Here is a 143,798-nt window from a genome sequence, read left to right as displayed (position 1 = left end):
GCTCTGATTCAGATGGTTCAAAAATGCATGGTAAGTTGTACTTTTCGCTTTGTTGTGGTCGTTGAATATGTTACTCACAATATAGCCAAATCAGTCCTGATTCTACATTTTAGATTAAGGGTTGAACCCATTTTCTTAATGACACTGAAATTGTAAAATTGTTGTCCAACTGAAGTATCAACTCCATGAATGATAGTGAACTAAGTCAGTATGTACATGACCTTCTAATTACAAGGGTTAGCATAAGTACCTAATTGAAAATTAGTTTATTAGTCTATTGCATCAAGGATAAACGCAAAGTCTTAAAAGTAAACACATTTGGAACACATTGGACAAGGCACATTGTGGCGAGTAAGAATGCTAATGAATGGAGGCCTTTTGCATGCTAATGATGTATATTGCATCTTGGTCTTCTTTATCTTCCCTGAGCATCATGTATGCTCTGATCAGAATCTACAATGATGAGTTCTCCTCGTTAATGCAGGGAACGGTCTAAATGAACTTTGTGGCGATTGTATCAGTTCTTCCATGTGCTTGTGCATCGATTGGAACTCATCTGCTACATCCATGGCAGTAGGCCTTTCTGATGGATCAGTTTCTATAATCTCACTTGACGAATCCCAACTGAACATATTACAAGAATGGAAAGCACATGACTTCGAGCTTTGGGCGGCTTCATTTGACATCCAACAACCAATGCTAGTATACACTGGCTCAGACGACTGCAAATTCAGTTGCTGGGATTTGCGTGATGACCCTTCTAACTTGGTTTTCCAAAACACAAAAGCTCACACAATGGGAATTTGTTGTATTGCAAAAAGCCCTAGTGATCCTTATACTTTACTCACAGGTAGCTATGATGAATGCCTAAGGATATGGGATGTCAGATCAACTTCAAAGCCTGTAAATGAATCTTCAATACGTCTAGGAGGAGGAGTGTGGAGAATTAAGCACCATCCATCCACACCAGGACTAGTCTTGACTGCTTGTATGCACAATGGATTTGCAATTGTTAAATTTGATGGGAATCAAGTCCAAGTTGTTGAACAATACAACAAACATGGTTCACTTGCGTACGGTGCAGATTGGCAAAGAGGAGACGTATCTGTGGTCGGGAGAAAGAAGAGTCCAGTAATTGCTACTTGCTCATTTTATGATCGGCTCCTTCATGTATGGACACCAGAAGGTGATGTGTTTGTATGATTTACAATTCCTTTTCACAAAATAAATTAAGCTAAACTTTTTTTACAACTTCTAACTGTTCCATACAACTTTTGCAGTGAATTTCTAACTTTTCTTGCTCTTACATGTGAATCTACATCAACATGTAGGACTTTCTTTTTCTTGCATATATAATATAAATTGTGTATGCTTATTTTTCAAGAGGCTACTTTTTCCAGCAATTAAGCATTTGCAGTCTCTGACCGTACAATAAAACAATAAGATAAACGAGAATGCAGATTGCATGTATCTTCACAATCCATGAAGACACAACAGCTTTACTAGGTAAATGGTTGCAATAACACTGACATTACCTTCATCAAGTCAGCTGGACTAACGTGGAACCTTTTTGTATACCTCGCTTCCTCAAGAACTTGGGTAAGAATGTTGAAGATGATAATGAAAACAGAACAAACAGAAGCCATGTGCAGGTGCAAAATCGAAGCTTTCTTCATTGAACAAAAGTTGCAGATTTCTGTAAAGAGAAGCTCTTAAATACAATCTGGAGAAGATGAAAAACGGAAATAACAGACTCCCGCCAACTAACTAACAGACTCGATGACACGTAAGCGCCATACGGCGCACACATCAGCCAACTAATAAAAATATAACAAATAAAGCAAACAGAAGAAGAAAAACGTAAGAGATAAACCACGCTTCTTCACAAAGCCTTCGTCTTCAGAGTGCTGCTCTGTATCTTTTCTGAGCACATGCTGCAAGCTACATTATCCAATTCCAATCTTCCTCTTAACACCCCCCCCCCCCCCCCACAAGTTGGACTTGGGGCAAAGGCAAACAAGCCCAACTTGCACAAGAGAGGAAGAAATGCAAGACTAGAGAGAGGCTTTGTGAACAAATCGGCAACTTGCTCCTTGCTGCGAACAATAACGGGAAGGAGGAAACCAAACTTGTAAAGGTCTCGAACAACATGGCAATCTATATCAAGGTGCTTCGTGCGCTCGTGGAAGACGGGATTAGCCATGATATGCAAAGCTGCCTGGTTATCACAATGAAATGGAATAGGGGTAGAAACAGTAACACCAAAATCACGAAGCAAATAAGAAATCCATTGCAACTCGCAAGCAGTGGTAGCCATACTACGGTACTCAACTTCTGTAGAAGAACGGGACACTATGCATTGCTTCTTGGTTTTCCAAGAGATGAGTGCAGGACCAAGGAAAATGGCGTAACCAGTAAGAGGCCAACGAGTATCAGCACAAGCCCCGCAATCAGCATCACAGAAGGCTTGGAGCTGAAGTGAGTTGGATGACGGAAAGAAAAGACCAACCTCAGAACATCCTTTCAAATAACAGACCAAGTGAAGGGCAGCTTGCCAATGAGAATGGCAAGGGCGCTGCAAGAACCAACTAAGTTGTTGTACCCCATGGGAGATATCCGGACGAGTGAAGCTAAGGTACAAGAGACACCCAACTAAACGTCGATACCATTCAGGATCCTCAAATAAATTACCAGAATTAGAATTGAACTTAATACCAGGAGGCAAAGGAGTCGCTGCAGATTTCCCATCCTGAAGTCCACACTCACTGACCAAATCAAGGATATATTTGGACTGAGTAATAGACATACCTTCCTTAGAACGCCCAATTTGTAAACCAAGGAAATAACGTGCACATCCTAGATCCTTAATAGTGAAGAGAGCATCCAGACACTACTTTACCTGTGAAATGGAAGCAAGAGAAGGAGCCATAATAAGAACATCGTCAACATAAACAAGAAGCCCAATAAAACCTGTGTCTAAAGGCTTGAAGAAGAGACAATGATCGTGCCCAGATTGCTTGAAACCAAGACCCTCAAGGCTACGTGTGAACTCAACATTCCACTGCCTCGACGCTTGCTTTGATCCATACAACAAACGCCTAAGGAGACAAGCGTGCCCAGGAGCAATGTCATAACCTTCAGGTGCAGTCATGAAAATTTCTTCGTCTAGATGACCATGAAGATTATTTATGTCTATCTGATGCACTGGCCATTGAAATGTAGTAGCTAGTGCCAAAAATAAGCACATAGTTACTGTCTTGGCAACAGGGAAAAACCTCTCAGTGTAGTCCACCCCCTCCACCTGCGTATAGCCTTTGGTAACGAGCCTGGCTTTGTGCCGTTCAACAGAACCATCCTTTTGCAGCTTAGTTTTGTACACCCATTTGCAGTTAATGAACCAAAAAATGAGTCTCTATATGCTATTTGATGACCTGAGAGGGGATTCACGGAGAATTCCGCTATAGTGCTGAAACCTACTGCAACCGTCTTATCCTGGGAGAAATTAAGTTGTACCCAGTGTACTATTGATACGGGACGTATATTTTCTTCAAGGCAAGCAGTAATTTTGCGATTCAGTTAAATTAACGATTATAATTGATTATTACGATACTATTCTCATTGTAAGTTTTTGATTTAATTTTCTTTTCATAAATAGTGTTTCTAATTGTTTTTATGTTATTTGTTCCAATGTGGCTTTAATTGCCTTTGATTTCTAAATTCAATTGTTATATTTGTTTCAATTACTTGAAACTAAAAATTTTCCAACAACATCCTCATAAGATGTTGACATTAAAAAGAAGAAAAAAAAAGAACCACAAAAGTAAACCTAGGCCCCTTGTAGCCTCACAACACCCTACCTCAACCATTGTAGCCAACAACTCCTGCCGAAGGCAGCTCCCCCTCCCCATCCGATCAGAACTCCATTCTACCCAACAACGCTCCCTCACACGCCACTGCCCGTCAGCCACCTTTTTACCTTTCTCTCTCTCTCTCTCTACCCCTTTCTTGGCGCCCGGCCTCCATTGCCTGAAACCACTACCGGCAGCAAATTCGTCTCTTCGCTGTGAACCTTCTCATACCCTTTTCTCCGGCATTCCCATCTCTATCCAGCTACTTCACTGCACCTCTTTGTTCGCTATTTTGACCTCTCTTCTCCCTCCTCGTTCCTTGCTCCGACGAATGTCAAACGATGTCGGGCTTTCACAGTAGTTTCCCCTTACCTTCTTCAGTTTTCCCCCCTTATCAATTTGCATTTTCATCCAACCCAATTCAAATGAGCTCATTTTTTTTTTATTCCTGTCCTTCGCTCATACTGAACCCTAACATTTCATCCCTCAATTTCTCCTTCCGGCGAACGACCCTGGCGTGGGCTTTCTGACAGCTTCGCTTTTGCCGACCCATCATTTTCCTCAATCAATTTTTATTTTCATTCACTCCCCCTCATATGGGTTTCAGATTGAACTTATGCTATTGAAACTTTTACTCCCATGGCTGATCCTCACATTTACCAATCCTCATCTTCTACTAACCTTTTTCTGCCATATCTTTCTCGCTAGCAATCATCTCGTCAATAGACCACCATTCCCATATTTGCCTCCCCACGATACACACATCCCTCCAATCAGTTTCCATCAACGGCACCATCCACGTCATGGCCTTCGATGAGTTTCAATCAACGCCCCGTCACTTCCCCTATTTCTTCTTTCTTTGCCACTTCAACATCCACGTAAGATGTTGACTGTGTAAGTGAAGTCTATTTGACTGCCGAAACCCTAAGCCCCAATTGAATTTGTTAGCTCTAAAATTAAAATACAAACACTACCAAAAAACCCGCTTTTTGTAACGATTTTTTTGTAACGACCATTGTAGCGAATTGGACATACTGATGTGATTAAGGGGGTAATAAAAATGTATTTATTTTGTAACAGCCGCAACCGTTACTAAAGCTGTTATAAATATGTAGTGCGCGTAAAACTGTTACAATTTGTAAGTTGTTACTAATCTACGATGATTTTTGTAACGGTTCGATTTTTTTTTTTTGTAGCGGCTCTTAGGTAAAATAAGGAGCCGTTACAATGGCAGTGGAAAAAACCACGGAAAAATATACAAAAAGATGCTATTACAAAAATCATGACAATTGGAACGGATTTTTTTATTAGAGGCCGTTACTAAAGTCGTTACAGAATAACAAAACATGAAGAACTCCGAAGGCCGTTACAAAAATCGCTATAAAATAATTTAATCTTCGGAACAATCAAACTAATAAGAAATCATTACAAAGGCCGTTCCAAATGAAGGTGGAAAAAACAACGGGAAATGATATTTGGAACGGCCAACACTGTACAATGACAATTACATTACTATCATACTAACGTTTATGAATATACAAATTTATTGCATACTGCGTACATGTATCAATGTCAAATAAAATTTTTTATTTTTTAATACATTTCAATTATATTATTCCACTACACTGATATGTTTCTACAACATTAAATCATCGAAGAAAATATTTATTTTTTTAAAATAATTTCAATAAAAATAATTAATTATTTGAAACACTCTTTGTAACGACATTTATAACGGAGATGAACAAAACAACGTCATATCCATATTTTGTAACGGCTTTTATAACGAATTTTTAAACGGTTATATTAAACTATATATCTTTGAATATTGTAACTCGCTTTGAAACGGTTTTTGGAACAACCATTTATATATATAAACAACACTTGGCTGAATTTTCTTCTTCCCCTCTTCCTCTTCTTCCCTACTCTCTCTCTCTCTCTCTCTCTCTCTCCCCCCGTTCGAAGTCAGGTGACTTTAATTAATTTTTTTTATTTTTTTCTTTAATTTTTCTACAGTTTGAGGTGTAATATTTGTTGTGTGAAATTCTACAAAAAAATTAAACAAATTTATATTTTAGTAATTTAAAAAAAAATTCTGCATTACTAATTTTTTTTTGAATTTTTGAAAATTTTAAAAAACTTTGCCAATTTTTTAAATTCTGTAATTTCTGATGATGATGATGATGCATGAAAATTATGATGATGATGCTTGAAAATTTTCTGAATTTTTTTTTGGGAATTTCTGTAATTTTAAAAAGTTTCAGAATTTTTTCATAATTTCTGTAATCTTAAAAAAATTAAAAAAAAATTTCAATAATTTCTGAATTTTTTTTATTTCTGTAATTTTAAAAATATTCAATTATTTTACATAATTTCTATAATTTAAAAAAAAATCATAAATTTTCAATAATTTTTTAATTTTTTTTAATTTCTGTAATTTCTGCAATTTTAGGGAAATTATGCACCTAGATGAAATTTTTAGAAAATTAGAGGACTTTAATATAATTTTATGAAAGTATAGAAAAAAAGGTGCAATTTTTAGAAAAAATATGCACCTAAATGAAATTTTTAGGAAATTAGAGGACTTTAATGTAATTTTAGAAAAATATGAATTTTAAGAAATTATCAAAAAATATCTATTTAATATTATGTGTTTCTAATGTTACATTTTTTTGAAATTATCGATAATAACTATTGGTGCTCCGCCACCATCCCACAGGAATACTAGCTATTTCGGTTCCAGAAGCTCAAAGTAAGTATCATATTATTTAATTTTAATTAAAATTTATATTTTTTTATCAAATAATTGTATTTTTTGTTATTTATCGATTTTGCAGATGTCGTACTGGTGGGACTATGACTCCATCTGTGATCGGGTGTAGATGATCGAGCGGTACATCAGAAGCATCGATCCAAACTGGCCCGATCATCTAGCGCCCCAGCCTACAGTTGATCCCCCAGCACCCGATGACAAACACGCGGTCGCTGGAGATAATAATTTAGATTAGAATTTTTTTTTGTATTTTGTAAAAATATAATTTTATAATAATATTTTTATTTTTGTAATTAAATTATTATTATTTTTTGTTATATTATGTGTTTTTTCATATAAATTCATTTAGTTAATATTACAAGAATAAATTAAACATATTAAATAAAATAAATATTAAAATATATTAAATAAATAATAGTTCCTATAACTGCATTTGTAACGACTTTTGTGATACACTAAAAACATATGAAATTATCAGACCGTTACAAAGACTATGCCAAAAACGGTTACAAATTTCTAAAAAAACCGTTTAAAAAATCGTTACAAAAGCAATGAGAAAGATGGTTATAAAAGCAGTAGCAAAGGTCATTTGAATAACAATTAAATCAAATTCAACAGAGTCGTTACAAAAACAGTTTTAAATTTATTTTTTTCCATGTCACCAGGTTTGTAACGGCCACTAGAGGCCGTTCCAATAACTGTTGCAAATTATAATGCTTTTTTAAAGCCATTACAAATATTTTGTAATGCCTCTAGACCTTTCCATTACAAAAGCCGTTACAAATAAGAAAATCGTTACAAAAAAATAAAAAAAAGTCGTTAGAAAAGCTGTTCCAATAAAATGATTTTTTTCTAGTGAAAGGACTAAAATTACAAATACCATAATTACAAAACCAATTTTACAACTCCCATTCGTACGGGACTAATTTTGCAATTTTGGGACAAGCAGAACATCATGGCCAACAGCTCCTCAATGCTCACTCATTACGACATAGAAGAGGTCCAAGAACACTGCAGCCACGCCTGTGATCATCCTACCTTCGCACGTGTTTCTGTTAATCCCATCTTGAATTTTAATTCTTGGACAGACATTTGCTGACATCCCATGTTTCTGTCTGATTCTTGAAATTAACTGCATTTTTAAAATGATCAATCTAGCTGGTGATTTTGTAAATAATGTTTATTGGGATGTATTATGTGCAGTTTTCCCAGCATGAGATAAGTGTTCTGCCCGTTGGATAGTATCATAATAATTTTCAGTCCAATTATAATCGTTAATTTAACCGATCGCAAAATTACTGTTTGCCTTGAAGAAAATATACGTCCCGTATCAATAGTACACCGAGTACAACATAATTTCTCCCAGGAAAGACAATTGCAGTAGGTTTCAGCACTATATCAAAGAACACCTCAATCAAACACTCAAAAGCTCGTAATATAAAACATTATAGCTGAAATCTTAAAAAATAATATTTATAGAAGTTGAGAGAGAGAGATAGAGAGAGAGAGAGAGAGAATAAGAGAAATCTCAAAGTTGAGAGTTGTTGTTGTGTGTTCCAAAATAAGAAATGGCATGCCTTTATATAGGCATGCCAATCCAACAATTAAGTGAGCAATAAAGAAAAAAAATAATGGCATTGAATCCCCCATCCAAAATCGATCAAAGGCTGAATTTGAAATATTGTTGTCTCATATCCAATAATGACATTCAATTTGCAATTTGAAACTGAAAAGTTCAACATTGAAATGGATGTTATTTCATTTCTAATAGTGACATTCAAATGTAAATGAAACTGAAAGATTCAACAATGAAAATGGATGTTCCAATTCTATGGGTTTTCAAAATTCCAACAATCCCCCACAAACTCATAGATTTGAACTCAAATTTCTATGATTTGCTTTGAACAATGCTACCTTCTGGTTTGAACCACTGTTTAAGTTAACTGACGTCAGTTATCACTAGGTCAAATGGAACTAAGCCTTGAATTTGAGCCTGTGAGTGTGACAACGTCTGTCAGTAACAACAAGCCACCGACCTTGTTTTGATCTGTAGGGTTGACACTTAGGCCATGTGTCCTGATCCTGTTCATGAATGCTTTCAGGAATAACCAAATTCCTTAGTTATGGCGAAACAACGACATTCACTTAGTTGGACGTCTCCAGAGATGCACTGCTAGCATCTCATCTTATAAAACTTGACCCCATTTAGAGTTAAACTCTTACTATACTTGCAGTTGCACCACCTTCCAGATTTTCAGGAGACAGACTCCAGATTCAAAGTATCAGTCTATTTTGGTACTTTGACATACCCTTACAACTTGTTGATACCACATCAAACCTTCTTTGTCGGATCTCCACTTAGAAGGTTGGGTTGCCGTTGTAGATACATCACTAATGGGTTTTCATCCCATCCCCAATCTATACTTATGTACTTGTGACAAATTCAATCCTTTCATCAAAGGATTATCCACATTGTCCTTTGTATCCATAAAGTTAATGCCAATTACTCTGTCTGACACTAATGCCCTTATAGACTTCAATCTGACTTGGATGTGTCGTTTGGTCTTTTGATTGTATTTACAACTCCTTACCTGTGCTATTATGGTTTGGCTATCACAATGTACAACAACCGGTGGAAGAGACTGATTTACAATAGGAAGTTGTGATACCAACCTAATTAGTCATTCTGCCTCGGTATGAGTTATATCTAACGCACACAACTCGACTTCAAATGTAAACCGAGTTATCAAAGTCTGTTTTGGAGACTTTCAGGAGACTGCGCCCCCACCTAAGGTAAAAATATATCCAGATCACCCATTACTCTCAGAGTTTTTGGCTATCCAGCTAGCATCACTATATCCCTCAAGAACAGCAGGGAATCTGCCATAATGTATGGCCAGTGACACCGTGCCCTTTAAGTACCTTAGTACTCTATCCAAAGCACCCCAATAGGTTTTGTTAGGACAACTAGTGTATCTAGCCAGCTTAGAGACAGAAAATGATATATCTGGTCTTGTGTCATTTGCCAGATACTGTAAGCTCCCAATAATTTGGGAATACCTTAGCTGTGCAACTGGAATACCACTTTCACTTTTTAATAAAGATACAGAAGATCATATGGTGTTTTAGCAATTCTACTATTTTAATAACCAAATTTCTTAGTAATCTTTTCAACATAATGAGATTGGGAAGTGGCTATTCCATCAGTTGACCGAGTCAGCTTGATGCTAAGAATCACATTAGCCTCACTCACATCCTTCATTTCAAGCTTATTTTTCAACAATGACTTGGTTTTGGTAATTATATCTGAACATGATTCTATTAACAAAATAGCGTCTACATACAGGCATAGACTTATTATTTTATCTCCTTTAACCTAAGAGTATATACACTTATCATTCTCATCTACAGTGAAGTCAAACACAAGAATAGTTTTATCAAACTTTTCATGCCACTGTTTGGGTGCTTGTTTAAGTCCATATAGAGACTTAACAAGTTTACAAACTTTATGTTTGTTACCATGAGCTACAAACCCTTCAGGCTGATCCATGTAAATCTCTTTCTCGAGTTCACCATACAAGAAGGTTGTTTTCACATCCATCTGATGAATCGGAAGATTATACACCAAAGCAAGCGCTATAAGCACCCAGATTGTAGTCAATCGAGCTATTGAAGAATAGATATCGAAATAGTCTATTCCCACCTTTTGTTTAAACCTTTTAGCCACCAATCTGGCTTAAACTTATCTATGGTCCCATCAGGTTTTAGTTTCTTCTTAAAAATCCACTTACACCCAATAGTAATACACCCGGGAGGGAGATTGACTAGCACCCACGTTTCATTGACTAGCAAGGTTTTTTATTTATAGCACCCACTTTTGATAGCTTCTTTCCACTGATTGACTAGCACCCACATCTTCTAGAAATATAGAATCACGAAACTCAACTATTTTGTTGACCTCAATGCTTGAAATTTTTGATTTAATAATTAGAAATCTTAAGGTATAACTTGTCTCCACGTAGCCCAAGAACACAACATCGAGAGTCTTAGGACCTAATTTCTTTCGTTTGTGTTATGGGACTAGCACTTTTGCTAGGCACCCCCACACTCGAAAGTGTTTGAGACTTGGTTTCTTATCTTTCCACAACTCGAAAAGAGTACTCGTATTGTATTTCAGAGGGACTCTATTCAGAATATGGTAAGTCCACGCTTTCTATCCCAAGTACTTCAGTTGTACTAGAGTTTTCCATGCTTATTGTCCTCTCACTGATGGCCTGATAAGAGACATAGAGAGATTTATAGCACAAATGTGCACATTCGCTCCAGCATCAATCAACCAATCATATTGTTCGTAAATAGTCATGAGTTTGGATTGTACAGATACATACTCCCCAGTTGCTCCTGAGGTACTAGCACTGCTATAATCTCCCAAAACCACGTTGACAGCTGCCTGTCCAGTCTTGGTTTTTTATTAGGACAAAGCTTGGCCCAATGTCAAACCTATCGACAATTCCAGCATGGTTTGTTTGCTTTTGATTTCTTATTTTTGGAGGTCTTGCCTTTATTGATGGTTTTCGAATTTGAGTTAATCTTGTTCACTTTCTATTTTTTCACTATAAGATTGGCCCTAGGTTGATGTGCAACAGGCATCTTGTGGGTCTGATTTCTATGTTCTTCCTCAATGCTGATAGCAATCATAAGATCATCTAGAGACAATCTCCCTTTCTGATGCTTGAGTGTCATGCTAAAATTTTCCCAAGATTTGGGAAATTTATCCACTATGGACATGACAAGAACTTCTCGGGAAGTTTCATATCAGCATCAGCCAGAGCTTGCTCAAGATTGATGATCTCATGAGTCTGTTAAGCTACAGACCAGTCCTTAACCATTTGATACCGCATGAACTTGAAAACAAAATACTTTTCGAGCCCTTGCTCTTCAGTATTATATTTTCGGTCCAACTCATCCCACAGAGATTGAGCAGTGTAAGAATCGGAACAATAGACATCGAAGAGCGTATTTGACAATGCTGACAAAATCGCTCCTATGCCTATTTGATCCCTCTATGTCCACTACGCTATCTCAACAGTCCTGGGATCGATATCTATAGGTTCAGGTCTGGTCACCTAAATCACTGACAAAAGTCCTTTCATCATTAACCAAATTTTCATTCGTTGTTGCTAGCGTTTGAAAAACTGGCCCAAAAATTTGTCCGACAAACTGGTCAAGTCGACCTTAGATGTGATCGAAATTGCAACAGAAATCGGATCAGCCATCTTTAGTATCTTAGGAAACTAAAAGCAACGTTCAAATAACAAGTTTGAAAATAGTGTTTTTCCAAAACAGTTCCAACAAACAAAAATCCAATTTTTAAAAACCTGTATATTTTCTTCAAGATTGTTGGAAAATTTTTAGTTTTGAGTAGTTGAATAACGTTTTGAAATATAACAATCGGATTTAAAAATCAAAAGCAATTAAAGTCACGTTAGAACAAATAACATAAAAATAATTATAAATGCTATTTATGACAAGAAAATTAAATCAAAACTTATTACGAGAATTGTATCGTAACAATTCTCAATCCAATTGTAACCGTTAATTTAACCGAATCGCAGAATCGCTGCTTGCCTTGAAAAAAATATAAATCCCGTATCAATAGTACACTGGGTACAACGTAATTTCTCCCAAAATAAGGCGGTTGCAGTTCTTTCGATTTTAGCACTATATTGAAGAGAACCTCGATCAAACACTCAAAAGCTCATAATCAAAAACTTTATAGTTCAAATCTTAAAAAAAATATTTATAGAAGCCAAGAGAGAGAGAGAGAGAGAGAAATCTCAAAGTTAAGAGTTTGCTATTGTGTGTTCCAAAATGAGAAATGACATGCCTTTGTATAGGCATGCCAAAATCTAACAATTAAGAGAGCAGTAAAAAAAAAATATAACGGCAATGAATCCCCCATCCAAAACCGATCAAAGGCTAAATTTGAAATGTTGTTGTTTCATATCCAATAATGACATTTGATTTGCAATTTGAAACTAAAAGATTCAACATTGAAATGGATGCTATTTCATTTTTAATAATGACATTCAGATGCAAATGAAACTGAAAGATTGAGCAATGAAAATCTACTTCTATGGGTTTTCAAAATTCCAACAGATGCCGCGTATTTAATTCAAATCCAGTTGGTAGTTGGAATCCTCAGTCCTAATTTGTTCCGCTAAAATCTGATAATTTTTAGTCGAAAGAATTAATATTGCCACTAAATTGAAACTAACAGAATTAAAATTATCAGTCCAATATCTATGGGACTAATTTTGCTAGCCTCTATACATACAGGATTAATTTTGATACTCTGATTGTACATTTCTTTCTTTTTTACGGCAATAGGAGTGGGGTCGGGGGACAATCTAGAACCCAGCCCCCTCTCATTACATGAAATAAGTGACACTAACTTGATCAATTTGTTAATGACAAATATGGAAGATTCTTGATTTCTAGAATTTGGACCGACGAGTTCGAATGGCTCGTTGAAGGGTGCAGTCGTTTGTTTTTGTTTGCCCAACTAACCCAAAATAAAGGAGGGAAAAAGACTGTCCCGTTTGGGGCTTGTTTGATATTTGAAATAAGGAAAAAATGCAAGCAATCTATTTATGATATTACAAATGAATAAATTATCCTCTTATGAAAAGATAAATAGCGATTTATCTCCCTGTATTTTTTAAAATACAATAATTTACCTTCTTATGTTTTTAAAAACGAAGCAATTTATCTCTCTGTATAAAGAGGTAAATTGCTTCATTTTAAAAAGTATAGGAGGATAAATTACTATATATATTTTTTTTTCATAGGGTAATATGCTCATTTTCATATCACAGGAAATAAATTACTATTCACCTTTTGAAATAATATCAATATTATGAGTTCAGACCAAAAATTAATGTATCAAAAAAGTGGAAGGAAAGAAGAGATATATAAGGAAAAAAATTTCATATTTAGTTAGGAAGGATAAGTGGGTGAAAATAAAACTGAATGCATATACAATTGTTTTGGTGTCTAATTTTATTTTCATTGAAAATTATATGGAAAAGTGAACGTTTAAGGCTTCATAGATCAATAATTACTCATTTTACCTTTATTTACTTAATTATCTATAGATATTATTTTTACTATAAGAAAAAGAATACCTTTGATTTGAGATATTGACATTTAAAAAATATTTAATTCTTTTTTTTATGTTTGATGAATTTTTTTATTAATAAGTTTTCAAGATTTTATTTTTTTAGTAATTTAAAATATCTTAGTATTAACTTATTTATTTCCTAACGAAGAGCAAATAGTTAGTTGGTAAAATTACAAAAATTAATATTTGCCACTCAATTTAGTCCTTATCAAATACGTAAAAATATTTACAAGTTAGGATTTTTTTTTTCCTCGTACCAAACCACTTAAAGAAATAACATTATTTTTCCTCTTATTGCCTCCTTTTTTACTTTTCTTTTCTTCTTATTGAACCAAACGAACCCGTGATTCATGTCAACTTTATTGAAGAGCATAAATGGAGGGAGGATGAAGAGAATAATTAGGAAGCACAATTATGCGGATGCACTAGAGAAAGTTGCTGATGAACTTGCCGTTTGGCTAAGTTTTTACAGTTTTCTCTACAAAAGCAGGCAACCTCGTTTAGATATGTAAAGATGACTCTAAAGCAGCTGTTGCTCGGTTGATCTCTCCATAGCAGAAAGTAGCTTTGAACTGAATATATCCAGCAGCAATCTTTGAGTAAAACGATGAGGTCCCTCGGAGGCAATCTTTGATGTCTTTCATTGTGTCCTTTGTTTATTGAACCATCTTGAGCCGTCTTTAGCTTCTCAACTTTGCAATGCTCAGTATATAGCTTTGGCAAATCTTGAATTTCCCTGATTGCCTTCTCAGTCGTGTCCTTCATCCTTGTTACTTCCCATCACGGAATATATTTGAGGCGAATTTAGGACATTGACCATCTTATACTTGGCGTAGTAGTTATTCAGCGAAGGACATTTCCAAGGCTGGATGCAGATGGCAAGTTGGTTTGGGCTCCTCTATCAACATCTGACATGATCCTTGGTTACCACGTCTGGCTTCATATAAGCCTATTACACCTCCTATCCCTCATCTTGCCACTCTAAAGGCCTTAGATCTTATTAATCAGGATACTAATGATTGGAAGAGTGATTTAGTGTCTTCTACTTTGTGGCCTAAAGATCGCGATCTCGTTCTTGGAATACCTCTGAGAAAATTTGGTTGCAATGATACTCTTGTGTGGCTTTACTCATCTTATGGGATGTCTTTAGTTCGAACTGCTTACCATTTAGCAAGCTTTCGTGTTTCTAGTTCTAGTTGAAACTTCTTGCAGGATGAGACTAATAAATGGTAGCGAACATTATGGTAGACCAATGTCCCAAATAAAGTGAAAGTTTTTAGTTGGCGTGCTTGTTCTCCAGCAATCTTTAGCGCCGGTTAAACCAATCCCCTTTCTCTTGCCCTTTGTGTTATGATCCAAATGAAGACAACACTCACATTCTCGTTCACTACTATAGGATGTTAATCCGTCCTGGAACAGCTCAAAACTTAAAGCCCTATCCAACTATTACAACACAATATGGGTACAAAACCCTTAATATTATAGCCCAAAAAATTATACAATGTATAAAGAATAAACAGATCTTCAAATAATTTTACAAATCTATAAATGTAGAACAACAACAATAAGTATTTTGGGCTCAGAGGCCAGGTTCCGTGAAGAGTCTCCCACGGCCACTAAGGCCAGCAACCTCACTCACCAGTTGCAAGTTTATAACAGAAATAGTAACCCAGATCCACCAAGGACCAAAGCATAACCAACCAACACCACTTAGGTATTTTTACAGAAAAGGATCACAGAGTCGTTCAGGAAATTCTGAGATCTGGTAATGTTCTATTAAGTTAGAACAAACCAGAGAAGGGAGGAGATTTATAGTGGTCGAACATTAAAGACGAAGGCGGTGGAGAAATTCCAAGGCCATGGAATTCGGTGGTTTAGAGAAACAAGGAAGAGAGAGAAGAAATGAAGAAGACGAAGGGAAACATCGGCCGAGCAGAATGAGGAGTCAAGGGGGTGAAGTGATTAGGGTTAAGGTTACCAGCAATAAGTAATTAGGAAGCCAGTTTGGGTGAAGTGGGTCGGGTAACTGGGTCATGGGTTGGTGGACTGGGTTGCCATCCAGATAAGTCAGGAAATGGGCCATGGGTTTTGGGCCTATCAAAGAGGGTCATGGGCCATTTAATTCCAACATAAGGATCCAAGCCCATAACTGAATCCGGCATTCATCATAGCCAGGTTGCATTGGTGTACCTGCAAGAGAAGAAAATGATACAAATATGTATAGGTTAGAAATAAAGAATGTATGGGAATTATCCTAAGTTCAAAATTTTAAGGCATGTTTTCAACTCTTTTGTCCCTATATCTGCAGGGTTTTCTTCAACTTTAATTTTTTCTAGATTAATTATTTCCCTTCCTAGTATATCTCTAATGAAGTGATATCTAACATTGTTTTGTTCTGTCATGAAATATTGGATTTTTGCAGAGTTGGATAAAAGAGTACACTGTAACTTTTTGTTTCAAAAAAATAATTTCTTTAATCATACCGTCAAGCCAAATGGCTTCTTTAAAAGCCCATATGGTGGTTATGTATTCAGCTTTGGAGGTTGATAATGTAACAATATGTTATAGTTAAAATTTTCATCTTATGCATGCACCACAAAAAGTGAAAACGTAGGAGGTGGTAGACTTCCTACTATCTCTATCATATACATAATTAGAATCTACACAACCAATCAAATTTGCACCTTTAGCACATTTAGAAAAGGATATGCCAGAATTAACAGACCTATTCAAATATCTAAGCAACCATTTAAAGGCTTCCCACTGGGGAACACCAGCATTAGACATATACCTACTAAGACAACTAATAGCATAAGCATTGTCTGGACGGATGCTTACCATGAGATACATAATGGAACCAATGGCATTTAATCAAGGAATTTTATCCATTTTTTCCTTTTTAATTTTAGTTTTAGAGCACTGTTTCTTACTTAATTGAAAATGTGCAGCCAAAGGTACATAAGTAGGTTTGGATTTGGGCATAGAGAATTTTCTAACATAGATTTCACATATGAGCTTTGATTTAGAAAAATTGTGGAATTACTCTGTCTCTATCAATAATCATACCTAGAATTTTCTTAACATCTCCTTGGTCTTTCATTTCAAAGTTTTTACACAAATTATTTTGTAGGTTTTTGATATGTTAAAACTAGGAATTGCAATTAATATATCATCTACATATAAAAGAAGAAACACAGGAACATTATGGTCATATTTTAAATAAAGACAATGATCATAATTACTTTTTTTGAAATTTAAAGAGTGCATGAACAAATCAAATTTTATTCCACTGCCTAGGTAATTGTTTCAATCCATATAAAGATTTTTTCAGTAAACAAACATGATCTGGTTTAGATTTATTAATGAAACCAGTGGGTTGCTGCATATAAATCTATTCTTCTATATCACCATGCAAGAAGGCAGTTTTGAAATCCAATTGTTTAAGATTTCAATCATAATGAGCAGTAAGAGCAAGCATAATTCTCACAGTAATAAATTTCACAATAGGTGAAAAAAATTTAGAATAATCAACACCTTCTTTCTGGTGAATCCTTTCGCTACAAGTCATGCTTTAAAACAATTTGAATTTTTTCCTGTTTTATTTTGAAAATCCATTTACAGTCTACCACAGAACAACTTTTTAGGCTTAGGTACAAGAATCTAGGTTTTATTATCACATAGTGATTTCATTTCTTCTTTCATAGCATTCAACCAATGCTTGGAGTTTTCATATTCTAAGGCTTCTTCAACTGTACTTGGTTCACAATTTTCAACACTAAGAGCAACATGTAAATCTTTGTACCTAGAAAGGATCCTAGATTCACGTTTATCTCTATCCCTAGCCAATTGGTAGTGTTATAAACCATTTTCTAAATCATGAGTCTCAGAAGATTCAGTATTATCATGAAAAGGTTCATTGTTTTAATCTGGAATTTGTTGATTTAGTTGATTTTCTTCTTCTAACCTTCCCCCTATTGGTTATCCTCACGTAATACCTCCACCTTATTAAAGATGGGTTCTATATCAAGTTCTTTTTCTTTCTTATTTAAATCAAGGCATGGCATTTCAGATTCATTGAAAACAACATCTCTACTTATAACAACTTTAAATCCTAGTTAGTTTTTAATCCATAACCTATACCCTTTTACTCCTTGAGGATAACCAATAAAAATATATTTTTGGGAACGGGATCAAGTTTATCAAAATTTTGAAGCACAAAAGCAGAACAACCAAAAACACGCAAGGAAGAAATATCAACTTCTTTAGCAGACCACATATATTCAGGAACTTTACCAGATAAAGGTACAAAAGGAGACCTATTAATTAAATATGCGATAGTTAACACGGCCTCACCCCAAAAAGATTTGGATAAACTAGAATTCACTAGCATGCATCTAACTTTGTTTGATAAAGTTCTGTTCATGCATGCAGCAATACCATTTTGCTGAGGGGTATAAGGATTTGCCTTATGCCTTTTAATTCTACATTCATCACAAAGATTAGAAAATTTTTTATTACAAAATTTCGAACCATTTTCAGTTCGTAAGGCTTTTAATTTTTTTCCAGTTTAGTTTTCAACTAAAATTTTCTATCTCTTAAACTTATCAAATGCATCCGATTTATGTATCATCAAGAAAATAAAGACCTTTCTAGAATAATTATCTATTATAAACAGAAAGCACTTATTGCCACCATGAGTAGCAATATTAGCTGGTCCCCCGACATCCACATGTACATAATCAAGAATGCAGGATGAAGTTGAAGGGGTTGGGGAAGAGGATGTAGGAAAATGTACTTTGTGTTGTTTACCCAATACACATTCATTACAAAACTTCATTTTTTCAAGTTTGGCAGTTACTACTCCTTCTTTCTTAAGTAGTTCTAGTCCTTTATAATTGATATGACCTAACCTTTTATGCCATAGACTAGTTTTATCATTTTCAGAATTAATGTAGCAAGAACATCATAATTTACAGTACATATATAAAGGTTTCTTTTCTTTTCAGCTTTAACAGCAATTAAGGAACCTTTCATTATTTTCATTATTCCTTTTCCCCATCTACCCTCAAACCCTTCTTCCTCAATGGTAGAGCATGAAAGCAGATTATGACTCAAGTTAGGAACATGGCTGACATTCTTTAAGGTTAACTTATAACCATTTTGAAAAGTTAAACAGATTTCACCAAGACCTTTAACTTCACAAAGTTTTTCATAGCCATTGACACAAAACCACCACTTTCAAACTTATAATTAGTAAAAATTTCTTTAAAAAGACTTAAGTGAAAAGTACAACCTGAATCAATCAACCATTCATTCATTTTTAAAGGAGACTGTACTGCATTTACATCACACACCATGAAAACTTCACTGAAATTTTCTTCAGTAACAATATTAGCATTTTCTTTATTGTATTATCTCTATTTTCCCTTTCAGGTTTTCTGCAATCTTTATGCAGTGTCCCTTTCCCCCACAATTATAACATCTTCTTTCTTTAACTTTTTCATTTCTATTGTTATCATCCCTAGTTCTGGACCTAGATTTCCTTCTAGTTTTGCTTCTACTTCTTCCTCTACTATATTTTCTGAATTTAAATCTAAATTTCTATTTCTAGTTCTTCCTCTTACATAGTTTACTTTATTCTGGCTTTGACTAGGCTCATTAGTTTTAAGATCCATTTCTTACTTTTTAGGCCATTAATTACAGTGCCTCAATTTACATTATCTCTATCATATTTTATTGCTGCTTTTACATCACTATAAGCTTCTAGGATAGCATTTAATAACACAATTGGTGAATAATCATCTATATTTTTATCACCAGTTAGTTTTATGTCTTGAATTAGTTTTGTAAAGTCATCAAGATTTTCTTCAATATTTTTCAACAAATCTAATTTATAACGAAAAAAATTTTCAAGCCGAAACAATTTACTTGACAAAGAGGTTTCTGTATAGAGTTCTTCTAGCTTATTCCATAAATCTTTTGCAATTTCTTGTTTTCCTACTTTTCTAAGAACAGTATCAGACAAATTTAAAAATTATAGAAGAATATACATATTCATCATTTTCAAGTTTCTTTTCATTAGAAACACCTTCAGCATATTTACCATCAATTGCTTTGAAAATCTTTGTTGTATTAAAATGCCTTTCATTTTCTGTTGCCATATTGAAAAATTAATTTTTCCATCAAACGGTTGTAAATTATAACCGGCCATTTTTATTAAAATATATAATAGAGATAATAGACCAACAAAATTATCAGAGAACAACAAATTAGCAGAGTGCATTAACAATTTCCACAAAATAATAGATAATGGGGATCCCAAGTTATCACTCAATCCGGATACCCATCAGCCACAAGGGCCCCGACTAGGTGAGTAAATAATGAGGATATTGGTCTCGGTTTAAAGGAACAATAATATATAACAACAGATTATAATAGATATAATTTCACTAAAATTTAAGCAGTAACCAGAAAATGTAATAGATCTAAGAGATAGGCATAGGAAGCGATTACCGTGTCTGTGCCAAAGCCAGAGCATACGGCTCTGATACCACTGTAGTGAGTTAATCCCTCCAAGAACAGCCTAGAACTTAAAACCCTATCCAACTATTACAACACAATGGGTACAAAACCCTTAATATTACAGCCTAAAAAATTATACAACAATATAAAGAATAAACAGATCTTTAAATAATTGTACAGATCTATAAATATAAGAACAACAACAGTAAGTATTTTGGGCTCAGAGGCCAAATTCGGCGAAGGTCTCCCACGGCCACTAAGGCGGGCAACCTCATTCACTAGTTGCAAGTTTTTATATAAACAGTAATCCAGATCAACCAAGGACCAAAGCACAACCAACCAACACCACTTAAGTATTTTTACAGAAAAGGATCATAGAGTCGTTCACAAAGAACAGAGGGAATTTTGAGGTTCTAGTATTGTTCTATTAAGTTAGGACAAACCAAAAAAGGGAGGAGATTTATAGTGGTCGAACATTAAAGTCGAATGGAGAAATTTCGAGGCCATGGAAATCAGTGGTTTAGAGAAACAAGGAAGAGAGAGAGAAGAGATGAAGAAAATGAAGGGAAACAACGGCCGAACAGAATGAGGAATCAGGGGGTGAAGTGATTAGGGTTAGGGTTACCAACAATAAGTAAATAGGAAGGCAGGTTGGGTAAAGTGGGTCGGGTAACAGGGTTGATGGATTGGGTTGCCATCTAGATGAGTGAGGAAGTGGGCCATGGGTTTTGGGCCTACCAAAGAACAGTCATGGGCCATTTAATTCCAACAACTACCCCTTCTCGCGACAGGTTTGGGGAACTTCTAATCTTCCTCGGCATGTAATTTTTTATGTTCAATTTGATACTCTATCCTAGATGAACAGTGTTACAATCTCACTGTCAACCCCAGATTTTCAGCTCTTTCTCATCATTTGCTAGGCTATTTGGTGGTCTCGCAACTCCAAACTTGATGACGAACCTCATATGGCTACTCATGAAGTTATTCTCTTTGCTCGTTGTCATTTGGAAGCTTATATACGTCAAATTAACAGCTCCCAACGCCCGCCTCCACCAAGGTGCTCAACTCGATGGTTGCGTCCTGCCGCTGGCTCTATCAAGATTAATTTTGATGGTGCATCCTCGAATCATGGTTCAGCTATTGGAATTGGAATGATTGCTAGGAACTCCAACAGAACAACTTGTTCATGGCTTGCTCATAGACTTCCTCGACAAGCCCCTCCAGACCTGGTGGAAGCATTTGCCGCATAGGAAGCAACACTTCTTGCCTTAAGACGAGGATGGAGATTTATTTGTATCGAAGATGATTGTGCGTCCTTGATTTCTAGAATGAACTCTTCAGCTAGTTGGGTTGACTGTTTATGATATTATTAGGTCCTTTCGATCTATTTTCTCTGCTTACGTTTATGGTAGTTGCACATTCTCTAGCAAAGTTTTCCTCTTCCCGCTCGACAGTTTCTTTTCTCTGATTTTTATGATTAAATAAAATCATATCTTAACATTTTTTAATTTTACAACTTTTTTTCTTTCTTTCATGAATACATTATCCTCTCTTATTTTTAAATTATATATGTATATAATATATTTAATAAATAATTAATATTATAAAGTTTAACTTTAAAAATTCAAACACACGCATCGAATGTAGCAAACGAGGCCAATCGATAAAAGAAAATTGAGTACCTACACAAAATTTTTGCATCAGGAAGTTCTACACTTCTTAGCCTTCATTTTGACCAATGGAAACTTTACGAGTCCGTTGCATCACTCTCCTTATGGCTTTATAATAATAGACTTTCAAGATTCAATTCAACTCACAGAATCACAATTTGCACTCGCTTTCTTCACCACCACAGCCCTAGCAAATCTTCTGGCAGTATGTCGCAGCCGTCGCGTCCCAAGAGCCCCGATGATCAAACTGTATGCTTTCTTGGAACTTCGAATTTTTTTATTTATTATGTTCTTGTTATTCTGAATTTGGAGATAAATTTGTGCCGGATGTTATGTTCATTTGGGGTTGTTGAAGTTTACTGATTTTTCACTGGAACCAGTATATAGTGTGGAAATTCGAGTGGCCCCATCAGAGTTTTTCACCTCAAGTTTGCAGTTTCTGTTGTTAATTATGAGCAAGAGTTGTTGTATGCTTGTACAATTGCGTGTATTCCATCTTAATCGATCTTAAATTCAAAGATCTAGTAGAGTTAATAGACCAGGAGAACTAAGGGCAGTGATGAATATGTGCCCACTTGAAATCCATGAGATTTGGGTATTCTTGTGAGAATTATATTTTACACATTTTGGAGTAAATGGAGTGATGAGTTTGTCGTTTTAGAATGTCGTTCATGGTTAACTCTTTGGAGTAAAGATACACTATGGATGAATGTAGAATGTGTGACTAATTGTCTACTTTATGTTCAGGAAGGATTACGAACTGTTTGGGCCACATTTATGTTGCTCCTACTTGGTAGCGTGTTTGTCCTGCTGCAGCTAATTTGTTCTGTTTAAGTTATAGCTGTCTTAAGTGTTTGAATGGCAGAGAAATCGAATGAGAGTGTTTATTTTGTCATACTGTGAGTGGAGTTTCAGTGCTTCAGAGCATTCGTTTGAACTTTATCATAAGTTACTTTTTGAACTGTCTGTCTCTGGTAATAGATATATTTTTTTCTGGTTTCAGGACATAATACTTTATTAGATTTTAAGCATCAATCGAAGTCTCTCCATGATTGTTCTGTTATACAGCATCATGCAAGTACAAAATAGTTTAGTGATGCTTTCATATATTTGATAAAGATGTTGGATGGTGAATGTAGAGAAGATGATGATATTCTTTTTCCTGCATGTGTGATGTAAGTGCTTGAAGGTTGCTTGTCTGTTTCTTTCGTAATATTTTAGATTTCCTACCAAAAACTATTTGAGTTTTTATTGTTGGCCTCATTGTTGTTTGATTTATGAGGGAGGCTAATGTTTTTATTATGTTATGTGAATTCACGGAAGATGTTACAAAAAGTTATTATGTAAACTTATGTTTTAATCAGTTGCTGCAGTGCTGAAACAAGCTAACTGTGCGGGTCTTTTGATTAATTTATTACACAGGCAATGTATATTCGTGTAAAGCGTAACAAGACAACTTACTTTCTGCAATGTGTGCCAAGTGAGACAATTCTACAAATTAAGGAGAAGTTGCAAGAACTCATTGATCAACCAGTCAATGATCAACGTTTGATATTAATGCCAAATCGGGAAGTATTAGATGATTCAAAATCACTGGCGGATCAGAAGGTTTTGTTTCATTATTGGTTATAAGTAAAACCAAAATAAAAGACATTGCTGCATGCGTTCTTCTGTTCAGATAGTTAGTTCTCTTATATTGTCGATCAGATAATCAGTTAGGGGCTTGTGACTTTCTCCTGATGTTGTAAATGTTATGATACTCATTTCCGTGCATTGGCCATGAATCTAACTAAATCCACTATTTATGCTGTGACTTTTCAGGTTGAAAATGATGCTGTTGTTGCGCTGACCTTGAGAAAAGGTTGTATAACCATCCATTCCAAGTTAAATATACAACTGATATCTCTCTGGTTGGCAAAATCTCTTATATTATCATCGTATATATGCCTTCAGTTTGTGTTTCTCCTTGAGCATCATAACTGGATTTAGTCCTATTCAAGTGGACTATATGGAATTCTTTATTGTTTTCATTTGCGAAAATGGATTACCATTGAAATGAATGTGTTTTAATTGAAAATGGAAGTCGAACATTGTCCATCTCGTTATGTGGATGAAAAGTCCTTAGGGTGGCCTAAAATGATTACACGAAGATATTTTCTGTTTCCTGGCTTCCCAGTGAGCTAGTATTGTCAAAAAGAATACTTTGAGCTTTGGCTTTACTTGGAACTTGTGGTTAATATTGAACTTGATGTGCATTGGAAGTGAGAATGACAAAATCATCTTAATTAGACCAATATGACGTCACAGTTCATGTTTGCACACTGCTGTCCTAAGCTGGACGGATTTTGGAGGCTTTCTATGCGTAATTCTGTGTTCTCATTTCCTTAAGAAGTTTACAGAACTGTGTGGTGCCATTAGCCTGTGCCGACAGTGAAATGAAAGCTGCCTATAATTTATCGTGTTTTGCTGATATCCTTGCTACTTCTCCCCCTTCTTTTCCATTTTCTTGGTGGGAATTTCTTTCCATTGATTTAGGGAGCAGTTTCTGTCTAAAGTAATGCCTGATCTCATGCGAAAAGAGAGAATAGACATTCTCTTTTCCCAGAACTGAAAGAAGTGAAATATATATGTTTACATTGTTAAAAGTTTATTTTTCACAATCTTTGCCCAAATTGTTGGTAGCTCTGATGGACTCTTTCCTATATATCACATTCAGATGATAATGAATTCGAAGAGGTGAACATCGTCAGGCCAAATGATTTTTACCAATCCCGGGAGACGGATGGTGGCTTCTAATGCTCAACTCTTGGAAACACATTAATTATCAGTAGTCGTGTCGTTTATGTTACTCAACACTATGAGCTCCATCTTTTGATTTGATAACATGAGAGTTGTCGATCTTTATGTACGGATGATGCCCTTTACTGAATTTTCAGTTCCATTGCAGCTGTACTGATGAAATTCCTCCTCGTGAAATTCCATATGCTATCATTCCAAGTTGTGAACTTATGTATTACTTATTGATGCTATAATCTATCTAGCTAATATGTCACTTAACTAGTTTAGACACCATCTATGAAAGTCTACATGCATAATTAACAACCATGATACATCAGGATCTTCACTTGTTTTGTTCAGACTTCAGACCCACCATAAGTTCACAAACAGAAGTATGAGAACAAATGAAATTGAAACAAGATAGCTTCAAGTCAAGTATATTACAAGTCTAAGATCAAAATTACATGATCATGATATCATACAAGAATTGTAAATCTTCGTCCATCAAGGGTTCGTCAACACCGTCAAAGAATCTTGGGGCAATGGATTGGTACTATGACTAGTTTCAGGAGCTGATGAAAAGATCTGTTGCTCATGCTTCTTCTAGTGTTGGAATAGATTGATTTTGTGTGTATCTTGCTCCATCGCAGTTTCGTCTATATTTTTTGTTGTGGTTGTGGATTCTGCATAGCACGATCTCATCTGACAGCTGCAGAAATATATAGCAATGACTTCGATCAGTGATAATGAAACAAACAAAAGGTACAATCCAAGTAATTAGTTTCCAGCAAAAAGAATCGAATATACGTATTAACATCTAATAGTCCATAGACAAACAGTCTATTCCATTGCATTGTGAATCAATGATATAAATAAATCCCTTGAAAATTTGCTTGAATCTTCATACAATTCAAAGAAACTAAGAAGTAAACACTAAACAATTAATCATATTGTTACAAAAATAAAGTACTTTTAACCTCATCATACATCGAAAGAAAACACAAACAAATACGCACCCTATTAATGTTTTCGGCTGCATCGACCAACTTTGGCAGATGTTTCAGTTTGTTCTCATGCATGATCCAATCGGTCTTCTTGACAGTACTGACAGGAGATTTGTGCTTGTGGTAAACCAATGTCTTCCGATATCCAACTACTTCACCGTTGTGTTTGATGGGCCTGTCTCCGCTAGTCGCCTTCCAATGTCCGTATGGAGTTGTTCAGACTACTCTTGTGCCTCATGGGGCAATGGATTGTAGTGATCATTGGTGCAATGACTCTCATGAAATATATCTTCACTAGATTCAGGCAACTGCATTCTAACGGAAGTCGGAAATTGATGGTTGGAGTGATTGTTTGACCCTCATAAGGAGCAGTTGACGGAATAAGGGACTGGGATGATCTTCTTCTATTGTTGGAACTAATTGGTTCGATTGATTTTGTTTACTTCTTGCTCCACCGCTGTTTTGTCCAGTTCTTATTTCATCGTTATTCAATCAATGCTTTTGTTGTGGTTGTGGATTCTATATAAGACGATAACATCCTACATTTATAAAATATATAAGAATATAATCAGATATAATAAACTGAATGCAAATGGACAATTCCAAATATTTTCAATGTAACGAATCAAATATTCCTATCAACATCTATTAGTCCACAAGAAACATCCATTGCATTTGCATTGAAATGGATATGAATGAATAATATCAAGTGCCTTCAAAATTATACTTAAGTCTTTTATTCGAGCTTAGTGTCACAGGCTTGGACTTCCCTACCAATACCGTGAACACTTTCTCACAATATCGATCTTGATTCCTTCTTGCTAGTTTAAACACTGACTTGCCAAGCAAAGATAGATGGAACTAGTTAGAACTTGAAGAAACCTTATATTACATTTTAGAGCTTTACAAGGGAGCTTGTGAAGTGGTAACAAACGAGCTCTAACGCCTATTTATACTACTCCACCTCCTCAATGGACGGTTGAGATTTATTTAATCCAATGGCTAGACACCTATATATGCCTGTAGGATCTTACAATTACTATGTCTCTTAAGCCTTCGTCTACAAGATTTTCAGTCTTCCATGTTTTTTTCAGGACCTTTTTAAAAGTTCCAAATGCTTCAAATTACAAGCTTCTAGAACATTTCGCAAGTTTCTAACAACTTCTCGAATATTTCAAAAATCTCTATCGTCTATTTGGAATTTCTTCAAATTTGTATGCCAAATTATTGGTACATACAGCTCTAAAAATACCACATCACAAATTCAATTTCGCAATACCAAAAGGAAACAATTTCAGATGTCAAGAATTTCTGCAGTTTGTTTGATTTGTACATAATTCAACTTATTCAAGCAAATCTCGAAGGCCCTTTTCCGTTGTGGAACCGAATGTTTGTTATGGACTAATAGATGTTGATATATTTGATACTTTATGCTGGAAATTACTTCGAATGGTTCCCCTTCTTTGTATTACATACATGTCTATGTAGTGGTGTGATGATATACACCACAGCTAGAAGAAAAGCCACAGATTGAAATTGATGAAGTTCTATTTCTGAGTAATCATTATACAATCCAAGGTTAGGACAATTTATTGATGGAGGGGATTCTTCTTATGATTTTGATGAATTAATAATGAATTAAGACATGGAATTCTTGTCTTAGCTTATACTGAACATGACTTTTTGATCTTGGATGTTGTAATATCTATCTCATTTCATTTTCTGTAGAAATTTGGTTTTAGGGTTATCTGGACTAGTTGCCCTCCAGTCATAATTATATATATCCTTATTTTTAATTTTTTCCTTTTTCCATTTTCTTCCTCTATGAAATTAATAACACGGTGTTCAAAGCGTAATTATTAATAATGTAAGGAATAATCAACTTTTACAATATATGGATGTGAGCAAAAAATACTTATTTTTATGGTTCAATTTGAGATTTTTGGGTCTTCGTTTGCAAGGTCTAAAACGTGTACATGCAAAGAAATCGTTAGCATCCTGACGCTTAAGTACTTGAATAAAGGAGTCAAGAATAATAAAGTAATAACACAGTAAAATTATAGTAGAGTGTTGAATTTCACATTTATCGATGTACTTGAAAATTACTCCTCTTGGATGAGGGAGTTTAATATTCATAGATAGCTTCCCCCAACTGTGGGGATAAGGCCACACCTCCACGGATTGGGGGAAAGAACTATCCTTTGGCCGTCAAAATCCACTATTTTTAGGGAGGCCTTCTATGGATAAGGCCAGCTCTTACGAATATGCATGTCCTCTGCGAATGAGTGTATCCTCCGTCAATAAGAGTACTCTCGAATCCTTATTGAGGTAGTCGAGGGGACGTTTTCCCGCAACCAGAACCTCAAAGTCCTCGGTTTGCATAGTTGGAGGTGCCATATATACGCTCCTACTGAGATGGTTGACGCCACACCAGCCATATAGGACATCTTTCTAACATGGGCTGATACTGAAACCACCAGGGCGACGTCCAAAGGTTCATGGGCCTGGTCGTGGTTAGGACTTCATGCTGGTCAAGCAACCTTGAGCTTGCAGCAAGACTAAGCATTCTTCATCCTCGAGCTGGATCATTTGGACCCCTATCTAGATTAATCGATTTTTAAGAGCCCCAAACATCCATCTAACTATTTAAATAAAAAGATACCTCTAAACATAATGAGATGGAGTATTCCTTTAAGCCAAAACAATAATAATAATAATAATACTAAAAATTAATTATTCCAATACCTTTTTATATGGCAAAGAATGAGTTCAAAGGGGTTAAAGACACAAGAAAAAACATATGTGGCCTCCAAAGAATCAAAGCCCCACATGAAATTGGGATTTCCTAACAATATTTTTTTGGTCTCGACCGTCAAATATTGTGACAAGTAGATAATAGCAAGAGGGGTGGAAAAGAAAGAGTTGGGGGAGAACATGTTGTATATTAATTGGTTTTTGTCATCACCATATTATGGGCACATGACTCTCCCCATCATTTGCCTTTTGCCCCTCCACTCCCTCTCTATCCATTGCTTTCTTCCAATACTACTCCCACCAAACACCATTTTACTTTTAATTTCTCTAAATTACAACCCGGTCCTCCAAAATTTGTCTTATTTAAAAAATTATAAATATCTCTTGATATTAACGATGGTCTAACAATATCGAGGTACGTTAAATTTCAGAAGGATACTTGTAATTTTTCAAATAATGAGGAGGTATTTGTAATTATAATAAATTTAAAAATTTACGCTTTTAATTATTGTTAAAAATATTAGTTAATAAGGGAATTAGAGAAATATCAACGTAATTATGTTTCACTCGACCATTAGATTCATTAATCAAATTTATGTTCTAAAACACATGTGTAGTACTACAGTTTGAAACCATTTTTTTCTAGTTAGAACAATGTTGTATGTGGTAATCCTTTTTAATATATAAAAAAACATTATATTATTTATAAATATTTTACAACATGACGTGTATATATTAAGTTTAGTATGGACTATAAAACTATTTTGCAATAGAAAAATGGGTTAAGTACAATTTACCCACTTGTTAATGAAAAAGTACAAAAAAGTCCCAGTGAAGGGGAGTAAATTGCGTCATTTTTAATGTCACAGGGGAATAAATTGCACTTTATTTTTTCACAGGGGTTGTTTTGCACTTTTTCATTAACATAGGAGGGTAAATTGCACTTTATTTTTTCACAGGGGCTTTTTTGCACTTTTTCATTAACATAGAGGGGTAACTTGTATTTAACGCATAGAAAAACTCTACTGGTAACACCAGTTTGAAATTTTTATTACAAAATAGTTTTATGTTTCTCGTATTTCCTTTCATCTAAGCCACATATATAAATTCACATGAAATTACACTTTTTATTTGATTCACAGAGTAAAAATTACTTGAGCTTGGACTAGATTAAGTTCTCAAGGTCTTCCAGATCCAGAATCACATACAAAAGCCTCCCAAGTGTCATGCAAGACAAAGTTCAGTAAGAACAATACCGGGAAGGCCATGGTTGCAGTCATTCTAGACTATTTAAAGGTCTCAATCTGGAGAGTAAATAAGGCAACAAAAGTTGCACCTAATGCATGAAAGGCGTGTATTTACAGACACGGTTAAATTCACTTGAACCATTGGTACAGTCTTGCTCAGACGATTGAAGTGAGTCTGTACATACCCATGTTTGGGTTGGGTTGACCGGGTTATTATTTATACGGACTCTAAGGCCTTAATATAGAACAAGATGTGGATACATTTTGAGAGTGTTTCAATAGGTGGAGTTCGAGATATAGTGCTTTAGTTACATGTCATTTCGATCATCTTGTCGAGGAGAACTCAATCCGAGACCATCATTCATTGCGATATTCTGTCGTTTCGGCCACTATTTATGTGTTTCTTTGATTTTTTTTATGTTTTTCTGCTGATTTTAGTTAATTTTCATATTTTTTTTTATAATTATCATTTGAGCATGATAGTTTACCAAAGTATTTACTATATCTTATTGTATTTTTCAAGGCCAAACTTGATGGGCTTCTAAAATATTAGAGACATGTTCCTCTTTATTCTTTAATATCGATTGCACCCGTTCAATTAAAACTGTTCAGATATTAAATTATACTTAAGAAAGGTACTTTGATAGAATTTTCTCCTTTTTTTAGCCCTTTAAATATGAACATGATCATCATGTTAACACCGTAGATTGTCATAAAATACATATATTATATATATATATATATATTATTATTATTATTCCTTCCAATTCGGCGCTATCACATTAAAATACAAGGACAACCTTTTCCTCATCTTTAATGTAATAAGTCATCATATTTTACTTAGGGAACGGACAATGTGAAGTATGTTGCTAGTAAGAGAATGCGACTTTAATAATGTAATGAGCTGTGCATTAATTATTATAAGTCCCAACCTAATCTAATCTAATCTAATTCCAACTTTCCAAAGTGTCATTTTTTACTATAATGTCTTAAATTATGAGGTGGTTGGGGTTCAAATGATAGCATACATGTGCAATGTGCCTTTCATAACATAGAAGCAAAAGCAAAGCAAAGTCGCATTTTGGTGAAGATTTAATTAGACAAAGGCATGCTAAAATCTATTCGGTGAGTAGGGACGACTATGGTCCACAGCTTGCATGCGATTTCTCTTCATCATAACATGGGCCTGCAGTTTTGGAAAATCTTTCCTTTTTTGGCCAAGAATTGGGATTATTACAGTTTTGATTTCTAAGAAATTATATCAATTATTCTATTTTATTTTTTAAATAATAGGTCTGAAAATTAAATTTAAATTATCCGTTGTTCGATTAAAATTTGATCTATAAAAACTCAATTATCTAAACTCGATATGTTAAACTTATTAAATAATAATCAAACTTGAACAATAAATTTTTTTTTGGTAAACTTTCGAGTTCTGTTATATTTGTCCAAAAACAATAAAATATACTTAAAAGTATTATACTGCTCGAGCTAGACTCGTGTTTGATTTTATTAAAGCTCGATTAGATCAATAATCATACCAAATTCAAATACAATTTTTGAAACTCGATAATATGAACACTTGAACATGTGTTCGGCTCGATTTATAATCACCACTTACACATATTGTCCGTAAACATGCACTTTTCTTTTACTGTTTTGGTCGTTTGTGTCAATTGACCATTAAATCTGATTGAAAAATCACGTGCCAAGCACGTGGGACTAAAAATGAGGCACAAAGAAGAAAAAAGGGTAAATTACACGGGACTCCTTGAGATTTGCATATCTGTAAATACCTCCTTATCGTTTGAAAAATTACAAATACCCTCCTGAAATTACTAATATCTTAATAAATACCCCATATAACGAGCTATCACAAGAGATTATTTGTTAGGGTATTTGTAATTTCAAAAAAATATTTATAATTTTTCAAGTTACGAGAAGTACCATTTGTAATTTACCCTAACCAAATGAGCAAAAATTATACATTGAGATTTTTTATTGACCATTTTAAAAAATAAATAAATAAAATGTAAAGAGACTGAAATCAAGTAAGTGGTATTATTTACGGACTAAGGGTGTAATTCAAAAACTATATATAGTGCTATATATATTTAGTGAATGATATGATAGTTTATAATTAAAAAGGTAATTTGGGTGGTAAATCATTTCATTTAATTCTGATTCAATAGTTCATAACTCATTTCACACTAGAAAAAAAAAAATTAATATCGGCTACAATTTTAATAGTTATGGACTAAAAATCATGATAAATTATTTTTATTGATCACGGTTAAATAAAATCGATGCAAAAATATAATTTTTTTCCACCAAGAAAAAGCTATTTGTCATGGCTAAGAGCCATGGTAAAAATATTTGACATCGCTCAATTATTTTAGTCACCCTCGCAGATACCACGGCCAACAACCGTTGCATGGTCGTGGTCAAATACTATTTGCTACGACTATTTTATTTTTAACCATAGCAATTAACCATAGTTAAATATTATATTTTTTGTAACATCAATACGCATGCTTACGTCGTCAATCTTCAAACAAGAATTTTGAGACGGGTATATGCTCATACTCTCACAAACGGTGTCAAATGATGTGGTTAGCGTATGATATTGTTCGTTCCAATTTCGTATGAGTGTCATAGTTTTGGTTTTAGAAGATATCTCTTAAAGAAGAAGGTCATAAAATTTATAAGTCGCTCACACTATTGATTGGTATTTAATTTTTGAATGCATGACAAATAAAGGCGAAGAACGAAATTACAGACATCCTAAGACCAGACCGCTTCCATATGAATAATTCACATCCTCCTCTTAAATCAGTTTTTTGTTCCACATCAATCATACTGATTCATAATTTTTTATATAAAATTTAATTTATTACGTTATTTAATATATTTAAATTTATAAACTAATTCAACATATTGATATTTTCAAATCAATAAAAATATTCAAAAGAAACAAAAAAGTAAGAAGCTATTAAAAATAGTATATATACACATTCATCATATTTGAAACCATAATTTTTGAATTTCTAACTCGGGCATTTATATATATATATATATATATGTATATATAATTGTATAATTGGGTAATTTACAGCTACTCTTTTTGTCTCTTTATTTTTTTGAATAATTACAAATACCCTATCTGATGTTTGATGAAATTATGTAATATTTGGATGAAGATACGAAATTATCAATTTCTCCTTTCATTGTAATTTTTTTTTCCGAAAAAAATTAAAAAAAAAACTATAAGAAAATTGAACGAGGTGCATGAAAAATTATACAAAAAAAAAAAAAATTACCCACTTACTCCATAAAAATATCATAAAATTTTAAAAAATAAGTAAAATTATAATCCATAGTCCACAAGAACATTTTGATCCGTTTATCATAAAAAAAATGAATAAAAATCTGGTGGAGACTAATGAATTAGGGCAATATATTGTTAGACAATCGTTAAATTAGGAGAGTATGAATAATTTTTCAAATAATAAAAAATATTTATAATTATATTAAATTCCAAAAGAACTCGGCATAATTTACCAATATATAATATTCAAGTTTAATCCAGGTCAAAAATTAATTGCTAATATTTTTTTCATAAGGAATAATCTGCAATATCACGTGAAATTACTTGCATTTTTTCCGTATAATATTGATACGAGGGCTGATGGTGAGGCACTATAGATGTTGGGGAGGGATAGAGTGCAGTGAACCTGAAAACAAGAGATGGCCCGCCTTCCCAACATCAATTCTGGGATTTGTTTGCATATGTTGTAAGAGACAACGTACACTGATCTGTATCTTCATACACACACACACCCCCACACTGACACATACAAACTCACACCTTTTGCTGCTAAATCGTTCGACAAACCCTCGCACAAAGAGAATTACTTCTCAAATCACTGCTCGCAATTTGATGTTGACCCAATTGAATCAGGAGTCAGTCGTCATGGGTTAGTGTACCGTCTAAATTTCGATTTACACGCGTGGCAGATTTCCATAAAAACTATCAAAAAAATTAGTTTTTGAAATAAATGTGAAATTGAAACCTTAGCATAATGTTTGGATTCGTTTTTTAAATGTTTTGTTGTGTTTTGTGGAAATAGAGAGAGAAAAACAAAGATAAATAAGTGTGTGTTAGAGATAGTATGTATGTTTGGATTTGTTTTTGGAGATAATTTAAAATAAGTATTATATATTTAATGTTGTGTTTTGGGAGACAAAAATTACTATTCATTGTCAAATCATGTCTTTGGAGATAATTTAAAATAAGTATTATATGTTTAATGTTGTATTTTGGGAGACAAAAATTACTATTCATTGTCAAATCATGCTTTTTTTATATATATTTATGTATATATGTGTGTATATATATATATGTATATTTTTATGCTAAAACAGTTAAAAACATCTAAATAATGTGTTTTTGAATGATGGCAAACATTGGGTATGTTTTGACTTATCTCGAAAATAAGTTGAAAATGAAAACAAACATAGTGTAGAGATTTTGAAGTCTTGGATTCGAACCCCATTATATGCATGAGATGTTGTTTCTTCTGCATAGTAGGTATTGTTTACTATAATAGTAAGTGTTGGTTAAATTTAGTTTAGTCTTTATTAGATATTGATATTCGACATGAATGATTGCAGTCGATTTATTTCAATTAATAATAAATCACGCTCTTACTTCAAAACAAAAATCATTAAAAATCTTAAATCACATAAACTTTACATCCTTTTGCAATTTAATGATAAAAAATTAGATTTTAATGCAATTTACCTCCCTATAATATTGCAAATAAGCAAATTACTCCCCTACGACAAAAAAATAGCATTTACCTTTCTTTTTTTTAAAAAAAAATGAAGTAATTTATCTTTTTAGACGTGCAGGTAAATTTGTTATTTTTTTCAATAAACGGTTAATTTGCCCCAGAACACCACCAACCTCCGATCGGTCCTCCCCTTTCAACAAAAGACCCCCTTGGCCAACAAATTAACCGTCTAAACCCCACCACATCTTCCCCGCTCCGCCCATTTTTCCCCTGAGCAAAGACCCACAAATCTCAACTGCCCCGCCCCCATACCCTCGAGACCTCTAATTATGCATACACATCAAATATATTTCAAGCGTTAGTATTATAATCAGTACGCACAATCCAAAAATCTTAACAAACAATACTGTCAGTTAAAGTAAAATAAGTTAACGTAACATAAAAAAAATTAAGACTTCAAGACTTTTTATCTGCGTATCTCTTTATATACTATTAAATTATCATCATATTTAAAATTTTAAATTATTCGGAAGAATAATTATTTAATATTTAATTCCATAGTAATTGATACTCAGTGTCAAAAGTTAACTACATTAAAAAAGTTAGCTACATGAGAAAATAAAAATTATAATTCTTTTTGCTGCCAAACTCTCAATATAATTTCCAATGAATAAACAATTGAAATTAACAACTAAGTAATAAACATGAGAAAATTAGGTGTAGGAAAGGACAGTTTTTTGTTTAGAACAAAAAATGTGCAAATAGTCCACATTAGATATGCCTAACTTTTCAATTATGTGGTCCAAACTCTTACAATCTTGGTAGTTATTTCAGTTTCCTCAACCTCAATACTCTAGTGATTGAAGGGATAATTACACTGTACTTTTTTTAAAATTTAATATAATCATATATAGATTTTCAGTGATTTAAAAAATTATATTTAGACTATTAATATTTATTTTAGGTCAAACTGCCTGCGGTAGCACGTCAAAATACCCAAAAAAGACAGGGATCCAAACTTTATGTTTGGATTTGTGTTTTGAGTGTTTTATTTTGTATTTTGGAGATAGAGAGAGAAAAATAGAGATAAATAAGTGTGTGTTGAAAATAGATGGTACGTTTGAATTTGTGTTTTGAGGTAATTTGAAATATTTTAAAATAAGTGGTGTAGGTTTGATGTTGGGATTTGGGAGACAAAAATCACTGTTCATTGTCAAATTATATCTCTTTTATATATATTTATATATATATAAATATTGTATGTCTAATGTAGTATGTTTGGGAGACAAAAATCACTGTTTATTATCAAATCACGTTTCTTTTATATTGTTAAATATATATATATATATATATATATATATATTATATAAAAAGTTGAAAAATAAAAAAACACACAAACAAGGTGTAAAAGCACAAAAACAAACATTGAATGCGTATTATCTTGTTTCGAAAAATGCAAAAACATGAATACAAATATTGCCAAGCATTTTCCAATTGAATTCGGTCATATTCGATCCCGGGAACCGTCCAACACCCGACACCTGGAGGGATGATATCACGTCACGTGGACCCGATATATATATGGATATTTGACCTTATAAATACTGTACAACTATTCTAGGTCAAGGTACGCCATTTTGATTGGGAGAAGTATTAAATTTTTAAATATCGAAAGGTCTTAGTTGAAGATCTGCTTCGCATTCGACTAATTTAAATATCGAAAGATTTTAGTTGGGAATGTGCAACCTAATAATAAATTGTTTATAATATATTCATGATGTAATTTGTTGCATAATTTAAAAAAGAACAATTAATCCCACAAAATAAATTGAATAAATTATTTGTAATATAATTAATTTGATGTGACCAGTGAAGGAAAATTTTCCCAGACTATGAATTATATATCCTTTTTGTTTCTACTGTTCTCTGTTTGGTCCCACTGAGAAGTACTGAACAAAATGATTACTCTGAATAATCATTTTCAACATCCCTCCAAACGCTTCCCTACACACATTCAAGAAGAAAGAGAAATACAAGAACATATTCAAAAACACTAAAATTAGGGCGCATTTGATAGGTTGGCAATACTTTTTGCCTTTTTTTTTTTTTTGTGTTGAAATATTTCTTTCCAAATAAATAATAATATAATAATAATAATATATATAAAAAATCATTTTATTTTCGTCATAAAGAGCGTTCCAAAATATTTTTTTTATCATTTTCTAATAACATATATGATCATGATACATCACATCTCGATTCTTGACCTGACCTATGATGCAAATCCCAAAAATCCATAAATATAAAAAAAAAATTGGGAAAATGCAAATATTGTAACTTACTTTATTTACATTTAGTCCTGAATATCTCATAATTCGACCATTTCTGATAAATTAAGTCTTGTATTAATAATTCCGATCCCCGTCACACTGGAGTCGATATCATTTTTGGTCCAGTAACTACAGGTCGTTAGCACTAAAATTATCAGCATGAAACTAAATATTTAAAAAACGGACAGTATGTGAGATGCTCAGGACTAAGTTCGTCAATAAAAAAATTAAATGTGTAAACGGAGTAAGTCACAGAATGCTATTGATCTGTATTTACTGGACCGGAATATAATTAAGCCAAGAAATTTTGATCTAGAACATATGTAGGGTGATATTAGACATAATAAAGTCATAATGTTCACAATTTTCAAATTTATTTTTCCTTTGGAAGACTTCAAAATGAGGTTTTGAAGTTTCAAATGTTGAGATTCTCTTAATTTTTGTTTTTAAAATTTATGGATTTTATTAAATATCTAATTGTTGATGTGATGGTGATATTTTAAATTATTAAAAATGAGTAATTCTATTAATAATTAGGTGCACCATTCCACTCTTTTGGTAGTTTATTGTCTATGACTCTTTAAAGGAAAAGGACTTTTGCTTAAATAATAATTTTACTTATATATATACTAACTATTTCAATTAATAAAATTATTATGGTACATAATTTGACCCCACAATTGCATAATCAATTACAAAAATATTTGATGATGAAATAATACATTTTGGAATGTCTAATTGATTTTATTAGATGAAGTGATTATGACGTTTCGATTTATAATTTTATAATTGATCGTGCAGATGTATATTGTAGCTAAATTTTAAAATTAGTATCGTTTTTAATGTTATTAGTGGTACACTGCACACTCGATATGTCAAAATATTTAACCATTAATTATTAATAACGGAATAATGGCTTCCAAGTGCCGAAAATGAAGGACAGTTTGTGGGTATTTTAGTAAATTCATTAAAAAAACGTAGAAATTATGATAAAATTTTCTTGAATTGAATTGAATGAGTAAAAGGATAAATTTGAATAATTAAAAGTTAGTACGATTATAAAGTTCTCTTTTATAATATATATATATATATATATATATATGAGGAAATTTAATCCATAATAAAAAACATACATTTTTTTTCTTTTTTTTTCTATTTTTACATTTCGATCCATTTTCAATAATCATTTTGGGGGTTGTATTCCATAAAAATAATAATAAAAAAAAAGAGTAAATTATAGTGAATTTTAACAACAAGGAGCTCATTCCGTTAGTCGTCATTAGATTTATAATGCACGGACACTCTATAAAGTTGCTCAATGTAGTGTAGGACATGGATACGGCGCGAACATGCCTCGAACATGCATCGATGCCGTCTCTGAAAATGAAAAATAAAAAGAAAAAAAGGAACATGGCGTCGATCAAGCGTGTTCGACATGTTTTGGGCACGTTTCGATTTTTTTATATATAATTTCAAAAAAAATTGGGTTGTCTTTAAGTGAAAATAAATTTTAAACTTAATAAAAAAGAAAAAGAATTAATTCGCTCCTCTTAAACTAAAAATATTATGATGAAATTACTAAAAAATGGAGAGATTTTCAAGATAATTTAACTAATTTAAATTATTAGAAACTTTTTATTATTTTTTTTTAAAATAAACCAATATGTATATTTTTGAAGCCACATTCGATTAATGTAGATATAAGACATGCTTATCTTATATTTTATCTTAATATTTTTCATATTGCATATTTTATTTTTTGAAAAATTGAGAATATATATAATAAAAATATATTATATACAGTCGTGTCAGTGCCGTATTGTGTCCTAATCTTTTTAAAATTTTTGTGTAGCCGTGTCTGTGTCGTATCGTGTTCGTGTCCATACATCATAACATTAGATTTTCATGATCTTTTTATGGTAAACGCACGAAAATGTCATCATAAACTACATAATAATTTTATTTATTTCATTATATTTTCTTAAATCCTTTTATGGAACAGAACTACAAGAATGAAATTTCACCTCATCAATTTTCTTTTAATAATTATTAAAAAAATAACAAAAAATAAATAAAACACAACAATAGCGAAGTAGATTTTTTAAAACCCCTATCCAAATAATTACATAATTTCATCGAACATAAAAAAAAATATATCGAGAATTTCTAAAAAATATTTATAATTATATAAAATTTTAAAAAAAACTCGTCGTAATTTACCCTTAAAAGAAAGCAAGTTTTCACGATAAAAACTATAAATTATAGCTTTTAATTTCACCATAATTATTTCTTTTAATTTAATTACCCATAATTCTCATTAAATAATTTTTTTAATTTTCTCATTAATTTTAAAAATAAAATTAGTTTTATGATTTAGCTATAATTTAAATTTGTATAATTAATTTGTAAATAATGAATCTAAACGTTATAATTATTTTTTTTAAATTAATTATTTTAATAATGAATTATGCAGTATTCAACTTAAATATACAATAATAAATTAAAAGATGATGAAAATTGAAAAGTCTCAGATAATCAAAATTAGGTGGCGCGAAAATAACCGCCGCCCGCCGCCGTACTCGGTCCATTTCCCCAGCGTTCCCCTAACTGACACTCCCACAAGTTTTCTCCCTTTTACTGTATTCGTATTTGATTATTAAATCTGTTTACCAGTTGATCAAGAAATTGACTCGTACATATACACAAACAGTATAGTATACATCAGATTAGGGTTGGGAAAATTTGTCGAGTTAGAAGTATTGCAATCAACAGTTGTTCTTCTTCGCCGGAGAAATACAGAAAGGTAATATGCTTATACTCGTTGTTTTGGATTTTTTTTTTTAACTGTATCTCTGTTGAAATAAGTAATCAGATTGTGGAAGCGGTTGTTTTTTTGATGTTGACGATTTTCAAACTAGTTTTGATCTTCAATCGATTTTTGTATGAACCGTGTCTTCGAGTAAAGTTGAAGCTGAAACGTTTTTCTGCTTAGTACTTTGTCGGTGATCGAAGAATAGGTATATTTTTGGGTTTTTTATCCGTAGAATCTGCAAGAGTTGGATATAATATAGTAATATTTGTCTTTTTTTTTTTCTCTGTTTTCCGGTGAAAATTTTCGATGACTATGTGCGAAGAACGATATGAGATTTTCTTTGTTTTTTTGTCGTTTTATTCATTTTCTGAATTCTGAAGCTTCTTCCGTGGAAAAGATTATTGAAGAAATCTACAGATGTTGGGAAATTTAGGAGCAAAACCTGACAAAGCGCAGACCATTATTTCATGCATTTATTCATGTAAAAAGGAAATTCCTCGATATTTTAATTTTCGATATTGTAGAAAAGAAATGCGATTTGCATCGATGACTGTTCCTACATCCGTGAAAAAGAAAATGCAAAAGGTCAAAACCAGAATTATTATTTTGCATAATTTCTGCGCATAACGATGTTTAATCAATGTAATTTAATGACAAACAGGGATTAAATAATTATTTCACTATTGTTGTTATGTGTGTTTAGGGTACTGTGAATTCATGGGGATGGACAATGATCTCTTCCTCCACGTGGTCTCCATGTCTCTGTTCCCATATCCCTATAATTATTGTGAATTGTTTACCTTTTAAAGCAGAAATGCATAATCTTTTCTAATAGACAAGTTCTTAATCATTGTTTTTGAAATTATTCTACTTTTAAACTAATCAAGTATTTGCAAACGAACAAGGAGATGGGAATCACCATCTTCTGGTTTTCAAGCGAAACCCAGTTGATTTCAAGGAAGCCTGTAATTTTTTCTGCTTGATCCCGAGATAGGTCTGTAAATTTGGTCCACTTTTATATTAACTTATTTCCTGGACTTTTGTTCATTTATCAAGAAAGTAAGACCCAGAGAAGCTCGGTCTGTGTGCGTTTGTGTGAGCATTGATCACCATCGATATTTTGTGCATTTGTGCGAGTGGGTGAGAGAGTAGGAGAGTCAGAGACAGAGGGGGAAGCTGGTGAAGGTATCACTTTCAGAGAATTCCCTTTCATGAAAGGAGTTGGGTGGGGGAAAGAGGGAACACGCCAGAGGGGCTCTAAATGTGAGTCTTACTTGCTCAATATCTCATTTTATGTATGTGTGTCTGTATTGTGTGTGTTTGCATATGCAGCTCCACCCAGCCAACCATGGCATTCCCGTGACAGGGACAAAAGGTTGGGGACCAAAAAAAAGGAGGAAGAAAAAGAAAATAAAATGTAAATGAAAAGTGAAAGCAAGAGAGAGCAGTCTTATCTTACACACCCTCCCCATTAGTTGTACTACTTCCCTGCCCCCACTCTTCTCCTACTTTCCCCATTTCTGAGGGAGGTCCTAAATCCACTGCCTCTTCTGCTTGTTATGATAGACCGCAACTTTAGTTTTCTCTTCTTCATTAGCTAGTGTCTTTTTAGTATTGCATGGATGTGCGATCTGCCGGAATTTGGGTTGAGTTGGATGATGATTCCCGAGGACCCATTTGCATTTGCTGGCTGAAATGATCAATTCAATCTCTTTGAGATCTGGGTGTCTGTAAAGATGTATTCTTTTGGCGCATCTTTTCCTTTTTCATCATGCCTTATTCTTTTCTTTTCACTGTTTTCCCATCTGTAGCATCTTACTTTTGGCCGTGAATTTGTTTAGCAGATTTTCAAGGCGGGAAAGGATCTCCTTTTTGGAGAGGTTGCTGCGATTAGTCAATAGATTAATCTGGTGAAAGTCCGTTATGTTTAAGGTTGTTATTAGTACATGAAAGGGGTCGTCAATGTGGCCTAACTTGTACAGTTTGGATGGATGTATGTGAATCAGAGCAACCATTGCAGAAGCAATCTACAGTAGGGACGACAAGATTACCTCTGGTTCCAGCTGAGAACAAGAATGGAGTCACTCGTCAGGCCCGGACAAGAGAAGTTAGTTCTAGATATAGGTCGCCTACACCATCTGCAATCACCGGTCCAAAACGGTGCCCTTCGCCAAATGCCACCAGGATATCATCAACGTCAACTATATCGGTGCCAAAGAGGGCTACATCAGCTGAAAGAAAGCGCCCATCTACACCATCATCACCACCGTCTCCGTCAACACCAGTTCAGGATACAGCTGCAGAAATACTGTTGGCATCAAGAAAGGTAGTTGGCAATAGGTTACCGGAATCCCTATGGCCTTCTACAATGCGGAGTCTCAGTGTTTCTTTCCAATCTGATACCTTTTCTCTTCCTGTTACTAAGAGAGAAAAACCAGTTTCTCACACGCCTTCCGATCGCACTCTGAGGCCATCGTCAAATGTTGCTCACCGACAGGCTGAAAGTCCTGCTTCACGGAAGCCCACACCAGAGAGGAAGAGGAGCCCACTTAAAGGAAAGAATTCTGCTGATCAATCAGAGAATTCTAAACCTGTTGATAGTTCACATCCTCGTCTAGTGGATCAACATCGGTGGCCAAGCAGAGCAAGTGGGAAAGTATCCACTGCTCTGAGTAGAAGTATTGATCTGGCTGATAAGACGAGCAAAACTTCATCTGTATCCTGTTCAGGAACAGGTACACCTTCCCTTAGGAGATTATCTCTGGATGGGACAAGTAAACCTTTACTCAAATCAACCAGTGATTTGCTGATGCGAATTTCTCGTGGAGAGAATGGAAAAGCAATGTCAAATGGATGTTCATTGGATGATGGTTCACCGCGGACGCAAAAACCTGGATCTTCAAGTTCATCAGATAGAACACAATTGGTAAATGCTGCAGCTAGAGCTCTGTCTTTACCAACTCCTGGCTCGCGCCCTCCATCGCCCTCTCTGTCTAGAGGGGTCAGTCCATCCAGAGCAAAGGCTGTGAATCCTTCTTCTAGAGGACCAAGTCCTGCTCGGGTTAGACCATCCAGCCCGTCCAGACAACCTCAGAGTTCGACTTCTGTTCTCAGTTTTATTGCGGACATTAAAAAAGGAAAGAAGGCTGCTAATCATATTGAGGATGTCCATCAATTGCGGCTCTTATACAACAGACACTTGCAATGGAGATATGCAAATGCTCGAACTGATGCTGCACTGCAATCTCAGAAAGGAAAAGCAGAGGTTTGAACTTATCTTATCGGAGCTTTTGCAAGCTTCAAAAGTTCCTTTCGTAGTTATGATCTCTTCTTTTTGATGATTTTAAGTTCTTTTCTTTAATTTGTTCTGTAGTGAGTTCTGAAATTCTCCTAGATGCATGAATAAATGCAAACACGGCTCTTTTTGGAATTCTGTTGGTAGAGTTGGTCATTATATATATGTGTTAGTGACTCCATATTAGGTAGTTTTCAACTCGAGTATTTCTTGCTTCGCTCAACCATTACACAAAGTGGTATAAGCGGAGCCAAATTTTAAGGATGATTGCGATCTTTTCTTTCTATTGTTTTCTTCTTTTTCTCTTTTTCGAATTTTTGGTGTTTTGTTTTTAAATCATATTGAATCATAATTTTATAAGCCCCTAAGTCAGTTTTGATTGTGCAGAAAATGTTGTACAGTGTCTGGGGGGCAATTGGTGATCTTTGGGACTCGATAATGGAGAAAAGGATTGACCTCCAGCAGCTCAGGCTCAAATTGAATCTTTACTCAGTTTTGAACAAACAAGTAATGTCTCTCCTATTCTAATTATGTGTTCGGACAAAGAAATATCCTGTTTCCAGTCTTTCTTCTGATATGCCTGTTGTGTCATCTAATTTCCTTCTTACTACGTGGTTTAGTTTCAAAATCATATCTTGTAGCTGCATGTCCTGCATCCAGCACTTGCTATTTCATACATCATTGGTTGTGCTTGCAAAATATGAATTGTAATAGTAACCGTGAGCTTTGGATTTTTAAAATTAACCTGTCTAATTTTGGGACCTCTTCTGGAGTATTCTGGATTCAAATTACTTGACTGTAATAATTGTCAAACATTCTGGCCAGAATTTGCTACACAAACCATTTATGTGTATGGAGGATGGCATCTGCCTCAATGTCCATGGATTCAATTTCAGGCAGTAACAGAATACTTTCTGATATAACAAAAGATTTTACTACCTTATATTTCTTTGGGTCAGACAGTGGAATAGTTTAATAGTTTGCTCTGAAGAGATTAGTCACAGGAAATGATGAGTAGGTTCCTGATTATGATAGACATCCTTCCTTTTTCAATGACCTTTTCAGTTCCATTGATCATCTCGAAAATTGAAAGCCTTGCCATAGGAGCAAAAGGTTTCCATAATTCTGTCGTCAGGAGTTTCATTCGTTCTTGTTACTTGTCATGTTTAGGCTGTAAAAGTGGTGATGGACAGTAAACAGATCATGCACGCCAGCAATCGTATCAATGTCATTGGATAAGTACCTGTAGTGCCTCTGAAACCCTTTCTGGTACTTTGAAAATCCTACTTCATTTCTCCCCAGACAGCAACTTCTAGAGTAATGAGAGTTCTAAAATTGAAATAAAACTTTCTTATTGGTATCTTTTGTTAGAACATGTTCAAACTACTCTTTTCCCAGAGGTGGCAAAAGTTTGTGGAATATGAAGGTTTTGTCATATGACATATCCAGGTTATGTAGGTGTTAGCTGATCTCTCCTTATCTCAATGCATGTTCCCACATGATGATGTCTATAAGACACCTTCCTGTTGGTGCTGATCCCTTATATTTGTCTCTTCCTAATTCAAACTGATAACTTTGTACATATTTATATTTAACTTCACTAAGAATTCGTACGTTTCTAATTCAAATGCGTGTTCAGCTAACTTGTCTTGACGAGTGGGCTTCAATTGAAAGGGATCATGTCAACTCATTAACTTGGGCCATTCAAGATCTGCAGGCTAGCACAATCCGCATACCAATCACAGGAGGAGCAAGGGTATGCCACTTTGACTAGTTCTTGATGTTCCATATTATAAAAGAGAAATAACTTAATTAAATCTGAAATTTTTCAGGGAGATATTGAAACTGTTAAGGCGGCTATATGCTCTGCTGTTGATGTGATGCAGGCAATGGGATCCTCCTTATATTCCATACTTTCAAGGGTGAGAAGAACTTCTTTTATTGTAGTCTACCAATAGTCAAACAAGAGAATGTGAGAAAGTTGTTGCAGTGTCTGGTTATTAGACACTTTTTTTAGTTTACTGCACATCTCCATCCAGGTGATGCAGTATAAGTAGACAATTGTACCCATTAATTTGACAGATACCTCACACTATACCTCTGTCCAAGCGTGCAGTGAGTTGGACTTTATCATGATTTGTCCATTCTCGATTGAGCCACACTTAGCTAATAAGAAGAAACCCATCAATAGCAAGAGGTGTCATTTTATAGGTTCTCGTTTCCTGTCAACTGATGGCACATTTCACTTTAGCATCCACAAATACTCTTAAATTGGTTGTTTTACCTGCGAGTTTTTAGGTCATTTTTCATCTTTAAATGGAGTATTATCCTCTAGAATAAATGTTTTTTTATAAGTTGCAATTGGATTGGTATATTTGAACATATGGATTTCAAATTCCTAAAATCAAATCCGTCGGACTTGTTTGGCTAATTTTAAATCCTTCTATTCTAACTTTGAACTTTGTTAAATATTGATGGATTTGAAATTCTTTTCATATGGAGCCATTTGAAATTGTGTCTCCAAATCCTTCCCTCAAATTCAAATTGCCTTGTATAAAACAAGCAAGGTGGCAACTCCCTAAATCTATTTGACAAAATCTTCTTCTGAACCAATTGGGTCTGCATTGCATGACCGACCTTCTATATCCTCAAGATAGCCTGTTTGATTCTTACTCAAGATGTTTGATCAACAAAGGGCAGGGCATGGACCTCTGCATAAAGGTTTTGGATTTCTATTTGTTATGGATCTCAAAAGATGTAATATAGCTTATGGTCAATGAACATTTTCTTTACTAGTAATAATTTGTCAGTCATTTCCATGGCAAATACTCAGATATCTAATTCCATTTTAATTTTTTACTCATTTTTGCATGTGATTATATGAGGATGATATGCACAGTTAAATGTCGTGTTTTGAACTAAAAATCCTTTACTTAAAAGAAAATTATTAGTACTATATTTGGTTTGGTGAAATGCCTTATAACAACTGTTGTTAGCTGATGGATTGTAAATTATTTGCTCTCCCCACTTTCTGAAGAAAATAGAAGCAGTTCTGGGTTTCTGGAAAGACTTGTATCATTGACTTGATTTTGAGCAGTTTCTAACTAATTTATCATGCATATGTGTGTGCTTTTCAAAAGAATCATTCTTTAATATCTCTATTGTACGATTCAGATGGAGGGGATGAACCGCTTGGTGTCTGAACTTGCTAGTATAGCGGCACAGGAAAGAGCCATGCTTGATGAATGTGAATCAGTTTTGGGATCTACCGCTGCATTGCAGGTGAGAAAAAGCACATGTATTGCGAGCTCTCTCATCTCTGTAAGGTGGTGATAATCGGTAGTATTACCTGTCATATATTGCTAGAGTTCACAACTTCGTGTGAGAATTATTCTCTAACTTCTCTTCTTCAGTAGTTTCTGGCCTTAAAAGGGGTAGGGGCAGCTTAAACGATTTGTCTCTAACGTGTTGCTTAATTAGTTTCACAAGACAAAATATCATCATTTTGTTCTAGGATTTGTCATGGCTTTCTTGTACTTGTTGAGAGTTAACCCCATCCTTTAAGAGTATTTCTATAAGAACCAAAGTGTATTCTGGCACTTATAATTGATCATGTTTTATGGCTGGATTCATTCATTTTCTGTGGTTATTACTTGGTGATTCTGCATTTTGGTTCATGTTTCCATTCAATGATGATAAATAGCTTACAATGAGCTCGAATGTGCTGGAGCAGGTGGAAGAATACAGCCTGAGGACACACCTATTACAGATGAAACAAGGTTGGAGAAATGGGGAACCGTCAATACTTGGGTATTAAGATAATTCAACACGAGATGCTAACTTCAGTTTCCACCCCTCCGCAATGACCCTGACGCAACCTTTTTTCTTTTGTGAGTGTAAATTGATGTTCCTACGTCGTCCGCCTTGCGTATTTTCTTTCAACCCTCTCTATAGGTTTAGTTAGAATCTGTAATTCACAATATTTCGGGTGTAATAGTCTTGTACCTGGGCTAGAGCTCTCTCTTCATTGTATTTAATTTGTAAAAAACAAAGAAAAGGAAAAAGTGAAAGGAAGTGTTGAATATACTGAACCAGACTTGCATGGACTGGTTTCTCCTTTTGCAGGTGTATGGAAATAGGTCTTGATTATGTTTGAACATCATGATATATGAGAATCTGCAGGATTACATGAGACTTGCTCCAATTTAGGGCCGATGTGATTTCTCATGATTATGGTATTGGCCGGGGGTGTATGGTTTTATTTCCAAAAGCTAATTTTCAGTTTTACAGTATTTTAGGTCTCGAAAATCTATTTACTTAGTCCATTTTCATTTAAAAAAGGCCCATTTCCAATGAAATTTTGCTGTCTAGTTTATTGAAAACATACTTTTCAAACCACCTTTGTAGATCTCGTTATTGCCTAGTAAAAGAGGACATGACTGTCATGTCTGTTGACTTTTGAAGAAATAAAAATAATAGGGTGAATTGCATTTTACCTTTCGAATTATGTCTGTATTTATATTTTGATATTTTTTTTTTGTATCAATTTACTATCTCAACTTTGCAAAATTTGTGCTTTGCCATATATGACTTTTTTTTGTTGATTTTCTATTGAAAAAACATCATATGCTATGCATACGTAAAAAATATCACATCACATAACCCTTAAATATCAAACGTGCACTGCATGTGATGTATTTTAAACAAAAAAATTTGGTGAAAATAGTTATAAATGATAAAGTGTAAAATTTTTTGTAACGTTGAGATGATAAGTTGACATACAAAAAAGTCTAGATGCCGAAATGTAAAAAATATTATAATTCGAATGACAAAATGTAATTAATTTAAAATAATATTATACTATGTATTTAAAATGCAACATCTATAAAATACCAACATAGCAAGTACAATTTAAATAAATTTTTATTTCTCACATGTATAGACTTAGGTTTAAAAATATACAATGCAAACATTTTTATTTCTTCGTACAATAATCAATAAACCATTTTATATTAGAAATGCTGAAAATTAAAAATCAAAATAAAAACGAAACCAAATTTGGTGCTCTTAATCTGTCATTTTTTTTAATTCACCCTTCAATTTTTATTCCAAGTATCTTCAATTAAAAAACTAACTTTACACTTAGTTATTTATTTTTGTTTACATTGACCTTTTTTTCCTCTTTTTTATTTCATAGTTCTTGATGTTTTTTCCAAAGATTACTTATTTTCATCTCAAAGTATTTTTTTCCCTTTTATTTTGTCTTTCTATTATATTTCAAAAACTATTTTTACTTTCCTTTATTTATATGAAATGTAGTATTATTATATGTTTCGAATTGTATTAATTAAATTTAGTTCCAATGGATTACTTATTTTAAATAATACTCAATTGTGATTTTGCAGTTATTTATTTTCCTTCAAATTTAAAATCAATTCATCAAACTCACAAATTATAGTGGAAAACCAAACTATTATATTATATTAAATAATAATAGTTCAACCTTTCTCTCTTGCATGGGAGTCTTGAGTTTCTCCCAGGCATGGGTGTTGAGTTCTAGTATCGTCTTCTTGTTTTTTTCAAGAATCTAGGATTACGCTTGGTGCTGTCGGTGAGGTTTAGTAGTTCACTCCGTAGAGCTCTAGATGTTACTGCCGTCAACCAAGGGATCCAACCTGAGTTGATCTCCAGTTGGTTTTTTTTCTCATTAGGTTTTCTTAGTGATTATCTCGTTTGCCTTTTGTTTGTAGGTTTTCTCCTACTTTATCCCTCGTTGTCTAATGGTAGAGGCTGAACCCTTTTTTTTTCTTTCTCTCTCTTTGTACGTTTCTTTGTGCGAGGTCTTTGTTGATAGGGATAAGACTACTTCGTTTAGCATTCGACAGAGGAGGGGTCTTTCCTGTTGTTATATACGCCAGGCCTAAACTGGAAGTATCTCATTCATTAGTCTAGCATGGGAGAGGAGGCTGCGATCAGTCATATGAATCGAGTTCTTCGACTTACTGAGGAGGAGGACGAGGACAGGGGAGTAATAGCAGACGGGTTATGGCGGGTGGATGCGGGGAATGATAGTTTATTCTTATCTAGTGTTTGCTCTCACAACGGCCTTTTAATTTTGAGGGATGTGCGTTTTAATTCGAAGCATGATTTTACCTGTCCGAGGGATGGAATTCAAGCAACTTCCAGATGGTCGCATTCTCATGCGGTTCTCTCACATCAATGATTGGAACAAGGCAGTAGAGAGATGCACGTGGAGTTTTGAGAAGAATATATTGATTCTTAACGAGGTGGGTTCGACCAATAATCTAATGAATGTTGATCTCAACTAGTGCGATTTCTATGTCCACATTCATGACTTGTTGTTAGTAAAATGAACTTAAGCATTGCATTCCACATCCGTAACAGGATTGGTCATTTCAGAGATATGGAATCTGATGAATCAAGGAGAGCATGGGATGCTTCACTAAGAATAAGGGTAGCTATTAACGTGAATAATCCATTGATGAGGGCACTTACACTTCGCACAACTGAAGGGGATGAACATGTTGTTCATTTTACCTATGAAAGACTACAAACTTTTGCTATTTGTGTGGGAGGATGGGCCATATCGCGAAGTATTGTGCAAGTCGCTTTGAGGAAGGATTCATTGATCCTGGAGATATTATGCTGTATGGACCCTAGCTTCGAGCACCAATGCCATCTAAAGGGCGGTCCTAGGTTCAGCCACCGAATGCACCAATAGGGGTTGGCTCTTCTCATATGCCTAGATATACAAACACGAAGACAAGAGCTACAGTGTTTTGAGCTTTTAGCTCAGTGGACAGTAGTAAGGAGACTCGGGGGCAAGGAGATCCACTTGGTGAAGAACAACTATAGAATGACTAGAAAAGGACTAAACCTATGCTTGAAGATTCTCACAGCCTTGCAGTAGGTCTAATGAAACAGAGAGAAGAAGTGGAAGGGTTGAACTTGTTTCATACCTCTACCGAGGGTAGGGACCCATTAGTAAGCAGATTAATCAAAGCATCGATATCCCCATGCTTAGGAAGGCAACACTAGTGACCATCCCCCCCTCTATTCACAGCTAGCGATACTGGAGCTAGACGAGGTAGAGGTCGCAGAGGAAGGGCCGCTAGAATCCATGTTGAGTCGTGGAACCGTAAATGGAGCGTAGGCGTATCAATAATTGAGCACGACCTAAATGCGGTTCACGAAATGAAAACACGGGTTCAATTGATCGATGAAGATTCTGATTCGGTATCGACGAGGACTGCCTAGTAGTCCCGTCGATCACCATGAAAATCTTAGCTTGGAAATGTCAGGGGTTGGGGCCTCCTTGGACAGTTAGTACCTTAACGGAGTAAGTCAAGCTTCATCGCCCATCTTGGTTTTCCTCTCCAACACCAAGTGTAAAGCTGGAGAGTAGATAGTCTTAAAGAAAAGTTGAATTACAATGGATTAGGGGTTGATTTGCATGGAAAAAGAGGAGAACTGATGCTATTATGGCGAAAGGACATTGAGGTGCGGCTCCAATCATATTACGAGCATCACATTGACGCAATAATTTTTAAGTGAGGAAAGCAAGGCGAGATGGCATTTCAGTAGCTTTTAGGGACACCTAAAGACTCATAAACAGAAGACAACTTGGAATCTATTGCGTTGGCTTAGTGAACAATCGTCTCGAGCTTCGATTTGCGTAGGAGATTTCAACGAAATTCTTAATAACTATGAGAAAAAGGGTTTGCAACCGCGAGCACAGTGGCAAATGAATGATTTTTGACGGTGTCTAACTAATTGCGAATTATAGGATATGGGTTTTCAATGGGAACCTTTTATTTGGTGCAATAATAGGGAGTAACCTTTTACGATCAAGACTAGACTCGATAGGGCATGTTGCACCAAGAACTGGGCCGACTTATTCCCATCAGCTTTTGTGAGTTATGCAGCAACAACAGGGTTCAATCATTGGATAGTAAGGGTGGACTTGGAGCCGATCGCATTAGCACCATGCCCCCGCGAGAAGCAAATGTTCAAATTTGAGGCAACATGGACGAAGGACGAGAGCTGCACTGATGTAATTCAAAACTGTTGGGAGCCGATTACCACTGGTTTTCCTCTACTAGACTGGAATAAGAATTCCTTTGGAAATATTGCACACCAAATAAAGGTCTTGGAAAGAAGAATCTGTTCCTTCAACAAGGTACCTTTTCGGTAGAAAGAAGGCGTGAACTAGAGGAGGCCAAAGCTCAATTGGAGGAACTTTCTAACTGAAACGAGGTTTTATGGAAACAAAGAGCCAATGTGGTTAAAAGAAGGAGACAAGAACTTAACTTATTTCCATGTCAAAGCTAGTGAGCGAAAGCAGAGAAAAGAGATTAAAAGGCTCAAAGACGACATAGGCAGAATTGTGAATGACAAAGAGGATATTCATAAGATGATCGTGGAGCATTTTAAGATTATCTTCAAAACTTCGCAAACTGATGATGGGGCAATGAATGAGATACTTTTAGCAATGAAGCCTAGTGTATGTGATGACATGAATGAACTCCTCCTTCATCCATTTGAGCCAGAGGAAGTCACCCAATCCCTTAAACAAATGCACCCGTACAAGTCGCTATGTCTCTTATTTTCTTTCAACATCATTGGAGTATTGTAGGTGCTAATGTTACTTCCTACGTTCTTGATATTCTTAACGGGGGCTCCCTTTACCCGAAACTTAACCACACTCATCTTGTCCTCATTCCTAAAGTCCCCAGCCCAGAAATTATTACTCAATTCATATCGATTAGCTTATGCAACGTGGTCTACAAATTACATTCTAGGACTATTGCTAATCGACTGAAGCCTCTACTTGGATCATTAATATCTACTTCTTAGTCGGCTTTTGTTCCAGGTCAATCTATCACTGATAATGTGCTTATAGCTTATGAGATTAATCATTTTTTAGTCCATAAAACTTGGGGCAAAGAAGGTCACATCTCCTTTAAGCTTGACCTCAGTAAAGCCTACGACTGTGTGGAGTGGATTTTGCTTGAGAGAGTTCTTACTATGCTACACTTTCATCCTAAATTGTGTCTCTGATTATGTGTTGTGTTACACCTGTTTCTTATTCTTTTTTGCTTAACGGAGATAAGTTTGGATGGTTGATCCTGTAGAGGGGTCTCTGTCAAGGTGATCCCTTGTCCCCATACCTTTATTTGTTTTGCGCTGAGGCTTTTAGTGCAGTGATTTGACATGCGAAGGAGGATGGAAGACTGAGGGTAGTAGCCATTGCCCGTAATGCACCAAGGGTGTCCCATCTCTTGTTCGCTGACGACACGCTCATTTTCTATCAAGCTAGCTGAGAAGAGTTAAAAGGAGGTACATCGGTTGCTTGGCCAATTTGCGAAGCCGTTTGGGTTAAAAATAAATCTTCAAAAGTCTGCAATGGCCTTTCAGCAGCAATATGGAAACTGGAAAGCTGGAAAGTCCAACGGGCAGTATTGGGGGTCCAAGTGGTGGCAAAGCATGCAAAATACTTGGCGCTCCCCACGTCCATAGGTAAATCTAAGAAGAAAATAGGGGAAAGTAGCAAAGAGAGAATATGGGAAAAACTTAACAATTGGGCTATGAGGAAACTGTCTCAAGGGGGAAGAGCAAAGCTGATTAAAGCAGTTATACAGGCAATCCCAGGTTATGTTATGGGATGTTTTCGTATCCCAGACTCGCTTCTTGCAGAAATCGAGAGTATGACTACAAAATTCTTTTGGCATGGCGAGTTGGAATCCCGAACGTACTGGGTGTCATGGGGTAAAGTGTGTCAACCAATGAAGGTAAGGGGTCTTGGCTTCCGTAGACTGAAGGAGTATAACATGGCTTTATTGGCCAAGCAAGCATGGCAAATAGCAATAGAAACTAATTTGTTATTGCACCAAGTGCTCTGGCATTGATACATCCTATGTACAAACTTGTTTGTCACTACACCCAGACGGATTCCTTCATTCACTTGGCGATCATTGCTGAGTACAAAGTGTTATAATTTTAATTTTAAAAATTACCTTAAATCCATAGATTAGGATGAGAAGAAGAAGAAGAAGATAAAATATTTTATTTTTTTATTGCAGCAAAACATTTAGATTTTTAACAATTAAAAATTCTATTTTGAATACAAATAATTTTAAAATCAAATTCATTTTCAACTACTGTTTCAATTGTTAGTAGCCGTTTATGGCAGTTATCATCCAAATTATTAAGGCATGTTAGTGGCTGTTTTCATTTGGTAATTAAATGCCATTATCGGCCCCTTCATGTGCTGCAATAAGTGAGGTCTGGCCATGCCTATAAAAGGGTTCCCATTCCTCAATTCTAAAATCACCAACTTCAAACAATTCTCTTCTCTCTTTTGAGATTTCTCTCTTGGCTTCTCTATCAATTTTTTTTAAGATTTGAACTTTGTTTCAGTAACGAGCTTTTGAGTGTTTGATCGAGGTGTTATTCGGTATAGTGCTAAAACTGAAATAACTACAACTTTCTTATCTTGAAACAAATTACGTTGTACCCAGTGCATTACTGATACAGGACGTATATTTTCTTCAAGGCAAGCGTAATTCTGCAATTCAGTTAAAATTAATAATTACAATTAAACTGAAAATTGTTACGATACAATTTTCATTATAAGTTTTCGATTTAATTTTTCTTGTCGTAAATAGCGTCTCTAACTTGTAGGGTATCAATCCACTTGGTATCTCCTTTTTCACAAAGACCTAATCAACTATTACAGAAGATTCAGAGTACGAAACTCCTTAAAATTACAGGCCAAGAATATATTACAGATCTGAATCAATATCAACAGAAAAATAAAGAACAAATCAATAAAAGAACTTTGTTTGAAAATGACTGAGGATAATGCCAGATCCAAATAATATAGGACACAGTCACAAAGATATTGAACTCAAAATCAACCGAAACCATAAAGCCCACGATTGCACTTCAACTCATAACAGAGCCTCAAATCACAGAGATCACTATAGTCACCAACCACTTACGTTCACTTAGAACTCAGAGATTAGGAGAAGAAAACAGATTTTAGTGTGTCTCACAAAGGAGACGATGACTCCTTTTTATAGTGTTACGGACAGAGATGAGAAGGAAAGTTTTGGGTGGCTTTCCAAAAGCCATTGAGTTGGCTTTGGAAAGCCACCATAATCACCGGTGGCTAAAAGGAGAAGAGATAGCCATTAGAGATATCAGTGAGGGAGAGAGTGAGAGCAGAAGGCGGAAGATAGAAGAAGAGAGGGAGAGAAATGATAGATTTAGGGTTAAGTGTAGATATAAATATAAGGTAACCTGGGTCGGGTTAGAGTAGTGGGTCGGACCGGGTCAAAGGGCCTCCATGTGGGCTTTGTTCGGTTGATTGGGCCACCAAGTGGGTTTGGGTTTTGGGCCACATATTCCAACATAACTGTTTAATGTTATTTGTTCCAACGTGGCTTTAATTGCTTTTAATTTCTAAATTCAATTGTTATATTTTAAAAACATTGTTATTCAATTACTCGAAATTGAAATTTTCTAATAATCTTGAAGAAAATATACAGGTTTTGAAAAATCGCATTTTTGTTGGAAGGGTTTTGGAAAAACGCTGTTTTTAAACTCGGTATTCTGAACGTTGCTTTCAGTTTCCTAAGACACTAAAGATGGCTGAGCCGATTTCTGTTGCAATTTCGATCGCACCCAAAGGTCGACTTGACTGGTTTGCCGGACAAGTTTTCGGGCCAATTTTTCAAATATTGACAACATCGAATGAAAATTTGATTAACGATGAAAGGACTCTTGTCAGTGATTCAGGTAATTAGACCTGAACCTACAGATACCGATGCCAAGACTGCTGAGATAGCGTAGTGGACAGAGAGGGATCAAATAGGCAGAGGATCGATTTTGTTAGCCTTGTCAAATACTCTCTTTGACGTCTATTATTCCGATTCTTACATTGCTAAATCTCTGTGGGATGAGTTGGACTGAAAATATAATACTAAATAGTAAGGGCTCGAAAAATATTCTATTTTCAAGTTCATGCGGTATCAAATGATTGAGGACCGGTCTGTAGCTGAACAGACTCATGAAATTATCAATTTTGAGTATGCTCTGGTTGATGCTGAGATGAAGCTTCCCGAGAAGTTTCTGGTCATGTCCATAGTGGACAAATTTTCCAAATCTTGAGAAAGTTTTGGCATGACACTCAAGCATTAGGAAGGGAGATTGTCTTCGGATAATTTTATGATTGCTATCAGCATTGAGGATGAGAATAGAAATCAAACCCACAAGATGCCAGTTGATTATCAACCCAGGGCTAATCTAATAGTGGAAAAACAGAAAATGAACAAGATTAACTTAAACTCGAAAGCCATCAATAAAGGCAAGATCTCCAAAAATAATAAACTAAAAGCAAACAAACCATGATTGAAACTGTGGGCAGGTTCGACATTGGGCCGAACTTTGTCCTAATAAAAAGGCCAAGGCTGGACAGACAGTTGTCAACATGGTTGTGGGAGGTTCTAGCGGTGCTAGTACCTCAGGAGCAACTGACGGGTATGTATCTCACTACAAGAAAATAGGGTATCAGAGACGGAATGAAATCCGTCTTTGATAAAGACGGATTTAGAGACCGAATTTTTTTAATGATAAATTATTAATAATTTTTATTTTAGAGACGGATATATAATTTTTTTAAAATATGTTATAATCCGTCTCTATATCTGTCTCTGATACTATTAAATGATTGCTTAATTGGGATGGCTGGCACTTAATTTTTTTGGTTATTTCCATCTATATTTTCTTAGCTAATTTTTTCTTTAATTTAGCCGCGAAAATTTCCGTCTCTGATGTTGTAAATAGAAATTTTTTATTTATTAAAATATTAAAACACAAAAATAAGAACGTATTTTATTTATGAAAATAATAATTAAGTTGTAATTATATGACATGATAATATATATATTTTTGTATAATTATAATGTATTATTTAATTTTAATTAATTACAATAACACTAAAAATAAACTTTTTATTCATTTTTTTATTTTAATAAAAAACATACATTTCTCTTAATGTTTTTTCTCACCAGCGAAGATTTTGAGCTCAACTCGAGCTCGAAAAATTCGAGCTTGAGTCAAGCTCAATTGTGTCTATTCATAAGCTCGCGAGCTTTTTTTATTTTTTTTATATATTTTTATTTTTTTATTTTTGATATATTTAATTTTATAATCAAAATTGACCATATATTATAATTATTAATCAATATCATACATTTTATTTTGGATAATAATAGTGATGATTGAATAATTTTAATTATTATTTTTATTATATATATAATGAGATAAAAAAATTTAATCAATAATTACAATATCTTAAAATCTGGTTATTCGATTCACACCAAATTTAAATATATTAAAGACTGTATTCATTAGATCATATCGGACGGTTTGATTTATAATCACATGGCCTGATTCTACGATACACCGACTTGAATGATTATTCTTATGTTTTGAGTACGATATCTTGATATCCGTGTATCCAATAAGTATAAAATTTTATCAAGTGTATTTTTCTGTAAGTATGATCATATCTAACGGTCTGATTTGAATTTTGATGGTCCGATTAACCTATGTTGTTCAACAATATAAGATGATAGTTACATCAATGTAATACTAACATTTATAAATATATAAATTTACTACAGATTGTGAACATATATTAATCTCAGCTATAAAATATTTTTATATATTTCAATTGCATTATTTCAGATAATTGATATTTTATATAACTTTAAACTGTTCAATATGATTTTTTTTATTACAGACTCACTGAATTGAATCAAATTGAAATATTGAATTTATATATATATATTTTAATTTTATTAATTATATATTCTATATATATTATATATTATATGTTACATATTTATATTTAAATCATATAAAGAAACTAATATATTTAATATTTATTTAATTATAAATTATATCAATATATATATATATATATATGAGAATTGTCTAATAGTGTAGGGAGATATATGAATTAGTTTTTAAATTTAATAAAGTTGTAATTCAACAATTTGATAATTTTGTTGGTAAAGGTTATTTAGACGATGACTTGTTCAAAGTTCGAGTTTAAAATAATAAAAATGATGTTTCTGATTCTATTATATTGAATGTGGAATCTTCTACACTGTGGCATAGTATGTTAGGTCATTAAATTTGAATTAAATCAAACGAGTGATCAATTTAAATTTAATTCCTAGTCAAAATATTGAACAAAGTCACAAATGCCAAATTCGTGTAGAAGCTAAACAAGTTAGAAAACCCTAGCAGTTAGTAGAAATGAATTCAGAAATATTTGATTTAGTTCACACAGATATTTGTGAGTTTAATAGAGTTTTGACCAGGGATCACAAACGATATTAGATATTATTATATATTTCTCATAAAAAATAAGGATGAAATTTTAGATAAATTTATTTTGTTTAAAAATGAAACAAAAACCCTAACTTATAATAAACTTAAACTACTAAGGTCTTGCTGAGGAGAAGAGTATCAAGCGAGTAACAAATTTATCTTTGAGGGCATGAACACCCCGGCTCATGAGGTAGTGGCTATGGTCAGAAGGCTTCTTCCTTTAAGTCTAGCTAGTGATGGATAGGTCAGCATGAGAAACTGGTTTAGCTTTTACTTCCCTTCTTTTGCTTTTGTGAACTTTCATTTGGCTTTTTTTAGATTATGAGTAAAACTTCGACTTTTTTTCCAAAAAAGAAAATTATATTAAATAATGTAAATTATCCAGAATTTGTTTAAATCAGCAATAAGTATGAAAAACAAGAATGAAATTTTGCCGCGGAAATTATGTACATGGAATAGCTTTTTAAAAGCGCACCAACTTTGTGAAGAAGCCTCACAGCTTCAATGGTTGGCATAACGACAAGGGACACCAACTTCTTCTTAAGCTTGATCAAGAAGGCCGTAACACTCCCACACCTCAATCAAATCCATGCCTACATCATCCACAGCAATCTTGTGAACGATAACATAATCATCACAAAGCTCATTCAAAGACTTCTGGACCTCAAAGCCACTGCTCGAGCTAAGCTACTCTTTGCCAGCGTCGCCTCGCCTGATCTTTTCCTCTATAATGTCCTCATTAAAGGCCTTAGGAACAGCCCCTTTGAATCTCTGAGTGTCTACAACAGTTTACTCAGTAAGACGGGCTTCAAACCTGATAATTTTACTTATTCGTTTGTTATTGCAGCTTTCTCGGGTTTGCCTTCATCTGGGTCAGAGAAAGTGGGGGTCTTGCTTCATGGGCGCGCGATTGTTTCTGGGTTCGGGGCGGATGTGTTTGTGGGCTCGGCCTTAGTGGACATGTATATGAGTTTTTCAAGGATTAGACATGCATATAAGGTGTTTGATGGAATATCAGAGCCGGATACGGTTCTTTGGAACACGATCCTTTCTGGGTTGGTGAAAAATTGTTGCTTTGATGAATCAATTAAGGTGTTCCATGATATGGTTGAGAGGACGGGACGGTTTGATTCGACTACATTGGCTGTGGTGCTTTCTGCTGTAGCTGAATTGCAGGAGTTGAGAGCCGGGATGATGGTTCAGGCATTGGCTATGAAGGTTGGTTGTCATTTCCATGATCACGTGCTTACTTGTTTGGTCTCTTTGTATTCTAAATGTGGGAACATTTTGACTGCTCGATTGTTGTTTGGGTTAATTGGCAAGCCGGATTTGGTTGCATATAATGCAATGATTTCTGGTTATTCTTGTAATAATGAAGCTGAGTGGTCACTTCAGCTGTTCCAAGAATTGCTGTTATCAGGGTGCAAAGTTCGCTCTAGTACTATAGTTGGTTTAATCCCTGTATTCTATCCATTTGGTCATTTGGACCTTACTCGTTCAATCCATGGTTTTTGTGTAAAGTCCAGTTTCCTTTCTAATTCTTCTGTCTCAACTGCAATGACAACAGTTTATAGTCGACTTAATGAGTTAGAACTTGCTAGGAAGCTGTTTGATGAATCACCAGAGAAAACTTTGGCATCATGGAATGCCATGATATCAGGTTATGCCCAAAATGGTCAGACGGAAATGGCAATATCGCTTTTTCATGAAATGCAGAAGCTTGATGTTCGTCCAAATCCTGTCACAGTTACCAGTATTCTATCAGCATGCGCTCAACTTGGTGCTTTAGGTCTGGGAAAATGGGTCCATGATTTGATTAAATTGGAGGGTATTGAGTCCAACATCTATGTATCAACTGCTTTGATTGACATGTACATGAAATGTGGGAGTATTGAGGCGGCGAGGAGTTTATTTGATATGATGGGTGAAAAGAATGTTGTGACTTGGAATGCCATGATTGCTGGTTATGGTCTTCATGGACATGGGAAAGAAGCGCTAATGCTGTATGACCAAATGCTGCTTTCTGGGATTCCCCCAACCGGAGTTACTTTCCTATCCGTTTTGTATGCTTGCAGTCATGCTGGCCTGGTGGAAGAAGGTGAAAGAATTTTCCACTCTATAGTTTACGATCATGGATTTGAGCCCAACTCTGAGCACTATGCCTGCATGGTTGACATCCTTGGTCGAGCTGGAAAATTACGAGATGCCGTGGAATTTATAAATAAGATGCCTATTGAACCTGGTCCTGCTGAGTGGGGTGCCTTACTAGGCGCTTGTATGATTCACAAGGATGCCAACTTAGCTCGCTTGGCATCTGATCAATTATTTGACTTGGACCCTGAAAATGTAGGATATCATGTTCTACTCTCCAATATATACTCGAGAAACCACAATTACTCCCAGGCTGCTTTGCTGCGTCAAGTGGTCAAGAGAAAAAATCTTTCAAAGACCCCTGGCTGCACTTTAATTGAGGTTAAGGGACACCCACATGTCTTTACATCCGGTGACCAGTCCCATCCCCAATCCGAAGCTATCTATACAATGCTTGAAAAGTTAATGGAAAAGATGAAAGATGCTGGATATCTCGCAGAAACCGTGACAGCACTGCATGATGTAGAGGAAGAAGAGAAGGAGCTAATGGTGAAAGTTCATAGTGAGAAACTGGCCATTGCTTTTGGACTTATAATGTCTGGAGCAGGAGACGAAATTAGGATTATCAAGAATCTTAGAGTCTGTTTAGACTGCCATAATTTTACTAAATTTGTTTCTAGGATTACTCAGAGAGTAATAATTGTGAGGGATGCTAACAGGTTTCATCATTTTGAACATGGAGCATGTTCTTGTGGAGACTATTGGTAAAAGAAACTTGTTCCATAACATATATGTCAAAAGTCGATCATCATTTATCCACCTTTTCCGTGCTGCTTCTATTGGAGAAAACCTGTTAATATCAATATAAACAAACTGTACTAAACCAAACTCCACTCTCCAGTATTTTACCTCGAAATTTTCTTTTGTCTATACATCGTTCTGCTTTATGTAGCCTGGCAACTCATGGCTTCTTTTAATGTTGCAAAAATGTAATCCTTATGAACATACTATTAATCTTCCTTTCTTTTGAACAACTGAAAATGGTTTCACCTTAATTAGACTTGGTTAGTCATGAGTTCCTCTTTTCTTCTGAATTGTTGATATTGTTTCATTCTTTTCCTTCCAAGAATTTGCAGGGCTTCTGGATTTAAGTCACCAGGTATTAATTTAATGTCTTCCTGTTGATTAAGAAGGCTTTGTTGCAGCAATAGTTGACATGGAGTTCTCATGAGGTACGTACCCCAGCTGCAATTATCGCCTTGCCTCTGTTAGTGCAATTTTGACCTTCTGATGTCGAACCAACCTTTCTGGGTGCTACGAATTTTGGTGCAAGTTTCTGATAGAAGAATGTGGGGCCTTTCTTAGCATACAAATTTTAACCATGAGTTGTGTGTAAATTAGTTGTAATCCCACTTTATCAGTACTCCATCCGTTCAAGCTATTTTTGGTTGTGGTTTTTGTTTTGGGGTAATTTTTGTTAAGCATGCTGGAACTTCCCATCTTTGCTGATTATAGTTTTTGCTGTGCTGGTTGCATTTTTTCAACCAGACTATATGAGCCAGATAAGAAATAGATATACATAAGAAACACAGAGAAAAGACTTTGCGATACCTGTAGGATTCAAACATCATGGATTTACAACCAACAATCTGCAAAATGTATCTTTACTTGTACTTTGTTTTAGTCATGTACAAAATTGATTACAATTTAAATGCTAAACAGAAATTTTACCCCTATGCTCTTTTTTTTTTCTTTGTAGATAACACATCCGGTCTGAAAATACCAAAATGTAGACACTGAACCTATAGTCTGTGGCTTTCAAAAGGAACGGCAAGCAATATATCAGCAATTAATCCCACATTGCTTGGTGTCAGGTCCCTTAGTTTTTAGTACGAAGGGGTCAATTCGAACCCAAAGCAAAGAGAAGATGGAAGCTAGAAGCACTGACCATATGACAACTATAGTTGGGGTCCTATTCTGTCTGCCCATGAGACCTTTAAGGAATGGGTAGAGATGTACAATCACCCAAAAGGCAAAGAAGAGCTTCCCAAATAGGGGACCCCATGATTGGTACCCATTATTTATGGCATCAGATATTCCAGCCACAACACCAACCAAGTTTATTATCAAAATGGTTGTTGGAGGGATTAGGAGTGTTGTCCACTTGAAAGCATATAGCTCCCCAAAGTCCTCATCATCGGATGCCTTGGATGTGACTGTAAAATTTGTGTCTATACCAGCTAGAATTTTCAAAAGACCTTGAATAACTGCAAACAGGTGAGCAGAGACACCACCAATCACCCAAAATTGCTCGTTTCTCCACCATTCCTCGATGCTAACTCCACTCCACCTTAGCTCTAGAATACCCGTTGCAAATATGGAGAGGAAGAGAGCAATGAAGAAGAGACTTGCAAAGGTGCTTATCTGAATGAAGCAGAAGCAATGACTTTTTAGTTCACTTTGAAATGATATTGGGATGCCTATTTGACTGATATACATTGAGAAAAATTAGTGTAATGTTGTTTCCATCAGGGACAAGAAATGCAACCAGCTGGCTTAACTGAAGGAAATAGGCACTATTCTCTTACCTCTGGCATTATGAACTTCCCGGTAAGCAAGCAAATGGCAGGAAGGGTACAGTAGGCAAGAAGAGGGAGGGAGGTGAAGGGATAAACAGTTGTATTAACATATGCAAATCGTTCAAGCCACTTCAATTTTCCTTCTCTGTAACCATACCAAACAGGGCTGTGGCGACTGAAAACGATTTCAACAGAACCAAGGGCCCAACGCAACACTTGATTGAGACGATCGGACAGGTTAATTGGAGCAGATCCCTTAAATGCAGCCCGTTTAGGCATACAGTAAATAGACCTCCACCCACGGCAATGCATCTTGAAACCTGTTAAGATATCTTCTGTAATAGAGCCGTAAATCCAACCCAGCTGCACATTTATGAGTAGATAGATTATGGTGTGAGGTATAGAAATAATAGCAACATTAATACTGAGATAATTTTGATGAAGCAGTTATGTAGACATCAATAGTACCTCCGTGCCCCATTCTGTCTTGTCTTCATAACCACAGCTTATGACATGAATGGCCTCTTTAAGCAAAGCCGCAGGGCTTGAGGAAGGTGGAACACCACCTTCAACCATCAAAGTTGAAGTAACGAATATTGGTGATTGTCCAAATTTCTTTTCAAAGTTCATCTGAGACTTTAATAGCTCCTTGTCATCATCCAGTCCTGTTCACAGAGATGCAAATTCACTTGGTAATGAAAAATTAACAATCTTAATGCTGTATTAAGCCATAACTGTCTAGAACCTTGTATGTGTGCTCCGCCATTTGCATCTTGTTTAGAGTATATTGGAAGCTTTTTGCGGCGTCCAAAGCATGGGCAGCAATCACAGCTTACCATTTTTGGACGTTTAGGACCCTTGGGAGGTTCATAGCCATACAAAGCTTGTCTTCTAAATACACATCCTGTCCCAACATAGACTGGACCTTGAATCCCGTCTAGACCTTTCATGTTGATCTGCATAAGAGAGGGGAAGACAGTACACGAAAAACAGTTAGTATCCTTTATAAAAGATATAAGCAATTTGTCTTACTTATTTATTACGTATATTGTTTGATATATGCATGGTCTCTTGTACCATCTTTTGCAGGGACTTACATCGAAGAAGACTGTGTTTCTGTTTGCATATCTGTCATGTCTGTCTATTCCGTCAAATCTCTGAGGGAACTGTACATAGCACACTTTCTTTCCAACTTGGGGATCCATTAAGAAACACATTGCCTCTCTTACGGCCTTACTGTTGTTTATGTAATGATCACAGTCCAAGTTCAGCATGAATGGAGCATTGGTAAGAACACCAGAAACACGTACCTGAAAATTTGGTTACATTCACAACATGATATTGATTATAGAGTCTAACCTCTGTGTTGGATGCATAAATCACAACGTTCTCTGAAGAACGGAAAGGGAAGCTAAAAACTGCAGGTTCTGGAAAATAAGCAGCTGATAGAAGCTTATTTGATATTTACCAGGGCATTCATAGCACCAGCTTTTTTGTGATGCTGGAAACCGGGCCTCTTCTCACGCGAAACGTAAACAAGACGAGGAAGTTCGTGTCCTTTGACATCAAGGCCTCCACTGTGACCTAGAAAAACTTGAATCATACCAGGATGATCCTTGGTGTTGTTTCCAGGCCATGGTGTCCCATCCTGCATGATCCACCCTCCAGGAGGAATTTTTGCGGCTTTTGCAACCATTGCATTTATCCTGACCTTGAACTCCTCGTATTCTCTCTGTCACACATACCAGTAAGTGTATGTTTCTCAAGTTAATCTAATCATATGAGTGTCAGAAAATACCTTCATTGCTCTTCTCTCCTTGACAAAAGTTGGCTGTACTTTGTCCTTCAAATAGTCAACCTTTTCAAAGAAGTACATCTCAGGGGCTCGTGGCTCTATAGAAAATTTCTTACAGAAAGGAACCCATTTCCGAGCAAATTCTGCTGTTTCTGATAGCGCCTCAAAGGTACACATTGAAGCACCATCATCAGATATGTAGCATGAGATTTTATCAACAGGGTAGTCCATTGCCAATATTGAGAGAACTGTATTTGCTGTAACAAGAGGTGGTTCCTTCATTGGGTCCACTGTACTAACAAATATATCGACTGGCGTTAGCATGTTAGGTTCCCCTTCCCTCTCGTACCTGCATCAAAATCTTGTTCAATTCTATGTTTCTAGGAGATATCAATAACTTATGTTTCTCTGCCTGCCGCAGATTCCCACAAAACAGAAGAGAATGCTTTCCTCACTTCTTATTAGCACTGTATAGATAGCTTAAGTCTCCTCGAATAGTTGCCTACAAAACTTCTATACGAACTTGTACTTGTAATTGGGTCAATTTTACTAGTGATCCTTGGAATACTATATTTTTTGCGTATAACCCTTGCAAATGAAATTATGTTGTAAGCCAGGATTGAACCAGTCAAAAGAATCAATTCTTTTTATTCTTTTAATGTATTGATGAGGCTATATGCTTTAGGATCTAAGACTATCATTTGGAGAATTCTTTTTTTGTGATGTTCACCTGAGGGAAAGGCGATCAAGATAAGTCTCACGGTCAATGGGGAACCATTTAGGAAACTGATCAAGGATCCATGAGAAGGCAAACCAAATTTCACATATAACAGAAGTCAGCCAGAGGCCAAGGGCATCGTGCACTGGGTTCAAGATTCGATAACGTAGGAAGAAGGCCAGCACCACAAGCCGTGTGACGATCACCATTCGGTAAGGATTGATTTTGCTTGATGCAATTGGTACTTTTCTTGACAGTGGTTGTCTTGCTTCATCAACACTGCGTTTCACATATATAGCTTCTCAGACTAAATTTCATCACATTATGAGTTGGTGAAATTAACTAATTATGATATTCTATTAGTTGATTAACTCATTGGAGAACTTTGTTAGTGAATTATCGATTCTATGAAAGAAATAGAATGAGGGGTTGGATATTGACAAGTCTCTCTTGAAACATGAGGAATGATTTAGTAAAAAGAGAGGTGCGGAGAAATTTGTTAGGATGATATATATTCAGGAAGGCCCTTGTATGGAATTGGGGCATAAAATGCTTAAGATGGTGCAACTTTTCTATGCAAACTTATTGAGTTTCTTGTTAAGAAACTAGAAATTGAACTATCATTTATGAGTAAAAGACTCCAGAAGCTTTATGCATCCGGATTATGCTTTGTTTTTGTTTTTGGATCTTATGATAACTTTCTGTTTTGTTGCTTCTCCAAACAATAGATAAAATTCAAAGTTCAAAACCATGTCCGTGCATCGTGTTCATAAACAACCATTTGAATAGTAGTTACTAAAAGTTCGGAAATGAAGTAAAGGTTAAAGTAAATACATGGCCACGTCAGGATCAGCTGAATCATCAGGTTCATGCCCCAGATTTCCTTGCTGCATTTTCCAGTCATCCATCCTTTCTTTCCATCCCATCTCTGTCTTGTCATCCCATCTTGTACTTCCTGCATCGTATTATGTACTCCCATCACATAAATATGCATCCATGCTCTTCATAATGCACGTATAAAGATATATATATATATGTATGTATATGACATACAGAATATACTCTTATGAAGTTTTTCTCTATACATATACACTTCTAGATGGGTCTGCAAACACTTTACCAGTGTCATCGGGAGCTGGATATGGATGCACACGCTTATGCAAAGATGATCCCATCATTTGCTCTCCATAAGAAATCGGGAGTTCTCCGCTAACCTGTATTTATCAAACCGACAAAAGCTGTAAGAGCAAGTATAAACTAGGTATACGATATATGATATGATAAGGTTATCTTAAATGTTCTTACAGGACGGGAGCGGCCACCCGCTATAACAGGTGGGTATTGGGCAGTATCATCTTCTGGACCTCTTCCATAACTCATCTTCCCATGAAGCATGGCTTCAGCAATAGTTGTGTTGCTTTTTTGCTCATTGATGTTGAATTCATGCTCGATGTCATCGATGTCTTCCTCATCATCGTCTCCCTCAACCCTGGGGCTTCCTTGAATTACAAAGAAAAAGGTGATAAGGAAAGATTACAAGAACTTGCAACCTTGCATGCAAGAACGAAAAGGTAATTCTGTTGCCTTTGTGATTCGGTCTAGAATAATTGCGTTCCTATATCTTAATAAAAAACACATCCAAACATCCCATTAAATATCTGAACTTTAGCATCTGTTCAGTTAAACGAGGTGATGTGTAAATGCTATACATTTGGAAGTTAGATTTAGTAATTTCCAAAGGGGGATAGGTATAGTCAGTGATTATACTAATTCACAACGAATTGGTTGTAATTAGTTCTTGTACTTATAAAAAACATCGTGTAGTTACATTTCTAGACTGCCATCTAGTTCATGCATGTAATAACAGTAAGTTACCTTTAAGGCGTTTGTATCTGGTTTTGCACTGGGGACATTGTTGGTTTCCTTCTCTTCGTTCGTACTCATAGCATGGCCGGCACACAGGGAAACCACATTCGTTGCAGGCCACGAATAGTTCTCCATCGACTGTGAGGCCAATCTCATCCCCACATATTTCACATACTTGACCAGTCAGATTTTTCAAAGGCTTAGGCTGCAAAGATCAGCACAAACAAGAAAAGCTCAGAATTGTACATTTCCAAGATTTGCATTTACAACTTATTCTTGTTTGCATGCATGCATGCATGATTCTCACCTCTTCGTGTCCGTGGATGACAACCAGTTCATTCCGGTTGTGAGAACCAGCAACGAGTCCGGCGCTGGCTTCCATTGGTGGTGCAGGGTGGCGGCAGTGGTGGTGGTACGTGGCGGTGAGCTAGGATTTGATGATGTAGAGGTGTAGTAATGGAAATGCGGTAAGGGTGTTCCTTTTATTGGATCTTAAAGCTAAGCTTTGGTAGACTTTTGTATGACTGACTTGTTTATTTTTTTAATGGGTGCGTATGGGCGATTGGTGTTGGTTGCAGAGTCTCCATTGCCTTCAAGTTAAGCTTCTTCTGTTCCAACCACCTTCAAGTTAGGCTTCTCTCCCCCTCTCTCTCTCCCCCTTCCCAAAGACAGCTAACTGCAGAGATTAAGATTCATGAATTATTTGAAGGGTTAATTATACTTATCCCTTTAAAAATGCGAAACGACTTACACCCTTTTTGAAAATTTTTCGTTTACACCTAATCCGTTTTTTAGGGTTTGGACAAAAAATGTTTACATTAGCAAAAAAAATTTCATCAATTTTTAATTTTGTCCTTCATTTAACATTCTCAAGTATATTTTTGTACTTATAAAGGAATAAATATAATATGTAAATATCTATATATATATATGAAGTGAGGTTAACTTCATTACGTTTTTTCACTCACAAGTAAAGATTATTGCATGAGAATATTAAATAATGGGTAAAACGTAAATTTTTTTTTTGCTGACGTCAGCATTTTTCATCAAAATCCCAATGCAAGGGGGTTAAATGTAAATAATGAATTTCTCGGAGGGAGTGTAAGTGTAATTTTAGAATTTTTTGAGGGAAAAATATAATTTTATATTTTTAGAGGCGATGAAAATGTAATTAACCCTTATTTGAATTAATGACTGCCCTTTTCAGATATTAATGAGTAATGATCAACTAAATTGCATATGTTGCCCTTTTCAAGAAATGATTACTAGGAGTTTCAAACAAGAATTCATTACATATAATCTTTGCCATAATCCTGAAAGTAACTCAACGTAATGTAGTTAATTTCATACACGTGGACTTTATTCCATAAAAATGAAACATATTAATTGTTTTTCGGATTTGTTTTATGGTGATGGGTTGGTGGGCTACAAAACTCAAATTACATATTATTAATTCAACTTATTTTTACCTTGCAATTTAAAAATATAATGATTGAGCAAATTCAGGAATTTTACTTTAGGGATAATTATACCGTTCTCACTTAAAATTTGGTGTAATTACTCATAAATTTCCCGTTGTTTGAAAATTTTCAGTACCTTTGGTTATTTATTTCTGTCTAACAAATAAATACTTCTCTAAGTCAAAATTAATCGAATTTGTTGATATTATCAAGAAAAAAAAATTTCATATTTACTTTCGATTGAAGTATTACTAACTTATTATAAGTTAAATGAATATTTTTTGGCGAACCAATATATATATTTTCATATGTATTAGCATGTAAAGATGTATAAAAATAATTTTATCAATAAAAAAAGGAAGAAAATGATCGAAGAGAGCGTTTTGATGAACTTCCTGATTTATTTTTAAAATCTTAATAATTTTTCAAATTGAGCAAATTCATCATTACTAACGTGTTATAAGTTATATATTCTTATTTTATTAGACATTTCAAGAAATTACTTTTAAAATTAACATTTAAGAACTTTACGAACTCTGGTGCTCAACAGCATATAGAAGCTGAAGTTAGTGTGCAGTTCAATGTTTTTATCTGGTGCTCACTCAACATCTTCTCTGGAAAATATTCTACACTCTGCAACTACTGTATAACTTAAGAGAAGGCACTGGATTTGACTCTACAAAAACCATAGCTAACCCACAAATTACCATGAAATGTCTCTAGGAATGTGATCTGACGTGCCACCGGACGCAGGAGATAATATCGTGCAGGTGACCAGAAACGGTGATGAACAACGATAACGAAACCTCATATCTCAACTTATACCTTCTTGTTTTTGATTTTTTATTCGACAGTTGAGCGAAACGTATTGTCGGGCAGAAAAGTCAGCTTCAAGTAGTGGTCCTGCTGCAATACTAAGAAACTAGAATGCCTTGTTCTTTCACATTTATGAGTTAGACACATATTCTTGTACAATTTCTGCGCTAAATCTCTATACAAGAGCATAGGATCCTGTAAGATCTTGGGGACACAGTAAAAAGACTAAAAAGAACACTATTTGCTCAATCTGAGTTCATAAGGAGAACAAAATTGCCTTTCGAGTGCGTTCAAACGCTAGCTGAAACTTCATTCTCCACAGAATTATCCTTTTTCTTTGGTGGCTCTTGGGACTTCTGTGCAACAGCTTTGTTCGGTACCAGTACTATAAAAATATTCCTGTCTCTGAAATTTTTATTTTCTTCTGTTGCTAGCTGTGGTCATTAAAAAGAAAATAAGCAGTCAGAGAATTGGAAAGACGAACAAGTGAGAGACGGAAGCTCTTGTAGTTTTTCCTAAAACTTTACAGATAAAGCCAGAAGCAGTGTATGAAGTGAAGTATTAAAGAATGATATGTTAGGCAGAGCACCATAAATGTACCATACACAAGGACAATGCTCATCAACTCTGGGAATCTGAAACCCATAAAATCAAGCACCTTTCATGAAACAATGAAATGAGTTCCTCTGACATTGCAATGAAGCTGAACTTTATTATTAACGAATTGACTTCAGCTTTCAGTTTGGATAAAGTAAGGATTTTGCATGATCCACTTCAAAATATTGCAAAATCGAAATAGAAAGCAGATAACCCCAAAGGCTTTGCATATCCCGTCATCCAATTGTTGTACAAATAAAATGCAATGATAGAGCCTCGTCTTGATATGCAAATTGGGAAAGTAGATCAACAAGGGATAATGCACGTAAATGACACCAAAATGTTCTTGTTTAAATTCCGGATGCAGGTTACTTCAAAATCAAGTCAAAATGATGAGAATTCACCATGTAAGAAAGTACAGTCATAATGGTAAACGAAATATCATGTTCAATATTCATTTCAAAGAATTCAAGAATAATTGCTTAATTTACCTCTCCAATATCATTCTGAAACCGTCTGATAAGCTCAATGGCATTATTTCTAAACTCATTTTCACGCCCTTTCAAGTTAACTATAACCTTTACCTGCAGGAATATCAGAATGTCATTACCGGTGAACAAGAAATGCTTATACCATATTCAAGGTTGCCTTTGATAGCAAAAGAACATCGAGCAACCTTATCACCATCTTTCAAAAATTTCTGAGCTGCTTTCAAACGCACAGAATAGTCATGGACATCAATATTGTAACTGCCACAAGATGATAAAGATATCAGGAAGATAAGGAAAATGGATCTTATACTGACGAGGCTGAGAGAGAGAGACAGAGAGGAATGAAGAATACGGAATGTTGAAGCACCAAGTTAAAAGAGAAGTTGTATTATAGTCGTATTGGATAATTACAAATCTTGCTCCTCAGTCTGAGACATACATAACCAGGAAGAATGTTCTTTGATGTCTCTTGAGTTGTGGTAGTACAATGCCCACCATGTGTGTGGTTTAAAGATTTACTTATACCAGATTGTGAAACAAACGGCAAGATTTCATAGAAGTTCTTACACTAATCATGTTGCTGATTATTTAGCTAAATATTCAACACCTAAAGAGCAGGTGGAATACTGAATCTTCATATATAAGAACTCTTAATCACATCTAACAAGATAAACATTTTCACTATTTTCCTCCATTAAGATTTAGTTACAGAACTCTTCTTGACTGCCAACTGAGACTGATTAAACCAACCAGAAAGGTTTATTTACTTCAAAGTTATTTCAATTCCAGTGGAAAAGGGTAGAACAATTGCTGGACGGAAGCTATGTTTGTTTACGTTGAAATACATAATGGCAGTTGAAAACAGCTTAGATCTATCACGTTCCAACCTGGATTAGTATAAAAGTGTAATGAAAAAAATATTAAAAAAAGAGGAGATCCAAATTAAAAATTGATGAATACTAATATACGAAATTTACATAGAAAACGATTGGGGCTCTGACCAATTAGGATTGATTAAAACTATTGATAACACACACAAATCAAGGACTAAAGTTTGACATGAGACTAAGCTAAGATGGATCGTTGAAATGCCATATTTCATTTCCACAATGCTTCCTATCCCCTCAGCAGCACCCACCCCAAGAAACAAAGATAATATCACAGACATGGAGACTATGACAGAACTAAAGGACAAATCAGTCTAGCAAGACGACTTACCCCATCTTCAGTTCCTTCAGATCCATGCGGCTAGCTGCAATTCAGGTGATCATTTTAGTTGCATAATTTTCTGAAGGAATATACACAAACAGAAACCTTCAAGAAGAAGTGTTCACCAGCACTTTTCTTCTGTTGATCTCTCTTCTTCTTCTGCTGCTCATATCTATATTTACTGCACAAGTCATGACCACAATACATAAGGAAACTTCCAACTATAATCAGCTGAGAAACTGGTGACAAATGGATAGGGAATATGTGATCCTGAGATGAACAGGAAAGCACTATCTTCTCTTGATTCAATAACAATCCCAAATTTTAGGACCAGCTGGCATCAAAGATTAATAATCATTTCATTATGCAATGCATTTCGCAGGCAAATACGAGGATTAAATAGAACCAGTTATGTGATCAAGCTCACTGAGATCACCGGTAGCAACATAGCAAAACAATGTGCCAGGCGATGCTTACTTGTAATCCATAATTCTAACAACTGGAGGATCTGCATCTGGAGATAATATCACCTAACATAAGACAATAATGCAACGTGAAACGTCATAAGCAAACCTTAAACTTGTGAATGAGATATCATCACAATTAGGAAATTCAAAAGATATAGCACACGCAAGCTAAATAAGACCCACTTAGCATGGGAAAAAATCGAGTTAATAATAAAGTAAAATTTGAAATTCCAATGAGGGAGGCAGAGAGCAAATTAGAGACAAAAAGGGAAAACAATCAAAATAAAGCACAAATTTCAGAAAACTGATAGTGAGAGCATACCAAGTCAAGCTCAGCATCCTCAGCCATTTTAAAAGCCTGAGCTTTTGATACAATTCCAACCTAAAGAAATCACAATACAATATAATACTCAACCAAACATAACATTCCTACATAAGCATTACGCATATATAAATACACATGTACCCACCATTTTTTGCTGCTCATCAATAAGCCTTACAGTATCCGACCTATTTTAAACAGCAACAACCCTAAAATTAATAACCAACAATACAAAAACCTTTTATCCCAATCAAACCAATTTACAACTCACCTGATGGAAGAGATGTCAAGGGCTTCATCATCACTAGGCTGGGACTTCCGAAATCCCCCTCCACCTCCGCCCCCACCGCCGCCGTAGCGGGCGGAGATTGTGGTGAATGTAGTGGAAATTGAGGGGCAACGGGTGGTGGTGGGACGGTGGATGCGGAAAGAAAAGCTGTGGAGGTTGAAAGCAAAGGGTTTGAGGGGTTTGGGGAGCTGGGATTTGCAGGGGTGATTGACAGTGCTGGTCAGACCAGCCATGGTTGGGGGGTGGGTGGGGGTAATGGGGAGTTTCAAGCCCAACAACACATGCAGTTGATCATATCTTATCCATAGAATTTTTGAATTGTTTTAGAATCGCTCTTGCTTTTAATTTGGGGTTTAGGTTATCTGTAGGATTTGATTGACTTGTTAATTGTTATATGGGCCCAAATTTGAGTCTTAGGCTTAGCCAGCTGGTGGATCTTAATTGGTGGTGTATACTTGCCAAAAATATATATATATATATATGGACAATGAAGGAAATTTTTTATCCAAATCAAATTCGATCGAATTAAATTAATCATAAATAAGTGCGATACACTTGTTATGTGATTGGTTACTTTCTTTTAATTTTACACCAATCACATAGTAAGTATATTGCATTTGTATTGTAATTATCATATAATTGATTCAAGTTAAACTAAAGTCGATTTGGGCTAGAATTTTTCTCAAGAATTAATAAATTAAGTTAGAGATGACAATAGCTCAGACTTATCGGAGCAAATTCTAAAATTACAAATAGTTTATTGGTAAATTTTGAAACTACAAATAGTTTCATCTTTTAGATCTTAACCTAATCTTTTTAGGCTTTACTTACTTTTTCTTAGTAAGATTAATGGATGCATGAGGTCAAGATAGATGGGGATAAGATAAGCTGCATTTACTTCATTAGGATAGTAAGCTTAGTTACTCGTTCCAAATATAATTAGGTAGCCCACAATGATAATTATGGGAATGGGGTTACTGTAAGGCCATGTTTACAAGCCATGAAAAACCCAGATATCACGGTTTCTCCTTATTATGCGTTGTTTACTTACAGAAGGCTAGGCTCGTTAATAATAGCTGAAGCTCGGAACTGTCTTAAGGCAAATTCATCCCACTTGTCAAGCCTTCACAGCCATCCCTAGTGTTAGGATTCCTCATTTCCTAGATGGTTATGTCATTATGTCCTCAGTTTCATATAGTGAAATTTCCTCTTTGTCCCTATACACCTATCAAAATTAAATGGGACGGTTGTGCTTCAGCATTATGATCTGGCATCGTCTTCTTCCTCTCTTTAAAAGAGGGAGTATAGCACTTGTGCAAGGAATTACTTCCAAATTTGCTTCTAAGGTGAATCCCTCTACACAAAGACTTGGGTCTGCATCCCTGATTATTCACTTTGTTCTTGTTCATAACTAAACTTTTCCTTTACCTTCTCTACTTCTATAGCAGAAAAACTTTAAGCGGTAATTTTTTTTTACTAATAGTTGAGAGTTTCTCACGCACATTTGCATTTCCATTATTTTGTCAGATCTGCTCTGCAATGAGGTTTGTCTTCATTGGAAGCGTCAGTGCCGTCTAGATCTGAAGCTCGGGTATGGAAGCCCCATCTCTATATTTCTTTCAAATATGCCGCTTTAAGTTTTTCCCTGTCCTGCTAATTGTGTGGCTTGTTGTACTTTCTTGCATATTGTTTCCCAATTTTGTTGTGATGCTGGTTTTAATTTATGGCGAAGTCATATCACTGATGACGTTTCTGTTATTATTTGCCTTCAGTCTACTAATGTTGTGTAGATTCTACCCCTCTTCTAAATATTACATTGTTACAGCATACGTAGCTGCCTTTTACGAATGCATTGAAATTTCATTGTACACATATAGATGTTATGTTTGGAGAAAATGCTAAACTTAAACTAGCAAACAAACTTATAACTTGGATTTTTGATTCTGCACAAAATTTTAGACTCAACATTTGTGTTTGTGTTATTTAGGATGGGTCAATGCAAAGAGTTATATTGGCATTGATAGTTCTACAATAAATTATGGACGAGATTGCGGTTGCACTCGCACTCGCACTATTTACTTATGTTATAAATTACAACAAGTCAAATAAAAGTAATCACCGTCCAACTCGTTTTCGTGTTACACAATGAATACTAGAATATCCGACCAAGTTAGATACCTTCATAGGCTGGTCTTTGTTTCTGATGAGTCCTGCTTATGTAACCTACATATGGACCGTAATTCCTTTGGACGCCTTTGTTATCTACTTGAACAATCCAGAGGTGTTTCGTCCATAAAGCATCTAGCAGTACCTGAACAAGTCATGATCTTCTCAGTGTTGTAGCCATCACAAAAAGAATTGTGTGGTGAAGCACGACTTCATACGGTCTGGGTGCACGATTAGCAAACATTTTCTCCGAGTGTTGAATGCAGTAATTGAGTTGTACAATGTTTTCCTCGTTTGGCCCTTGCTAATTACAAAAGACTGTATAGACCCCCGATGACGATGGTTTAAGATACAACTTTTAATGCGTTTTATATTTTATTTGAATATATGTCTAACTATGATGCTTTGCCCCAAACAATGAAGATTCACTTGCTCTTATATGTATTATTGGAAAGAATACGAAAGGGTTACCTCGGTGCTTCGGATGGAACGTTCATTGACATTAGAGTTACAGAGCATGAAAAAGGACGCTACCGCACACGCAAAGGTCAAGTAGCCGCCAACGTGCTTGAGGTCTGCAATCCCATTATTCAATTTATGTACGTCCTTATCAGTTGGGAAGGTAGTGCAGCGGATAGCCGTGTTTTACGTGATGACGTCCACAAACCGATTGGAACAAGAGTTCCTATAGGTATGACATTAGTCAGACTAAAATGCCATTGGTCAATGTTGATTGTTTATTCTTCCATGGTGTCATTTTTGCATAACAATAAAAATGCTTGTTTTGAATTGTTTCTCGAAAAAATGACATTGTATTAAATCATGAAACTTGGCATAGGCAATTATTACTTAGGCGATAATGGGTACGCGAATGTGGAAGGATCTTTTACTACCTATAGAGGTGTTCGGTATCACTTACGTGAATGGGATCGTGGCTCGGGAAGACTTAAGAACAGGGAAGAGCTTTTCAATTTGAAACTCCTCTGCGTTTAATGTCTTTGAGAGAACTTTTGGTTTACTTAAAGTTCGATGGGGTATTTTACAAAGTCAGTCGTTCTACCTTATCAAGGTGCAGAATAGGATAATTTTGGCTTGTTGCCTGCTATACAATTTATTTTACGAAATGAAATGCCTAATGACCCTTTAGAAAGTGAATTACCAAATCATGCTGAGAGTGGGGCAGATGCGGAGTCTGAATTTATCTTAACGATTGACAGTAATACCGCATGGCCTACTTGAAGGGATGGCTTGCCACATCGATGTACAACGAGTGGATTAATCGATCGTGATGTTATTAGGATCTTTTTCACACATTTGCATTTCTCCTAAGTTAATGTCAACCACATACTAATGCATGTGTGGACTTGTATGTCGTGAGTTCATTGTTGTGTTTGTATGATACCAATCTATTACTTGATAAGAGATCTTTCTTAGGTTGAGCTAATGACAGTGATTTTGTGCTTTTCAATGAATGTTAATGTTTCTCTCATGTCTCAAAAATACTCTCGTACCTCCTATTTATTTGGTTCCACATGTTCCAGTTTGGTAACGAGGTTTCTTATGTGTCATTAACTGTCTCTTTTTGTCATTATGTCCGAAAATTATATTCTCGACAAATATTCATTTGTAGTTCCATTTAATCTTACCGCTTAACTTTAGTGTAGGCTCAATATACTTTTTTAACCTGTCTCCTAGTGAAGATGGAGCTGGGACCAGATGAGGGGAGCAGCAGGCACCGTCGTAGGAGAGGGAACAAAGAAAGGCCTTTCAGTCGACGAACGTGGATGATAAAGGAAGATGAATGCTTGTATCTGGTCTGAAGTCTCTAGTCGCCAGTGGTCGAAAATGCCATAATGGAGGAATGGTTATATAGCCTAATTAGAGGCACATACAGCTAGGAATTTCTCACAATGTGATATTAAGGCCGAACCATATATCACCTCTAAATTGCATGTCTGGAACTCCACACTTAGCACTATGATGACAAAAAATGGGTTGGCTTGGGATGAAAGCCAAAATATGGTCACAATTGAGGACGATAATGCGTGGGATGATTACGTGAAGATATATATTCTTTCGCCTAGGTTTCAATAGTTCAACATGTACGAATTGTTTTTAAAATTTGTTTTGTTTTAAATTCTATCATGGTTCTAGATGGACCCCACTGCAAAATGAATCCATTATAAGTCTTTGCCCTTCTTTACAGCCTGGAGAGAGATTTTTTGGAAGGATCGTGCCACTGGGGACCGTGGAGTGAACCCTTTTAAGGATGCAAATGACATTCGAATAGAGGAGCAAGGACACACTCAGGATTGTTATGTCCTGACCGCTAAATGAAATCAAGGTATTGGTTTCGTCGGTAACGACGAGGAGCCCCCGACGTCTTGCAATATGACGGTGTATCGCACTGTGAACTCATCCAATGCGACTAAACGAATGGGCAACAATTCAAGAAAATGCAAGGTATCTGATACTAATTCTGATATCCCAAAGTTAGTGGAGATGATTTACAGTTTTTTTGAATTGGTGAACACGCATTTAGAAACGTTGACTCGTGTTCTTGAGAATGAATTCGGTGACCCTGATCAACGTGCCGTGGTACTGCAACATGTTAGGGAGCTAGAATCCTTTGATGAAAATGAGCACCTGATGTGGCAACCGACTGATTGAGGACCCGAAAGAAATAGAGCTTTTCATTGGTCTATCAAAGGATTCCCGCGTGAAGATGGTTAGATTGATGCTTGTCGTTAAGGTTTAGTGAGCTACAGGCCGTTTTACAACCAATCGAAAAATTTAAATATAGTTCGGGTATATTTTTTGGTACTCATTTTCACATTAAGATAGAACATATGGTGGCAGTAACCCACATGTCATGCTATTAACAACAAGTTGGCAAACTTTCTTAAAGCTTGGATATGTTTTGTTATTTTGCATTGTGCGCTATGCTAAGTTATCATATCGCAGATTGGCCGCTATTTTGATTTGTCCAACTGTTAAAGGCACCCAACGGAAGTCTATTGGTATCTGAAACATTACTGTGTCGGTATTTAATCTGAAACCATATTAGTACTTAAAGAACATTTTATGTTTCAAATTTTTATATTATCATCATATTTAATATTTTAATATTTTGTGGCACCCACACCTCTCAACTATGCTAATCTTTGATAAGATTTTCCAAATATTTTTTTTGTCTAGGATTTTGTACCAAAAAAATATATTTTTGTTTTTTTAGTTGGAGATAAGTAAACATATTTTGAATAAAAAATTAAAAACTTTTATTAATTGTTGATATTGTGATTATGTGGATAATATCTAGGTTAATTCGCCAATCATTTCATTAGAACTTCAAAATAATCTTTAATTTCAATAACATCTAAATTATAATTATAATATGATTAAAATTTTTTGTGATCTTATACTAGTCGAACTTCCATATTCTTTTTTTCAAAAATAATGATGCTCTACGGTAAAATATTATTTACTTTCTCCAGCTGTTTGTATATTAACATTAGAAATTGCAAAGACAAACAAATAGTTCTTACTAAGTAATTTTGGCAAAAGGAAGTATAGGACTACCTCGTTGACCCCACATCTTCCATCAATACTACTACCAAAACACAAAACAAGCTCCCATTTTTGGTACTCGTCCAACGAAATATTGTTCCATGCAAAATACCTTCACATAGACATAACGCTACTCCATGAACATAACACACAAGTATATAGTAAAAACAAAAGACACCAACACATTGTTTTGGTACTAATTACTAAAAACAAAACCCATCATACATAAACTTTTTGTTCAAGGTCATTGGGAGAAAACCTTCAGTCATCGTTTTCACTTGAAACGACATCCACGACCTCTGGCTCTTCATCTTCCTTTGTCCCCAAAAAAATTACATCAGAATCATGGTTGTTGCCTTCAAGAACATCTATCTCGGCACGTGAATCCCTCCTATCCCCTTCTCCTCCATTACCAAATCTGCCGACATATTGAAGATTTTCTACAACTGCTCCCAACTCGGCTTGCCGTGGTAACGATATGCTTTTGGGAAAGGGCATTGCTGCAACGATGATGTTTTCACATGAAAACATCCATATTTAGATCACATTAATTATTTTTTGGTATAATATAGTGGGGTTACATAAGATGACATCTATATACCTGAATCCGTTTCTTTTAGTTTTTATGATGACCTAGCATTCGATTTGTGGCCTCATTCCATGTGAACGCCTTGTCTTCCCAAAACCAAAAGGGAGGTGCTAGGTGGAGGACACTCAACTTACTTTTTATGAAGTCTAACGGGCCATTGACGGTTTGCATATCGATTAACGACGTCAGCAGCATACTGAAGTGCAATCTCATTTGGCTGATAGGGGATTGGCTATTTCTGGCCTATCCATGCTTGATAGTATAGCATGTTGGTGAACGCATTGTCCACCTTCTTCATCCAGATAGTGCTGTAGAAGTGCCTTGGTATTGTAGCGGTTTGATGATTTCATCAACGAAGAAAAATGTATTTGAGGCAATGTTTGGTTGCTTTCACAAACACGAGATCTAGTTTTAATAGATATGATACTCCTGCCATATATTGATTAGCCCCTCAGCCCTTGGTCTTCCCTTCAATTTTGACCTAAGCCACTAATAGGATCGCATTTTGTGCTTATTTCATGTGATATTTTGACTTTTTTTGTGACCAAAATGCTCCTAATTAAACATTATTTTGCAGCATTGGTCTACTAAGAAAAAATAGAACGAAAAATGAAGAAAAGAACCAAAATAGAAATTTGGACAAGACTCAAACTCGATTTCTGGCAAGAATTGGGAGCTGCTTGGACTACCTTCTGATGAATGAGGAGTTTAATTAGGATAATAATTTTATTTCCATTAGTCTTTTAGTTCAATTAGGAATCTACCCTTCTAATCCTAGTACAATTAGGTATCTAGTTAGTATATATATGTAACGTAATTCACTTTAAGAGTCACTTTTCAACTCTTGGGAATTTCAGACCTTGAATTCTCGTCTCTTTATTTCTCTGTATTTTTATGATATTTTTTTACATTGCTTTTCATGCGTTCTTTCATGAGCATGTCTAGCTAGTCCTCTCATTTCGGTTGAAGACTTGGTGAATGCTTATTCCAACAAGTTGTGAGATCTAATTTATGCTTTCTACTTTCATTCATATTGGTATTTGTGTTGTTCTCTGTGCTTTCATTATAAATAATTTGATTTATGAATGATAAGTATCGTTATTCATTATCAAGAATATTTTTGCCTAGCCAATTAAACTTGCAAATCCGTAATTGTTTGTTTAGTTCAATAACTAGTGGTGATATAACATAATTGATTATGTAGAAGTTTCGATTATGTTGTGGGGAATGCACAATCTAATTTAAATAAATCCTCGTGGGAATTTTTTGGTTAGAATTAGGCCTTTCTAATTCTTAATGTTGTCGGTAAATTAAATCTTGAGAACGTTCCCAAGGTTGTTCACTGATTATGGATTTAGTCAACGAACGTTCCTTGACCATCCACAAGGTAAGAAAATGTGAGGTTGTTAGGTCATATCAATGACCATAATCAATTTATCTATCATGAATGATTGTTATCTTTGCATCTATGATTGATCGTGGAATTAAGCAGGATCCTGTCTTTAATGGGAATACTCTTCTCTTATATTTACCTCTTCTAATTTTATTAGTCCTTTAGTTTAATTTAGTTTTTATTTTTATTCTTTTTCACAATCAACCCCCCCACCCCAATTATTTTTATTTTTGAAGGAATTAATTTAAAACCAATCTCTATGGATTCGACCCTTCTCACACTTCTACAAAAGTGTTCGTAGGCATTATTTTGGTGGATTCGACGCCCATCAAATTTTGGCGCCGTTGCCGAATATTGGTATCTTTAAATTAATTTCTTTTTCTTGTTTCTTGATTTTTATGCCACGTTCTTCTTGTACAGGTGAACTTGAATTTGACCCAGAGATCGGATGACCGCTCGTAGACTCCAAAAGGAAATCAAGCAACACAAGGAAGAGGCTTCTACTTCTTCCAAACTAGTAGTAGATTCCGAGTTAGACGTGTCCACGTCTAGCAACTCTAAAGATGAAGTCATGGTCCAAAATCCGAAATGAACGATCAAAGAGATGACTTTCCTTGACTTAAATCAATAACCTCTCTGCATTGAATATCCTACTTTAGATGTTGATTTTGAACTTAAATCTGGCTTCATTCATTTACTTCCTACTTTTCGTGGCCTTCCAGGTGAAGACCCGCACAAACACCTTAAAGAATTCCATGTGGTGTGTTCCAGCATGAGACCCCAAGGAATCACCGAAGAATAAGTCAAGCTAAGAGCCTTTCCATTCTCATTGGGCGATAAAACAAAATATTGACTATACTCCTTACCTTCGGGATCTATTGTTAGTTGGAATGAGCTCAAGAAATAATTTCTTGGGAACTACTTCTCCGCTTCAAGGAAAACAAACATCCGGAAGGAAATAAGTGAAATACGCCAATTCTCCGATAAAAGTTTCTATGAGTATTGGGGGAGATTCAAGCAATTGGTGGAGAGTTTCTCTCATCACCAAATTCCCGACCATCTGAAACTAATCGCAACCATGGCGGCTAATAATCAACAATTCAGTAGTAGAAATGACAATCCCCCAACGAAGGGTAAACAAGGTAAGTACTTCTATTGATGAACGTTTAGATAAACTTACTTCTCTTGTTCAAAAGTTTATAGGGGGAAGCATTCAACAAGTCAAGACTTGTGGGATATGTACATTTTTGGGACATTGCACCGACGCTTGTCCTACACTCACAAAGAATCAACCGAACATGTTGACGTCGTCGGTGGATTTTTTGGGCAACAACCAAGGAGATATGACCCATTTTCCAAAATCTATAACCCCGGATGGAGAGATCACCCAAATTTGAGGTATGACAATCAACCTCAAAACCTTGAAAGGGTTCCACACCAACAACCACCACCACCACTTCAAACCAATCCCAATAGTGGTATGGCCCTAGAGGATATCACGAAAACACTCGCCTTGAGCACCCAACAATTTGAATAATAAACCCGCTTGAGCATATAAAATTCGGAATCTCAAATGAGCCAACTGGCCTCCTCCGTCAACCGCTTGGAATCTCAAGGTAAGTTGCCCTCCCAAACTATCATTAATCCTAAACAAAACGTTAGTGCTATTACCTTGTGCAGTGGAAAAGAGCTACAACTTGAAAATACCACTAGGCGTTGGCATGCACAATAGGAAAAAATAGATGACAAAAACTCAGTTGTGCATGGGCACGAAGAATAAGGCAAAACAGAGCATGAACCCAAAATTGCTTCAAAACAAGCTGAAAAATCCAACCAAGTCAGCGAGGAAAGTCCTAAGGTATTCGTGCCCAAACCTCCCTTCCTGGAGAGATTCGCCAAGTCCAAATAGGAGGAAGAGGAAAAGGAGATTCTTGAAACTTTACTCAAAGTTGAGGTAAATATTCCCCTAGTCAATGCTATTAAACAAATACCTCACTATGCAATATTTCTCAAGGAATTGTGCACCAACAAATGCAAATTGAGAGGTAATGAAAGAGTAAGTATGGGAGAAAATGTATCTGTCGTTCTTCAAAGAAAACTACCTCCTAAATGAAATGATCCAGGTACGTTTTCTATACCTTGCAAAATTGGAAAGATTGGAATAGAAAACGTAATGTGTGATTTGGGTGCTTCAATCAATATTATGCCTCTTACCATCTATGAATCTTTGAATGTTGGCCGATTGAAAGAAACGGAGGTTGTTCTTCAACTTGCCGATCGTTCTGTAGTTTACCTCGAAGGAGTTCTTGAGGATGTACTTGTGTAAGTTAATGAATTGAGCTCAGTTGGTTGAAATAAACTTATTGGGAACCAAATTAACCCAATATTTGAAAAAATAAATATCATGCCAAATGAAATAAATAGATAATGACATTAAAGCATAAATTTAATAATGTATTTATGAATATTTAAAAAAATAAAAGGTTCATTGATTTTCTGACTGCTTATAATTTCTGGAATGTCCAATAAACTGATTTACGTTGTCGATAAAAACACACCCTGGGAAATTAATCTGTGGCTGGTGCACAGGAGTATCTAACTCGCATCTATCAGAAAAATGAAGGAAAATACATGCCAATAGTGTATACCGTTCCTTCGACGAAGCAAATAATGAGTAGATCAAACAAAAATTAAGTTACATTTTTTTTAACTTGAAAAGAAAAAAGACATTAAATGGCGAAGAAGGAAAAAATATGAAGGCCAAGAAAACTCACCTGAGTTCTGGTGAAGAACAAAAATGGGTTGGGAAAGATAATAATGTTTAAACATTAAAATTGTTATATATTTTGCATGCATATAATCACATTTACTTTCTAAAGTATGAAAGATAATAAAAACCTCAATATAAAATAATTTGATTGTAACATAACAAAATACCCTTTTCACACCTATATTTTTTATTTTATTTCCTAAAGTATGCTTTATTAAAAATCTCCCCCCAAAATATATTTAGTGATTTAAAATTTTACTGAGATTCTATTTAATATATATATGGTTTTATAAATTATGTAATACAAAAAGTATTTAAAAGGTCAATATATACATATATGTTTTACAAAGTAAATTATTTATGTTAAAAATATGTATAAATACATAATGTATATAATTTTGTAAAAAAGTATGTTATATAACTTATTATTTTTTATTCAATTACATGTACACATAATTAAAATAATTATATTATTACTAAAAAATTTATAGAATATTATAGATTTGAATATTTTACAGCATATGTATATATATATCAATGCAATATTTGAAATTTATTGGTAATGTAACAGTACGAGCAAAAATTATATAAATTTTTGAACAATTATATAAAAGGTATAAAGATTGTAAATTTATAAAGTTCATACCGATTCTCTAATCATAAAAATAATAAATTACTGGCAGTGTTTAGTTTAAAAAAATATATAATAATTTAAATTATATTTAAGTGAATGATTGTAATAAATATATTTAGGGATACAAATAATAAGGGTAATTTATTTTTAAAAAAATAGCTTGTATTATAAAGACACATTTTGTTATATTTTATATGGATAAATACACTTTATGTCTAATTCATGAGTGCAAACTGTATTTAATCCACAAAATTTTGACGAACTTTCAAAGCGTTGGTCATTTTCTGCGTAGCCAAACATAACCTTAAAGCCAGCCACGTGTAAGGAACCCCCTTCAGCAATTCGACATCTCAGCAGTACCTCTGCCCACAACGACTCTCCCACGTCACTTTCTCCAAGTCACCACCGCCTGCGTCCTGATAAACTCCGCCGTTCACCACGCAATTTCCCATTCTCTCCTCCTCATCACCCCAGCGCCATTCATTTCTCTTCATGAAAATCCCATTTTCCTTGAGGACTTTTTCGTCACATAAAACTCCTCTCCCTTTCTGGAATTCTCCAGCTACTTGTACTCCACCTCTTCTCAATCTTCCAGGAACCGTCTGAGAGCCCATATATCTACACACCCTTCCTCTTATTTTCTCTCAGTCTTTCTGATAAACTATTGCCGGAGATTCTATCTTAATATACAGTAATTTTTGCTATTATCGTCAAGATTTTGCTTTGATTTCAATGGCTACCAAGGAGAACAAGGCTATTGGAATAGACCTCGGCACAACCTACAGTTGCGTCGGGGTGTGGGTGAACGACCGCGTCGAGATCATCCCAAACGACCAAGGCAACAGAACCACTCCTTCCTACGTCGCCTTCACCGACACAGAGCGGCTCATCGGCGACGCCGCCAAGAATCAGGTGGCGATGAACCCACACAACACTGTTTTCGACGCCAAGCGCCTCATTGGCCGCCGATTCACTGACCCTTCTGTGCAGAGCGACATGAAGCTCTGGCCGTTCAAGGTGATCGCTGGACCAGGCGACAAGCCCATGATCGTAGTCTCGTATAAAGGGGAGCAGAAGCAGTTCTCTGCCGAGGAGATATCGTCCATGGTGCTGACCAAGATGAGGGAGACTGCGGAATCGTTCTTGGGTTATCAAATCAAGAACGCAGTCGTTACTGTTCCTGCATATTTCAATGACTCTCAGCGGCAGGCGACTAAGGACGCCGGAGCAATTGCTGGGCTCAACGTGCTGAGGATTATCAATGAGCCCACCGCCGCTGCCATAGCTTATGGTTTGGACAAAAAGGCGTCAAGAAGAGGTGAACAGAACGTTCTTGTGTTTGATTTGGGAGGTGGGACTTTCGATGTGTCTCTGCTGACTATAGAAGAAGGGATTTTCGAGGTGAAAGCGACTGCGGGGGACACTCATTTGGGAGGAGAGGATTTCGACAACAGGCTTGTGAATCATTTCGTGTCTGAGTTCAGGAGGAAGCATAAGAAGGATATCAGTGGGAATGCAAGAGCTTTGAGGAGGCTGAGAACTGCTTGTGAGAGAGCCAAGAGGACTCTTTCCTCCACCACTCAGACGACGATCGAAGTCGATTCTTTGTTCGAAGGGATCGATTTTTACGCCACAATAACAAGGGCGAGGTTCGAGGAGTTGTGTATGGATCTGTTCTTGAAGTGTATGGACCCTGTGGAGAAGTGTTTGAGAGATTCAAAGATTGACAAATCTCAGGTCCATGAGGTGGTGCTTGTTGGTGGATCGACTAGGATTCCCAAAGTTCAGCAGCTCTTGCAAGACTTCTTCAATGGGAAGGAGCTGTGCAAGAGCATTAATCCGGATGAGGCCGTGGCCTACGGCGCAGCTGTGCAGGCAGCAATCTTGACAGGGGAAGGCGATGAGAAGGTTCAAGACTTGTTGCTCCTTGATGTCACTCCGTTGTCTCTTGGCCTTGAAACTGCCGGTGGAGTTATGACAGTGTTGATCCCGAGAAACACCACCATTCCCACCAAGAAAGAGCAAATTTTCTCTACGTATTCGGATAACCAGCCCGGTGTTTTGATTCAAGTATACGAGGGCGAACGTGCAAGAACTAGAGATAACAATCTTCTTGGTAAATTTGAGCTCACTGGCATCCCCCCAGCGCCAAGAGGCGTCCCGCAGATCAACGTGACTTTTGACATCGATGCAAACGGTATTCTAAATGTGACGGCAGAGGACAAGACGGCCGGTGTGAAGAACAAGATAACGATCACGAACGATAAAGGAAGATTGAGCAAGGAGGACATAGAGAAAATGGTTAAGGATGCCGAGAGGTACAAAGCCGAGGATGAGGACGTCAAGAAGAAGGTGGAGGCGAAGAACAGTCTGGAGAATTATTCCTATAACATGAGGAACACGGTGAGGGACGAGAAATTCGCAGCAAAGTTGGATCCGAGCGACAAGGAGAAGATCGAGAAGGCGGTGGAGGAGACTATTGAGTGGTTAGATAGGAATCAGCTGGCTGAGGTTGATGAGCTAGAGGATAAGCTGAAGGAATTGGAAGGCATTTGTAATCCAATTATTTCAAAAATGTATCAAAGCGGAGGTGGTAGTGATGGTGTGCCGATGGGTGATGGCATGCCTGGCGGCGGAACAAGCAGCTCCGGCGGTGGTGCAGGGCCGAAGATTGAAGAGGTTGATTGAGTATGAAGTTGTTTTGAGGGTCTTTGCTTAATGCAGTTTGCTTTGTGTTTTGGCTACTATGTAATTTGTTTCCTTGTTCTCTCGTTGGCGAACTGAACGCGTAGGTTCTGTAGATGTAATAACATGTAGAATGTAATAAACAGGTTGGCAGTTTTGTCGATGAGTTCTATTGAAAAACTCTTATCTCAATTACTTTTGTTGGAACTAAAGTGTAATGATTGAGAATTTGATTTGATATTAATTATACGATAGATATGTTATATTTATTATATAATTAATTTAAGTTTAATATTATACTTGTTATATAATTAATTTAGATTTAATTTAATATTTTTGATTTTTTTTTGTTGAGTTTTTACGATATTTTTAAAGAGTTAAATGCAATTTATCCCATGTCATATGTGAAATAAGTAAATGCTTTCTAATGAAAAAAAAAATTAGTAAATTATTTTCAACGTTTTAAAAAATGAAGCAAATTATCCCTATTAATAGTTAGAGAGGGAATGATTTGTTTCATTTTTCAAAATATAGAAGATAATTGTTATTTTACTTTTTATAAAGAGTTTTTTTATTATCTTTTCATATTATATTAAGTAAATTGTAGTTTTCCCTATTCTTTAATGAATGGAATTGCAGTTCGGTTTGAATGGCCTAATAGAGAGTGACAACGAGATGTTGAGTGAGCTGCAAGAAATGGAGAGGAAAACATATTATTAATTTAGTTTATCATGCACTATTTGCTGCTTGTATTTACCACATTTGAAGGGAACGAAATTTGAGATGTTTTGAGCATACGGAGCAACCACCGAGCATCATGGCCGTCATCATTGTCGAAGATATTAGACAGAGGATTATCAGTATTAATTTATTACGTTCTGTTAGTTCATGTGCGTTATATAGATTATGGCGTATTCCTTGGTCTCTCGAGGGAGAAACCACCAGTTAAGCACTGGTGTACTGTAAAATCTTATTTTATTAATGAAACTTATATTTACCAAAAAAAAATGAAATTTTAGAAATTTTTGTGTTCATGGCTGAGGCATTTCGTCCAATAATGGCATTCTAATAATCAGCCACTTCAATTTAATTAAAGCAACTTTTGAGGATCTGAATATATATTGGTAGTTTATTTAGGATTGCTTTGTTTGGTTGGATTTAAAATTGCTTATTGATGTCACTTCTAATTATGATACTTTCCTTTTCCTCAATGGAGTTTGATCATATTTTAATTAGTATATGATAAGTATAATATGATTATTATGTGATCGATATATAATTTAAAAAAATAATCAGTAATATGTATATTTTATTATATTTCGTGGCTCATTTTGATTTGACATGCATCAATTTAAGCAAATCTCGAAAAGGACTTGATAGTTGATTGGCATAATTTGTTATATAAACCATAGAACAACTTATTTAAGTTGAATAGTTTGATGATCAATATTGTACGAGTATACATAATTTTTTAAAATTATCTAAAATAAGATATTTTATGATTTTTATTTAATTTGTTTACACAAACAAAATATTTAATAGGGTATTCAAAATGATAGTTTAATGGGTTAATAAGTCTCAAAAATTTCGTCCCTCTAACAAGTTAATCTTTTAGGACAAAGTTGTGCGGCTGGTAAACGAGACTTGAGAATGCATTCCGCTGTGAGGCATTGACCTTGTTGCATGTTGGATCATTTGGTGCTATTCGTGAAATGAAAATGATGTGTACATCCTAAGCCCGTTGTTGGACGGATTGATGTACAGACATTTATCCCACTTTTGTTGCATGTAATGAGCTTGTATGGCATATAAGTATTGAAAATTCTCGCGCTCTAGTGTGATATTTTAGTGCAGTTAAAGCAACGATCACTTTCATAGGAATAGACTTAATTAATTCCATCTCTGATGAGAAGAAACTTGATTTAAGGAAATCATACTTTTGACACCTGTCCTAATAATCGATCAAAGCTGATAATGGAGTATCGTCATCTAATGTAATCCGTGGCATTATTACTTGAATTGTACGAGGTTTGGTAGCTACCTACATGCGAAATATGAATTCATTTATTAGATCCAACGTATAAAAAAGAATTACTGGACTACAATCTTAAAAGTTTATGACTACCACAATAACATTTTCTCTTTCCATTCCAATAATCTCTTTAGATCCTTGAAATATGGTCTTTGATTGATGAAAAACTTCGTACTTTTTCCCCCCTACAATTTATGGGAGCTCTAAATACTTACAATGATTGTCCTCCACTCACCCACTATGTATAGATAATTTGAGCTTCTTGCTATACATTTCTACCAAAAAATCGAAAGGTAGTTACATTTACAGATGCTATAGGGTATTTTGTCAAATTTACTTCAATGGTCTCCAACGCTTTCTAACTAGATATGTTCATATCATCTACAAACAATAGGTGAGATACTTGTGAAGCTGCTCGACAAATTGCAATCCCTTGCTTAGAACCTTTGCCTTCCTCCTGTTGAATTAAGCAAATGAGAACCTCGTGACAGAAGAGAAATAAGTAAGCAAATAAGGAGTCTCCCTGCCCATGTCGTCCCATTTGAGAGCGGAAGAATCCGAGCTATTCTATGTTAATTAAGTATAATCGAGTAACATGCCGCGGATGCAAAAGGCATTACCAAGTTGACAGAACTCTTAGTGCAACCTGATCTAAACAAGGCATGTTCTAAGAAATTCCATTCCACATGACCCTGACCTTTACTTGTATCAGGCTTGAGAGCTATGTGACCAAGCCCGTCAATGGGTAGGGTCTTGCCTTATCCAGGCCCATACCCTAAGAATACCCAATGCAGTACATAATGTATAGGTCCAAACCTAGTGTGTCTCAGACCGAAATCTAATCTGCTAGACTCGGGTTTTTCAAGTTCGGTCCAGAGCTGACCCGTTTTTTTCTTTTTAAAAAAATAGTACTTTACCATATATATCTCTTGGAGACATAAATATTATTTTTCATTTTAATCCATGCACAATCGTTTAGGCAACCTGTGCAATTCAAACAAACTTGTTGAAACATCCCGTTAAAATGTTATAATTCAAATCCCACAAAATTCTCGTCCTATTATTATTTATTACATAAGTATCATGACTTTACACTTTGAAAACAAAAAACGTAGCTGACATAGCTATAACAACAATAGACATCCATAATATGTTTTAAGGGGCCACCAACCCTATTCATTCCATCGCCCATGCAGAACCAGAGACTTAACTAAATAATAATATTTTCAAAAAACAATTAAACTTATGATATCCTTAAAGCAATCCTGGGACAATGTTGTTCTTCAAGTCTGTATTATATAACACTATCATCTTAAAATCAATTGGAAGAAGACTGCAGCTGAGACATAAAGTAAAAAAAAAAAAGTATGTTACTTTTTCAAGGCTAAACAAATAGTTTTCATAAATGATAATAACTCTAGAAACAACGGATAATAGAGTCATCAATGAGGCACAAGTATATGGACCAGCTCAATCTTATCATGAAGAATCTATTGACAAATAAATATTTCATTTTCACATGTGAGTTCTCACATGGTATAAGACATTACAATGACTATTGGATGTTGACTTACCATAGAGTAGGTAAAAGACAACCACTTTGACAATGAAAATTATATTATTTAGATCATAAAAAACGCCACGGAGTTGACAACAGGTATTGGAAAATGTAAATCACTTGTGCACGCACTAATACCATTTGCAAATAAAGCTTGACAACCCAAAAGTACTTATAACCTCATTACTAAGAGTAATAGTTCACCCCCTGAATTCATGTCTGCATTAATAATCAGCAGTATGCATCACTGAGACAAATAAAAGAAAATAATCTCAACTAATAGACATTTTCTTAATTCTTGATCTGTACATTTCCCTTCTTCTACTACTATATGTTCATCATGTCTTGTACTCTTCACTGAAAGGAATTTAATAGGCTTCGATGAATATTTCTAAATGAGGCATGTCAGAAAAAGAAAAAGGAAAAATCTCTTGCTCTACCTGTGAAGCACTAAGCCATACTTATATAGAAATAAGAGACCTGTACAAATAAATTTATACAACAGTATAGGTATTTCCAAATAATATACTTTTTTTGGCTTTTTAATAAGATCAACTACAATATATATGTTAAAACACCATCATAGTGATCCAGGTCATTCAGATGAGGTTAGGTCGTACACCGTGTCCCTTGAAGCTCAGGTCAAATGCAATTCTAAACCACTTGGAGATGCGGATCTTGAGAACAAAGAAAATCGTTAGGCTAGCTAAGAAGTCCCCAGCTAAGACCCTCCAATACTTAAGTCAGTATAATGTGAGGTCGAAAGCGATCTAGAGGTGGTAATATGGTCGAGTAAGCAATCAATGCAACGTATCATAAATGCTTCTGAATAGTGGTATTTATAGGTCCAGACATTCATATACAGTAGGTTCACGTGGCGGTATTTCAGAGAATATCTATTGAAAAATCTAATGATTGATATTTCGGGTCTTAGCTCCGGTTCAAATGGGATGGGTCAGTCCAGCGACCCTGCCGGCAAAAACTACGCGGATCCTATGGCATTTTTTGTTATTTTCTTCTTTGAGAGGGTATTTTTGTCTAATTGCTTGATGAGGAGGTAGTATCCCTATCATTACTCCCCCACTTCTTCTAGTGTTCTTTATTACACTAGGAGAAGCCAAATCGTCCACATGTCGGATCATTGCAGCCCTAGCCATTTATCAGCCTGACATGCCATCATCTTGTTGTCCATGAAAAGACCCGTTTTTTCTCCACCCCTCCTATATATAGGCCCTTATTTGACTCTCTTGACCACCTTTCCTAACTTTGCTTTAGAGCAGACTCCAAAGATCGTATACTCTTCCAACTTTCTCCCTTTCTTCTAGGTACTTATTATGATCCATCCTTATGGTTTCTTCTAGCTTAGAGTCTAGTTCAAGTTCGTCTTCTAGGTCGTACGCGACCTCACCTAGAGGGTTAGTAGGCACCTCTCATGGTCCTAGTTCCACCCTGGGTGCTTCACGATCCCCTTCCCCTCGTCATAGGGTTCTGACCACTAATCAATCAATTGAGTTGGTAGATCCTGATGACATCCCTATCTAAGTCAAATACCAAAATGTGATGTCTAAAAATCCTTGGGCCGAGATCATTAATACTGTCAAAACTCCTATACATCAAACAAAGGAGAAGTATTATCTTCCTCATAACAATGAGGTCCTACTTCCCCGATCTTTTGATAGGGTATATCGTCTCCCTCCAGGGTTTTGCTCTATCTCAATTTTTCTTTTTCCTTTGGCCCGACCTGTAGAAAGTATACTTCGTAGGTTAGGTTTTTGACCCGTGCAATTGCCTCTTAACCCTGTGAGCCATATTTTACTCTTCATCATGATAATGTGACATCTCGACCTTCCCCCCAGCTTTGAGAATTTCTTATCCCTTTATTCTTTCACAACCTCTAAAAGATCAAGAGATAGAGGTTGATTTTATTTAACTGCTTGTAAGGATTGCCGCTATCTAAATGACCTTAAGTCCAATGTAGGCCTATGGAGGGAAAGGTATATATTCATTCGACCTCCTCCCGGAGAAAATTGGCCTTTCCATTGCGATTGGTACATCTCCAAACCCAATCCAAAAACCTATGGGGAGGGGCTAGAAACCATCTCATAAACCATCTTAGCATATATTGGTATAAACCTAAGTCTCTTCTTGTAGAAAGTGTTTCGAAGCTCGTTGGTCTTTCCCTAGGGACACCTCCAACAAGATGCTGGAACTGCGGTGCTGGGGGCTTACCGATGCAATAAATATATCAAACTTCCAATACCACTATAAATAATTCTCGCTAGTGACACTAAAACATTTGCTATGCCTTATCATACTATAAAACTTCCAACACCATTATAAATAACCCCATATATTATTTTTTACACATATTCACTATTCACTGACAATATTACTCTTACTTTATCTCTCTACTAGTACAAGGTTTGGGAAGCAATTGTGTGTCGAGCTTAATTTTTCCTTTAAATTTCTTATGATTCACTACCACATCAAAATAGTAATTTTTTTTCTAGTGTAACTATGATCTAACAAAACAAATACGAAAATAACCATGGTTAATGAATATTTTCTATGACATTTGCTATAGTTAACTATGACTGTTATTTTGGCCTCATTTGTAAATACAATATTTAAGAAGGATAATAGTACTCCCTGCTTCTGAGGTTTTGTGATATTATACATAGACTTCTTGTGGTTTGAAAAATTACATTTAGCACCCCTGAAGTTTGCATCCGTCAACAAATAAATCCTTCTGTTATTCATTAAATTTGCCGATATTAACAAACAAACTAAATAAAAATTGATATTTACTTCGATTGACTTATTACTGACTTATTGCATATCAAATAATTTTTTTGAACTAAAATACCCTTATAATGGTGAATATATACCTCTCACATGTATTAACACGTGAAACATATGAGGATAACTTGGTCATTAAAATATTTATTTGACCTACAATAAATTAGTAGTAAATTAATCAAAATAGATTTTTTCCTAATATTTTTTTTGTTAATAAGGGCAAAATTCAGTTACTTTTTACTAATGAATGACTTATTTGTTAGGAAGAAGCAAATATCAAAGATGGTAGATGTAATTTTTCAAATTATAAAAAATTTACATGTAATTACACTAAATTTTAGACGAGGAAAATAATTAACCTTATTTAATAACCATTGCAAAGACACGATTAATTTGTATTCCTGAAAATTTTTCGGACAAAATGTATAAAACCTTTCTGTGTTTTATCACGTCGGTGAAAGTTTTCTTTCTGTTTTAAAAATAGGCTAACTCCCTCTGTTTTTTAAACGTAGCTCAATCATCCCTTTTCTGTTAAATCTAACTAATAGTGTTATTTTTTTTTAATAAAATGACCGTTCCTTACTAATATATATTATTTCTTATTTTAATGACTGTTGGATCTTCTTTGATCAAATATTGATTGTTAGATCTAATCAATTAATCTTAACCGTTAAATTTTTAAAAAAATGATAGATTCAACAAATTATTTAACTTATATTATACATAAATAATTTAAAATTAATACTATAACTAACTACCCTACCCCAACCCCAACCCCACCCCTTTACCCCCCACTGTCCCCCTTACCCCCACTGCCCCCACCAACATTTTCGCCACGGCGGAAAATTTTTCAAATTGTTAGATCTCTGTAAATAATTTATCAAAATAAGTGAGGTAAGTCTTGTTAGAATCGTTTTGAACAGACGAGTCTGATGATATTGGTATAAGACTGAAATTCGATCGTACGACGACTACTCGACGACAAACATGTTTGACGGTTGTAGCTTGAACCCAATCTTTCTGATTGACAAAAACTCAAATTGAAAGCGTGAAAATGTTCCTTTTGAAGAGATGATTCGAATGGTACCACTGGCAATCGGGAACTCGTCTGGATGGTGCCGGAAACTTAGAGACAAGTTTCCTACGAAAAAGGGGGAAAATCATTCAATTTTTTCTTTTTCTTTTTTATTTTTTAATTACATTAATTAAATATATTTTAATTAATTAAGAATATTTTAAATAATTATAATAATTAAATATTTTAACTAATTAAGAATAATTATAATAATAATTGTTGAATGTATTTTAATATTTTAATTTAAATTATAAAAAATATAAAAAAATGAAGAAAAAAAATATTTTGGTAAAAAACACCTAAAAAAGGTTAAAATCAGTTAAAAAATACTCCACACGCAGGAAGAACGTGTATAATGTGTATTCTATTAATTACTAATGAAATAAGTATTTTTTACTGAGCTGTACAAAATACTGAAAAATTTTAACCTATTTTTAAAATACGGAAGAATTTTATGCACTTTGTCGTAATTTTTCTTAATGCACGGAAATAAATTGATATTCGGAAAAGAACCCCAAAAATCTGGCCCTTAGGCAGAGCGGCCCGCCCCCACCAAATAAGGGTTTTTCTCTCTCTCCATCGCCTCTCAATACATATACATTACATAACCATACCCTCTTTCTTTTCCACCTCCTCTCCTCCTCCCAGTAGAGAGAGGAAAACCAAGCTAATCACTCTCTCTCTCTCTCTCTCTAAAAATCTGCCCTCTTCCTGTCTCCCCTTTCTCTTTCTATATCTACGTATATACATTTTCGCATACGAAATAATAAAATCTATCTATATCGATATAGATCATCTGTTTACCTGAGAAGGCTTTTGGTGGATTGGATTCTGGAGATTTTTTTGATTTGCGAGTTATGCAGTCTGATCAGACGGTTTTGAGCTTGAGACCAGGTGGTGGCACTCGCGGCGGAACCAGAGTATTCGGCCCGCGCTTCGGTCCATCGGCTGCGTCGAATTCTGATCCCTCCGCGTTGCGTCACGATGGCGGTATCGCTGCTTCGGCTCTGCCTCCCTTCAAGGTCGGTTCTTTTTGCAATTTGGTATCAGATCTAGGGTTTTATAATTTGTTATGGACATCTTTTAGAAAGGAATTTGTTTTCATGTTGCGGTGAGTATAATATCGTAACGTTGCTTGTGTTTTGTGTGCTTTGGTGCCTGTTGCATCTGTTAGTCTAGTTTTTATCCAAATCTCTCAGATTGTTTTGTGTACGTTATTTTTGTTTGTGATACCCATTTTTTGGCCTATCAAAACGTTTAGGCAAATTGTTTTGCCGTATTGTGTGGATTTTTGTTATGGTCCATCCAGGTAAGCAATTGATGCTTGTGTTTTGATGTCATCTGTTCATATTATTGCTAAGTTGAATATACTGCTTCTTTGATGCGCTTTTGTTCAATATTGTGTTTGATGCTGCGAATTTGAATATGGAAGATTGTATTTGAACGGATAAATCATTGAATAGTTGATTTAATATTGAATATTATTCAATTAATTTCTTCTACTGCAACTGGTATCAAAGTTGTGGTGTATTTGGTTCTGAAGATCCTTGTTTGAACTCTTCCCAGCTCTTATAGACTTGAACAAAGAGATGTAAGTGTGTTCTGTTTTAGCTGAAAATTTTAAAATCTTTAGGATTATCATTGTTCAAATTATGGGAAGTGAAATGTGAGTTGGTTGACATTCTTATCCAGTTATCCTCATAACAACTTATTTAGTACTAGTTTCTGGTTGCAATACAATTGTTCACACTCTTCTTTAATTTATAACAGACTGGAGAGTCTCGATTTGAGGGTCGTGAGCGGATCCGTTATACTAGAGAATTTCTGCTTCAGCTAAGGGAGGTAAGATGTCTTCTCGGTATACTTCTGCACAAGTAAGGATAGAATAGTTGTGTTGTGGTATTTTTTCTTAAATAAGGTTCATATGTTGATGGATATTGTTAACATCAATTTTGGGGGTTGACATCTCAATGAGTCATTGATAATTTCTCCATCTTGCCATTCCTATTTGGGGATGGAGAAAGTAAGTTATTTTTAGTCAAGGTTGTAGTATCGAGCCGCATCACATATTTCTGCAAACCAGCTACTTCAAATTTCATGTAAAATTCTTTTTCATTTGAAACTGCTTGCATTCGTTTCACTGTTTGAACTGTTGCTGGTGCCCAATGCTGGGTTTTCATGCTGCTTTTATTTCGTTGGTGGTGATTGATATTCTCTTTGTAGGTAGTCAACATCTCGGAGGAGATACTGAAGGTTAAGCAAGAAGTTGAAGGCGAATTTTTTGGTACAGATCCAAGCTGGAACCGTGGAGAAAATAGTGTAAGTTTTACGTTGCATTTAATAATCACTTTACCACTTTGTATGTAGGTGATTTACAAATTTAAAATTTGGTGTTTCGGTTTGATACTACGTTTTCCTCCCCTTTTCATTGAGTGTGTCTCTTGATATATATCTCTATGCAGTTAGTTAAAGCACGTGTGTTTCCATTCATTGTTTTGCTTCGGGCATTTATTATCATTTAGTAGTTTCGCGTGGTTGATTTTAATCATTGATATGTAATAAAGGATGTTCATTTTGTAGCATCCAAGTCAGTCTCAGAGTCGTTATTCTGAGCTGGACAACCGTGACTGGCGTAATCGGTCACCACAGTTGCCTGCTCCTGTAGAAGAGAGATCCTGGGAGGCGAAACGAGAGAGAGACTTTGGTGGCCGGTTTGACCCTAGACAACAAGATGGAAATCAATACAATAAGCAAGATCAGATAAACTCCCAGTTTGCAAGAGCGCAAGTTTCTTCAAACCAAGGGGTATGTTGCTTCTGTGAAGTAAGCTGTATAGGTGTTTTTCCGCATGTGATGTTACCATGCTCATGTATTTTGCTCTAAGCTATTCCTACACCCATTTTTAAGGTCAGGCAACATATAAGCAAACTAATTCTGGAGGTATTCACTAGGCTGGTGTGCTGATTGTCATCATCCTAGACTTATAGAACTGTCCATTTGCGTTCATGAGTTTGATTTGCAATTGACTGTCTTATTCTTTTGCAAGTAGTTTGCGATGGTGATGAATATGGTAGGGTTGTTAAATAAAACTCCTGGGTGGTTTTAGTTTCTTTGATTGCAAACTTTACAAGATTTTCCTGGTCGATCTCTCATACAGCATATGTTTTACTGCTCTTTGTGTCTCTCACACTTCAAGAAGTCCTTTTGTATTTCAGATTATTATTGTTGTTGTTGTTATTGTCGTTTTCATTATTAGTAAACCAGGCAGGGTATCCCTTAGAATTGAATTGCACTTCCTTTTAGGATATCTTTCCTCACAGGCTCAGAATCACGGAACGAGACAGCCTGGATTCCAAACTTATGTTAAATAATTTAAGCATATGACCTAACTATATCGGTCTTTATGGAAACTAACGTAAGCTTTACAGAATCACGGAATGAGACAGCCCAGATTCCAAATTTATGTTAAATAATTTAAGCGTATGACCTAACTATATCAGTTTTTCTAGAAACTAACGTAAGCTTTACTTCTATGCATAAGTGAGGTAGGAGTTTATGTTCAGAGTCTCATTGCAAGAACAAAGACCAACTCAAGCAATTATTAACCTTTTTTTTCCTAGAAAAGGTCCCTGGGGTAGTGGTTGTGATGTATTTCCTAAAAAGCTGAGCAAATATCCTAGATGCCGCCCCCCTTTTATTTTTCTGCCCAGTTTGCTGTTCCTGCTATTATTTTTGAGTGCCATTTTTTTTGTATTGAGTATACAATTCTAGAGAGCCTTTGCTTTTGAGCAGTCATTAGCATCTTTCTATTTGCCAGTTACATTTTTATACTAGATCTATCATTCTATCCTGATTGCAATCTTTCTCAGATTTTACGCGTGTAACTGATGTCTACTCGAATGTGTATGCATGATGGCAGATGGTATTATGAGCCAGCTCTTTTAAAGATAATCTTTGCTAAATCTGATCTAAGTCGAGTTGGTGGTGAACATGAAGAATCTCTAATGTTCTTGCTATGCTGTTCTCATTAATCAAATTAGACTTGTGTTTAGAATGTGCTTTGAGTGATAATTTGTCACCAATGTTGTTTCTAACAATACTGAGCATTTCCTGTATTGGCCATGAAACAGCCTGCACCAACTCTGATCAAGGCTGAGGTACCATGGTCTGCCAGGAGGGGAAATCTTTCTGAAAAGGAGCGTGTTCTGAAAACAGTGAAGGGGTAACTGATCTTACATCTTCTACATTTAATGCAAGCTTTCTTTTCATTCTATGTTTTTTAGCTTATGCTGATTTTAGGAGTTCTCTTCCTTAAACCTGTAAGTAACATGCAACCAATGCTATGCTCTTGCCCCAATTTGTGAGTTCTTTAAAGCTTTTGCTTTATAGACAGAGTGAGGTGATTTTTTATGACTAGCTGATAATTTTTTCTAAACTGTCAATGGATTTTGACAAATAATTTTGTCAACTAAGAGGTTATATGTTTCTTGCAGCATACTGAACAAGCTGACTCCTGAAAAATTTGATCTTTTGAAGGGTCAATTGATTGACTCTGGAATAACAACAGCTGATATTTTGAAGGTACTACATGCCATGAAATGAATACTAGATTGGGCTTGTCTGTTTCTTCTTTTGTCCTGTTGATCTATTTGCACCCTAATTAATTTGTCTCTTATGTTTCTGTCTCTGGAGCTTATGTTGTCTTTCCTTCATTAACAGGGAGTTATCTCCTTGATATTTGAAAAGGCCGTGTTAGAGCCAACATTTTGCCCCATGTATGCGTTGCTCTGTTCAGATCTTAATGAAAAGCTCCCTCCATTCCCATCTGACGAGCCTGGTGGTAAAGAAATTACATTTAAGAGAGTTCTATTGAACAACTGCCAGGAGGCATTTGAAGGTGCTGATAAATTGAGAGAAGAGGTTAGGCAGATGACTGCTCCTGAGCAGGAACTTGAACGAAGGGATAAAGAGAGGTTAATCAAACTCCGCACACTTGGAAACATCCGACTAATTGGTGAACTTTTGAAGCAGAAGATGGTTCCAGAGAAAATTGTTCACCACATTGTTCAGGTTCTTTTCTCTTTCAATCTCATGTGGTGTGTATATTTTGTAAATGTACTAACTTTTCTTTTTTGTCTTTATTATTTGCAATATGGTCTAATAGCATGGATTTTCGAACAGGAACTCCTGGGACCTGATACCAAGAGTTGTCCAGAAGAAGAGAATGTTGAGGCCATATGTCAGTTCTTCAACACCATTGGAAAACAGCTTGATGAGAACCAAAAATCAAAGCGTATCAATGATTTGTATTTCAGTCGCTTGAAAGAACTGTCCACCAACCCTCAGCTGGTTTCACGATTGAGGTTTATGGTTCGTGATGTTTTGGATCTGCGTGCCAACAATTGGGTCCCAAGGCGGGAAGAGGTGATTTTCTTAGCTTATTTATTGCCTGTCTTCATGTTGATTTCTTCCCCAAGTATGTCTTATGTGGTTTTCTATTCTGAGTTACCAGGTGAAAGCAAAAAAAATTACCGAGATCCACTCGGAAGCCGAGAAAAATCTGGGGTTGCGTCCAGGTACTACTGCCAGCATTAGAAATAGTCGTGCTATTGCTTCTGGGGCTCAAGGGAGTATTAGTCCAGGTGGCTTCCCAATGAATCGCCCTGGTTCAGGTGGGATGATGCCTGGGATGCCAGGAACAAGGAAGATGCCTGGGATGCCTGGAATGGATGGTGACAGTTGGGAAGTTCCCAGATCTCGATCTATGCCAAGAGGCGATGGTTCAGCCACTCAGACCCCTGTCCGTGTTCAGCAGCCACTGATAGGGAAGTCTCCAGCAGTGAACCAGCGACTCCTACCTCAAGGTAGCGCAGGTCTCATGGGTGCCAAAACTAGTGCCCTTGTGCAAGGCAGCACTGCCCCTCCTGCTCGCCCAATTAACTTTGGATCATATGTTCCAGAAACCGGAACTGGAGTATCTGTTTCATCTAGACAGGCTCCAACTGTATCCATGGCTCCGGTTGCTGACAAACCATTGGCTCCGTCTGCAAAATTGAACCCCGATGAGCTCAAGAGAAAGACAATTTCACTTTTGGAGGAATACTTCAGTGTCAGACTTTTGGATGAGGCATCACAATGTGTTGAAGAATTGAAGTCCCCTGCTTACCATCCTGAACTTGTCAAAGAGGCCATTTCACTTGGCTTGGATAAAAGCCCACCTTGTGTCGAACCAGTTGCAAAACTTCTAGAGCATTTGTTTGCCCAGAAGCTTCTTAGTGAAAAGGACATTGGCACCGGATGTCTCCTCTATGCCGCATTACTGGAAGATCTTGCCATTGATTTACCGAAAGCACCAGCTAATTTTGGCGAGATCATTGGAAAACTTGTGTTGGCCAAAGGATTGGACTTCAAGGTTGTGAGGGAGATCCTGGAAAAGGTGGGTGACGACTATTTCCAGAATGCTGTATTCAGTTCTGCAATGAAGATTATTAGCTCTGCCCCAGGTGGGAAGGCTGTGTTGGATTCTCAGGCGTCTGATATTGCGGCATGCGAGAGCCTATTTTAGAAGACACTTCTCGTTTCAGGAGCAACATGTAACCTCAAAACAGACGAAATGTGCGCTTTCTAACCTTGGCCAGGTGCTTCTAATTACGCTATCCAAACCGAGCAGTCCGCAGCCCTATCCAGGATATAACATGGAGGTGGAACTGTGAAGAACAGGTGATGTTGGTGGGCTGTGTATTTTCCTTGAGGTGTCATACTAGTGTGTGTTCAATAGAGAGGAAAAAGAAATATAATATAAAGATTTTGGATCTCTGGTGCTGGCTTATCAAAGGCCATGGTTGCTTGAGAATGAAAAGGGCCCTGTAACGGTCCCCTTGTTTTTGTATTTCATTAGTTTTAAATTTATTTATTTTGTTGACTTGTTAAATTTTGCTTAAATTTGTGAGATCCTAATCCTTTGTTGCACATTTTAAAAGAAAAGTGATGATATATATATATATATATCGTTTTCCTCACTTTTTTTAAGACCCATATTATTTGCTTTTTTTGAAACGAAATATATTTGTGGTTCTTTCCTCCCATAAGGAGTGTAAACTTGATTCAAGTTGCTTGCGTTTACGCTTGGCTCTGTACAGAATCTTGAAATTGACTTCATTTTCATGTAAAATATCATGGTATCATTTGGTTACTGTTTTTGTGATCCATTTGGATAATATTATTATTGGTAATGAGCAATCAGCTATTTTGAGCAACAAGAGACGGCTTTCAGTCGTTTCTCAATGATGTTTCGTTACAGATAGAAGAAGGATTGCATTGTAGACATTTTAAAATGAGTTCCATTGTAATCATAGCTGTCATTATTGTGAACAATGTTTCTCAACGTAAAGCTCTTCATAATCTTTTGATAATAAATGTCTGGTGTTATGTTCCAATTTGTGGAAGAAATTGGTGGTCTCTTCTTCTACTTATCTGTGTTGCTATTTGTAACAAAGTGTTTCTGTACTCGTATCTCTGCCTGTGTGTGTGTGTGGTGGGTCTCTCCTGATATAATCTTTATATATTTTGTGTTAGACTTGGAGCTCCACCCAAGAATGAGACCATCCAATTGTTAAGGTTTTACCTGAGCTTTAGACCAGAAGAGGGATTAGGGTCTTCCAGTCAATTTCCACGATTAAGATGGACAAATAGTTAATTTTTGGGGTGTGGCAAGCCTATAGTGGTGGTTCTGTGTTTGTAAAATTTATTGGTTTTGTAGCAATGCACTATACACTGATTAGTTAGACGATTGACACATATCTTATTTTATCAATCATCCTTACACCAAATACATAGAATGCTGAATAGTTAGATGATTGACAACTTCAGATCTCATCGATTCACCATCTTCGCTCTACACGATAGGAACGAAGTATCCACAGGCTCTTATGCTCATGGCACTCTAGTTACAGTCCCTTTTCACCTTGTAAAGCTCAACATCATTGCAATGGTGAAAATCAAACCTCAGGGTGTATGGAATTTTCTTATACAAATTGGGTTAAGAAACACCAGATATTGTCAATCATATTACGTCAGTACAACGTAAATCTTACTAATAATGTGGTCTAGTCCACAATGTTTATGACTTGAAAACAAAACTATGAGTTTTCAGAAGCTACATTCTCGTGCAAAAGAAGGTCTGCTTCAAGTTCTGTTCACTGTCAGTCTCTCCATTGTCTTCATGCTCTATATTCCCAAGCATCTTGTTCTTGAGCAAGTTTATATGCAGAAATTTCAAGGACAGTTTAGATCTTTTATTATAAATGAGTGTCATATTAAGACTTTTTTAACCACTGTGTATACGCTGACTGGTCTGTTTGGCGATTATCATCTAATCAGTAAAGCCAAACGATAATGTAGTATACGAAATTGAAACTCCATCTGTTACAATATTATTGAAACTCGGGTTAATACTCCAAGCACGAGCTTTTTATAAAGTTTTATAAAGTTAATTATAATTAGACTCTTCCTGAAAATGTAAAACTATATTTTCTTTTTCAAAAAAATTTTGAATTTACATTGAGAACCCCTCATATCTCCGTTCCATTAGGGTTTGGGCGAAAAATATTGACGTTAGCAAAAAAATAATTACATAAATTTTTAATTAGGCCTCTCATTAATAATTTCATGTATATTTTTATACTTATTAAAGGGATAAATATAATATATATAGATGGAGCGAGGTTGGCTTCATTACAATATTTCCTTTATAAAGTACATAATTATTACAGAGAATGTTAAAATAGGGGTAAAATTAAAAATTTATGTAATTTTTTTCTAACATTAGCAATTTTTTATCCAAAATCTAACGAAATGAGCTCCAATGTAAATAGTAATTTTTAGAAGGGGTGTAAGTGTAGTTTTGAAATTTTTTTGAGGAAAAGTATAATATCATATTTTCAGAGGGACTAAGTATAATTTTAATTTTTAAAAAAATTAAAATTATATTTTTATAGAGGGTTTTAATATAATTAAAACTATTTTATATGAGCAGTGCAATATTTTTTTGGCATTTGTCATGTGAAGCATCAACAAAATAATATAGTAGTTCCTGTTTACTGAAATTTGAGAACAATAGATGCAAGTGAAAATGACAAAGAAGAAGATATGTACACATGAATTTTCGTTCAATTGGTGCAAATTGCAATTTACTCATATCTGATATGAAAAATAAGTAATTAGCCCCTTATGAAAAATAATATAGCAATTTATCTTTTCAATATTTAAAAAAGATCCAAATACCCTCTTCACGCGAGTGGTGTTGTGCACGCGCAGATTTTTTTTTTCTTTTTTAATTTTTTTTAATTATTTTATAACCGTTGGATCTTATATAAAAAGAATCAACGGTTCAAATCTTATATATTATTTATATATAAAATTTAAAATACAAATAATTAAAGAAAGAAAAGAAAAGAAAAATAACATGTTTTCCTCACGCAGTGCATGTATATTTATGTATTATTCATTGTATAAATCTATTTTTATAGTTTTTATATTTATTTTTGTAACTTGATAAATTTGAGGCATTGATTTGTATATCAAATATACACCGTTGATTTAAATAAAAAAAGATATAGACCATTAATTTGTTTATTGGAGCTAGACTATTGATGTACATAAAGCAGGATCTAACTATTTATAATTAAGGATATAACAATCATTTTATAGCAAAAAATGAAGCAAAATCGTACCCCACACGCGTGATGTAAACCGTTCATGTGAAGGAGGTGTTTTGCACATTTTCTTAAAATTTAGGGGGGTAAATTGATATTATGTTTTACACAAGGGGGTTAATTGTCCATTTTCTTTATCACAGTTAGATAAATTGCAATTTGTCCCGTTCAATTGTGCTGCTAAGTAAATTCATACAAGACCTGGTGCTTTGTGCACCGAATATGTGGATGTTTGCCACAAATCTCTCATCTTGGAAGTGTGGGGTGTGTGTCAACTATGTAACTAGCTCTTGTATTCCACACAGGGTATGGGATCTACAAGACCCTACTAAGAATGATTGGTCATTTAGCGTTCTGATCTCTCGTTTATGCTAAAGAATGAATGATTACCTCTTGGTTATTACTCGAATGAATGCTCAGCAGGTGAGCATTTACTACTTCATCATTAATGGAGGATCTTTCCTCACTAATGATTTGAACTCCCAAGTTCCACTTGACTGTAAAAAGAATGATTTACAGTCCTAGAACTAAAGACAGGTCTCATGTCTAACTCTATTTCCCTGCCTTAACATTGCTCGTGGATGTCGTCCATCTCTTCTCAAGGACAGAATGACACATTCTAACAACCAGGAGATGAAGCAATCCGTTTCCATTTAACCCCTACAAGGAACCACCAGAAGGAAAAGAAAGGCCTTCAGGTATTTTATATGCATGAGACACAAAAGAGAGTAGGAACTGCAAAGGAACGAACCTGCGGGAGGGTGGTCAAATGATTCATTTGATGCAGGTCATCTGGTAAACCAGCAACCCTTGAGGGCACTAGGACACTCAAAACTTCCATTAGAATCAAGACCTAACTTCCTGGACTACAACTGAAATCAGTATAGTTGTCCTCAAAAACTATTTTTTCTCTTTCCTTCGTAGTTATCAGAAGATACATTAACCAAGTAGGTCGATTGCCGTGGGAGACCAGGCAAGATTTGCGTCCATCACCACCTGGTGCCTAAGCAACTTAATCTTCACTGTTAAACTAATTCTACAAGCTAGTAATCTGCAACTGAACGAGACTCGTAATCTGCAGGTCTAATAACAGAGCTTGACGCTAATTGAAATTCAAAGTTTATCAGCTCAGGTTATGTGCTTTTCATCCATCTGTCAAGGTCTAGTTTTGGTCTTACAAAACCTCATCATTATCTTTATGCTATTTTTTTCCAACTTTTATATCATATGTGTAACCACTCCATCTATTCTAACCAGATTTAGCCTTTTACATGAGACAAAAATATACTCCCTCGTTTCCTAGTTGATAATTCTGTTTTCTTTTTGACACATCCATAAACAATTGCAATCCTTAAAAATAAAATTATTCTTTCTAATAATACTCCAGCAAAAAGTTGAAACTTCTTACATTTCCAGCTCTCACTAAAAACTTCATTGTAATTTTGAAAGGATTTAATGCAACTTACCCTCTTATGATATTGAAAATTAGCAAATTATCCCTCTATGCAAAATAATAGTAATTTGCCCCCTCTGTTTTAAAAAATGAAGCAATTTATCTCCCTGCCTAAGGAGGTAAATTGCTTTAATTTTAAAAACATAGGGAGGTAAATTGCTACATTTTGAAAAACACAGGGAGGTAAATCGCTATTTATTTCTCACAAGGAGGTTGTTTCCCTATTTTCCATAACACAGGTAGATAGATAGTAATTTACCCTAATTCGAAGTAAGATATTCAATATGGGACCATGAGAGTATGACATTACTACAGACTTAATGTTTGAGTATTATTAGAATTAATTATTGTTAAGCACGCATGAAATGCACATCATTTGAAAATGCTCAAAGAAAATGGTACCAATGATCTAAGCCACCCCCACCTACCTCAAAATCCAGGCTTCCACAATAGATCAAGGTCAAATTTTACCAAATCATCAGAATTCTAAAAGCTACATCAGCACAGTAAAATGAATAAAAATAGCTGCATCAGACCAAATAAGCAGACCTCACAATTTATAATCACAAGACTTCATATTCTACTTCAATTTGGATTCAAAGTAAAGCATATTATTCAGCAAAAAAGTCAATAACTTTGAGATAAATCAGACAATACATCCTGACATTTCCATATTAACAATCGGAAATCCTAAATACACAAGGAAATGACGAGATCACGAGGAAATCAAGGAAATCAGAAGTAGTACTAGGCGAGCTGGTAATAATCCCCACGGAATCTATCGCGATCGATGAAGACAATAGCGTAAAGGGCGTAAATTATCCCAGGAACGTACCCCAAAATAGTCAAAACCAAGCAGATGAAAAATTCCACCTGCAAAACCAACAATCCACAGAAATAAGCAAAACAACCATGAAAAACAGTGGGTCCTTTTGCATTATTGAAGTGCTTACGGAGCAGCAGCCATGACGGAGGCAAACGCCGAGGGGAGGAATGAGGATTGCGAGTAAGATCTCACAGAGGATTTCGCATCTTGATGCCATACTGATTTCGTGTTTTTCCCGATCTTTATTCTCCTCGATTCTTTGCTTCTGTTTCGCAAGAGAGAGATTTGACTTAGATTTCGTAGAGAGAGAAAGTACTGATCCGTCTGGAGATCAAATGGATATTCACATCTCCCAACATAGGAGGGATAAATCAATCAGTAATAGCAATTCCACCACGTGGACGATGACACCATTTTTTGGATTGTTTGTGGACATATGCAATTTCAATATTGGCAAAATATCACTTTTGGTCCCACTAGCTAGAGTTCTTCTCACTTGCAATCTCACGTTTCATGTGTTCAACATCTTTAGTCCCAAAATCCTATTTTTTTAACAGAAATGGTCCTATTTCGTTAACAACTAACGGAAACGGCACGTGATAAGTCACGTGCCGTTAGTCAATTGGGGCAAAATATCACTTTTGGTCCCACTAGATAGGACCCTTCTCACTTGCAGTCCCACGCTTTACGTGTTCAACACCTTTAGTCCCAAAACTCTATTTTTTTAACAGAAATAGTCATGTTTCGTTAACAACTAACGGAAACGACATGTGAGTTGTCACGTGCCGTTAGTCAACTGACAGCTGGCCAAAAAAATAAAGATCAGGCTTGCGTTAAGTTTTTGGAGGGAAAAAAAAAGCGACAAAAAAATATTTTTTCGCTATTTATATATGTAAATAACCCACAAACACCACACAAATATTTTTATCTTTTTTCATCACTTAATCTTGAGAGCAATAGGCTAAGGCCGTGTTTACCCCTCGGATTAGGCAGTATATACAGTGTAATCCAGTGCATCAGTCCGTTTACCTGAAAAATCGACGGCCCGTTACTGGCGATCCAAACCCGGTACATTGGTGGATTATTCGCCTAATACGGATCCAGGCAATGGGGGTGGGATTCGCATCCGAACCATCTATCCCAACATTTAAGTTATGTTGCTTTGACTATAATACCCTCAAATTAGTTGTTGAAATGACGAAGTTGGCCTTGTAGCACCCCCTACTTGCTACATCTAATTGTCACTCTTTCATACTTTCTTTAATTAGAACTCATTCTATAAATAATTCCCTTTCAACCCGTAAAATAAATTCTAATTTATCAATATAATATATATCACAAAAGATAATATATACCACCTAAAGTTTATATTTAATCACACTAGATGATCTCATGTGCATAACCTCAAGAAAAATAGTATCACAATTTGAACCACAACCCGATAAAAGACCAGAATATTTAACAACCAAACCGCTCAAAACTCTGACTTAAGATATCACGACTGAGCTACCTAATAAAGACGATGGCACCGCTCAAAGTCCAATGTGGCTAGACAATGTGATTTATCTCCTGAAAAATACGTGGCAAGGAATGAGCTGCCTACTCAATAAGTATAGCCAATCAGTCTATATATACACAGGCAATAATTCACGTAGAAGCAGTCACACCGACTAACGATCATTCGTCATATAGCAACATCAGATATAAGCAGTAATATATACTCACAACTGTAAATCAATCCACGACATAATATTCGACATTATCGTTTATTAGTTAATGGCCTCACTTACTCTAGTTGGAGTACATCAGTCAATGGTTTCGCTGGCCATCATCATATCATATACAGCACAGGATACCCATTGTATGTGATATCTCCGTACTCTTTTACTTCAGCTGTGTAGCAATATCAGCACAGGATATCGCAACAAACATGGTACCCCCACACCACCCCAGTGTGTAGCTAACAACACAGGATATTCTCCGCTGCTCGGAATACCCCGGTACCCTACCTACTATGGTACCTAGCTTAATTCATATATTTTTCATATCTCATTATCAATTACATCATCATCAATCACATTTTCATAAACCATTGATTGCGTTCTCAACTAGATAAGCCTCATCTTTTATCTCAATTCACGATCATCATTCTTTTCTTTATAATGTTTACTTCCTCAATAATAGCTCCCAATTTGATTTCATACTACAATTAATTATACGATCACGTAATCATACCACTCTCACGTCCAACCATTACAAACACATAATGACACATAATAATAATTCCACCAATATTAGGGTAATCTAATAAATAATCCACAACTAATTATGTAAACAATCAATATACGAAAGCCACGTATAATAATTTAAAGCCAAGTCCATGATCGCATCCAAGAAACCAATATATATAATATATACAATACTACACATATAGATATATATATAAATTCAATTAGCTATACTTCAATTTCAAGAGGGACTGCTCAACCCTCTACTTTGTCGTTGCATCCTATAATAGAACGTATAATCAATACATATATAGAATATCATAAACTTTAAATAAAATATTATATAATGTTTGTACATTTTCCACCAATTTTTTAATATTCTATTTATATTAAGGTCCAAATCCCTGTTCCATTTTCTTTTAAATAACTACATTTTCTAAACTTTTCAAACATATATTTAGTTTACCAAATAATTCATAAGAATTCATTTAATCAAACCCCTTATATATTTATAACTATCGTTTTTAATAACATCCGTAAATTATATTACCACTGAAACCTCATTTTTTTCCTCTTTAATAACATAATATTTTTTAAATATAATTTTCGAAACATTTCTATGAATTTTCTATCAATTTATCGTTTGCTATATAATTTAATTAAGAAACAATACATAAAATTATATATTTAGTTGATCATTCCGATGGAATTGTGTAAATTAGCAATAATAATAATTAAATCTAACAAATCTAATAATTTAATGAACCAACTATATCATTTTTATATCAAATGTGATATTTAATACGATGCTAATTTAAATAGCCAAAATTATAAAATACTCTGATTAAATAGTATAGTGCTCAATATAATTAATATTTAATAAACGAAATTATTATATTTTCTGCTTCTTCTTCGCTCGCAGAAAGAGAGAGATTGCAAATTTTGCTGAAGTAGTAATTTATTTATGTACTTTATATATGTGTGCTGGGAGAGGAGAGAGAAGTGAGGTGGGCTTGGCCGCCACTCTCATCCACTCTCTCTCTTCTCATAATTTTATATGCATATATCTATATACATATTATTATATATATATTTACATATATATATAATATTATTATTATTTTATTTATTTAATTAATTTTTTTAAAAAATATTCATTATGTCCTTCTTAATTTTCTTAATTAATATAATTTGCCCCCAAATATTATAACGAACTCTAATTTAATCCGTTCAAGTTTTATTTTAACTCAAATTCAGTCTATAATTTGTTCACTAATTAAATCTAAATTTTTAATAATTATCAATTAGTGTTCCAATTACGTGAAAAATTCTACGGATGTCACAGGTCTTGTACACACACCTACCGCCTTTACTTCACTCTCGCTTTTTTCATTTCAAACCATCATCTTCTCCACTTGTGCAAAATCCCGCGTTAAAGGGAACGTCTTCCAGGTTGCTACCGTCCTCATCGCCTCAAGGTGAGTTCATCGTCGCCATTTACTTCAATGTCGGTTAGGACGTTAGTGTGTACCTACGTATCTTACTCTAAAACACTGGGTTGTAACCTGTATCATCGTCAATGTCAACTTTTCCTGTAATATATATAATTTATATTGTTAATATTTTTTTTGTCTTTTTTGGAGTGGTGCAGGAATCATCGCTGGAGGTGCACTTGACGTTGTCTTGTGAGATTTGTTCGCATTCATTAAGGAACAAAATGTTGCAAGGTACTGTAAGACTTTTGGGGGATGTTTTGGCATATTTTGGATTTGTAAAGTGGTAGTATTTGACAGATTTTAAGCATGCAAAGTTACACTTTACAACACATTTCATTAATGATCAAAATTAGTGGATTTCAGTATATTTTCTATTTTTTTTGCAATTTAGTGCTTTTGTGCAATTTTAGTTTTCGTTTTTATTGCTTTCAGGATTTATACTTACACATTTAAACACAATATAAACTATAATTACTTGCAAAAAAGGCATATTTATTAGTTTTTTTACACATAATTCACCATTACTAAAAGGTCATCTAGTAATATATAAGAACATCCTTTTACACATAACTCATCATTACAATAGCATTGAATATTTGAAGTATTTTGAGATGTTTGTGACATCTTTTGGCCTATTACTCTCAAGATTAAGTGATGAAAAAAAGATGAAAATGTTGTGTGGTGTTTGTGAGTTATTTACATATATAAATAGCAAAAAAAATACTTTTTTGGTGCCTTGTTTTCCCTCCAAAAACTGAACACAAGCCTGATTTTTGTTTTTTTCGCCAGCTGCCAGTTGACTAACGGCACGTGACAATCACATGCCATTTCCGTTAGTTGTTAACAGAAAAGGACTATTTCTGTTAAAAAAAATAGGATTTTGGGACTAAAGGTGTTGAACAAGTAAAGCGTGAGACTGCAAATGAGAAGGGCCCTATCTAGTGGGACCCAAAGTAATATTTTGCCCCAGTTGACTAACGGCACGTGACAAGTTAGTTATAACGGAATATGACCATTTCTGTTAAAAAAAATAGGATTTTGGGACTAAAGGTGTTAAACACGTAAAGCGTGGGACTGCAAGTGAGAAGAGCCTTATCTAGTGGGACCAAAAGTGATATTTTGCCTTCAATATTTTTATTCTATGCCAACGCCAAATTATTAGAGTCGAGTTGAATATATTATTATTTAAATTATTTAAATTTCTAAAAATATATTTAAATTTAATTTAATTATTAATTTATCAAGCTCAAATAAATTTTAATTCGATTGAATATAAGTCAAATTGGATCACTAATTGAATTGAGATTGAGGCGAACTTAAAAGTTTATCAAATAAATTTTTTTTGTTCTAATTTGGTTCATTGAATTTCATGAATTGAATTGGAACGAGTTTTTATCTATCGATTTCAAATAAGTAGTTTGATTTATTTTTCAGTCAGAGTTGTCATTTTATATTTTATTATATAAAAGTTTAATATGAAGAAAATTATAGGGTGTTTGGATAGAATCATTTAAGAAATTTGATAGGTTCGTATATTTGATAAGATATTTTTAGAATTTATAAAATATTAAATTTTATTTGAAGATAAATTTTTAAAGTATTTAAAATAAAATAAGGGATTGCATACTTTTGTGTATGCCATAAAGATGTGATTGGTTAGAGAAGGATAAATGTTGGATAAAATGGGTAGTGGAATCAATTAAAGTTTATAACAAAGTGTTTAATTTGTAATTAGTTATTAATCCGTGCATTTGACGGAACTAGGGATGATCGAGAAGAATGTTGTAAGAAGTTTTGACATCTATAACATTAAATTATGTAGTCGATACCATGTCATCCATAGTTAATTGCATCCTTGTAATGCCGACAGCCCTTTGTCCTCCTTGATTAAAGCCTTGGATCATAAGGTGACTATTTGAGAGTTCATCTATGGGGATCCCTAATTCCTTCAAAATTCGTAGAGGTAAGATCTTAACTGTAGAGCCTCGATCAATCAATATTCTTGTTCACCTTTTTCACTCACGAGCGTACCCGGCCATGAATAAGGGACAATTATAAGGCTTATATCCGAGGAACAAATCTTCGTCCGTGAAAGTAATTGTGGACATACACTCATCAGCCTTGAAGGAATCTTTGTTTTCGAGTAGCTCATCCTTATTGATTGTGTGCGTGGCATCGCATGAAGCCTTTTTAACATCAGAAAATCCACACTTAGTTGACACAAGATTTGTTCTTGCAGAATCCTCTTCAAGAGAAATTTTACCTTGACGAGCCAATTGCATAACCATGTCCTTAAACACTAAGCAGTCTTGTATCGCATGCCCAACTAAGTGATGGTATTTGTAATATTTTGGATCATCCCTCCGTTCGGCTTCCTCAGGTTGCTTCATTTCTAGTAGATCAATAAGGTTAGCTTCCAACAAGTCATCAAATATTCTGGAGACATCAAAGTCAAGAAATAGATATTGTCTAGCTTGCATTTCTTTCAAAGTCAGTTTTCTTTGTGGCTTCTCGTAAGGAACATTATTATTTGGGGAAACATTGTCTTTTGCAATGCTCTTGAGCTTGAATAGCGCTACATTCATGGTCACTGATTCTTTGCTTGGAGCTTTTGGAAAAGGCTCGCCCCCTTTCTTTACTTTTCCTTGGTTCTGCTAGGTTCTCGGACCGGTAGTCACTCAACTCCGCTTGCTATCATACTTAACTCCATGTCATGTGCTCGAGTGGCTAATTCTTTGAAGGATTTGGGTAGGATTCCTTGGAGAATATACTGAAGGCCCCAATGCATCCCTTGAATGCACATCTCAATGGCGGAAGTTTTAGATAATCGATCTTTGCAATTAAGGCTCAGGTTCCTCCACCTATTGATATAATCAAAATTGGTTCTTTTTTCCACTGGCGAGAATTTGTAAGCTCCACCATGCTGACAGTTCGTCGAGTGCTATGGAAGCGATTTAGGAATTCGTGCTCTAGTTATTCCTATCCATCGATTGAGCCAGCCTTCGAGTCAGTATACCAGTCAAATGCATTGCCTTTCAACGATCGAACAAACTACTTGACTAGATGATCACCATATGTTCCTGCATTGTTGCACATTTCAACAAAATGAGCCACGTGTTGCTTATGATTGCCCTTGCCATCAAATTGCTGGAACTTTGGTGGCTGATAACCCACTGGCATCTTCAGGTTGTCAATCCTTTGAGTGTAAGGCTTGGAGTAAGTAAGGGATGACTTTGAGCTTCCCTCAATCTTGCTTCTAATGGTTCCTTCAATGAATTCTTTCAGTTGGTCCACAGGAATCAACCCGTCAATAAAATTAGTGCCACAAAAAATCTTCCCAAATGACTCCTCTCACTTAGTACGTGCAAAAGGATTTAGGCTCACCCAGCCATGCAAGCGAAGATGATGGAAATAAGTCTCCTCTGTCCACTCCTCGTTCTGTGTCTAGCTATTCCTTCACAACAAATGTGGTTCCAGTTATGGTGACAAATGCTACAACCATAGAGGAACAACCCGCAAGTTTGACAAGAGCCATTGAGGGACTTACAAAGCACGTTCGAGAGCAAGATGCTCAAATTGTTAGATTGATCAACAAGGCAAATAATATTGACACAAGCCATATCATAGGGAAACAAGTTGAGGCTCATGATGAAGCAAAGGGATCTAAAAAGCAACATTATACTGAGAAGGATAAGTCTGCAAAGGAGCTTCAAATTTCTTGTGTACCAAATTTGTGGCACTAATTTTATTGTGTTGAAGAATCACAACACAAATAAATTGTCACAAATAAAAATATATAGATTAAAATATTAACATGGGTACAATCTCTATCAATCCCTTGGTTCTTCTTTTTCAAATATATCTTTGACAAATTCAAAGGCTAAACTCTACGTAGATCTCCTTTAGACTTGAATTTGAATTTTTATAATATTAATTCGAGGGCTCACGCTTGTAATCCCGAATTAAACGATATAATGTTGACTTGGAATTTGATGATTTAAAAGTGGATTTGTCTTGGATCTTCTTGAAAGGATATTTGAATATTTATAATGGTAATTCGAGGGTTTAGCGCCTGTAATCCCAAATTAAATCCTATAATTTGTGGCGCACCTTTGACGAAAGAGTCGATCTCTACCTTGAACACCCTTGAATATTCTTAAGCTCGAAGAACTTCGTAGAGAGGATTATTTGGCCTTCTTCCCTTGCTTTGCTCTTTGTTCTCTTTCTCTGTGTGTCTGTATTTTGAATGAGCTCCAAGGACCCCTATATATAACTGTTAAGCAGGTGTAGTTGTGATGCACTTAAACACCTTGTATTATCTCTTTATAATTTAATTTAAAGAGACAAACACATTATATATTTGGAATATATGATTGGTCAACTTGATATTATCTCTTCAATATTTGTACTTTTAAAGAAATAAATATTACAAATATTTGTCTTGATTTGATTGGAGCGTACATATAGTTCCGCTTAATGTGACGCGTCTGATTGGTTCGAATCTTTGACTGCGACGTATCATTTGATTGGTAAAAATACTTCACTTTGACACTTGTCGGCCATTGATTTGATGACAAAATATATAATTGATAAATAATATATTTTATGATATTTGTCATTATTTAATTGGGTGCAAAATTAATTTATCTACACATACATTAATCTGTCGTGCATGAATTCTATATTAGAATATAAACCTTGGATCAAAATATTATATTATATTATTATTGACTAGGCGACTAGTGATAACTGGCGCTATGTATCACGTTCTTATACTTTCTTTTCCTTTTTCAATAGAGTACATTACAATATTTTTTTTTAAAAATTTGGTATAAATACTTTTTTGTTGTTTAATGAAAATATATAATATCTGGATGAAGGTATGAAATTATTAACTTTATCTTTATTGTATTTTTTCTTAAAACAAATTAAAAAAATCCAATTAGTTCATGAAAGAATTTCATAACTTTTTTAAAAAAAAAGTAAAATTATTCATAGTTATAATTGTATTTTGGTCAGTTTACCATAATAATGGTGGAATCTAACAAAAACTAATGCATTGAGATAATTGTTAGATGACTATTAAAATTATCGAATATTTATTGATATGTGCCAAAAACGCACACTTTAATAAATAATGCAAGCAAAAAATGTGGTGCTCGGTCCACTTGGAATGGAAAGTGGTGAAATAAATGCTAAAAAGTAAAAACAGTCAAATGAGTGAAGAAGAGAGTGTTTTGCTCAATTTTGTGTACAATAGAGAGATTGGTAATGAATTAAAGCTCTAAGTACGAAATTACAATGCTCCTTTAATCTAATATGGTAGCAAAAAAGTGAATATTGTAGTATGTGGGCGCAAAAAGTGTAGAACATATCAAAAGCATGTGAAAACATATGGACATATGAACGTGTGTTTGTCCTCTATTCCTTTCATTCTCCCGTTGGGTGGGGGGGGGGGGCGCTCTATTTATAGAAAACCACAAGGTTGTTGAAGATAGGTCATGAATTTGAGGGAGCATGACCTTAAAGTTGTTGGATAATGATGTATCCACCTCCTCAAATTTGGTACAGTCCTTAACGGTTGGCTGATCACCTTCGGACTTGAGGGATAACTAGAGGATCTCCTCAGATTCGAGGGACTGTTAGTGTTTGCTGTGTATCAGCTGGGGAAAAAGAATGCCTTCTCAGATTTTCAGGAGGGTGGTTGAGAAGGCCTCTCCCAATTGGACTCTAAATCCGGTAGGGTTTATGCTACTTCTCCATAGGGGCACCATGTGTCTTTGAGGGGATTGTTGGTCTTTATCCGATTTTGTGAGAGAGACCTCCAGAGGTCCTGCGTGGCTACCGCCTAGATTCTCCGTGGACGCTATGTGGAGACTTTGGCTGCGAGACTTCAAATCCCTAAGCCTTCTTGTGGGCCTGTGTGGCCTTTCTAGATTAGGGTCCTCTCAGACTTTGACCGGCTGGATTTCTTTTGATCAATCTATTTTTCAGGAAGCGCGTGTCTGCCCTAGGCCTCCTGTGCCTTATGGTCCCTCACTCGAACTGTGCCTCTTAAGGGGCACCATGACCTACATTTCTTTCATTTTTTGGACCACTTGGGCTACTTTGAGCCAACTAATTTCTATGCACATCATTGATAATTTTTCAAATAAAGAGTATGTATTTATAATTACGCAAAAATTCAGGAAGCGCGTTGTAATTCACCCTTTCGAATAAGAAAACAATCATAAAGTATGGGTAATAAATTTTCTTATCCAAATTATTATCTTTGGATTTTCATAAGGCCAGATTGTTATAAAATTTCATGTATGAAATCCATCCAAATAAAAATATTTGATTCCTAGGAGACGGAGTTGAAATTAATTTATGCTTTATCCCTCGACACTTAAAGTAAATAAATCAACAATAGAATTAAATAATTGTGTAGTAAAATAATGGGCAAATAGTGTTACGTGTGTTTTTATACTTTATTATTTTTTTTTTAATTTATAATCTCAACTTTATAAAATTTACATTTTTTGTCACATATTATTATTTTTTATTATTTTTTTTGTTGAACGAATATCACGTGCAAATATAAAATAGATTCACATCATATTATCCTAAAATATCACATGTACACAGTATATGATGCTTTTTTAACATAAAAATTACTTGAAAAATAATATATACAATAAAGTGTAAATTTCGTAAAGTTGCAATGATAAATTAACACAAAATAAAATTAAGATGACGAAGTGAAAAAATGAATATAAGTCGGATATCGAAATTTAATTAACCTTAACATAATTATAGTTAATAGCTTTTCAATAAAACTCCTTCAAAATCATAAATTGTAGATATAGACCAATTTTAAATTTGATTAATTTCCCAAAAAGGGGGTATGGATTATTTATCATCACAGTCAACACAAAATCCTGATCGACTTGATTTGTCAATAGTCAGAAGAAAATCCTGACACTTCACGCGCATCACGCGATGATTGTAGCGCGTGAACCGTCTCCCCCTCCGCTCCTCTCTGTCTCCTACGTTAAGAACCGACCCCCCCGGCCGCAGAGACACTCTCTCTGATTTTCTTTTCTCCACTGTCTGAGACTTTCGAGCCAGACGCTCCAAAACCCTAACAATTCAAATTCCCAATGTTCGATCACTCAAGTTTTTTGAACAATTAGCGTGTTGTTTTTGACAGAGTTTTGAGTAATTAGAAGAATGGAGTTTAATCATCGAGCGGTTAATCAGCAAGCTTCACCGCGCATTCCTCGGCCGTCGGATTACAGCTATGTTACCGATCAATCCCTTCGAGGTACGTGCATTCTCTTAGTTTTAGTGATTTTTGCTTTTCCTTTATGGTGCTGTTTTTCTGTTCTGTTTTGAAGGTTTTTATTTTTATTTCTTGAAGAAAACTTCTGCTAGTAATGTATGTGGTATGTAGACATATGTGTGGTTTGTGAATGTGTTTTTGGTCAGTTGAAAATTCATCGAATCAAGTGGAATTGCTGATTTCCCGCATGTTTGAGTTGTTTATTGTTAGGGAAATTGATTTTATTTTAATCTATTCTGTTTTTCCTGGATCTCTTTATTTGACTGCAAAATGTTTCTCATTTTATGTTGGTGAAAATGTAACCAAGTTTGATTTATTATTTCTGTTTGTAGTGTCAATGATCTGCGAATTTTACAAAATTTTCAAATTTTATGTAAAGATTTTATTTGTTGGTTGAAGAAGTGTATGGTTTGCTTCTGTGTAGTATGGATTCATGCATGTAAAACAAGTGGGAAAATTTAGTAAACTTGCCGTAAGGAGCATTATATTTGCTCAAGAGACTAACATGGAGTATTAGCTGCAGTTTAATTAAATATAGAGAGAAATTTATAGAGCTATTTGTTTCCAATAAATTGCCGAATGTACACAAAAATGGTCACCAGTGAAGTTTTGTATATAATTAGAGAAACTAAGAAAGGAACTGGACATGAAGAGTGTAGTATTGTATGTAATTTGCTATGTTTGTCACTAGCATCTCCTATTGCATTTGATTAGTTTGTTTTCTTGTTCACCTTTACCAAACAGGCCCACAAATTGACCTAGTTTTCGTTTTCTTTCTTTCCTTTTTTTTTTTTTTTTTTTTTTTTTTCCGTATTGCTAGTTGGTTTGGCAAGATAGGAGTGAGGTTTGGATTTTATTTCTTCATCAATTCATTATCATCTGCTTTTTAGTTTTTCATTTTCCATTTTTAAATTGTTTCAGCTGGCTATTTGGGAACAGATTTATGGCAAAGCCGGCGAGAATTCATCCGGGACAATCATCCTCCCGGTCAACTTTATCCTCACCCTCGCCCATTCCATCACCCTCACCTTCCACCTCATCCTCATGCTATGCACGAGGCAATCCAAAGAGAGATTGAAAAACAAAGGATTCGACAGGATATAATCCTGGCAGAGATTGAAAGGAGGTATGCTTTGGAGGCGGAGGTGAGAATGGAGCTCAGAATGGAGATGGAGTTGGCTCTACGGAAGGGTGGTAATGGTTTTCCATTTGGGCCATGTCCGCCAATGGAGTTCGAATCACCAACAAGATCTTCACTTTTGAGAATGAGAGCAGAAGGGAGGTCTGTAGAGGGCAGGTTTGCGATGTCACTGGAAGAGATGAGGAGGCCGAATGGAAGGCATGAAAGTGGAAGTTCTGGGACACAGCCATTCCAGAGAGGGACTGCAGATTTGAGAATTTCAGAGGTGAAGCCTGTAGCCGAGGGTAGCAAAGAAAAGCAGACAGTTATTTTTATGGTGAGTATGCTACTTACCCTCTGTGGTTTATTCAGCCTTCAACTTTCATGAAATTTCTAAAATTTAAGATCTGCATCGATGTAGAATAAAGATGTAATTTCATGGAAAATAATTTTCAGAATATGTATTTTGTTATATGTACAAGCACCAGAATGCCGAAGTTTACTTTGTTTTTTGCCATAGGTGATGAGAGGAGAAAGGAAAATCTCCCCATTTGAGGAAAAATAAATTCTTTTACAGAAGTACAGTAAAAGTTTTCATCTCTGAGGTGGTGCACCAAAGCTGATTTGAGAACAGATGTTTATTTGTAGTGTGTTTACATAATACCTGAATTTGAACCTTTTACATTCCGGGGTGGGGGGGAGTTTGCTTTCACCAGAAGTTATGGAACTTGCAGACAAAAGGATTTGTATATTGTTATCATCTTAATCCATGTCTTATGTACGATTCCATTGGGAGAGTTCCTGCACCTCTGGGATTAAGGGGATTCCCCATTCCCAACTATAGAAAAGGAACTCTTGTCTAGCCGAAGGCACAGTAACTAATAAGACTGATACACTGGATCCTGCTCGCCTAAGCATTTTTTTTAATGATTTTCAAAAACATGGGCCACGCTCCTTCCCAAAACTAATTGAAGGATCACCTCTCAAGTATTCCAACTGGTGGAGTGAAGGAACAAGAATAAATCGGGGTGAGGAGGGATGCCAGTAAGTTGCAATTATTTATTGCATATATGAACACTTAATCTGGATGTAGGCCTTTTAATTTGTTTGATTCATGCATTCAAGATTTATAGCTTCTACCCGTAACATTTAGTGAAGTTTCACTTTCCAGGACTCAGATAGAATCCAGTTATAATGTACAATTTTTACATGTCTCCCAAATATCCTGTTTGAATAATGAGAATTTACCAATTTGTTGTCCTTATATGTGATGGTCCTATTACTTGTGAACCAGAACGTGAGAAGTCAGCCGGTGATGGGTAGTTGCAGTTGTTGGCTGAAGATTATCTATTCCAATCACAGTGTCTATGTGATATTTCATGACTTGGCAGCATGATGCTGATTAATATCTTTAAAAGCTATGTTTGCATTTAGGTATTCGTTCTTGAATTTGTTGGTCTAGAGGTAGACTATTTGTGCACTTGCATCAGACTTATATTTTATTGGCAGCTTTTATGATCCACTTGAATGAATGCTTCCGAGTTGAATTCATTTTAAGAATTCTATCACAGTAGCACCAAAAACACATGAGATTTTGTCATTCATGAAAGCCCAGTAAAAAGGTGGTGATGGTTTATAGTATCAGCTTGGAATCGATTTTATCACATCAAGGCCAGGTAGTTGAAAAATGCTTCACAGGTAGATATTCAAGTTTTCTTGTATATACTATAATTGAAAAATGGTACTATACCTTTCCTGTTTGAAGTCAAGTAGAGAGAAAGATGGAGAAACCAAGAAAGAAACTTGTCGAGTGCATTTAAAATCTAAGTTCCTTGGTAACTGTCTTGTGTTTACAGCATCCTTTTTTATTGTTGAAGGGAAAATGGAGTGTCAGAATTGATATTCTGGGAGAGATTGAAGTATGATATTCCATCTCATTAGTGCAGACAAGTCTGAGCTGGAGTTGAGCATTGCTGATCAGTTGAAATATAGATATAGTTTGCACACTTCAACATCCTAGAAGGAAAACACACTTGACAAACCTAGACCACCATCCTATCTGGTGCTTTTAAATAAATACATGTGGTTCAATTGGCTAAAGATACTACTAGTAAATGTATTTGACATTGCCAGTGGTGCATATCATGCTTTCAAATTTAATAAAGAGTGTAGGAAGTAGAGAGCTTCCCTTAAGCTGAATTAATAATTGTTTTGCTCATACACGAAATAGACTACTTTGAATGCCAGTCTAGCTTTTATTAATAGGAATTCTTGAGTTACCAAGGTGTTTTCTTTGTATTTACAATTGAGTGACGGAGTTCTTTCCAAGAATTAAACTTATGAAATGCGAAGGTAGCTTTTATTAATAGGAATTCTTGAGTTACCAAGGTGTTTTCTTTGCATTTACAATTGAGTGATGGAGTTCTTTCCAAGAATTAAACTTATGAAATGCAAAGGTAGCCTAGTTTATGTGGTCGTTTAGGATGTGAATGTGATATTTACGTGCATCTAAAATGAAGGCAATGTTCTATTAGGTTTATCCTTATCTAGAGTGGCTGAATGGCAAAAAAGCGCCTGTGATGTTTATTGGAGCAGCATCTGCTCATTTTGATTTGTTTCTGTGTAGTAGAGTTTCAACGAAATCGGAGTTATCCCATTACTTTCTGATCAATCTTTTGAAGTTAAATAGTTAATATCTTCTCCTTGAGCCTTTAGCCAGTTCTTGTAGTCATTTTTCTACTGTTATATCCCTGTTGAAAATTTTACTTTTATCTGGATAGGTGATGGTCCACATAGTGGATCGCTCCTCTCCTTAAATTTTTTCTTTCCTGGTAATAGATTTCTCTGCCATGCCACTATTAATACAAGATGCAGTAACTTTTTAGAAGAATTAATTTATTTGTTATTTTGAATTTGTCCATCCCCCGCTGCCTCTCTCCTGTTTGGTAAATGGGAATGAGGCTCGGTAGTCGTGGGATGGATTTTGGTCTTTTCACCATTCATAAGGTGACAATTTATGTGGACTGTGTTTTGGGCATTATAGGCCAAACATGATGACAACATATCTGGATCAAAGAGGAAGGCTGTGACCCCGCTGGGAGCAACTGAAGATTCATCGATAGGTATCTCGAAGAAGAAAGCTAAGGAGGAGTGGAGTTGCGCCCTCTGTCAAGTTAGTGCCACCAGTGAACAGGTGCTGAATGAGCACCTGCAGGGAAAGAAACACAAGTTGAAGGAGGCTGCGCTGAAAGCTGAGAGGGATCGAAAAAAGTATACCATTGGCCTTTCAAAGAGAGCTACCAAGTCCGTCCAGGTTGGAGGAACAGTTGATCAAGGCAAGGAGGAGGGAGTGAAACTCCCAACTGAATCGTTTCCGAACAAGACGACCGGGAAATTGAGCTCAAAAAGGCAGGATATGGTTCCATTGCTGGAGAAAATTCAGTCAACATCAGTTGAAAAACTGCAGAAAAGTGGTGATCATACAAAGTCTAGGTTTTGGTGTGAGATATGCAACATAGGGACCCCCTCTCAAAAAGTTATGAATGCTCACAAGAAGGGGAAGAAACATGTTCGTCGGCTGCAGGGAAGTGATTTAAAATGTCGAGCTACCCCACCTCATCCAAAGAAGATTTTAGTAGTCTCGAATCAGGCAGAATTGGTCGCTGAAAATGGGAAGAATGGAACTATACACAATGTTGATGAAACCCAGGACAAACTGAGGTCAGAGGATGACAAGCCTGCCGATGCAGTCAAGCTTGAAGATCATGAGCTTGTGAATGAAACCAAGGAAGAAAATTGTGGGGCTGTGGATATAACAGAGCCAGATGATGGCTTGACCAACAATGTAGCAGAGCTCAAAGGCGACGACCGGATTATGACATGACTTCAACCTCTAGGTCGATGAAATCTAATAAGTAGATGGAAGTAGGATGTCGCTGCCGCTCTATATCCTTAACTTGTTCGAAAATTGTGTATATTTTCTATGACATAGCTAACGACTAGTTCCCGACATGTTTCATTGAAGATTGTTTGGAGGTCACTGTTGCTGCTAGATTTTGTCGGAACAATCTGTGTTACTGAATGATGTTTTCCATAAGTAGGTCTTCATTTTTGTGTCAACATCTTTTATCCTTTTGATTTCGTAATTGCTTAGTGTTTGTTTGCTGTTGTCTGAGATGCCCTACGAGAAAATGAGGTAGCTGCTTGTGCAAAGTTCTTTTGTCAAACAAACTTGATCTGTTGGTTACAAGTACTCTTACTGTTAAGTAGGCTTTGCATCCAAGGGTCAGGCCCAAACGTCAATTTGCGTCTAATTTTAACATCATTATTACTGCTAGGATTATTTGATGTGTAGGCTTAATTTTTTGAAATGTAAAATTATAAATATTTGTTATAATTTGAATTTGTTATGGAATATTTTTAATTATCTAAGTATTTATTATTATTATTATTAATTATCTAAGTGTTGGTTATGGAAAAATTATTAAGTATTTCTTAAAAATAAAACACATTAATTGAGTTAAAAAATAAAAAGAGACAGGAAAAATAAAACTTGGATGCAAAAGTGCGATGAGACATAATGGAGGACTAAATTAAACGAATAAGATTAAAGAGGTGAAAAGAACAGAAGAAAAATGAGATGAGGGACAAGAGAGAAAAAAACTAAATGAATAAAAAGGTTAGTGGAAATTCACGGGTGATGAATTTTCTGGAGTTTTCTGGGTTGAGTGATCTCGGGTGCTCAAACTTCAGGTGGTGTAATAGGAGGCAGGCCTCTGGAGACGGTGAGAGCAAGATTTGATAGGTTATGTGCTAATTCAGTTGGGGTGAGTAAATTCTGGGCTTACAAGGTGTCGCATATTCCAACCTGTCAATTCGATCGTCTAATGATTTTGATAGACTTCAGGGGTGACCGAAAATGAGAGATAGAGACCTCGCTCAGTTCAGTTTTGTTTTGATGCTAGATGGCTTCAGTTGGAAGGATGTCGACGAGTAATTGAAGATTCCTGGAATGAAGCAGTAGTGGGATATGCTCATGAAGTATTATGGAAAAAAGATTCAGTTATGAGTGGGTTTGCTCAAGTGGAAGAAAAACGGGATACAAACGCTCTAAGAAGGAGGTGTAGAGGTTGGAGGAGTGATATGCCTAGCTAGAAGCTAGTAATTTAAATGAGGAAACCAATAGGGAGTTACAAAACATCCGGTCCTAGTTAATGGAGGTTGAGACTCGAGAGATGCTCAAGTGGCAGCAGAGGAGTAAAGAGCATTGGCTAACAAATGGGGCTGGAAATACACGATTTTTTCATGCTAGAGCTTCAACAGGAAAAGACATAATACCATCTCTCGACTTAAGGATAGTTGGGGTTTGGCAAGAGGAGGAGGAAAATGTGCAAGACATCTGACTTCAGCACTTTAGATTGATCTTTATGTCTCGTCGGCCATCGGAGGCAAGCATAGACCAGGTGATGGCTACGATCCCGCAACGAGTAACCCCAGAGATGAACACTCAACTAACTCAACCATTCACGGCACCCGAGGTCAAGCAAGCCATTTTTAGTATCTCTCCCCTTAAATCCCCTCTTTTCTTCCAAAAATTCTGGAATATAGTAGGTGATGATGTTTCTAATTCGGTGCTTAGAATTTTGAATAGCCACTCATTGTTATACAAATTGAGTTACACACACGTTTTTAGTCCTAAAGTTAGCAATTCGGAAGTTGTGTCTAAGTTATGTCCTATCAGTTTATGCAATGTAGTGGTTAAGATTGCATCCAAATGCCTAGCTAATCATGTAAAAGGTATGTGAATGACGTCGTCTCTTCTTACACAGTTTACTTTTATCCCTAATCGTCTTATCACAAATAATATCTTACTTGTTTTTGACTTAATCACTTTCTTAGGATATCATCCAAGTCTAAATCGGGGCTACGCCGCATTTAAAATGGATATGAACAAAGCTTATAATAGGGTGGAATGGTCTTTCCTTAGACGTGTTCTCCTTAGATTAGGCTTTGAGAGGTGTGTTGTTGATCTTATTTTGCTCTTGGTTATTTCTGTCTCATATTCGTTAACTCTAAATGGTGATCAGTTTGATATCTTAGACCAGAACGCGGTATCCGTCAAGGAGACCCGCTATTCCGGTACCTCTTTATTTTTTGCATAAAGCTTTCATAGGACTCATTCAGGAGGCAAACAGGAATGGTTCTTTACGAGGCATGAGGATTAGTTAGACAACTCCAAGTGTGTTGCGTCTTTTGTTTTCCAATGTTATACTCTTATTTTGCGAAGCTATGGAGGGACAAATCAAAGAAGTACGGAGAATTCCAGACCTGTATGTGAGGGTATGCGGACAAGAGGTTAACTTTTCTAAATGAAGCATGGTCGTAAGTGGGGCCCTCCATGAAGGAAATAAGCGTCGGTTAGTCTCGATCGGGGGTTAGCTTGGTGGAAGTTCATGATATTATCTGGGACTCCCGGCATTGGTAGGTCGGTCGAAATGGGCGTTGTTCCAAAACATTCAGGATCGGTCATGGGCCCATATCTCGGATTGGAGTAGTAGACTTCTGTCACAAGCTGGGAAGGGGGTTCTCATAAAATCGGTACTCCAAGCATTGCCAACATATGCTATGTCTTCTTTCAAATTACATGATACCTTATTGAAGGAGCTGGAGAAGGCAATGAGGGACTTCTGGTGGCATGACAAAGGGGATAAGAGAATGGATTGGGTCGCCTGGAAGAAAATGTGCCGACCCCTAGTAGAAGGTAGATTAGGATTCCGTGATTTGAGCACTTTCATTTAGGCTTGTTAACAAAATAAGGATGCTGACTGGTTACGAGCCCAGACTCTTTACTCAGTTAGATATTAAAGGCACGCTACTTTCCTCACTCATCTTTTTGTGAGGCGGCGGTAAGTTCTCGCCTGTCGCTCACGTGGAGGAGCATTCTCGCAGCAAGAGGAGTTTTGGTGATAGGGTGTGGGAAGCGAGCTGATCCGGTTCATCCAGGAGGACGATGATTGTGGTGGAAGCCAGGCCGACAAGGTTCTTTTTCAGTGAGTAGTGCATACATAGTGGCATTATGAATAACAACTCCATCAGAGGCTTCTTCTTCAAGGTGATTTCGTCCTTTGGCGGAGGGGTGTTAACCTTTTTGGGAACATCTGTAGGCGTTGCAAGTACCTCCAAGAGTCCGAGTGCAAACTTGGCGGTTATAATATTGTTGTAATAACATCTAACGAGAATGTTTTTGAAAATTTTCTAACAAGAGATGGAGGCATATGAAGCAAACTCCATCATAATGAGGCTCAGGCACCTTAGGGAAAGCCTTGAGGAGGTTGAGAAGAAGTTCGAACGGCTAACGATAAATACTTAAGTTGCCAGATAAATTCAAAGAGCTGATCTAGACATTGTCCATGTTGCAATAATGAGTCCCTTGTTAGCATCCACCTTATTATGGAATGATGTACGAGAATTAATTCGGAAGGCATCACCCTTGGGAATGACTCATGAGTTGAGGGAGCATGACCCTGAACATGGCATGAGAGTACAGGGCTCAAGACCTGTAACATCGGATTCAAGTACTGATTGCATGAGGTCATCACTAGATTCTGGTGTAATAGCAACAACTGGGTCATAGGAAGTGCAAACTCCTGATAATTCAAGTCAAACCAGCACCTCTAGGGTCAAAGAAGGAGAGATTATCCTTAGTTCGATGATAGGTACTTCTAAGGCTAATACTAGCAAGTTGATATCTTCTTCTTCTGCTTGGCATGTATAGCAGCGAATGTGAAAAAAAATAATTTTTCGCAAAGGAGTAGACCCAAGCAAGAGCATCATTGAAACATTCGAAAAATACAACAGAATCTGGTTGTTAGAGGGGTCCAAACCAGAAGATGTTCAAGAATTGCATGATTTTGGAGCCTTGGCTTCAGTTCATACTATGTCACCTAGTTCTTTGAAAATTTCAAAGCTTTCGGAATAGATTATTAGGGCAGTCTATGACTCTTGGCAAAACAACCCCCACTTAAAAAGATAAGAAATTCTGGAGTTAAAATTCATATCAGCAGCTCCATAAACAACAGAAAAGGGGTCTCATCCAGCCTTCCATTTCATCAAGCTGCAGAGACCAGATATGGTAGCCTTTAATAAAAATAAATTGGCTGAGGAGAAACTTCGTTGGTATTAGTTATTAGTGAAAACGATATGTCTATTAGAAGAGTTTGGGGATTGTGGGTCTGTCTCATTGAGATGGACAAAGTCAAGTATCCATTCAAAATTTTCTCAAACAAAGTGAATGAATCATTCCTCTTAAACTCCATGACGGAAAATGGACTGAGTTCGCAAAAAGCTTATTTATAAATAAGAGAATGTTGATCTGGGAGAATAAGCTACCAACGACTGAAGCAACAAGGATGAAGATGTGTAACATGCTACATGTTGGGCAATGGTATAACCATGTATGCCCTTGCTGCGAGAAGCAAGAGTAGCCCCTGTTCGGGCAAAAATTCGGGTTACCCAAAAGAAACCCTAAACCAAATGGACAAGGGTAAAAGAAAAGAACAAAACAAAGTAAAAATAGAAGAATGTAAGAAATCAAGAATAAGACTGTTGGCTAGAAAACAACAAAGACCAACAGTCAGCAAATCAAGAAAGCTAGCTAGCAATCACATGGCCGACAAGTCATTATGACCAACAGTGGAAGGACACGGTGAAGAGGAACGCAATGACGTCATCAAAAAATAAGTTTGGAGTCCGAGTTTGAAGTTCATGGATGCCTATAAATAGGGAAGCAATAAAGCTGATGGGGATCATCAGTAAACTTCTCCAACTATCCAAAGCATAATATTTTCAGTCTATCAAGTCTTTATAGTTCTTTAAATTCTTAGTTTATGGGAGTTTCCCGAACAAGTCAAGTTCTCTATCATATGAGAGGCTAAATAGTTGTCTTTTTCAATGGACGAAATAATATCTATGTAATATTTCATATATTTTTTCAATAAAAGTAAAGGCTTCTATTCAACTTGTTGTCAAAAATTCTATTAAGTCCATATATTAGAGTGTTTTCTACCCGCTAAGGTAGGAAATGAAATAGGATTGTGCTGTTTTTTGCTGAAGGAGCCAAGTGCTTGCAAACCATCTACTGAGGTAGTGTGGTTGGAGGAAGTCCATAAAACCGAGACTTCGAATACCTGGAAATAAGGTGGTAAAAAAAAAGATATGAATTCATAAAGACTTAATTTATTACGAAAGCATATTGGGACTAATTGGGCCTAATTTTGAGCATAAGGGATAGATTATCAAAGAAAAGTAAAAAGATTGGATTAAAGGACCAATACTGTTAATTAAAATTTTGAAAACTTTGGACTATAAGTGTTGATCAAACAAAGCAGGGGATTAAAAGTGATAATGACCCTATCTAATGGGACAAAAAATGCAATTAAACCTTTTCTATGTCTGGAAAACCTTACGTTGTACGTAAATAGTACTTTTCTGACAACATTAGTTTAGTAGATTACAAACGAAACCTATTATGTTAGTATTGTATGCTTTCCTTGTCTGAGTAGACAAAGAAATGTACTAATTACTGTACGTTTTTTTACACCATCTGTGATTAATTCATGTTTAAGGTCCATTTTACTCTATTTTGCTGCAATTTATTGATTTTACATGAACATATTTGTAACGTTTTACTCCTATCTTGCGTTATATTTTGATCTATCAAGAATGTTGTTTTGATACGCTCTACTGTTGGATGCATTCGTAATTTTATTATGAACCCTAATGTACATTATTGATGTGCAACTGTTTATCATAATTATATATAAAAAAAGATTACGTATATTTATTTTTTTTGGTAAATGTAAATTTCATTAAGTAAAAGGAGTACAGAGGTACAATACAACATGTTTCAACGCATCCCCTTCGACAGGCCAAGAGATACGCCAAAAACGATAAAGCCCACATGAGCTAACAGAATAAGGTAAGTCAGCACTAAGGATCTGTCGCACATCCCCTATAATGATAATAGCAACTCTTGAAGCATCAAGTTCCACTCTGTCAAATCGGCGAAGGTTGCGTTCGGGCCAAATGTGGTAAACAGCTGCAGCCAAAAGGGCGTGGTAGAACTCAGAAATAGAATCCTTGCCCTTCTATTTCGTTACTGCCCACAAAATATCCATTGGCCAATTACGGTTAGGCCAGTCAAACCAAAGGTCTGTCGGATCACCCTTAAGCACCTCCGAAAATATCTACATGGAAAAACAGGTGTGTATGTGTTTTTATCATGTCAGCATCACATAGGATTACTTATATTTACACTTCTTTTAAAAAATAAAATTATTTTTAGATCGTCTTTAAAAATAATATAATGCCAAACAAAAAGAGAAATGGGTTTTTAAGTCGAATCATATATATACTTTCTTCATCTTCTTTTTCTTCCCTTTTTTTTATGATAAAACTAATAATTAAATGATTACATCAACATTTCAATGAGCAATATATCAATTCAATTAATACGTCAATATAACACGAAATCATAAAATAAATTATAACAAATATAAATAAAGTGAAACAAATACCTACATATTGAATGAGATATGACACATCAATGCATAGACCGAAAAATTTATTATATTCGGTAACATCGGTAACATCATCAGTGTCATTTTATTTTAATTATTCAACATATAAATATAATTTATCATCGCTTTCATAAAATATAGAAATATAATAACTCATTTTCTTTTGCTGCTTTCGTAGATTTAGTATAAATAGTGATTAATTATAGTCCTGCTTACTGCTATTTTAATTGGAAGCAAATGAATCATTTAACAAAAATTGTAAATATATTCCTATAAATTAGAGCGGGTGTATTTTTGGTCCTATATGAATTTATTTTCGCAATTTAATTATGTAACTTTAGAATTTTTGTAATTTTAATCCATTTTCAGTCAATTTGGCTGGAAACTTGTATGTGTTGCATTTGATTCAATTAAATTTTAATTTTAGTTCTTGTAAATTAGTTCATGCAGGACCAAAAATACCCAACATCCCTAAAGTTACAGAAAGAAAATTGAAATAAAATTAAGTTATGTGCAAGTCATGCAGTTTTCCCGATCAAAAATTAACTGAAAAACGATTAAAATTACGAGACTAAAAATTACAGAAAGCAATCCGTGCAACACCAAAAATTCTACCCTAACATACATTAGTAAAATTGCATTTTTCCCGAAATATTTATTTGGTTTGATGATATTATTTGTTTTTAAGTTGACACGATCAAATACATCATTATATTTGTACTTATCCACGACAAATTGTTAAATATCCATAAATAATTTATGATAATAAAATTCAATAAATAACCATATATCTAACAATAAATAATTAGCCAACTTTTTATCAATTGGAGTTGAATTATTCATATAAATTTAGGTTTAATTCATATAAATCCATATTATGTTTATGGGAAAAAAATTGTTTCAATTTCTATAGTATAATGTCAATTTTGCTGGAAAAAGGGTTGTTCACGTGTCAAATATATGCCATTTTCCTTCGAAATTGGTGTGGTCAATATTTTTTTAATTATTGCCCTCAATTACAAAAATCAATTTAAAGTCAGTCAAAAGTACCATTTTTAACCATGATAAATAATTTTTTCTTGGAAGAAAATCTATATTTTTGCATCTATTTTATTTAACCTGGTCAATAAAAATTATTTACCACGATTTTTAGTTCATAGCTATTAAAATTAGAGCCAATAATCAATATTTTTCTAGTTAATGTGGAATATTTTGACTGATAAGATAGAAATTGCAGATTTTAGGTGATATGTAGCCGAGTCAGGCTTGCAAGACCGGATGAGTTTCATATTAGACACGAATGTAAGAATCATATAAAGAGAGGGGATATTTAGGAAGAGATGAACATGTCCTCACCATTAATTAATTTTGTGTTTGGAGATAACCTTTTGTAAGAATCTTCATTTTCCTTCGCAAATTTCATACATTTAGTTTATTCAAGTTTTTTTTTTCAATCAAAATTTTGATCTGATATCATTGGCATGAAGCTGGGGGTTTGAGTTTGTTTTTGGATGACAAAATTTGGAGCAAAATCGAGTATATATAGGTAGCAGCAAATTCGAACCCAAAATCTAGCCTATTTCCCCCATTTTTGACATCAACATGCGCATCTTTGTTAGTTTGTCATGGAAGCATAATGGCTGGGACCAAGTCTACTAAAAAATGATAACTTTAACGACCAAAACTGTTGCTCATAGAACAACGGGGACCAGAATTAATTTAGTGATTTTTGTGGGCCAAAAATGTAATTTTTCCATGAGATCCCTAAGTAATTTGCCTCTATTTTCTGAAAACTCCAAGAACTCCAAGTGAATTGAGTTAATTATGCGTTCGCCCAAACACATCCATAAAAGGATAATCTTACATGTCGCCCCTCATGACTTGTTAGAGAGAATAACATTGAAACATGGTGCCTTATGTTTGGCTTCGATTTTGGGCCATCTCATTGCTTATTTTGTCATATTTTTATTTTGTTTTTAAGTATTTTGTCTTGTTTCTAAATATTTAATTTTTAAATACAAATATATTTTATTTTAACTATTTAATATTTTATACGTAATATTTTCTACATCATTGAAATAATTAAAAATTTTAAAAAATATAAAATAATATAACTATTCTACGCGGTTAATCCATATATTACATTATTTGAATAATGTATTTAAATTTATCACATCCAATAGAACAACTAACAAAAAATATTGTTAATCCGTTATTAGAGTGCATTTAATTATTTTTAAAAGTGTATTTACATAAATTATTTTTTTTTTCATTTCCATACATATATAATTAGAAAATAATATTTATTTTAATCCACTCACAACTAAATAAATTATATATATTTTTATACATATATATATGAATATATATAAAAGAGACATAATTTGACAATGAACAGTATTTTTTGTCTCCCCACTACCCAACATCAAACATAACATACTTATTTTATATTATCTCCAAAAACAAATCCAAACATACACACTATCTCTAACTTATTTTTATTTATCTTTGTTTTTCTCTCTCTATCTCCACAAAATACCCAAAAACAAGTTAAAAACAAAACCAAACATAATGCACTTGGTTTGTAATGATAGTACAACTTTCCACTAATTTCAAAAAGTGCTAGGACTCATGAAACCACAATAAGGTGATAGCATAACACACTACACCATTTCCGATGAAAAAGTTTGGAGTATCAAACACTTTTGATTTAATCTATTATGGGCTCTACATTTGAACTTGGACTTTCCAAGTGAGAGTTTATGTTTTTTATGACTTCAAGATCTAATCACAATATTCATTACGCATATATAAGCAAGTAGAGCACTATAAGCAGCATATCCAAAATAAAACCAAGCACACCACATGGACGATCATGAATCCGTCCTATGGAATCCACTGAACGCCTAGTGGACCATTTGTCAATCTAAGGGTTGCAATTGATAGTAGTCCATACTATTACAAAGATTGTATCCGACACAATCATGGGCCTTGCTCTTCTTCAATTGGACTCCCACCAATAGTCTCCATCTTCATAGCTTTCTCGCCAAATTACAATTTACAACAAAATGAAATCTTGAGTCTGATCTACTCTAGTTACAACTTAAATGAAGAAATTGCAATCATAGGTCATGGGAGGTACATAGAAGGTCGAAAGAAGCTTTATTATTCCAAGACAATAGATAAGAGGGAGTGAATTAAATAAATATATAGGCCTCATCAAATGTACAATAACAAATAAATGAATAAATCACATGGGTTAAAGACTTCAAGATCATCCTCGTTTCTTATTCATCACATAAATAACAAACAAATATGTTATACTGAAGCATATATCAAATGTACGCCGATATTCAATATCATATACATTTATTTCATATCACAAAACTCATTATTTCAAAATTAAAATTAACAATTAGTTTCAAAATTAGAATTTGGAAACAACATGGACCTCCCAAGTAGAGTTTTAATTTATAAGTATAATATAACAATTAAAACTCTAATTTTTCAGCAAATTCTAATATAACAATATGACTTGGGTTCGAAAGCCCGCTATGTCACAACAATAGTTTTGCACTGGTGCATGACAGCCATGCAAGCTCGAGTGGGGGCATGTGTGCATGATCGTCCTGTGTGCAGGACTATGCCGATGCGTCCGCACATTACTGTTGTGAGCGGTCGTGAGGTAAACGTCATTTTTCTGAAAAACTAAAAATAAAATTAAGACTTAACATTTAAATCAAGCCCAAAACTTTAAATCTCAATAATCACGTACCTTTTAACATATAAACCAAATTTGAAACAATAACAACAAACATTCTATTAAAGTAAAATAAAGTAAAGCACATAAATGCACATAAATCAACTAGTCAAGTGTACGAAGCAGACTCTGATTCCACTTGAAGGAATCGGTACAACCCCAGGACATTAAATGATCATAAAAGTGATAAATAAAATATTAAAAGGGATCATATCTCACATCAAGCTAGCTATTCGTGCACTTGGACAACATCTAGTTAATGCAAGTCAAAGGGTACATACATCTTGAAGAGTAGTATAGTGTTCTAGCTTCAAAATCACTCCTCCAACAATTGTTTCTTGCTTTGTCCACTCAAGTGCTAAACAAAGCTCTTTCTAGCAAGTCCACAAAAAGCACCAACTTGTGTCTCTTTGAGCCTTGCTAGAAACTCAAGTGAGTGGGACTAGAACAACAATTTTATGAAGTAGAAAGTGTTCTAGGTTTATTAAGAAAGTTTGAAAGAATTTCAAGCTCTTAAGAAAAGGATGAAAGAGATATAACTCTTTGGAAGTAGAGAGATACAAGAGACTGAGAAAAAAAATATAAATACACATACGTTGCAAACACCCACAAATGTCCAGCCACTGGCTTGCTTCAAATCAATGGTAGTGAGCTCCACCCATGAGGATGCAAGCTCTTAATCAAGTGCCTTTAATGCATGATAAGTCACTGTGGTCCCTTGAGGCTTGAATACAATTTAAATTAAACACCCTTTGACTTTGGATTAATAATTAATTGATTTGATCAATTAATTTGAAGTCGAAATCAAATCTTTATTTAATTCTTCAATCTAAGATGAATTAATCCTGCAACCCAAACATTTAATTAATGCAATTAGTTAACCCTTTGGGTTTATCAAATTAGACCTCAATTGAATAATCCAATTATTCAAATTATTAATTTAACTCTTAAAAATTAATCCCGTATATCTTTTGGATCAATTCGATAATTAATTGTCATTCAAAATTAATTCTCCAATTAAGTTCCCATAACGTTGTTAGTGTTTTGTGTGTAACACCTATATGTCCACTTTGTCGAGAATAGGGGTTGTATCATATATATAATTTAATTTGATAACCAACTTGCTCTATATTAATTGAATCGTATTGAATTAATCATTGTTGATCAACTCATTAATCTAAGATTGCCTATTACTATGAGTGGTTATCTAGCAAAGATAAATGACACTAGAGAACAAAAAAAATTGATGTGAATCTTTAACTGCAGGTACCATACAGATATGATCCTTCCATCAAGCTATCTCCAGATCAAATTTTAGGGTACAAAATTCTAATTTGCTTCTCACACTTGGTTTCGATAACTTTGATTCCAATCTTGATTGTGTTTATCATTATCAACATGGGAAACTATTTCTCTATTTAACCAATAGTTGTTGCCACAGATTTTGATATTAACATAGTTTAGAGGACGTTTGAGATCACCATAATCTCATAATAGGTGATGGATTCTTTTTCAGAGTGTACCAACTTCAATGTAAGTTCTGATTGCACTGCTGTAGAGGCTTTGACAACCACGCTACAGTCACATTAGTTAGGACCAAGATACATCCGCCCCATACACTAGGCTACCATAGCTCCTTAGGTTGGAGGACTAATTCCGTACTATTGCAACTTAGGAGCTTCTAATCATACCGATCATGTCACATGAGCCTCCATAAGAAAACTCGTGTGACTCAATTCAGTGAACTTGACAACTCACTTGTCAATCACCCAATAAAATGTATAAACGTCACTCGTCGATCGTTGATGAAACGTGACACTCATCACATGGATGCATCACTTAGTGCATGTCTCTAAAGAACTCTCTTCAATATTAATTTTTTATGATTCTCGACTTCGAATGTTTCAGACCGACCCTCAAAATTTGATTTCACAGTTTTCATCAAATGCATGACATAATTTCATTAATTTAATTAATCTGTAAGCTTTGTTCATAAAATGCAGTAACAACATTTATATAACATGGCAAGTATGGCTAAAGATTAAAATATATTTATGATATTTAACATACATCAAATAAGATTATGGAAAGTAGATTACAAAATAACCAACTCATTGACTTTCTGGTCATCTACACTAACAACAAGGGGGACCAAAATCATTTTATTAATATGACTATAAAGGTAATTTTCTAGTAAGACTCATAATCTGAGCTATACGTGCCTCAAAACGGGTTAAATTTTGAATTATCTCAAAAGACTATAGATTTTGTCTCAAAAATCCGTAACATCTGGTAAAATGTAAAGTATAAACAAAACTCAAAATATTTAAGGAAACGGTTGAACAATAGTCCAAATGGTAGAATTTTGGAATAAACAGTGGTCCCTCGCAACAAAAGTGGTGAGGGGTTATGTTCCACTCAAATAGATGATCGTATGTATAGATAGATTATCCGGTAACTCTTTCCAGAGTAAGAGCACGTTATGGCTGTTTGAGGGACCAAAAATTTAATTTTTCTATAAGCATCATAATCTAAGCTATACATGCCTAAAAATGGGTTAAAGTTCGAACTATCTCAAAAGATTATAAATTTGGTCTAAAAGTTCCTTAACATCCTCACTATAACTTGGTAAAATATAAGGTCTAAAAGACCAATACAAAAAAATATAAAATTTAAATAAATCCGTTGAAAAATTAAAATATTTAAGGAAATACTTGGACAATGGTTGAAATGACAGAATTTTGGAATGAACAATGGTCCCTTAAACAAAAGTGGTGAGGGGTTATATTCTTCTCCAAAAGATGATCGCGTGCATAGGTTGATTATCCCATAACTCTTTCTAGAGTAAAAGTACGTTATGGTTGTTTGAAGTTCCACCATCAAATTACATCATTCAAGCCCTATGCTTTCGGCTTTCATCGATCCAAACGCTTCTAAAATGCAACCTCCTCTTGTTTCACTTTATTCAGATTTTATTTTTAAAAATTATTTTTATGGAGCCTTATTTAGTCGTACACCATTAAGGTTCACAACATATGATCTAGTTTAGATTTATTCTTCGAACATTTCTCAAATATCTTTTACGGGTAAATTACAATGACTTCCACTGAGTTTGACATAATTATGAATACCCCTGGTTGTTTGTAAAATTACCAATATCCCCCTGATTTTAATGACCGTCTAACAATTAGCAAAATTTATTAGATTTTTTCATCCATTTTTTATGGTGAATTGATCAAAATGCCATTGTGGATTAAAAAATGATAATTTTGTCTATCTTTTGAAAATTTCTGACTTTTTTTTTTATGGACTAAGCGATTTTTAATTTATGATTTTGAAAACTTTTTCATTCACCCCATTCGATTTATTTATAAGTTTTTAATTTTTTAAAAAATAAAAAAATACAATAAGGGCAGAATTAATAATTTCATACCTCCATCAAAGTATTATATAAGTTCATCAAATATTAGAGTAATATTTATAATTTTTTAAATAATGAGGATGTATCCATAAATACGACATACCTCATGAGAGGTTGTTGTAATTTATTCAATCTTTTATTGTAGGTTATGAGAAATGTCTAGTGAAGTTGCATGGGTGCGAGCGTCTAAATTTGTAAAGTGTATTAATGTTATTTAAAGTCAGAACATATATGCTTTTGTGTTCTTTTATATATTATGTATGTTACCAAAGTTAAATAATATATGTGGAAGTTTTTGTAAATTTTTCTTTGCATTTAGTTTATGGTAACAAAATGCCCTTACCATTTACACCCCTAAATTATTTCTATTACAATCATTCTCCTAAAATATAATTTAAATTGTTGTAAAAAATTTATTTGAAATAAATACTATCCATAAGTTTTGATTTTATAATTAATATAGAATTTGTACAAATTCTATAAATTAACAATCCTTATATTGTTTACATAGCTATTAAAATATTTACATAATTTTTGCTTGTATTGTCATATATATTGAACTAGTTTTTTTAAAAAATAAATTATCAATATACATTTAGAATATTACATTGAACATCTATATACATACATGTACTCTAAAATGTGCCATCTATAATATTTTACAATTTTGAGTAATGATATGATATATTTTAATTATACATACATGTAATTGGATAAAATTCATAAGTTATGTAACATAATTTTTATAAAATTATAGCTTTTGTTCTCAAATATCACATCCATCATTAATGAGAGAGTATTTGAAACTTATGGAAAATGTTGGAAAGTGTACAAGTAAGTCATCCAAGAATTTAATAAAATTAAATTGAGATACAAAATTTATAACGTTATGGAGTAAATATAGCCACTTAAGTTGCACCAAAGAAAAAGTGGGAGCAGTTCGTATATTTAAGACAAGATGGGCTTTTTATTTATTTTTATATCCTTCAAACATGCAAAGATGAATTGGTATACATCCAAATAAAGCAGTTTGCTATAAAGACAAGCCCAAAACCATATTCAAAAACACAAACACACACAAGACACACATACAAACTCCGTCATTTATCAAGAGGCGTTGAATCAAGTCGTCAACTCTTATATTGCTGCAACAGCTTGGAATCTTGGTTCTTTAGGTTGAAATTTTTGTTCAAGATAAACCGACATGTAGTCTCCGAACACAAACTTAGGATACTTAGCAGCATCTTTCACCTTGTTCTCCACCTTAGCATCGAGCAATTGTGGAGCAGGCTGAATGGTGGCCTTGAGTGATGGATTGTAGAATGAAGCAATTGATCTCCTTTGCCCATCTGTTTGGGGCACAACACGGTGTAAAATACTCTTGTACCTCCCATTACTCAAAACTTCAATTTGGTCACCTGTGTTGATGACTATAGCATTTTTCAAAGGTTGAACATCTGTCCAAACCCCATCTTTCAACATCTGGAGTCCCTTCACCTCATCATCCTGGAAGAGCAAGACAACGCCCCCAGCATCCGTGTGGGCTCGAAGAGCATTTACCTTCTCCGGGTGGGGGCATGGTGGATAGTGGCTCACCTTGGTGCCAAAAAATGCTGCATTGTCTACTCCACCATCAAAAGCATTCTTGATGTATCCTTTCGTCAAGCCTAAGTTTTCATCCATTATTTCCATGACTTTGTGCCCCAGTTTTTTCAATTCAGCTCGGTATTCCTTCATGGTTTTCCTATTGCCAAAATTATGATTAGATAAACTACTAGGTAATATTTAAGTTTAATGTTTGTATGGAAATATTTCCATTCGGCTAAAATTTTATTTGTTGTATTCATATATAAACCAAACCTAAACTAATAAAAGTTACTTTTATTTTTATAATGTTTCATTTAAGTTGTAGGCATACTTACGTGATGTAACGGCCTGATTTTTTTTTTATTCAGAGAAAGTTCCAACTTTTTAGTGTTTAAAACATATAGAAGCACCCATTTGAAAATGACAACATTCCTCAAAGTGAAACATAAGAAAAACATTAAAAGAAAAATGGCGTTTACTTGAAACCAATGGTCTTTGATGGCCACTCTTCATCATTTTCATCTGAGAGTAGGAAAACATCCTCCCAATCCACATTCTCTATTTTCTCATCACTATTCTTCTCAACCAGCTCATTCAACAACTGCACTGGTTTTGAGTTTTTGAAATCTGCCTCCCTTTCCAATTTATAGCATTCAGTGGCCACCTTTTTCACCCTGTCCAGGAGCTCTTCAGAGATGCCATGATTGATTAGCTATTGTAATCAAGAAATCAATTAGACAACATAGCATACAACAAAAAAGAAGCTATATTTTACACCATGTAAGTACCTGAAAAAATCCCCACTCTTGACAGTAACGATCAATCAGAGCCAAAGTATCGACTCTCTCCTTTCCATCAACCTTTGAAAAATCAACAACTGGAATCCCCATTGGTGATAAGTCTAAGAAACTTACTAACTTAAGTACACAAACTAAGAACTTTTTCTTATTGCTATTTGTTGATATGGTGCCCAAGAGCTCATCTTTAGGCATATTTATATAGGAGCAGTACAGTATTAACCCTCGATCTTGAATTAAACTCATCATTATTATATATATTTATATTTTTTTTTTCCTAAATATTATAGAATTTAAGCATTAGGGCAATGGACAGTGACACAAATCCTTAATTAAGATAATGGATCTTATCATCATTAATCCAATTGTTTAATCAACACTAATTTATGAAAGCACGTTCGTTAAAATTAATTATCTTGTTCTAATCTTAAACATGTAATTATGTTACTATTTAACTTTGATTACAACTGTTATCTGTTCTGATTATTCAAATTTTAAAGACGTATGTATTTTTTTTACTTAAAATGAAGCATTCAATAAACTAATTTTATATTTATATCATTTTCTATGTCTCGAAATCCTTATGATGTAAGTAAATAAAACTTTCTAACAACATTAGAATCACAAACAATTAATACCTTTAGCATTATTTCATCCATTTTAACTTAATAACACTAATTACTTTACTTTTTGACACCATTTGTGTGATTAATTCATGTTTAAGGTGGAGTTACTTATTCCATTATTAGGCTATTTTGCTGCAGTTTGTTTATTTTAGTTCAGACCATTGGAGTATATATAGAGTCCGATCTTATGTACGTTTTATTTTTACCCATCGATCAAGAATGTTGTTTTGATACGCTTTATTAGGAGTGCGTTCGTAATTTTATAATATTACATATATATGGGTCCTAATGTACATTATTGATGTGTTACTGTTTATTATAGTTGTAGAAAATCATTAATTATATTTGGACCCCTTAAATATATTTAATTACACTTTTTCTTAAATTTTTTAAAATTACACTTGCACTTGCTACAAGAATATTCTGTTTGTAACTATAACCCTTGCATTAGGGTTTGGATAGAAAATACTAATGTTGATAAAAATTTAAATAAACTTTTAATTTTACCCCTCATTGAACATTTAATATAATTTGTTAACAAACATTCTATACATTAGGGTTCCGATCGAAAAAGCTAGTAATGTTGTTTGTATTAGTTTTTATGAATGTTGTTTGTGTTAGTAATAAAAGAACTTTTATGAATGTTGTTTGTATTTGTTTTTTTCTTTTTTTCGTACTTTTTCTTGGTATATTTTTGCTATCTGACTTGCAATTATTTGAGGGTGCATTTAGATTAATAAATTTTAAATTTTTAATGACATTTTTTTTGGATTTATTTGGATAAATCAAAATTCAGAAGATTTCAAATTATTCAATTTTAATTTTGAATTATGATTTCTAAACATTAATGGATTTCATATTTTTTTAATATAGAATTGTTTCAAATTCTTTACTCAAATCTAAGTCCATTAAACTTTTGTCATTGATTTGAGTTATGCAAATTTATCCTATATAGGGAAGGTTATTATATATAATATGTATATATGAATGCATACACCTCTTCATATTCATTTTTAATAATCCATTATGTTATACCCTTTTGTATCCCCCATTATGATTTGTAATTATAATGATTTATGGTGTATTTTGTAACCACATTTTTGTGGTCTATAAATACCACCATGTATTTCATTTGTATATAGTCTTTGGAGAGAATAATAAAGTGATTTTGGAGAGAAATACATATACATTTTACTCTATATTCTATTAGGAGTGATAGGCCAATAAACTTAGAATTTCTCTAAGTTTATAACACGTTATCAGCACGACGTTACGTTACGATCGATCAAGGTAAAATGTTAATTTTATTAGTATAATTTTTATTCTTTGTTCGTTTACCTCTACAATATCATAGTTACTTGTATCCTTGAATATTTCATAATAAAATATGAGTAATTATATTATATAATTCAATGTCTCCTGAAGTAGACATATATATATAAATTCTTGATTTTATCCCCTGAAGTGGATGTGATATTGCCTCCAGAAGCAGGTATACAATTCTTGATTTTATCCCCTGAAGTGGATATGTTCTATAAAATTTCATTGCTTCCTGAAGTAAGTAATGAGTTAAAATCATCTCCAGTAGTAGGTGAAATATTTTATACCAACTATGTGCAATATCATCCCTGAAGCGATGATAAGTATATGTTTAATTTTCTCACCACCTGAAGTGTTTTGAGATAATGGCTTGATCAAGAAGCCCGATGCTTCTTCGTTTATTTATTTGATTTCTGATAATTTTTCGATAACATAGTTTTGTTTCATATGCCCATGTATGTATTTTACATGTTTTGCTAGTATATGCAACAAAATTTATTTATTAAGAAAATGATTTGGCATGAATACCATTTAATTGCTATTTGTAACATTATAAGATTTAAGGCAAACATTTTATTTAATTCCATGTACACATGCCATTATAATTCATACTAATTACATGGTAACTTAATGTTAGTAATATTTCATGTCATTTTTACTTTATATCATATGTAATACATATTATTTTACTTTTATGTATATGTTGAATATTATGCTAAAAGTGCATATTAAACTTGTTGTAGCTTAATGGCCAATCTCACAAAATTGGATTTCGTTGCTCTTGATGTTTCTGGAAAAAACTACCTATCATGGGTTCTTGATGCCGAACTACATTTGGCAAGTAGCAAATTGGGAGAAACAATAAAAGAAAATACTGTTGCTTCTGAGCAAGACTGTGCTAAAGCAATGATTTTGCTTCGTCATCATCTTCATGAGAGCCTGAAGTCTCAATATTTAACAGTCAAAAGTCCTTTTCAACTCTGGAAGAGTTTAAAGGATCGATTTGACCATCAAAAGACTGTAATCTTACCACGTGCAAGATATGAGTGGATACAATTGCGACTGCAAGATTTCAAAACGATTGCTGAATATAATTCTGAAATGTTTCGAATTGTATCAAAGTTGAGGTTATGTGGAGAAGATGTGACGGATGAACAAATGTTGGAAAAAAAACATTTTCTACTTTTCATGCATCCAACCTTGTACTCCTGCAGCAGTACAGGGAACGTGGGTTTCGACATTACTGAGGATTTCGACATGCTTGTTGATTAGATTTATCCCAAATGTTATTAGTATGTTTCCAGTATTTAGTTATGTTTACTTTCATTTGTAGGGTATTTCTTTTATCGAGTAATGCTTTTATATTTTATGAATGAAGTGTTTCTTTTACTTATTATATGTCTATTTCATTTATATAGAATGGATCAAGCCATTACAAATCTCAATGACAAGGAACATTGTCTTGTTGATAGTGCCACTACACATACAATTTTGAGAAACAAGAAATTTTTCTCAAGTTTGTTAATGACAAGAACAAATGTGAGTACTATTTCAGGAGTTAGTAATCTTATTGAAGGCTCCGGAAGAGCTACAATCTTGTTACCTGAAGGAACAAGATTACATATCAATGATGCCTTATATTCGAGTAAATCACAAAGGAACTTATTGAGTTTCAAGGATATTCGACAAAATGGTTTTCATATTGAAACCATGAATGAAAATGGTATCGAATATCTGTATCTTACAACATATAAAACTGGCCAGAAGCAAGTTTTAGAAAGAATGAGAACATATAGTTCTGGTTTATATGACACATTGATAAGCTCTGTTGAAACACATAGTATCACTAACCCGAAGTTAGTTGATCAAAGTATTTTTACTTTGTGGCATGATAGACTTGGTCACCCAGGTAAAACAATGATGTATAGGATCATTGAAAATTCACATGGACACCCACTAAAGGACCTGAAGTTCCTTGTTAAAAGCAATTTCATATGTTCGGCTTGTTCTCTTGGAAAATTAATTACAAAGCCATCTATGACAAAAGTGAATGTAGAATCTCCTATGTTTCTTGAACGAATTCAAGGAGACATATGCGGGCCAATAACACCGTCATGTGGGCCATTTAAATACTTTATGGTGTTGATTGACGCATCAACACGTTGGTCACATATAAGCTTGTTGTCAACACGAAATGTTGCTTTTGCAAGACTGTTAGCCCAAATTATTAAATTGAGGGCTCATTTTCCTGATTATCCTATTAAAAGGATACGGCTAGATAATGCGGGAGAATTTACTTCTAAATCCTTCAATGATTATTGTCAATAAATTGGGATAGTTGTTGAGCATCCAGTTGCTCATGTACATACTCAAAACGGCCTGGCAGAGTCGTTAATTAAGCGGTTACAATTAATAGCTAGACCCTTATTGATGAGGTCAAAATTGCCTTCATCGGCATGGGGGCATGCAATTTTGCATGCAGCGGCTCTAATTCGTCTTACACCTACCGCTTACCATAAATTTTCTCCATTACAATTGGTCTCCGGAAGAGAACCAAATATATCTCATTTAAAGGTGTTTGGTTGTGCGGTGTATGTCCCGATACCCCCTCCTCAACGAACTAAAATGGGGCCACAACGGAGATTGGGAATTTATGTTGGTTTTGAATCTCCCTCAATTATTAAGTACCTTGAACCAATGACCGGTGATCAATTCACTGCTAGGTACTTGGATTGTCAATTTAATGAGACAGTATTCCCGGCATTAGGGGGAGTAGATAAGGAGATTAAAAGGAAAGATATTGCATGGAATGCAACATCTATGTCTTTTATGGATCCACGAACAAATGATAGTGAACTTGAAGTTCAACGGATCATACATTTGCAAAGTGTTGCAAATAGGCTACCAGAAGCATTGATAGATACCAAAAAGGTCACAAAATCATATATTCCGGCTGAAAATGTTCCGGCTCGTTTAGAAGTCCCTGAAGCGATTCTAAATAAATCAATTGCATTTGAGTCACAAATACGCCGGAAGCGTGGTAGACCACTTGGCTCTAAAGATGCAAATCCTCGAAAGAGAAAGGAACATATCGTCTCAGTTAATCACGATATGAATGTGACCACTAGTGTCTCTAAGGATAAAATCCCTGAAGCGGTTTTATCTGATGACTCCAAAAGCAATGAGCAAGATCTCGAGGACAGTTACGAGATGTCTATTAATTATGCTCATAACAGTTTAGGTTGGTATCGTAAAGAAATTGAAATGAATGATATTTTTGCCTATTCTGTAGCCGTCCAAATCATGGATGAAGATGAAAATGATCCTCAAATTATGGAGGAATGTAGACATCGAAATGATTGGAAAAGTTGGGAAAAGGCCATACAAGATGAGCTAGACTCGCTAAATAAGCGAGAAGTATTTGGACCTATAACTCCAACACCAAAAGGTGTCAAACCTGTTGGGTATAAGTGGGTGTTCATACGCAAGAGAAATGAACGAAATGAAGTTGTAAGGTACAAAACTAGACTTGTGGCCCAAGGCTTTACTCAAAAGCCCGGAATTGATTTTACTGAAACATATTCACCTGTAGTGGATGCTACCACACTTAGATTTTTAATCAGTTTATCACTAATTGAACAACTACAAATGCAGCTCATGGATGTGGTAACTGCATATCTGTATGGGTCATTGGATACAGATATCTATATGAGAATCCCTGAAGGATTAAAATTGCCTGAAGCATTACAATCAAAGCCTCGTCATATGTACTCCATCAAATTGAAAAGGTCCTTGTACGGACTTAAACAATCAGGACGTATGTGGTACAATCGTCTTAGTGAGTACTTAATAAAGAAAGGATTTTGCCATAATCAAATAAGTCCATGTTTATTCATAAAGAGGACAGAGTCGGGATTTGTAATCATAGCTGTGTATGTTGATGATTTGAATATTATTGGATCTCCTGAAGAGATTCGACAAGCAGCTAATTACTTAAAAAGTGAGTTTGAGATGAAAGATTTAGGCACTACAAAGTATTGTCTCGGCCTGCAGTTCGAACATACTATGGGTGGAATTTTCATTCATCAATCGAACTATATAGAAAAAGTCCTTAAGCGTTTTCATATGGACAAAGCTCATCCA

The 143,798-nt window shown here is 35.0% G+C and overlaps 12 protein-coding genes, 1 long non-coding RNA gene and 1 pseudogene across 33 annotated transcripts in view; 9 read left to right on the top strand and 5 right to left on the bottom strand.

The window, feature by feature from the left end:
* The window catches only part of LOC105162898 (Transducin/WD40 repeat-like superfamily protein), a 2,146-nt gene extending 895 nt beyond the window's left edge, over nt 1–1,251 (top strand). The window contains exons 2-3 of the mRNA XM_011081068.3: nt 1–30; nt 485–1,251. The exon at nt 1–30 is cut by the window's left edge and continues 314 nt beyond it. Coding sequence (XP_011079370.1) covers nt 1–30; nt 485–1,203 — 749 coding nt within the window. The 3' untranslated portion in view covers nt 1,204–1,251. The remainder of the gene's footprint in view (nt 31–484) is intronic.
* A 20,783-nt stretch (nt 1,252–22,034) lies between these two features.
* On the top strand, nt 22,035–25,001 carry LOC105162899 (Ubiquitin-like superfamily protein). Its single transcript, XM_011081069.3, has 4 exons — nt 22,035–22,245; nt 23,419–23,604; nt 23,818–23,857; nt 24,713–25,001. The coding sequence occupies exons 1-4, from the start codon at nt 22,204–22,206 to the stop codon at nt 24,790–24,792; spliced, it is 348 nt and encodes a 115-aa protein (XP_011079371.1). The 5' UTR covers nt 22,035–22,203; the 3' UTR covers nt 24,793–25,001.
* Nucleotides 25,002–39,431: 14,430 nt separating this feature from the next.
* On the top strand, nt 39,432–47,161 carry LOC105162901 (AUGMIN subunit 8). Of its 7 annotated transcripts, none has more exons than XM_020693923.2 (8): nt 39,432–39,708; nt 40,774–40,980; nt 41,562–42,982; nt 43,400–43,519; nt 44,652–44,768; nt 44,845–44,934; nt 46,187–46,294; nt 46,746–47,161. In XM_020693923.2, the coding sequence occupies exons 3-8, from the start codon at nt 41,705–41,707 to the stop codon at nt 46,827–46,829; spliced, it is 1,797 nt and encodes a 598-aa protein (XP_020549582.1). In that variant the 5' UTR covers nt 39,432–39,708; nt 40,774–40,980; nt 41,562–41,704; the 3' UTR covers nt 46,830–47,161. The 7 variants fall into 7 exon arrangements, with proteins under 7 accessions (XP_020549582.1, XP_011079372.1, XP_011079373.1 ...); XM_011081070.3 differs by having other exon boundaries at nt 40,421–40,980; XM_011081071.3 differs by having other exon boundaries at nt 40,421–40,980; nt 41,559–42,982.
* A 10,391-nt stretch (nt 47,162–57,552) lies between these two features.
* MEF29 (Pentatricopeptide repeat (PPR) superfamily protein) lies at nt 57,553–67,271 on the top strand. 14 transcript variants are annotated; one of them, XR_016065544.1, is made up of 6 exons: nt 57,558–57,683; nt 60,667–60,762; nt 63,199–63,396; nt 63,581–64,834; nt 65,722–66,955; nt 67,067–67,271. XR_016065544.1 is itself a non-coding variant. In XM_088880700.1 (2 exons), the coding sequence occupies exon 2, from the start codon at nt 58,400–58,402 to the stop codon at nt 60,296–60,298; it is 1,899 nt and encodes a 632-aa protein (XP_088736826.1). In that variant the 5' UTR covers nt 57,553–57,629; nt 58,287–58,399; the 3' UTR covers nt 60,299–60,571. The 14 variants fall into 14 exon arrangements, 3 of the variants coding, with proteins under 3 accessions (XP_088736826.1, XP_088736825.1, XP_011079379.1); XR_016065540.1 differs by lacking the exons at nt 57,558–57,683; nt 65,722–66,955; nt 67,067–67,271 and adding an exon at nt 57,690–60,092 and having other exon boundaries at nt 60,658–60,762; nt 63,581–63,856; nt 63,963–64,073; nt 64,326–64,474; XR_016065543.1 differs by lacking the exons at nt 57,558–57,683; nt 65,722–66,955; nt 67,067–67,271 and adding exons at nt 57,690–60,092; nt 62,963–63,101 and having other exon boundaries at nt 63,581–64,474.
* LOC105162904 (cellulose synthase A catalytic subunit 7 [UDP-forming]) lies at nt 61,373–66,955 on the bottom strand. Its single transcript, XM_011081078.3, has 13 exons — nt 66,796–66,955; nt 66,498–66,693; nt 65,928–66,121; nt 65,743–65,836; nt 65,457–65,577; nt 64,635–64,901; nt 63,908–64,253; nt 63,578–63,841; nt 63,207–63,419; nt 62,855–63,065; nt 62,578–62,774; nt 62,119–62,472; nt 61,373–61,954 (listed from the first exon to the last, which is right to left on the bottom strand). Exons 1-13 carry the CDS (start codon nt 66,868–66,870, stop codon nt 61,373–61,375), a joined length of 3,114 nt encoding a protein of 1,037 aa, XP_011079380.1. The 5' UTR covers nt 66,871–66,955.
* A 1,592-nt stretch (nt 67,272–68,863) lies between the features above and the next one.
* LOC105162905 (translation initiation factor IF3-4, chloroplastic) lies at nt 68,864–72,470 on the bottom strand. The gene is made up of 9 exons (XM_011081081.3): nt 72,122–72,470; nt 71,999–72,038; nt 71,851–71,910; nt 71,539–71,591; nt 71,187–71,242; nt 71,071–71,104; nt 70,038–70,110; nt 69,853–69,945; nt 68,864–69,198 (listed from the first exon to the last, which is right to left on the bottom strand). The coding sequence occupies exons 1-9, from the start codon at nt 72,370–72,372 to the stop codon at nt 69,055–69,057; spliced, it is 804 nt and encodes a 267-aa protein (XP_011079383.1). The 5' UTR covers nt 72,373–72,470; the 3' UTR covers nt 68,864–69,054.
* A 2,675-nt stretch (nt 72,471–75,145) lies between these two features.
* On the top strand, nt 75,146–77,211 carry LOC148787982 (uncharacterized). Its single transcript, XM_088880696.1, has 2 exons — nt 75,146–76,119; nt 76,493–77,211. Exons 1-2 carry the CDS (start codon nt 76,006–76,008, stop codon nt 76,640–76,642), a joined length of 264 nt encoding a protein of 87 aa, XP_088736822.1. The 5' UTR covers nt 75,146–76,005; the 3' UTR covers nt 76,643–77,211.
* A 6,522-nt stretch (nt 77,212–83,733) lies between these two features.
* LOC105162907 (heat shock 70 kDa protein) lies at nt 83,734–86,135 on the top strand. Its single transcript, XM_011081082.3, has one exon. It carries the CDS (start codon nt 83,991–83,993, stop codon nt 85,944–85,946), a length of 1,956 nt encoding a protein of 651 aa, XP_011079384.1. The 5' UTR covers nt 83,734–83,990; the 3' UTR covers nt 85,947–86,135.
* Nucleotides 86,136–93,998: 7,863 nt separating this feature from the next.
* LOC105162908 (eukaryotic translation initiation factor) lies at nt 93,999–100,426 on the top strand. The gene is made up of 9 exons (XM_011081083.3): nt 93,999–94,429; nt 95,178–95,249; nt 95,631–95,726; nt 95,988–96,212; nt 97,538–97,629; nt 97,901–97,988; nt 98,127–98,477; nt 98,589–98,831; nt 98,920–100,426. Exons 1-9 carry the CDS (start codon nt 94,265–94,267, stop codon nt 99,970–99,972), a joined length of 2,385 nt encoding a protein of 794 aa, XP_011079385.1. The 5' UTR covers nt 93,999–94,264; the 3' UTR covers nt 99,973–100,426.
* Nucleotides 100,427–105,129: 4,703 nt separating this feature from the next.
* LOC105162909 (PMP3 family protein At2g24040) lies at nt 105,130–105,755 on the bottom strand. Its single transcript, XM_011081084.3, has 2 exons — nt 105,527–105,755; nt 105,130–105,446 (listed from the first exon to the last, which is right to left on the bottom strand). The coding sequence occupies exons 1-2, from the start codon at nt 105,614–105,616 to the stop codon at nt 105,321–105,323; spliced, it is 216 nt and encodes a 71-aa protein (XP_011079386.1). The 5' UTR covers nt 105,617–105,755; the 3' UTR covers nt 105,130–105,320.
* Nucleotides 105,756–110,883: 5,128 nt separating this feature from the next.
* Nucleotides 110,884–112,658, bottom strand: LOC148787981 (uncharacterized; annotated as a pseudogene).
* A 3,406-nt stretch (nt 112,659–116,064) lies between these two features.
* On the top strand, nt 116,065–121,686 carry LOC105162910 (uncharacterized). 2 transcript variants are annotated; one of them, XM_011081087.3, is made up of 3 exons: nt 116,065–116,429; nt 117,387–117,904; nt 120,611–121,686. In XM_011081087.3, exons 1-3 carry the CDS (start codon nt 116,336–116,338, stop codon nt 121,448–121,450), a joined length of 1,452 nt encoding a protein of 483 aa, XP_011079389.1. In that variant the 5' UTR covers nt 116,065–116,335; the 3' UTR covers nt 121,451–121,686. The 2 variants fall into 2 exon arrangements, with proteins under 2 accessions (XP_011079389.1, XP_011079388.1); XM_011081086.3 differs by having other exon boundaries at nt 116,066–116,429; nt 117,369–117,904.
* A 14,586-nt stretch (nt 121,687–136,272) lies between these two features.
* Nucleotides 136,273–137,893, bottom strand: LOC105162912 (1-aminocyclopropane-1-carboxylate oxidase 5-like). The gene is made up of 3 exons (XM_011081088.3): nt 137,701–137,893; nt 137,392–137,624; nt 136,273–137,069 (listed from the first exon to the last, which is right to left on the bottom strand). The coding sequence occupies exons 1-3, from the start codon at nt 137,800–137,802 to the stop codon at nt 136,463–136,465; spliced, it is 942 nt and encodes a 313-aa protein (XP_011079390.1). The 5' UTR covers nt 137,803–137,893; the 3' UTR covers nt 136,273–136,462.
* Nucleotides 137,894–139,487: 1,594 nt separating this feature from the next.
* On the top strand, nt 139,488–141,024 carry LOC105162964 (uncharacterized). Its single transcript, XR_016065618.1, has 2 exons — nt 139,488–139,625; nt 140,399–141,024. It is a non-coding gene; the product is annotated as an uncharacterized LOC105162964 (long non-coding RNA).
* Nucleotides 141,025–143,798: the final 2,774 nt, after the last annotated feature.

The sequence above is a fragment of the Sesamum indicum genome, linkage group LG5 (genome assembly GCF_026168435.1).
Source record: "Sesamum indicum cultivar Baizhima isolate 11 linkage group LG5, ASM2616843v1, whole genome shotgun sequence".
In the NCBI taxonomy this organism is placed as follows: Eukaryota; Viridiplantae; Streptophyta; class Magnoliopsida; order Lamiales; family Pedaliaceae; genus Sesamum; species Sesamum indicum.
The sequence above is the reverse complement of the archived record's forward strand: the minus strand, read 5'-3'. Positions and strand labels throughout refer to the sequence as shown.

Coding starts and splice junctions, on each gene's coding strand:
- LOC105162909 (XM_011081084.3), bottom strand. CDS start 105,616: ATGGCATCAAGATGCGAAATCCTCTGTGAGATCTTACTCGCAATCCTC. Junction 105,447..105,526: donor TCCGTCATGGCTGCTGCTCC/GTAAGCACTTCA, acceptor TTGGTTTTGCAG/GTGGAATTTTTCATCTGCTT.
- LOC105162912 (XM_011081088.3), bottom strand. CDS start 137,802: ATGGGGATTCCAGTTGTTGATTTTTCAAAGGTTGATGGAAAGGAGAGA. Junction 137,625..137,700: donor AAGAGTGGGGATTTTTTCAG/GTACTTACATGG, acceptor TGATTACAATAG/CTAATCAATCATGGCATCTC. Junction 137,070..137,391: donor TCAAAGACCATTGGTTTCAA/GTAAACGCCATT, acceptor TTTTGGCAATAG/GAAAACCATGAAGGAATACC.
- LOC105162899 (XM_011081069.3), top strand. CDS start 22,204: ATGTCGCAGCCGTCGCGTCCCAAGAGCCCCGATGATCAAACT. Junction 22,246..23,418: donor AGAGCCCCGATGATCAAACT/GTATGCTTTCTT, acceptor TTTATTACACAG/GCAATGTATATTCGTGTAAA. Junction 23,605..23,817: donor AATCACTGGCGGATCAGAAG/GTTTTGTTTCAT, acceptor GTGACTTTTCAG/GTTGAAAATGATGCTGTTGT.
- LOC105162901 (XM_011081073.3), top strand. CDS start 41,705: ATGGATGTATGTGAATCAGAGCAACCATTGCAGAAGCAATCTACAGTA. Junction 43,520..44,651: donor ACTCAGTTTTGAACAAACAA/GTAATGTCTCTC, acceptor ATGCGTGTTCAG/CTAACTTGTCTTGACGAGTG. Junction 44,935..46,186: donor TATATTCCATACTTTCAAGG/GTGAGAAGAACT, acceptor TGTACGATTCAG/ATGGAGGGGATGAACCGCTT.
- MEF29 (XM_011081077.3), top strand. CDS start 57,944: ATGGTTGGCATAACGACAAGGGACACCAACTTCTTCTTAAGCTTGATC.
- LOC105162905 (XM_011081081.3), bottom strand. CDS start 72,372: ATGGCTGGTCTGACCAGCACTGTCAATCACCCCTGCAAATCCCAGCTC. Junction 71,592..71,850: donor AGGATGCTGAGCTTGACTTG/GTATGCTCTCAC, acceptor GTCTTATGTTAG/GTGATATTATCTCCAGATGC. Junction 70,111..71,070: donor CTGAAGGAACTGAAGATGGG/GTAAGTCGTCTT, acceptor ATCTTGTGGCAG/TTACAATATTGATGTCCATG.
- LOC105162908 (XM_011081083.3), top strand. CDS start 94,265: ATGCAGTCTGATCAGACGGTTTTGAGCTTGAGACCAGGTGGTGGCACT. Junction 95,727..95,987: donor GGAACCGTGGAGAAAATAGT/GTAAGTTTTACG, acceptor TTCATTTTGTAG/CATCCAAGTCAGTCTCAGAG. Junction 98,832..98,919: donor GGGTCCCAAGGCGGGAAGAG/GTGATTTTCTTA, acceptor CTGAGTTACCAG/GTGAAAGCAAAAAAAATTAC.
- LOC105162910 (XM_011081086.3), top strand. CDS start 116,336: ATGGAGTTTAATCATCGAGCGGTTAATCAGCAAGCTTCACCGCGCATT. Junction 116,430..117,368: donor TACCGATCAATCCCTTCGAG/GTACGTGCATTC, acceptor AAATTGTTTCAG/CTGGCTATTTGGGAACAGAT. Junction 117,905..120,610: donor AGCAGACAGTTATTTTTATG/GTGAGTATGCTA, acceptor TGGGCATTATAG/GCCAAACATGATGACAACAT.
- LOC105162904 (XM_011081078.3), bottom strand. CDS start 66,870: ATGGAAGCCAGCGCCGGACTCGTTGCTGGTTCTCACAACCGGAATGAA. Junction 63,842..63,907: donor AGGAGAGAAGAGCAATGAAG/GTATTTTCTGAC, acceptor TATGTGTGACAG/AGAGAATACGAGGAGTTCAA. Junction 62,473..62,577: donor AGACAGAATGGGGCACGGAG/GTACTATTGATG, acceptor ATAAATGTGCAG/CTGGGTTGGATTTACGGCTC.
- LOC148787982 (XM_088880696.1), top strand. CDS start 76,006: ATGGAGCTGGGACCAGATGAGGGGAGCAGCAGGCACCGTCGTAGGAGA. Junction 76,120..76,492: donor AAGATGAATGCTTGTATCTG/GTCTGAAGTCTC, acceptor ATCCATTATAAG/TCTTTGCCCTTCTTTACAGC.
- LOC105162907 (XM_011081082.3), top strand. CDS start 83,991: ATGGCTACCAAGGAGAACAAGGCTATTGGAATAGACCTCGGCACAACC.